General features: G+C 39.6%; 1 protein-coding gene and 1 long non-coding RNA gene across 2 annotated transcripts; one reads left to right on the plus strand and one right to left on the minus strand.

Moving 5' to 3' along the window:
* Window positions 1–13,114: 13,114 nt before the first annotated feature.
* On the minus strand, window positions 13,115–102,427 carry RB1CC1 (RB1 inducible coiled-coil 1). The gene is given in 37 exon segments (XM_032222379.1): window positions 13,115–14,069; window positions 21,587–21,657; window positions 22,127–22,254; window positions 23,828–23,886; window positions 25,693–25,740; window positions 27,768–27,822; window positions 29,540–29,688; window positions 29,690–29,781; window positions 29,872–29,980; window positions 30,638–30,791; window positions 31,741–31,748; window positions 35,696–35,932; window positions 35,935–36,167; window positions 36,170–36,377; window positions 36,379–36,812; window positions 36,815–36,967; window positions 36,970–37,065; window positions 37,068–37,179; window positions 37,181–37,329; window positions 37,332–37,370; window positions 37,373–37,529; window positions 37,531–37,609; window positions 41,125–41,250; window positions 42,048–42,111; window positions 42,114–42,150; window positions 58,919–58,980; window positions 68,601–68,682; window positions 68,802–68,988; window positions 75,782–75,966; window positions 78,330–78,500; window positions 84,368–84,797; window positions 86,055–86,257; window positions 90,663–90,833; window positions 90,920–91,046; window positions 91,534–91,663; window positions 93,880–93,995; window positions 102,060–102,427. Coding segments are annotated over 35 exon segments (4,764 nt in total). The 5' UTR covers window positions 91,605–91,663; window positions 93,880–93,995; window positions 102,060–102,427; the 3' UTR covers window positions 13,115–13,991.
* A 57-nt stretch (window positions 102,428–102,484) lies between these two features.
* On the plus strand, window positions 102,485–111,181 carry LOC116512106. Its single transcript, XR_004255813.1, has 2 exons — window positions 102,485–102,571; window positions 110,982–111,181. It is a non-coding gene; the product is annotated as an uncharacterized LOC116512106 (long non-coding RNA).
* The last annotated feature ends 32,998 nt before the right edge of the window (window positions 111,182–144,179 follow it).

A 144,179-nucleotide genomic window follows, 5' to 3' on the forward strand; every position in this document is an offset into this window, starting at 1 on the left:
AGAAACATGATGTAAAGAATGAAAAAAGGGAAATGGGAACAAAAAAGAAAATAGATAAGAGGAACTGGATAATAAACTTGTGCATTCATGCTAATAGGCAAAAACGTGCAAATGACACTTTTAAAGCCACTTATACAGATATGATCCACTTTATAAATTTCTATATATAATGAAATAAATCCACTATCTTAAAGGCTACAACAACCATACTATTTTGGCAGTCTTCTCAGCAAGCTCCTGTTAGTTCAGCATTTAAAGCGAAATAATAGTAAGATATTCCTTCTGAGAGATTTATCTTAATGTTATTATTTTCTGATGTCTATCCGCAAAATATTATTATTAGTAAAAATGTACAATAATTGTATAGACCAGTGTTTTTCAAACTTGGCAACTTTAATATATGTGGAATTTCATTCCCAGAATTACACAACTAGTGCAGTGCAGTGTAAACCATATATTAAACCCATCATAACTCCATATTATGGCAAGACTTCAAGTTTCTGACTTATCATTTGTAAATAGCAAGATGGAGAGTTGTGCTGACCTTGTTACTGTTTGACTCCAGCAAGCAGTAGTGAAGCATGGAGGCTTCTTTCTTGGGAGGGCTTCTGTGACATATAACCTAGGAACTCTAGTTTCTCCCCTTCTAAGGATTAGAAACCTTCAACTAGTCTTGGGTTCTACATGCATGACTTGTTTGGAAGAGGAAAATTTCAATGATGTTAAGTGCCAAAGCTTTTGCATTTTTCACTCAGTGTAGATATAGGAATTGGAAGTCTTTAGGTGTTCCTAATCTCATTTTATTAATAAGTCAACAAAAGGCATATACATATTAATGGAAGCGAATCTATAGAATGACATATCTAGTGGCTACCCATGAGGCAAGTGGGAATATAACTTTTTCTATTTTCATTTAAAATTTCTGGAATGTGGGTGGTAGCTTGCTTCTTTGACCTCCCTTGTGTCCTCTGCTAAAATGATTCTTGGATGCTGCCAAAAAAGATCAGCTAAACAGATACTTAAATGCTTAAATGGCTGTGTTCTGAAAATACCTACCTGGTGCTAATTTACAATAGCTAAGGAGTTAGTTTCCATTCATACTCATTACAGCTACATTTTATTCCCCTTGTAAATATGCATCACCTAGGAATGTTCTATGAAGGGAAACATCCGCTTTTAGGTATGTATTTGAACATTTATCGGGAACATGGTCAAGCACAGTTGAATTTGATATTTGGTATGAAAGGAATTTATTTAGCTTCTTTGAAGGCTCATTCATACACAAAGATTTTCCAGAAATTGAATTACAGGCACAAGAAAATTTCCAATCTATTTTTCTTATTCCTGAAATAGCTTGCTTAACCATTCTGTTTAGGTCTGTAATAGCAACTTCCATGATCCACCAAACTAGATCCATGCCTGGCCAGTTGTGAATGTGGTAGTGTAAATGCAGTAGTGTCTAGCCTATCTTGCAATACATGCTGTCCTGAGTTGTTGTTTTCCTGTTGTTGCAAAATGAATGATTTGGCATTGGTTGAATAAAAAGAAGAGGAGCGCATTTTGATTTATCATTGCCTACTAATAGATGTGTTTAAAATATAAAAGATCGAAATAACCATGTACCGACTCTGTTTAATCCATAGTAACTAGACATTAGTTATTAATGTAAATATTAGATATACATTATTCATAACTTTCACACTATTAACAAATGCATAAACAAATGTGAATTTTCAAGAGTTTCCTAACTTGGATGTGAGGTGAATGTAAAAGAATCCATTAGGACTCTATCAGACGTCAGAAATAGAATATTCCTATTTCCATGTTCCATTAAAGTAAACAAAGAGATTCCTTTTTGATGGCCTAAATATTCCATGTTGGATCTCTGCAGTGTTTCTAGATTTTAGCAGCTTATAAACAGTTATGTTATATATGCCATTCCTTTGCAAATTTTGCAGTAATTATTGTTAGGAATCTCTTTTTGATTTGAAATTGAATTCAGTATTTTCTTTGTTGAAGAATAACTCACATTTATATAATTAATATAAATTAATATATATTGTGATGGGTCGGACTTGACTTCGCAACTAACAATATAATTAAAGTGATATTTTTAAATTATTATATAAAGAGAAATGTAACACATAATGTTTTATCTTCAAGGTAGACCAGATCAGACTCAATAATACCTAGAATTCTACTGAGATAGGCTGTAGTAACAGAATCATGAAAGCCTGATTGTGTTGTTCTTCCTTTGCTCTTAAATTCCGGGAAGGTAAGGCAGAACCATTTTGTGTTTCTTTCTAATGCCCCCCCCCCCCCGTTTTTCAGGCTTAAATCTTGCTTTTGTAACCTCTGCTACATAGTTCCTTCAAATTCATCTCTATGGCTGACTCCGAAAGCATTTTTTTTCTCAAAAAATGAAAAGGTCAGTGAAATAATTTCATAAATAAACAGCACCTACTGACAGCCAGGCATATTAGCACATTTTGTGATCAGTCTGCTGCAGATTTATTCTTATAATGGTATACTTAGTGTTTCTTCATTGTAGAATGTCTACATTGTTTGATGTCTAGAGGTCTAGCCCAATAGAACATATGTATCCTTAACTCGGCTAATTGTGTTAAAGCAGATGTGCGCAAATAGGTTTCCAAGGGGCACATGAGATTGTTATGGATGGCTGCCGCTGCTGGTGCCCCACCTGCTACAATCCCCTCCTCACCAATGCCAGTGCCCCAATGCCCCATCACCACTGATACCTTGCTGCCAATACCACCAGTACCATGGACCAGACTGGCACTGCCCATAGGCAAGATGTGTCCCACCGTCTGTAAAATGCCCAGGTCTGGTCTAAAATCATGTCAACAATCCTGTGGAATGGGACTGGTAAGCTAATTGTTCATCAAACTATTATATATTCTTACATATTATGTATATGGTTATGATATAGCTAATATCAATTTCATGAACCTCTTAAAAATAAAATGTTGAGAATAAATAATTTACTATAAAGATTGTTCCTTAACAATTGTGAAACTTCAGAACTGGGAATGTTATCAGGTTTAAATAAGTGAAATAAAAAGGACTTGATTTGAAAAAAAACTTTTTAAAAGCTCTCTAAAATAAGTCAAGCTCAACTATAAAATCTGTTGTGACGCAGCAGAAGTTTGCTGTGAGTTGAGTCGGGAGGCAGGAATAATGAGCAGCTGTTGCTCATTAGTGTCGTCTTCTGCAGATAAAAGACGGATGGTGCCACGCCTTAGTTGCAGAAGTCAACGTTCGTTCGTGGTTCGTTGTTCATCGGTCGTTGTTCGTGAGAGGCACTTGGATAAGTGATTTGCGTTCTGTAAACCTGATTCAAAGGGACACTTGGATAAGTGATTTTGCTTCCTGAAAACCTGGTTTGCTGTAAGAGTTTTGTTTTTGCATTTTGCTGCGTAACCTTTTTGCCAGAGACTTTATCTATGTTTATTTTGGGCTCGCAGCCAGCTTGAGCCAGGACTGATAAAGATATTTCCTTTGAAGTTCTGTCTGACTGTCATTTGTGAGCGAGCGGTGGGGGGGAGCAGAACAAAAATCTATTTTTCTTTTAAACAGATTTGTTAATTAGTCCAAAATAAGGATAGTAGAATAGGTAGATGTGTACAGTGGATATATTTATTAAAATCTTGGAATATATAAGGATATTGATCTATATATTAGAAAGTCCATTCCAATTTGGGAACTGTTGTGTTTGTAGTGTTTTTCCAGAATTAGGAAACTCTTCTATATAGAGAGAATGATGCTGAAAGATTTGTGAACCCATTTGAATTTTCAACAGTTCTACCTAAAATGTGACCTTTTCTCCATATGAGTCCTGAAACTAGATAAAGAGAAACCAAAGAAGCAAGTGAGCCATCTGCTCATGAAGATTTGGGACTATACATTTATTCTACTTTACTGTATTGTTTCAGGATACTTACTCATCAGCTGAAGTGATATATGTTCTATATATAATGTTATTAATAAGAGAAGAATAGCAACAACTGTTAGATGATATCGGGATAAAATCTGGAGTGCTCTTTATGTCTACTTTTCACAAGATGAGAAACATCTTAACAAATTAGAAATGCTATGAAATTAGAAAGTGAACAGTAGCCCTATTTTTAAGCTACTTAAACTTTTCTTTTATAAGAAACCAGGAAGGAATCGGAGAGTTCTCATTTTTGTATCTCCTATTCAAAACTCCAGGGCAGAGAGCCACTCATGGGCCCAATTGTGAAATGTTAGTGAGACACTAACTTCATATGGAAATAGGTGACATCTTGGACTAAATTTATTACAAAAGAACAGTTCTTTACTAAATGGAGTGGTGAAAATTCAGGAATGAAAACTGAGTAATTTGCCTTGTGATTCGCACATCATGTGATTTGCACATCATGTGAATCAGAGAAGAAGATGCACAGGAAAAAGCATTACTCATCATGATGGAAGATCAGTTGATCTAATAGTTTAATTCTTAAGTAAAGCCCAACTTTTCCCCAAGAAAATAATATACACCCACAATTGTTCCAAATTAGCAAAGCTTAACAAAACTGTTAAAATGTTTTTTTTAATGAAAGACTATAATACTAAAACAATAATTATAGGCATTAATAAATTATGTATTTAAAATACATCTTTAAAACATGAGGACCATATTTAAAATTAAATCAAAGCTCTAATGACAAAGACTGAAATTTGTTAGTTCATTAGAACATGCTGATATTTTCATAAGGAAATGTGTCATAATCTGAATGTAGAAAGAAGAGAAAAGAAAAAGAGAGAGAGAGATTTTCCCCTCTGTCACTCATTCCCCAGATACGTATATTGGACAGATTCCCAGAATTTCCAGTCAATATGAGACCTGAAATCCAAAATATTTCAAGACTACCAGGCTGAAGTAAAACAATAGAGACATCACTATGATTGTGATTGCCAACAATTCTATCCTATGAATAAGAGGGTGGATTTAAACACTTGAGTAACTTTAATGAAATGAGTGGGATTCATTAGTCACAATCAGGTCTTCACTATGTTTAGATTCAACCCACTGAGATGTCTGCTGAAAAATGGAAGCATTTTAGTAGAAAATATTTGGAAAGACAGCACTTCATATTGTATCCTCTCTCTATATAAGCTGCTTAGATTTATCCATCTGAGAGAAATATTTGATATAGAGCTCTGCCAAGGCAACATTTTTTTCTATATTAGCTCTGCCAGTTTTATAAGATATCCATAAACTGTCTTACAATAACATCAGATGATTGTAGTATGATGTCATTAACTACATTTACCGGAATATGCATAAAACACACAATTAAACTATAAAGTTTAATTGACCAGGGAAAGGTTTGATAAAGTATCTTAGATTAATCTGAAGATTACTTTCCTGAAGTAATCAGTTAAAATTTCCATACAACATTTCTTGTAAATGCAAAACTGCAGAGCTTAGTCAAATATAAATACAATAAAAACAATTAATACAATAGAAATACAAGAACTAATGTCCTAGACAATAATGTTAGCTCTTAATAATCCTGTAAAGCTTTTTCTCTCTCATACATTTTCCATTTATATGAATGAAGCTACACAAAAGGAAACAAAACCAACTAAACAATAAAGACTTTTTGATTAGAAAATCCACTCATCCTTACGCCCGAAGTTTTAACTGTTCTATGGCATGATTTGATTCTTATAATACACTCCCTTTTACAGGCTAAATATCTTTCTAGGATTTTGCTTCACATGAAAATTAAGACCTATGAATGTATATGCAAATAAAAAATTAGGATACACATAAATGTAGTAAACAAAATTAAAAAGAATAGATTTCTGTGATCATTTGCCAACACAAATTTCTAAAGAAAGTATCCAATTCATTACCTACATTTGGCTATTTTCTGAGGAAATAAATGAGCGATAACTGAATAGTAGAAGACAAGATTTGTGTTCCAAAACCTGCTAACAGTAACATTAGATGAGCTGTCACTAACCTGCTACCATCCAACTAATGTGATCAACAGTCTGTAATTCTGGAAACTATAAATATCTGTAGGGCACCTGATCTGGGAAAATATGGATTATAATTTTGTATTCCCTGTCTCATTCCTCAAAATGGTATATTTGTACAGACCTGTACACAATGTTAGGGAACTATAGGCTTGAGGGCAGTTGTGCCATCATCCTTTTGGCAACAGCAGTCATGTTACTATATACTGTTGAGCAATATCTATTTTACCTATATGACTCTAGAAAAACTATGAATTGTATTTATAATTATGTTTTCTTACATGGCACTGACCCAAAGTCAAAACCAGGTTATCTGCAGGGGCAATCAATAACTTCAACATAAGCAGCCATGTTAACATCAATCTTTTTATATGTGTGCTATGCAATGAGACACATACCATTTATGATTTCAATTGCCCATTTACATGTGCCATTTTGACATGTGCCAAATGGATACTCTTGGTGGTGGTGTTGCTACAGTTATTATAGATTTTGCACTTTTTATGTTTCTATCCACAGCTCTTCCTTTCTTTCACAGCTTGCTGTGTGGTAAAGTTCACAAGAGAAACTTTTTTTGGCACAGTAAATTATTAGTGAAGATCAATAAACAGTACAGTGGGAAAAGTTATATCTCAAATAAAGACCCATCCTTTAAAGTCAACCAATTAGGTATTGCCTATAGTCTTAGAAAATCAACCAACCAAGTATTGCCAAGAGCAGAGATGTAGAAAGATGCCAGAGAAATCTGTGAGTCCATCCAGGCAGTGTTATATAGATTTAGAAGTTGTGTTCATTATTCTATTCATATTAAAATCTTTTCTTTCTTTCTTGTGAAATTCAAAATAGTTCTGCTATATAAAGCTTTAATCTCCCTGATTCCAGAATGACATAATTGCTTTCCTTTCTTGGTTCCATTGCTTTACTTCTCCTATTTTCTATTTTGATTAGCATGAAGTAAAGATAACCAAGCATCTGGCGCCTCCCTCCAATTTCTGAAGGAGAAAGCTGAGAGTTTATCTTTGGTACTCATGCACTTGGGTGGCATAGAAAAAAACCTTGATCTCTGAATTTGAGACAGAAACACCTTTGCAGAGTGGCTATTTTGTGCCTCAATTCTCCAAATTACAAGTACTTCAGGCAAAGTAAAAGGTGTTTATTTGGGGGGAGGTGACTTTATATAGGGCACAGAAACAAATGATATTTAATATTTGTGACAAATGTGCCATGAAGCAAAGAACCAAACAATAGAACACATTGATTCTAGATAATATTTCACTAGTGGCAATTTTATAGGTTGCATCAATCCCTATCCCAGTTGAGTTTTTTTTCATAACCCTTGCAAGTATATTCATAACTCGAGAATATGCTTCCTATTGTTCACTTGCTGAAAAGACTAATTTTCGCATATCAAAGGAAATGGCCTTGGCTGTGTGCTAAGACCCCCATGTCACTCCAATGATGTGCAGTCAGGGGAGGCAGAGCCTCACCACTGTCATCATGAAAAGAAAAAAAAATGTAAAGGGAAAAAGGCAAGAGCTGAGGTCAGGGTGAGCTAGTTGCTGCCAGAGTCACCATGGATGACTCTGCTTAGTGCTTAACTGTTTAAAAAAGTCTCTAAAAAGTGCCCTCTACAGGAGAAGGCAGGAGAATGACGTGCCTCATCTAGTCTGACTTTAGGCGTTTTATGATAACTCGAGCAGAGTTAAGCAAGGGTTAAAAGCCAAAAAATTCCTGATGTAGATGAGGCACATCGTTCTCCTGCCTCATCCTGTAGAGAGTGCTTTTTTAGAGGCTTTTTTAAACAGTCAAGCAGAGTCATCCACGGTGACTCTGGCAGCAAGTAGCTCAGCCTGACCTCAGCTCTTGCCTTTTTCCTTTTCCTTTTTTTTTCTTTTAATGATGGTAGGCAAGAGCAGAGTTGAAATCCGCTCTGAAACAGCTGGAAAAAGTATGTGTGAGTCGGAGGGAGGGGGAGGAATTCAAACTTCATCCTCCTGGTGCAGGGCTTTGGGCAAAGGCTGGAGGGAAGTGCTCTCCCTCCCCAAGTGTAGTTTGATTGCAGGCAGAGCCACATTGTCTTTTCAAACCTGTAATTAGTGAAGCTGGGCTGGATCCTTCCAGGCCTGGGGGAAAGTGTGTGTGTGCTCTAGTATGGTTCTTTGACTGGCTTCCTGCCTCCTCCTGTGGTCTTGACTCCTTCCAATCCAACTTTGTGTGTGTGTGTGTGTGTGTGTGTGTGTGTGTGTTTTGAGAGGGGGGAGTGAGGGAGAGAGGGAGGAAGGAGGAGAAGGGAGAAGAAAAAGAAAGAAGAAAACTTATTTCACAAAGGAGAAAAACAAATGCTGTCACTTTAAATCAGAACTGAGCATGCCTGGTTGTGGAATTCTGAGAGTTGAAGTCCACAAGTCTAAAAAAATTTGTGTGAGTGCCTCACCAGCCATAAATCTCACCGTACGTCACTGTGTTACTCAAACCACTTGCCAAACCTGGCCATCCAACAGTATAAATAAATAAAACATAAATAAATAAAGCAAAAAAAAAAAAGACTTCCTAAACCTTTCCATTCATACAGTTTTGACACTTGGGCTGAAACTGACTAAGCCTGTCCCTGGCCAGGAGACAGGCAAATGTCAGCAACTCAGTCAAAACCATAAGAAATCCCCTCAAGATACGAAAATCCTTCATATACACACTAAAGATTCTCCAGACTCCAGAATCAAGGTGAATTACTAGACTCAGTTCAACACCCCCTCCCCACCTCTGAAACAAATAATTTTCCCATGCTTTCTAAACAAAGACCAAACTTTCCTTTCTATGCTTGCCTTTCAATATGTAGCCACCTTCAATTGCAAAGCTGCCTCTTCTGTTTAATAAATTCTGCCTCCACTTCAAGCAGTTGTTCTGTGCTCTTTCACCTGGCCTGGATCAAGCTAAGAATTTTCTTCTAACAGCTGAAAAAGTTGTTTCCTGGAATTGAAAAATAGGACTAGATTGCTATGTTAAAAATCTTACTATCACTTTTAAATGCTAACAATGAAGTCTCAAGTTCCCAGGAACAATAGCAGCACAAGTCAGCAATGTTTGGGAATAACACAGCTTTGCAGTTTTCTTATTAATATTGCTGTAATGAAATATCATACAAATCAATTTTAATTGCTTCTTTTTGGACAAATATTATTTTAAACATGCAACTCCCTATGTGTGATCTCCCTTACTCTTACTCATATCTATCTTTCTATAATTTAACTTAATGCCATTGTTTCTTTCAACTATCACTAAATGAACTGTTATAAGTCAGGGACTACCTGTAGTTGTAGCTTTAAAATGCCCATCTTAACCAAGCCAAAATTCAGTTACTATTTATTTCATAATGTCCCTATTTCCTTCTTATTTCCAGAAAGCAGAAATCGAGCAGTGCTTTTTTAAGGCTACTGTTATGTATTTTGAATTTGTTTTAGCTATATACATGTTCACTTGATTACCTTTGAATATATATTTCATCTTTTATAAATCTTATTAGTAGTATAGCACACCTACACTGTACTTCAACCATTGTTCACCCATGGAGCAAAAAGTGCCCTTATCAGTAAATGCTTTAGCAGACCATTGAAAAGGAATTATACAGATAGATATCAATATGGCCTGTAATTTTTATTACAAATTTGATACAAAAACAAAAGCACCCTGGCTTATTTATGATTTTATTTTTATTAGCGTAATTTTACAAAATTATATAAAAACATAGATTACTTGAAAAAATATAATTAAGTTATATCATTGAACATGCTAGAAATACCGGTATATTTGAATGTTATTTGGCTGTGTAAACTGAATGAGTGTAGGAATGCTTTCAGGAATAATTTTTTTGTCTAAACCTTCTTGGTCCAAGAGGCAGAGACATATTATTCAGTCTAGAGCTCAAATAAACTAAGATACATGAATCTAACCAGAGATAATTGTTTTTTTATAATGTCACAATGAGTAAGTTTTAAGGAGAAAATTAAACTTTTTAAGTTTCTTTTGTTATAGTTATAGTATTTAACGTATATTTGTATGGTACTGTATTTCCAATCAGCAAATTCCATAATATGATGGCACTTTCAGTTCTGCTGCATTTCTAACTACCAGCATATTTAAAATATAGTTTTGGTTTGTTAATCAATCAAATGTCCTTCAATACTGCTATAAACGTTTTAGAGAAAAATAATTCAGCTACTTAGAAAGTTTCAATAAAGTGTGAATGTTTCCCTTTCATGCATAAACATGTATTTTATTCTCCATCTTGGTTATGTGCATTGCTAATGAAGTTTCTGCAGATATATCAAGTGAAATATCTCCTTTTAAAAATGATTTCTCTTTTGGCAGCGAGTCATAGCTTGCCAAAAGTTTACAAAATGAAGGCAAATTGTGTACGAAATCCCATACTGAATTGTGTAACAGGACAAAATCACAGTGGTGTGCAATCCTTTAGATCAGGGGTATCAAAGTCGATTTCATTGAGGGCCACATTACGGTTGTGTTTGACCTTGGGAGGCCAGGATAGGCGTGGCCAGGGTGGGTGTGATCAGCTTGATGCCATGCATGTTGGGGGAGCTTATGGTGGCCCGAGCGCTCTGCCAGTGAAAATGGGCTCCCGAGCTCTGTTTTGGCTGTGCTGGCCTCCTGCAACCTTCAGCAAGTGAAAACAGAGCTCTGGAGAGCCGTGGGCAGTCCTCCCAGCTGTTTTCACTGGCAGATGCACCATAGGCCAACCCTTCGCTGTTTCCAGATCTAAGCACCCCACAGGCCAGATCTAAGCACCCAATGGGCCAGATTTGGTCCCCGGGCCTTGAATTTGACATCCCTGCTTTAGATGGTTGCAATATTCTAAAGTGTATACAAAAGCATATTTTGCTTGAAGCATTGACACAACCCTGAAGTTTTCTTTTCCTATTCCTAGCTTGAAATGGAAGCCTTCATACATAGAAGTTGATATACTTTTTGAATTAAAAAAGTTGATTACATTTTTGTTCAAACTGTTTTTGCTCACCACTCAGTTCGTATCAGAAAGTATTTGAGATATGTAAGAGAATGAGAATTATCCCCCATCCCTCTATAAGGAACTACTGAGTCACTTAATATATCTGCCTCATTCTGTAATGTGTTCTTTATAGAATTATAAAAATATGGATGTGGTTTTATTATTGTAGAGTTTGATGGAATAACAGTACATACCATTCATAGCTTCATAAGCCAGCCAGGCTATAATATCTAACAAGAATGTAAACTAAATATTTTTTGATGACTGTTTAGAATCACTACTAAATATGTTAACAGTTTTGTTTGACAGAAGTTCCATTTTAGATACACACAAAGATTATAAAATGAAACAGATGACTAATATTCCTTAAAAACTAAGATTATCACAAGTTATTTACATTCTAAATGCATGACTTAATGTTCCTAACGTTTTTCTGAGACACTGCTGCAAATGTGCACTTTTTTCCCATGGTTAAAATTTATAGAAATGTATGTTGCCTTTTGCTCTTAATTTAAAATATTGAGAGCAAAATGATTTGGATTCAAATGTAATGAGTTTTTAGTTTTTAGTTTTAGTTTTATTAAACATTTATAGGCCGCCCTTTTCCCTGAGGGGACTCAGGGCGGCTTACAATAATAAATAATGAGAAGCAATAATACGTGAATATACTAATGTCTTGTGCTTCGGGTTTCTTATTACAGCACAATAAACAGGATTGCACATGCAGAACCTAGTATACAACATCTTCTTTCTTCCACCTGTGTCCCATTACAGAATGCAATACCCTATTCTGCTTTGGCTAGCTGAGCAGTGATGGTGTCTGCAGTGTATTTGGGAAACAATTCATACCTTTCACTAATGTAATGTCAGCACCATTACCTTGGAGGATGGGGACTCAGGCTACGTTTTACTTCAATCCTGATTCTTCCTGTTTTTTACAAATGGTAATAAATCATTAATTAAAGTGTGCTTACTGTTAAAACATTTATAAAAATAATTCTTAAATGCTTACATTTGTCCTCCAAATGATATAGAACAAAGCACTCAATGTCAACAAAAGATGCCTCACTTAAAGCCCTGAAAAATGCAAGATTCTGCTGTAATGGCTTATTGCAGGCATTACAAATCCATTTTTGAAGGGCTGGTTGGAGCTGCGTGAACAGAAGGCTTGAAGATCTTCACTTGCTTCATCTTCACTAAAACTAGGCATAAAAGTTAGATGTTTTATTTCCATTTCACTATTAATCACAGTGTGATAATTATATCTGAACTGAGATGTAATGATTAGAAAAAAGTATGATTTTGTCATATTATATAAATTCTTGGTCATTAAATATATTTAGTGTTGTTCTATCCTGTTTCCCTGAAAATAAGACCTTCCCAGATAATAAGCCCAATTGGGCTTTTGAGTGCATGCACTAAAATAAGCCCTCCCCTGAAAATGAGCCTTCCCCAAAATTATTGCAACACAGCAGCAGCCATGAGGTGTCCGTGCTCGCTGTCTTCTGCACCTCAAAAATAATAAGACTTCCCGACAATAATGCCAAGCACTTATTTCAGGGGCCAAAACAAAATAAGATTCTGTATAAGTATGGGGAAACTGTATTTTTTTTAACAGAACAATTCGTGATTGTCATTTTTGGTGAAGACTAAGACTGGAAATTTTAACAAACAGAGATCCAAGCTCAAAATAAACAGGAATGCCCGTAGGGCATGAATAAGTAGGGTTTTCAGGCAAACGTTGCACAGCCATTTGTCTGGGATAGTTTGAGAAGTCCCAAGGTCTCTCTGAACCCTAGAATTCTAGAAGAGAAATGATTTAAACATTATGTTGCCTGTAATTTACTTAAGATAATTTTACTTAGGTCTTTACTGTGCAAACATAAATGATTATTAAAATAATTAGCTTGATCATACATGGAACATTTCAGAAAACTACTTTACAGGCATTTTTAAAAAATATTTATACAAAGTATCTTATACATTCAACTTCAAAATTTACAAGAACAATCATGGATAGGACTGCCCTACCATGTAGAATTTAAAAAGCATGTAGACCATTGAAACATTTACAGGTTCAAATCTTTATTGTTTTAAAATTCTACATGTCTTTTACAGTACAATAATTTGTTATTTAAATGATCTTTGTATAGTTAATGTACAATGGTTTTTTTCCTCCCTGAACCTTAGCCATGAAATACAATTTCATTAATATGATTTTTCTTTTAAATAGATCAATACAAGACTTCTCTGAGGACTGGGAAGGGTGTCTCATTTAAATACAAGAGCATAGCTACTTCCTTTCAAGATCTGTGATCAACCCTTCAAAAACTTCAAAGACTGATCCATATTAGCTTAGCAAGATACTGTGGTTTTTTTTTCCTTTCTCTTATATTAAACAGCTTTTTAATGCAATAAAGCAAGTTGCAAGAGTTACCTTTTCATCTATTGAGGCAAACTCATGCTGAAGAAAACTATCTGCATGCAATGAACACTCCCGTATTATAAATAACTGATGGTTTTATACATATTATAAAGAATCTGTTAAAGAGTGAAAGTAGTTTGATAATGGTTTCACAAAAGGACAGATGCTGGTAATGGTAGTTAACATTTAACATCTAATATGAGCTAATGTATATTTAAACAGGCAATTAACATGGCTAGTAAACAAGCCATGATTTGTAAGATTTGCCCTTTCAGAAAATGAACTCTTTTGGTCCACATTTCTAAAGTTATCTGAATAAAAAATCGGAACAATTAGGCCAGACATTATGATGAATTTCTTGTTTCTAAAATATAACACATTAAAAAAAGGGATCATACTAGGGAGCATTGTCATATGACCTCTGTATAAAAAAAAATGGCCTGCTACTTGAATTGATGAATGGGCACTGAGGGACTAGCCAGAAAATATGGTATTGAGTTGAGTTTTCCTCATGTGTTATACTTTCTTATTCCATGGTACTGCTTTTACTCTGTAGAATTTTGTACCCAGAGGAACTTTGAATCGGTTTTGTGCCTGAGGAAGAAAAAGAAAGAAAGAAAATTATTCTAAGGGTAGCAACATATCTATAACTAACTGTAAACAATATTTTTTGTAATCTGCATTGCATATATGAATGGGCACATGCTCTATGCTGACATTTTAGGTACTTTGTAAGTCGGTAGAACATGGCATTTCATATTTTTCCAAGTCTTTTTCATTTATTGAACAATTATGCAAGTAGGAAAAGAGCTGTATTATTTCTCTCAGAAAAATACCGTATTTTCACCCATATAACCCGCGGGTTATATGCGTTTTTTACATGCACAGCGCCCCCCCTGCGGGGTATAAAAGTGGGCGGGGTATACGTAAAATATTTTACACAGATTAACTACCGGTAAAGGGAGAGCTTGGGACCACCACTTTCCTCGGGGCAGTGGGCTGGCTCGGCGGCTCGGGCTCCTTTTCTCCCTTTTCTCCCTGCTTGGGTTTCGGGACGCCTTCGTGAAAACCCCACCCCTGGCTATGGGCGAAGCGACCAGGAAGAAGCAGGAGGTGAGAGGAAGCCCGGATTCTGCAGCTCCTCGCCTTCTCTGGGCTTGGAAGTCCGGCAGAAAGGGAAGGGGAGGAGGCGGCGGCGCGGCTGTGGCTCCGTTTTCACACACACACACACCCCTCCCTTCTTCTGCTTTGCTCTGTGAAAGGGCTTCACTGCTGAAGCATTTTGGTTTAAAAAAAAAAACACAGCTGAGATCGGGGGGGGGGCAAAAGAAACGGAGTAAGAAGCCTGCTCAAGCTGGGGAAGAGTTGGAGGAACGGAGAAGGGAAACAGCTGAGATCGGGGGGGGGCAAAAGAAACGGAGGAGGAAGCCTGCGCAAGCTGGGGAAGAGTTGGAGGAACGGAGAAGGGAAACAGCTGAGATCGGGGGGGCAAAAGAAACGGAGGAGGAAGCCTGCGCAAGCTGGGGAAGAGTTGGAGGAACGGAGAAGGGAAACAGCTGAGATCGGGGGGGGGCAAAAGAAACGGAGGAGGAAGCCTGCTCAAGCTGGGGAAGAGTTGGAGGAACGGAGAAGGGAAACAGCTAAGATCGGGGGGGCAAAAGAAACGGAGTAAGAATCCTGCGCAAGCTGGGGAAGAGTTGGAGGAATGGAGAAGGGAAACAGCTGAGATCGGGGGGGCAAAAGAAACAGAGGAGGAAGCCTGCGCAAGCTGGGGAAGAGTTGGAGGAACGGAGAAGGGAAACAGCTGAGATCGGGGGGGCAAAAGAAACGGAGTAAGAAGCCTGCTCAAGCTGGGGAAGAGTTGGAGGAACGGAGAAGGGAAACAGCTGAGATCGGGGGGGGGCAAAAGAAACGGAGTAAGAAGCCTGCTCAAGCTGGGGAAGAGTTGGAGGAACGGAAAAGGGAAACAGCTGAGATCGGGGGGGCAAAAGAAACGGAGGAGGAAGCCTGCTCAAGCTGGGGAAGAGTTGGAGGAACGGAGAAGGGAAACAGCTGAGATCGGGGGGGGCAAAAGAAACGGAGAAAGAAGCCTGCTCAAGCTGGGGAAGAGTTTACATGCACAGCGCCCCCCCTGCGGGGTATAAAAGTGGGCGGGGTATACGTAAAATATTTTACACAGATTAACTACCGGTAAAGGGAGAGCTTGGGACCACCACTTTCCTCGGGGCAGTGGGCTGGCTCGGCGGCTCGGGCTCCTTTTCTCCCTTTTCTCCCTGCTTGGGTTTCGGGACGCCTTCGTGAAAACCCCACCCCTGGCTATGGGCGAAGCGACCAGGAAGAAGCAGGAGGTGAGAGGAAGCCCGGATTCTGCAGCTCCTCGCCTTCTCTGGGCTTGGAAGTCCGGCAGAAAGGGAAGGGGAAGAGGCGGCGGCGCGGCTGTGGCTCCGTTTTCACACACACACACCCCTCTCCCTTCTTCTGCTTTGCTCTGTGAAAGGGCTTCACTGCTGAAGCATTTTGGTTTAAAAAAAAAACACAGCTGAGATCGGGGGGGGGGGCAAAAGAAATGGAGTAAGAAGCCTGCTCAAGCTGGGGAAGAGTTGGAGGAACGGAGAAGGGAAACAGCTGAGATCGGGGGGGGGCAAAAGAAACGGAGGAGGAAGCCTGCGCAAGCTGGGGAAGAGTTGGAGGAACGGAGAAGGGAAACAGCTGAGATCGGGGGGGCAAAAGAAACGGAGGAGGAAGCCTGCGCAAGCTGGGGAAGAGTTGGAGGAACGGAGAAGGGAAACAGCTGAGATCGGGGGGGGGGCAAAAGAAACGGAGGAGGAAGCCTGCTCAAGCTGGGGAAGAGTTGGAGGAACGGAGAAGGGAAACAGCTGAGATCGGGGGGGCAAAAGAAACGGAGTAAGAATCCTGCGCAAGCTGGGGAAGAGTTGGAGGAACGGAGAAGGGAAACAGCTGAGATCGGGGGGGCAAAAGAAACGGAGTAAGAAGCCTGCTCAAGCTGGGGAAGAGTTGGAGGAACGGAGAAGGGAAACAGCTGAGATCGGGGGGGGGGGCAAAAGAAACGGAGTAAGAAGCCTGCTCAAGCTGGGGAAGAGTTGGAGGAACGGAGAAGGGAAACAGCTGAGATCGGGGGGGGCAAAAGAAACGGAGGAGGAAGCCTGCTCAAGCTGGGGAAGAGTTGGAGGAACGGAGAAGGGAAACAGCTGAGATCGGGGGGGGCAAAAGAAACGGAGAAAGAAGCCTGCTCAAGCTGGGGAAGAGTTGGAGGAACGGAGAAGGGAAACAGCTGAGATCGGGGGGGGCAAAAGAAACGGAGGAGGAAGCCTGCTCAAGCTGGGGAAGAGTTGGAGGAACGGAGAAGGGAAACAGCTGAGATCGGGGGGGGCAAAAGAAACGGAGAAAGAAGCCTGCTCAAGCTCGGGAAGAGTTGGAGGAACGGAGAAGGGAAACAGCTGAGATCGGGGGGGCAAAAGAAACGGAGGAGGAAGCCTGCGCAAGCTGGGGAAGAGTTGGAGGAACGGAGAAGGGAAACAGCTGAGATCGGGGGGGCAAAAGAAACGGAGGAGGAAGCCTGCGCAAGCTGGGGAAGAGTTGGAGGAACGGAGAAGGGAAACAGCTGAGATCGGGGGGGGGGCAAAAGAAACGGAGTAAGAAGCCTGCGCAAGCTGGGGAAGAGTTGGAGGAAGGGAATATCTTCCCGATTCCCCCATCTCCTCGCCCATAGAACTGAAACGAGAGCTGCCCAAATATCTCCCGGCCCTTCAGGGCTGCCGTAGCGTGGAAGAATGTACTCCTTCACTTCAGAGCGGGGCTAGGAGAGCTTTTCCTCCCACGGAGTTCAATAAAATAAAATAAGGTAGATGGAAGGGAGGGAGGAAGGGTCCCTCCCTCTTACTTTCTGCCCATTGAGATGAACCAGAGCCCTTCTCCCCGTAAAATCCCCCATTTCTCCCACGATCCTTGCAGGCAAAGCGTTGAATTCCCTGGCAAAGAACAAATGGCAGGAAGGGAGAATCCGGCTCCTTTATCGTAGGGAGAAGAAAAACCAACCAACCCCCCAACTTCTCCCTTCGTTTTCATTCCTGGCCCTTTCCAATTGTCAAGCTTTTTGCCTCATTCTTCCTACTTCCCACGGAGAAGTAAAACTCCTTAACTGCTCAGGTTGGGAGCTCAAAAGGGAAAAATTATATGCTGGACCTTTCCCCCTCCTTTATCGTAGGAAACGTTTCTGAGGTTTATGGAGCTTAAAGGTTCAAGTGCTTTTTGCCTCATTCTTCCTACTTCCCACGGAGAAGTAAAACTCCTTAACTGCTCAGGTTGGGAGCTCAAAAGGGAAAAATTATATGCTGGACCTTTCCCCCTCCTCCCCATCAGGGCCCTTTACACATTTCTCCCTCTGTTTATGGAGCTATTGGCAAAAGGGGATCCCTCTCGGTAGCTCCACGGCAGCCCTGAAGGGCCGGGAGATATTTGGGCAGCTCTCGTTTCAGTTCTACGGGTGAGGAGATGGGGGAATCGGGAAGATATTCCCTTCCTCCAACTCTTCCCCAGCTTGTGCAGGCTTCTTACCGTATATACTCGAGTATAGGTCGATCCGAATATAAGCCGAGGCACCTAATTTTACCACAAAAAAACTGGAAAAGTTATTGACTCGAGTATAAGCCTAGGGTGGGAAATGCAGCAGCTACCGGTAAATTTCAAAAATAAAAATAGATACCAATAATGTTTTTGAATATTTATTTCAAAGAAAAACAGTAAACTAGCTCTGTAAGTGGAAAAGAGGGTCAATAAAACAATATGGTATCAACAATAACTTTAAAAGTACAAAAACCTTAGCTCATTCAGCAACCAAGCTAAAACACAAGAGTTAAAATCCTTCAAAACTCATAGGCTCATAATATACATTCTACCAGTGTCCTGCCTGTGCCCATTGAATATACAACCTGCCCTGTGTCCATTAATTACAGCCTGCCATTGCCCATTGAATAACATATACAGCCTGCCTGTGCCCATTAAATATACAGTAGCCATTGTAAAAATTTGCTCTGGATAACAAATTATTATCACACAATACCGGTGTATTCAATGAAATACTTCACTCACCTCATGATTAAGGTGACCAGATTTTCAGATTGGTAAAGAGGGACACCTTTGACCGGGGGGGGGGAGGGAGCTGGCCGCGGCGGTTACTGCCAGCCCACGGCCTTGCTAGGGACGTCTGGTCACCTTAATTATACACATCCTCTCTCTCTCTATTCACTATGTCACGGCACACTAGTGTGCCACGGCACAGTGGTTGAAAAACACTGGTCTAAGAGACAACATGCACTGCAACAGAAGGAGTGTTCCCATAAAGCTAAGGTTTTCAGGACCTACAATTTTACCATCCAAAACAAGAGTGTCAGCATCGGTGTGCACAGAGTATAAGGACATCCCAGCAGCTCTCCCATTCATTCCCCAAAGGATTCCCAATGACCCCATAAACCATTTTTACCATGTTCACACTCTTCCCTACCTATAAATACACACAGTGCTACAGTAATGCTAAGGGTCAGCAACTGTCACAAGGGCTTATAGACAAAACAGCTGAAAGAAAGGGGATCCGAGGTCAAGTCTGACTACCCCCAAAATGATGAATCAGCAGATTATCTGTTTGGGTCCCCCTTTTTCCTTTCCTCCCCTTAACCCTAGTTAGCCCCCATTCCTTTTTTTGTGTGTGTGTCTGTGTGTGTGCAGAGCATACTTATGGGTGACCTCATGTTGATGAGTCAGCAGTGTCTGGACTCTGCACACAGAAGGCTGCAGCCAGCAGATACAAGGGGGTAATTCAGTCCACCTCATCCCTTTGTAAAACACCCCCCACCCCAGCCGCTCTGTGAAACACCCCCCACCCCCAGCCGCTCCTCAGCCCCACCCGTTCCCAGACACCTGATGAGTCAGCACTACTTGCCCAGATGGGGACAGCGCACCCAACGCTTAGGTAGTCTGAGAAGAAGCGGGGAAGGGCCCCACTTCTTCTTCTTTCCACCCCACCTCCGCAGAAGGAAAACTCAAAGCATCACGGTGATCCCGGGAAAAAGAGGCGAGCCGGGGAGCGGCGGCATTTCTCTCTCTCTCCCTCTCCCTCTCTTTGCCGCGACCTGCCGCCGGCGGGCAACAAGGACGGCCACCCACGCCGCAGATCCACGTCCAGCAGGGAGGAGGAGGAGGGAAACCCACCCACCTGTCAGCCACGGGAGAAAGGAAGTCGGCGAGCGGAGGAAAAGACGGGGGAAAAGGAAGCTCGGCGGGTGAAATGCGGTCCCCGCCAGGATCTCACCTCGCCCTATTAGCCTCCCCACCCTTGACACACATGCACGCACACGCACCCTCCGCCTAGCCCGCCAGAACATTCCCGGGTGGGAACAGCTGGGGGTGGGGGGAAGAGAGAGAGAGAGAGACGCGATCGCGTTCCCGGCAGTCCAGAGCAGGAGGCGCTTTTTTCCAAAAATAAACACAGTGGATCATCTATCTCAGTGTTTCTCCACCTTGGAGACTTGAAAGTGTGTGGACTTCAACTCCCAGAATTCTGGGAGTTGAAGTCCACATATTTTCAAGTCTTCAAGGTGGAGAAACACTGATCTATCTAATTAATATAATTAGTTATAATTAGTTGGGAGGGAAAAGCGCTTGGTGCAAAGAAGGACTTTCTTTCAACCAGCGGAACCCCCTGGCGCAATCGGGCTGCGATTGGCGGCCGTCCTTGCTACAATCCGCGCCGAGCTCTGATGAGGGGGAAATTAGATTCCGGCTGATGCGGCAGGGGCTGCGCTGGTGGGGACGGGTGGAGGGGATGGGACTTGGAGTCCTACCATCTTGGCGAGTGGGGAGTCTCATCCCACCCCGCCCCGCCCGTCCCCGCCAGCGCAGCCAGGCTGCGATCGGCGGCCGTCCTTGCTACAATCCGCGCCGCCCGCCTCATCAATGGGGTAAAGTCCTTACGTCCAGCTCTCATGCGGGCGTAAGGAAAGTCCTCTCTTTCCCCCTCATCAGAACACAAGCCCGGGAAGCGAGTGGAAGTTCTCTGCGCGACTGAAATGGAAGCCACGGCAGGAGAGTGAGGCTGCTGCCGGCCATTTCACCTCGCGCAGAGAACTTCCACTGGGTCCCGAAATGGAGGAGAAAAAGGGGCGCCCCTTTTTCTCCTCCATTTGGGCAAATTTTTCACTGACTCGAGTATAAGCCGAGGCAGCTTTTTTCAGCCCAAAAAGTGGGCTGAAAAACTCGGCCTATACTCGAGTATATACGGTACTCCGTTTCTTTTGCCCCCCCGATCTCAGCAGTTTCCCTTCTCCGTTCCTCCAACCCTTCCCCAGCTTGTGCAGGCTTCCTCCTCCGTTTCTTTTGCCCCCCCGATCTCAGCTGTTTCCCTTCTCCGTTCCTCCAACTCTTCCCCAGCTTGAGCAGGCTTCCTCCTCCGTTTCTTTTGCCCCCCCGATCTCAGCAGTTTCCCTTCTCCGTTCCTCCAACTCTTCCCCAGCTTGAGCAGGCTTCCTCCTCCGTTTCTTTTGCCCCCCCCGATCTCAGCTGTTTCCCTTCTCCGTTCCTCCAACTCTTCCCCAGCTTGAGCAGGCTTCCTCCTCCGTTTCTTTTGCCCCCCCGATCTCAGCAGTTTCCCTTCTCCGTTCCTCCAACTCTTCCCCAGCTTGCGCAGGCTTCCTCCTCCGTTTCTTTTGCCCCCCCGATCTCAGCTGTTTCCCTTCTCCGTTCCTCCAACTCTTCCCCAGCTTGCGCAGGCTTCCTCCTCCGTTTCTTTTGCCCCCCCCCGATCTCAGCAGTTTCCCTTCTCCGTTCCTCCAACTCTTCCCCAGCTTGCGCAGGCTTCTTACTCCGTTTCTTTTGGGCCCCCCCCGATCTCAGCAGTTTCCCTTCTCCCTTACTCGTCGCGGGTTATATGCGTGGGCGGGGTATACGGAAAATATTTTACACGATCCCGAAAACCTGCGGGTTATTTGCGTGGGCGGGTTATTTGCGTGGGCGGGTTATATGGGTGAAAATACGGTAATGGTCAAATTCTATTATATAATTTAACTGAATCACGACTAATCAAATAATTGAACCCTTACCTTTTTTGCCTGACAATATTCTTTTTCCATTACTTTCCCTAACACCCAAGGTCTTCGAGATGTTCCAGAAGCTACAAGAAAAACGTTCATTACTTGAAAACATTACATACATACATACATACATACATACATACATACATACATACATATGCAACTGCCAACTACACTAATCTTTATAATACTGTTCAAGGTTATATATCTATGTATTTAACCATTTAACAGGAAAAAACTTCCATATGTAAGTAATACCATTTTGATAAGAGGACACATAATTTTTCCTCTTTCCTATCTGTAAATGGTATGAAGACAATAAGGACTTCCAAAAATATTATATTACAATATAAATATTATGACATATTTATTTCTACATTAAATGTTTCTACTTAAACATAGTTGTAAGTTTTTAGCATTACTTAGCTGTGCTTATACATAATTATAATTATATATTATACATGCCAATAAGTACACAATAGTTCAAACATTTTTTTAAAAATATATAATAAAAACACTTTCCAAAGTGCTGACACTTACCACACTCACCTGGTTTGAGATCTAGTGCTGCAAGGGATTCTGAGTGTAAAAAATACAAAGTTGGGCTAACAGTAAATAATACATAGTTGTCATGACGTTCATCCAAGATTATGAGAACCAAATCGCCAACCTGAAAACTAGTTTTTAAAAAAGAAAAAGTTAAGCAGGCAATACATAATACAATATTGAGCAAATATGTATATACTTTAAAGAAAATCCCAAAGTAACCAAACACAAGATTATATCCTAAGTATTTATTTTTGTGGTTCATAGAAATATACTGTAAATCATGAAATTCCAGTTTCAAATGAAAAAAATTCCTTTGCAAACTCGTAATTTTAAGAAAGGGATTTTTTTTTAATGCAGAAGGTACATTCTGGAGTGGTAGGTGGGTAACTGAAGACGACACTGTGGCACAATTCTAGTCACAATTATCTAAAATATAAAAAAAAGTTTTCATATGTATAACTCTGATGTATACTAATATGAGTTAATGAAAGCTAATCATTTTGAAATCCCAGTGCTTTAAGCATGAAGTTTTTATTGATAAGTGGGTTAAATATATATATATACACATGTGTGTGTGTGTGTATGTGTGTGTGTGTGTGTGTGTGTATGTATGTATGTATGTATGTGTATATACACACACACACACACACACACACACACACACACACACACACACACAAGTATACTGATAAGCAAGAAGTTCCCTGTTTCTTACATAAAGAAAACATTATTCTATACACTTAACTGTTGTCCCCCTCACCTCCCCGGAATGATATATCTTAATTTTCTTAAACTTTTCAGAAAATAAATTAATTACTAAATGCAAGATCCAGGGAAATACGCAAAATGGCAAAACACTCATAATAGGTTTTTATTCTAATTTCACTGTTCCAGATAGAGAGATAAATCTCTATGCATAATGAATGAGGATTCAAAAATAGTCCTTAGTGATTTTATTGGCAACAATATATTGCAGAAGTAATAAGAATGCTGGGTTCACTAAGAGAAAGACATTTGGAAAGGATGAAATATTTTGTATTTTCTAGTACCGTAATCAGTAACAATTATTACTGCAACTGGCCATAATCTAATAGGGAAAGAATAAAACAACTGGAGAGGTTTTTTTTAACGGCTAGGTTTTGGAATCAATAAAGACAAAACAGCAAAAATTGGATTGTTTTATTCCTTTCAGTATCATTTTACAGAAGGGAAATTTCTACAACAAATCATTAACTGGGATGTCTGAGCTAGATGCATATCTCAACTGAATTTACTCACAGTGCACAGCAAAACTGCTGGATTCCTGTGGAGTTCTGGATGGCTTCAAGATTTTATAAAAATGACTAAGGTTTTTTAACCAATAATAAATATAAATGTCAACAGTTTGAGCAGTTTAATTAACAGTGTGTGTATGTACACATGCATACTTTTTGGTATTTGTTTACAAATTCCTGTACAGGTTAACTTGTATCTACATTGTATCTCAACAAAAACTGCATGGTAACTTTTATTAAGTTTTTAAAAAGTTGTGCAGGTAAGGAATTCAATTTTTTTTTCAAGATTTTGCAAATAAACAAATGTAAATAATTAACCCACTCAATAGTTTTCAGACATACTGATTTCTGTATTAAAGACCACAATATTATTTTTAAGAAGAATTAATTTAAAGAACATTTCACAATTAACAACATGTGTACTTACTCTCTGATAGCAATTTTTTCAGAATGTCTTAGAGAAACTGAAGACATGCTTTGAGACATCTGAAAAATATATTACTATTATTTTCCTATTATAGCAAATATGATAAAGCATGTTCTAGGCATAAGTTAATATTGATTAATCTTGTCACAGACTGACATTAAAAAAAAGAAAAATGTCTTTGTTTGCTTTTTATCTATTGTTTGGACAAAATATATTATAAATTTAAAGCAATTTCATCATATGAAGATAAAAGAAATTAGTCCTTACTATTATAACTGACTTTTATGTATCCTTATGCTTTTATGAATGTCAATACATTTTTCTTCAATCATACGTCCTACATTATAACTTATACTTTGCACTTATCCAGATTCCTTGCCAACTCCATTTTTATATTCAACATTCTACAAAACACGAAATGCCGGAGCAAAAATATTTTTCTGATTTATTAACTGGGGTGGTATAAAAAGTAACCAATCTGGGTTGACTTACTGTTTGCAGCAGTAACAATATATGCCATTCATTTAAAACATATAAATGTGATTAATACCTTTTTATCAACCCTTTTAGAAATTCTCATTTAGAGAACCTAGACTACAGTATATGTCTGCAATGAAATGAGACAGAAAATTAAGAGAGCCTTTTCAAATAACCCTGGAGGAAGTTGGATTCAAACTGACATCAATAGGATCCTGAAACGAAATCAAATCCTTATACTAGTGGTATATCTAAAACCTGAGCTGAGAAAAAAAAATATTTTAGAAATCTTCCTAATTAAAAACATTTGCCATTTGCTGCTCAGTTACAGCAATAATGAGCTGGAAGATTTGAAAGAATAGGTTGGATAGACAGATCATTATAGAAAAAAATCATAGTGATCACTAGGAGTTGAAAATGATTTGATGGCACATAATCATCATCAATTCATTTGGTTTCTTAATATTCTACCAGAAAAATGTGCAGTCGGTATTTTGGTTGCTTTAGTAATTGAAATTAAGTACAGGTAGTTTTTGCTCAGGAACTATCCATGAAAGGGAGTAACTGGTGCACAACATGAAGTTGAACAAAGACCTTCCTAGATATGGCTGCCATCTTTGAGCAGGAGCCTTGACTCCCAACACGACCCCCAAGTTATCCACTGTGTCTGTTTTTTTTTATTACAGTTGCACCAATGAGCAGTTGCTAAATGAGGCAGCCACTAAACAAGGGATATTTGCAGTAGTGATAACTGCTAAAGAAGTGGCAAAACCATAAAACTATCTTTAAGTTACTCATTGCATATTTGTGTATTTTTTAAATAAAGCTAATATAAATCCTTTTTTTAAAATAAAAAGAGAACATTTTCTTTGTTGTGTTTTTCTTACTAATCAAATACTTTATTGAATTGGATATTAGATGCTTCCAAATGTTCTGTTGGGATTTACAACTTCTAAAATAAATATAGATATTTTTCATGAGAGAAGTGCCCAGTCTTAAAAATTTGGAAAGCAAGTTATTTAAATCCACGAGATCAACTTTAATTGTGTTGTGAAGCCACAAAATGAAAATGTGTTGTCTGATGAATCTTTCGAGTCACTATCATTAGTTGTGAACTATGATTCAAGAGGTGAAATGTCTATTCCTAATTCCCAGTATTTGTTTAACCCTTTAATTTTAAGAGGGATGAAGTGAAAAGCAGAAGGAAGAAGGAACAGATCTTTTTCTATTCTCTCTAACCTATTGCTCCACATTTGCCTTCAAAACTAAAATATGGTGGATATCCTACCTCCGAACAATATATTCTTTAGAATACGTTTTTTTAAAATTTAATTGACTGACTTTATATATTCTTTTGAATAAGTTTTAAATAAATTTACAAATCTTACCAATCTTTGATTGAGCCTTTTATTTTCCTCCTCTTTCAATTGCAGTGTCTATAAAAAGATGCATTTTATTACTTTACCCAAATATGTAATTGTATATTAATATTATATAGCTTTATAAATGTATTCTCGATATTTTAAATTGCAATCATATTCATACCCTCTTAACACAAAATACAGAAAAATGAAAATATGAAAATATGTTGAAAATTTCATATATGTACAAATTTTGTACCTCCCAAATAAGACAATGCAATGTAGAGATGTACCATGAATTTCAACACTTTTGTAGAAATTTCTAATGTACTTCACATGTCAAAAAATAGCATAAACAGGAATACATTAGAGAAAGACCCAGATATGCATACACAGAAAGACTGCACATAGAAAACTCCATTAGTAAAAGACAGAATAAAACTTACAATTGATAATTTTTGGCAAGGAAGAAAAAAGATAGATGCTCTTCTCTAACAAATACAATCTAGCAAAATTGAAATTTGTTCCTGAGTAAACATGGGATTAAAATTAATGCTGAAATGCTTAGCTCTTTCATCCAATTTTATGTTTGTGTATATACTGTGTTTGTGTGTGTGTGTGCTAGGATTATATTTTCATAATTACAGCAAACTAAGATGTTCAATAAAACTTCAGAGAATCTGCAGAGAAATACATCTGCATTTCAATTTTGTTAAACCACAATGTTTGTCTCAAAATACCAACCACTTCACTTGAATTGATATTACCAAATATAGGAGGGAGAGCAATAGAAAACATTCATTTTTGTAAGCAAGCACTCCAGAATTTCTGATGTTTGGAAAGCAAAGCAGGAAATCTAGCACGTACTCTTTACTTCTTTACTGCAACACTGCTAGGCAATGTGTGATAGAATATAAAGTCAAACCTTTCTTAAAAGAAAACGTACTGGAGATTCTTATACCTAAATAATTAAGCTAAATAGAAATTATTAAATCTTAAGGGATTCTGTATATAAAATGAGTGCTCTGTTGCTGAATTATGGAAATATCCCTTAGTCACATAACAGGTATCTATCACTATCAGAAAATAAACTTTTATAGCTTTCTTTATATATCTAGTGTTTACCAGGAGTGCTGGATAAATTTCGTACCCTCTCCACCGTCCAGGCCTTCCGCACAGCCCTTAAGAACTGGCTAGCCCGTCAGGCCTGGGGATAAGGATAGCCGCCCCTCCCGAATGATGAATGTATGTTGCTTATTACTTTTATTATATGTGTCTATGTCATTGTTTGTGTTCCCCCTCCCTGATTTTATGTGAGCCGCCCTGAGTCCCCTCAGGGAAAAGGGCGGCCTACAAATGTTAATAAAATCTTAAAAAATCTTAAAATCTTAATCACCCTTAAAAAACAATCAAAACCGAATACTTCTTAAAATTAATCTGGGCACCTACTGATTATGCAGACATCCTCCTGTGGGTTGTTTTTTTTTTTTTTTTAAACTATACAAAAGTAGGTTTTTTTGGTCTTCTCCTAGGATGTTTTTTTAATCTTTACTCAGAACATTTGATTTAAAATACAATAATTAAAGTAAAATATTTCTCTATATCGGAGAAATCACAAGTCACAATCAGTACCAGCTTTGATTTCTAGCCAGCCTTCATACCCATAAAACTCAGAAATCATTAATGTAACAGCAAACACAGCTGTAATAACAGATTAGTGCAAAATCAGGCTGCTGTGAATGCATGCAGGTCTTGTAAGCATGGGTACAGGTGGGGATTGGTTCATGAAAAACAAAGGGGCTAGGTCTGGTTAGCACAGAGCTGAAGGACTAATCAGGGAAGCAAGAAAACACTCAGAAGACAATAGTAAACAGCTTCCATGGGGTTATCAAGACACTGGCATGGATATATTCATGAAGTCAGCATGTTAGCTCAATTCGAAGGACATTTTATTTTGTAAATATAACATAAATAGTATTGGATACACAATGGATATATGGGAAGGAAAAAAGCTGGATGTAGGCTTCTTCCCAAACCTTAATTCTGCCTAGAATTACCAGTAATGCTGCTAAAATCTGATACTGGCTTTTATAACTACTTACTTTTTCTAACATCATTATCCTCTGTTTTTCTTCAGACAACATCTGGACATTTTCACTAAAAAAAGAAAGCAAGATAGAATAAATTAACAAGAAATGAAGTTTTTTTTAAAAAAAAACTGGCTCTTCAACATATTTATAATGATTGTTAAAGAAGAACTTTTGATAGTATAACAAACAACCAAAAAAGATTAACACAACCAAGAAAGATTAACAACCAGGTGTTTAGCATTGGCCAAATGACCCTAAATACTTTGAATTATAGAGTGTCAAACAAAAATGATTAAAGTGGAGTGTATATAATACGTTCATCTTTTCCCGTTTCATGCAAGCCTCATGTATACAGATAGATACACGGCAGCAATTGAAGCTGCCTTTCTTACACCAAATATTCTGGAGAAGATAAAAGTCTTATTGGGGGTAATCAGAAGTTGGGCAGATAAAGAGACCAAAGCCAAAATGGGACAGATGTCATCAAACTGGCTATTAGTAATGGGATGGAATATTGCTTGGATGTCAGTCATAGTAGAAATGACTATGAAAACCACCCAGATTGGCCTTGCAGACAATTCCTTCAAATCCCAAGGAATCATTATATGTACAACATGTACTATAAGAAAATATGAGTGAACAAAGTACTGATAGTAATAGAAATTTGTGGGCTAAAAAAAGTCTATTGGCACCAATATGCCTGCATTCAATTTGATTAACTTTAATGATGCAGGATAAATTCTTTATTGATTAATGCCAAGCATATGTACTTCTAAACAGATCAGTCAGTTTAAAAAGATGCAGGTGAAACAATTGTCCGTCTATTTGTACCTGAACTTTGTCATGGTGAGCTCAGATTTGGAAGAGACTGACAATGAGCAGCCAGCTCCATAGTTACAGGAAAGATTATTGCTATCTGAGCAGGCAGAGATGAGGTTGATCAGCAACCATCTCTGAAGATGGAGGCTAAACTTCCACCTCCTCCCAATGCAAGGCCCCACTGTGCAGAGAAGAAGGCAGAGGTGTTCTCAAGTGAGGCAGCTTGCAAGGAAGGAGTCTTGTCCTTCTAAATGAACAACACTAGGTATCCTTTTGAAGAAGGACAGCAAGCTCAAGACTCTCCATTGATGACAACTGCTCTTAACTCTTCATGCCTATTGACTCCTGACTGATGAGCCCTGACTCTGGGAACTGAGCTGGCTGAGGAACCTTCCATTAAGTTTTCACCTTTCTACTTTGCCTGCCCATTTTCTTGCCCGCTGTTTGGATTAGAGCTCTTTTAAGGCAAGCTTGCTAAAACTATGAAATACTGTTTTACTACCACCACATGCATTTGACGTGTATTTTGATATTCAGGGATTAGAAACTTTTTTCAGTAATGAATAAAACTGATTTCTGCTGTTCAAAATGCTTAATATAAAACAACATTCCTCATAAATTTGAAGACTGAAACTTCATAAAATATATGTAAAAATTAAACTGATGTGATGAAAAAGGGTGTTTTTTTCCACTTAAACAGAGGGTCAAATGAAATATGACTGACTTAGTTAAGGATTTGGCAGTGATCCACATTCTAATTTTAAATGTATTATCTTTTAAAATAAACAATTAATAATCAAGACATATGTTCCAACAATCAAACCTTATATATACATTTAGCATGATAATGATACAAATGTATAAAAAATTACTCAGGAAAAAAACTTAGGACCAGCACTTTAAATGGGGCATATTTCATTCATTCTGTAATATTTAGGTATTTATTTCAATGCAAAATGACTTACTTTACAGTCATCATGCTAGTTTCTAGTGTGGAATCAATTTTTCCTTCTTCTGCTGTATCAGAACTCAAACGTTCAGTTTCTGATGTAAAATCAGCTGCACAAGCTCCAGAAGGTTCCAGAATAGGAGGCAAGCATGTTGAGGAAACCAAGATTGCTATTTTTCAGCTTATTAACTTCTTCTTCAAGTTTCTTCTTCTCTTCAAGTAAACGAGCGCGGTCTTCAGAAAGACTTTCAATCAGATCTGAGCAAGGCATTTCAATGATTTATATTTAATATTGCACTGAACAATTGCTATGGTATGCAACCCTAATGTATTACATTGCATGCTTACCCTTGTCTCTTTCTTGCTGCTGTTTTATCAATTTCAATTTGTCACTTAGATCATTGATTATATTTTCTTTTTTCAGCTTTTCTCTTATTAGAACAGTGTTAAATGTAGTCTGAAAAGATAGCATTAAAATTAATTTTGGTAACACAGTGAACAAAATGTAGATGTACACACTCTTAAGGATTAAGTGTAATTCTTAATAGTATTAAAACACGTTAGAAGCTTTTAGATGCATAGGCTTGGAACACATCTAACATTACATTGTCCTGTTACTAGATTGCATTTAAGTCTAAATAACATTGATATTTAGAAATTGTGAGGTAAAACATTTCTTCATGAGCACAAAATTAAGTGGAAGTTTGCTAGATATGAATACTTGAGAGATACAAAGATGATTTTGTAGGCATGATTGATTTCTTTACTCTGGTCAGCATCTATTGTTTCAGTCACACTGAATTTTTTATGAATGTATGTATGTGTATTATGATTGTTTTATATATGTAATCTGTCTCCATTCCTGGGATATCAAATCTTCAGTAATGTAAAAGAACTCAGTGAAGACCCAGTTAAAATGAATATGGATTCTAAAAGAAAAGGAATGCAGTGACCTTGCCCCCAAAGTCAAGCAATCATACTTTACATACAAAGACATAAGGATATAATCAACTTTGAAATTTGAGGAATTCGTTATTCAGTCTGGCAAAACCAAAAAGATTCCAATTATTTTATATTACCCCCCAACAAGAAAATATAATCTGAAGTCATAGACCTGCTGCTCTGCAGTGAGTGATGTTCGAATGTTTTGCATTTCTTCATTTTTTCGTTTTTCATATTCTTCAAGCTGTTCCAAAAACTTCGCTTTCTCTTCCTGGAGTTTTTCTTGAAGTTCTGTAACCAAGCTTGAAGCAGATGATTCAAATGAACTTGAAAAAGGAAAAAGAAATATTCAGAATATAATCAAACAATCTGAAGTAGTAAAAAATAGGCAAAACCTCAGTATCATTTAATCTGGCATATGTAAATATAGCTAATTAATGGTAGCTGCTTCAGTGATTACCAGATTTTAGGATAATTTGGGACAAAATAGGTGCTACCTTGCAATAACTATTTACAAAATCAAAGCCAATTTTAAAAAATGAATTCAGCAATCTGGTTTTCCAATGGTTATCTATACTTACATCTGTTGTTTCCCCTGTCCCCACTTCAACTGTACAAACAGTATATAGCAAAGCAAATCAAGAGAATAAAAGATGCTTTAATAGAAACAAATAGCTAAAAACTGAACAGTTTTAGTTCAATTGGAATTATTTTGGTGACTTCATTACATTTATGGAACAAGACTTGATGTTATTGGCTCAGAAAATAGAAGAGACCTGAAACCCAAACCTCCTACATTCATTCAAAGGTGTTTTTTTTCCTCCAAGACAACTGGACTGTTTTTTTCCTTGAGGAAGAAGAATATACTTCTTCATCAGTTCTGACAGATCTTTTTGGATAAGAAGCTAAACATTTTTTTCTTCTTTCTCCCCGAAGGAAAAAAAACCCAGTCCAGTTGCCTTTTGAAGAAAAAAAACACTTTTGAGACAACTATGACCTAGATGACTGAGAATCTCCACATGCACTCTTTCATCCACCTTATCCAATAAGGAGTGATTCATAAAGGTGTTTGAAACAGAAGTAAAAACATGTCTATTTTTTTTCTTCAAAGGAATTCAGGGTGAAATCTTTGCTCCCTGATGCCACTTGAGCAGACGACGTTATACTATGAAGCTAGTAATTAAAGTCAACTGCAGAATTTTTTTTAATCTTGAGGAGTTAAATGTGGATACTCATAACTTTGGTCAAGCTGTTTAATTGTCATAGGTCATCTACTCAATGTACTTTCTAGTGATTCAAAATTAAGAGCATATTGTTGCAAGAAGAAAAGAGAATTATCATCCCATATTCTTGGACTGGATAGTTGACCAGCTATTAAAAATATTTCTGATTAAGAAGTTTGGTTTAACATCACTGGATTTTTCTTCTTTTGGTTGATGTATTTTTATTCAGTGTCTTACTATAGTTTTCTTAGTTGAAATATAGTTGTTACACACTGCAGCTAATAATAATTTAACCATTATTTTTTGCAGCCTTGTCCCAGGGGGAAAAACATACAAATTATACCATATTTGTTCTCCCTCTCTTTTAATAATAATCTGAAGAATTATTCATTTTCTACGATGTCAGAGAGAACTAGCAGAGTTTTCCTCGAAGCCCTAGCTTGTAACTTTGCCCTCTCATCAAATTTCAGGTGTTATACCAGTAATTCCATGTAACTTCTTTGCTGAAATCCTGTATTGAAATGTGCATGACAGAAATGCTCAAGGGTGAAAGTTGGTTTTCATAGCTTCACCATGCTATAATGATGTTAAAAACGAAAGTGTACCAGAACTAAATGGAAACAACTGTAAACTGCTTTAAAAGTTAGCAAATAAATAATATACAAATGTCCTAAATACAAAAACACAAATTACATATTTAATGTAGTAGTTTCCTGAAAAATCAGTATTTTTTCCTAATTTACCTGTAAATTGGAGGATAATTCTATTTAATTTTATCTAGATGCAAAAAAAAACATAGTTATATGTATGTCTACATGTGTCTTTTGTGTGAATAATCATTCTTTTGTGAGAGAATATCTTAAATTCAGTCTTGCATTTTTTTAGGTAAATTTGGTATGCTGGATATTGCCCTAAATATGTTGAACTATCTGGGAAAAAAGTGGAAGTAATCCTCTTTGAGTATTAACTTTTGTAAGAAGCTCTCTTCAAACCAAAATTGAACTTGTCAAAAAACCTTAGACGTTTGTTCAAAATTATATCTGTTTTGCTACGAAAATGTATCATTGTCTGAAACTAGGTAAAAAAACCCTCTAGATGATAAAATAGTTAACACTGTATCTTCGTTTTATCTTTCAGGGACGGATACAATTTCAACTATTTTTGTAATATATATTTAAAAATACTGCTTAGAAAAATAGACATGAATGCAAAACTGGATGAAATTATTTTAAACTTATAGAAGTGATACAGAAGGTGGATGAGGTATTACAAAAACTGCAACAAGAAAAGGTACATTTTAAAATAAGAAAATCCTTGAACAATGTGAATACATTCATTTAACATACTTCCTGACTGAAGCCTCAGAACTATTTTTCGTTGGAAATAAATATGGATAAAATAACATTACTGTTTTTCATTTGGTAAAATAATTTGAAAGGAATAATTATTAATACTTTGTCCAATTTTATGATGTAGCAATTTATTGCTTCTGCTGATCAAATTAATTTTGATTTTAAATATGCATTGTTTTCCATGCGTTGAAACAGTTGAAATAATGGGAGAAGCTAAATACATGAGTAATTATTCATATAGAATTAATCTGCTGTTGATTAGACAACAAAATGTCATTAGTTTATGAAATCTATAAGCTCAGTTTATGAAATCTATAAAAATATGAATAAAATAGTTTTATTCATTAAATATTACTAATTAATATATTGTAGGAATATTCATGCATTTATTAAAACAAAATATTCAGAGATATGGATATTAAATCAAATATGAATATAGACAGAAATAAATTATAATACTTTCACTACATTTGTGTCATCTAATCAACAGATGATTAATTCTATATGAGTAATTACTCATGTATTTAGCTTCTCTCGTTATTTCAACTATTTCAACAATTTCAATTAAATTGAATTGGAGAGCATTTCATCTTGATGCCATATACAATCTACATCAATAAACCTTCCGCACTTCTCAGGGTTATATTTTATTATCATAATTTTAAAAATGAAAACGTTTTGCTGCTGCAACAAAGGCACATATATTTTCTTCAAACATTTAATTTCTTACTAAATTTCTGTAAAACAAAGGCAAGTTGTCAAGAATGGCTCGTGCTTTGTCTTCTGTTTAACATAAATAAAATAATCTACTGGATAATAGGAGACCTGGTGTGAATTACAATTCCATAAATCATAATCCTTTTCATTTACGGGGGGACCAGAATCTCGATTCTTGAGCAAAAGCAACTGGCAAGACAACCATGTGATAATTTCACTCAATAACAGCAATCCTGCCACTCCTGGTTGCGACTGAGTTGTTAAGTGAATGGAAGCCCAGGTAAGCGGTATAGGTGCTTTGGGAGTTTGTATATGGGGGCTCTGAGTCAGGAGTGGCGGGGGGGGGGAGACAAATTCATCATCAGGCTGCAGAATTGAATTAAAATGAAGCTCCATGCCTGCAGCCTGGCAAATTAGTTCCTCTTCCCTCTTTCCATTGGGGAGAAATTCTTCATTGGGATGCAGAAACAGAGTTTCAGGATTTTCAAGGGGTGGTGGTGTAATAAACTCCATACAGAACTCAGATTCCTTCCAGCAGGAATTCTTTCAGCCAGCCCCAGAAACAAGGAGTCCTCAGCACCAGAAACAAGCAGTCCTCCCAGCAGCTTGGAAACTTTCCTGTTGGCTTTCCATTAACTTTCTGGGGAAGCGGCAGAGAAGATTGCAAATGGCAATCATATGATCACTGTGCATTGGACAATCAGCCATAAACATGAACAGGTTGCCAAGCAAAGAGATCATGATCAGGGCAGCACAATGCATTAAGATGGCTTAAAGGCCTTTTAAAAACATATAAAGCACTCTTCCCGAATGTACTGAAAACTTCTTAAAAATACAAGGAGATATTTAATTGTATCTGCCTTAAAAGTAGCCCTTGTTGAATTGTACAGCATAAACATCAGAAGTTGACCACAGGAAATGTTTTATGGCATTGTTTATTATATCATAAAATGTTTTATAATAATTTTATGCAACAAAATGTTCTATAAAATTTTCTGAATGTCAATTTCATGGGAGTCCATGGGAGTTTGGATGCATTCTGTAAGATAGCTCATTTAAGGTACCTTGGCTGAAAAAGTTTGATCTATGACCATCTGCCCACGTAAAGGTTACAGACATGACAGTTTTAGCAGTAAGTAGATTAAATAACTGTTTAGCAAGTACTGAATTATGTTCAACTATACTATTTTGTTCATTCTCAAACAGATGGCACAATTTTACCAAAGCTTATGCTAATTCATATAAGTTTGACCCACAAAATAAATCTGACCATTACATCAAAAAAAAAAAAAAAAGAATAAGCATGAGTTGAAACATAGCTGGTATGATTCCTTATACAACAGCTTTGGATAGGTGGGGGATAAAAGCAAATAACAATATGATTAACATTTTGCAGTAGTGACTAGAAATTCAAAGTTTTACCCAACCATGAGTACAAGATGTTTTGTGGGTAATCTGTAGTATAGATATTTTAATACATATAAGTAGTTAAATCTACATATAATAATTTGTTCGAAAAATACCTCTTGTATGAAAAAACTTTCCACATCAAAGGGAAAGCTTTTATATATCCTTCTTGTGATGGTAACTTTTTAATATGGGATAAAATTTTAATGTGCAACCATTCTTTAAAAATATGTAGCCCAATATGGGATGGTTTGAAATAACATGTCATTCAGTATTAAAACTTAGAGAAAATAACTAATAACTCATTTCCTCAGTATAACCCATGAAATAATTGGAATAAAATTGATTTGTATGTTAGGATAAGAGATAGGCTGATGGTATCTGTGGGGAAAATATATGGCTGGTTGAGCGGACAAGCAAACCAACTGAAGAGATACTCCTCCAATTTTATATTCTATTTTGTCAATTCATACAAAATATATTCAGACTGTTGTTGTCATTTAAAATATTAGAAGGTACCTTAATTCATACAATACCTCTGATTAACTTGCATCTCAAGTGCTGGATTTTTTCCAAAAGTTCTTTTTCAACAGCATCTCTCTGCAATTCAAAATCTTTAAGAGCATTTTGTACTGCATCTTCTTTTTCACAACTGAGTTTCTGTACCATCTCTTTCTTGTCTTGTTCATGTGTAGCTATTAATAGTTCCTTTTCTTCTAGGAGTTTCTCAATGGTGTCTTCATATTTCTTATGCTGTTCACACAACACTAAAAGCTCTTCTTTTGTCTTTGTACAGCATTCATTTCTAATTCCAGCTTACCTTGCAATTCTTTAATATGTTCTTCCAGGTTTTTTTCTGTTTCCAGTGCTTTCTGATGCAAGGAGGTTGTTTTATCCAATTCTGTTCTAAGCAAATTTGCTTCTCCTTCATGCCTGTCAATTAATTCTGAAATGCAGTGATCTTTCTCAACTGTTATTATAGTCCTCCGATCTGCTAAACCTACTGATATTCGTCGTTACTAACTTGAATTATATGCCTTAATTTATCTGTCTCTTCTCTTAGCATTTCAGTTTCTTTGTCAACAAGGGTTCTGAGATTACTTTGCTGCTGAGCTTTGTTTGCTTCGATAAGTACTTTCATTTCATCTGCTTCTGCTTCTTTCAATGCTAGTTCAACTTCGAGCTTACATCTCCAGTCAGATAATTCAGAAACCCTTAATCTTTAATTCCTCAATCTGTTGTTCTTTTTCAAAGACATCAGCAGCATGAGATTCCTGCAGTTTTTCAAGTTGGTGTTGATGTTCTTTTTTTAACTTCTCTAAACAATCATCGTGTTTGGCTATTAATTCTTCAAATTCTTGTGTATGTCTGACATGTAGATTAGATTCTAATTCCTTTAGATGATCTTGCTCAATAGTTTGACATTCTGCTTTCAGAAGTTGCAATTGTTTCTCATTTTCAACATTAAGTTTTTTCAAATTTTCTAATACTCTTTCACGTGACTCTGTCAGTTCTTTAATTTCATGATATAGCTTCTTCATTTGGCATTCCACTTCAATCAATTTCTGATCTTTTTCATTTTGTAAGAATACAACTGCTTCCTTTTCATTCTTTACTATTTCAAATTCATTATCTTTGTCATGTAAACTTCTTCAAGTTCTTTTAAGTCACAATGTAATTTAGAAATCCTTTTTTTGTTTTCTTCACTATCTTCAACTAAAATATTTATTTTACTTTCATATTCAGTTTTTACAGACTGAAGTTCTTTTTGATGCTTATCCTTTAAAGATTTTTCAAGAGAAAGTTGACTTTCTCTATAATATTCCTTATTTCTACTGAAGTACATTTTAAAGAGGAGGAAAAGTTACACTGTTCTTTTTTTACAAATGTTCTAAAGTGGTAAGGTCTTCTTTGATATTCATTAAATTTAACTGAGATTCTTGGGCAACATCTCTGCATTTGTCCATGTAACATTTAGAGCAGGATTTTCTAAAACTACATCTTTTACACATATATTGTGTCTTGCATCCTCCTACTATCTATTGCATTGATAACTGAGGAATAGAGGGATTCTACCATCATTTCTGGACTTTGAGGGTCACTTATCACATTTGGAGATGATGGATTTTCTTCTATTATAAACTCATTCACTGCAGACATAAATCAGATTCTGGACTTTCGGCCAATGAGTCTAAATCTAAAGATCTTGTTTAAGAGATTGATCTATGCTTGGGTGGGCAATTGTTTCAAAATCAAACGTGTGAGCATCAATACTGTCTGGAGACAATTCTTCTAAAGGAGCTGGAGGACACACAGAAGGGCAAAGAGGACCCTGAAGACTGAGAAGTGATGGAGTTTTAGGAGAGGGTAGCAATTGTTGTTCCTGTTGTATTTTCTATTCTTGGTGTAGTGATAGATTGTGGCGAGGCTTGACTATTGGAAGCCTATAAGAATAAAAAGTAAGTAAGAGTTAAAATAATATTCTTTCCTAACAATTCCCAATACAGGATCCAACTCAAATCCACTCCCACACATGCCATAGGGGTTTATGAAGCTTTTTGTATCTTTTAGAGAAATGTTCATGCCTAAAAGCTCATAACAGTTTAAAAGCAGCTACTGAATGCAGGGGGAGGAATTGTGAGAAAGAGGAAATCTAAGTGTATGCCAGACAATTTCTTATTTGGCAACACATCATAAGTCTGAATAGTCAGACCAGTCAAATTAAAACTAATAGGAAAATTATAAAAGAAAGTGCACTTATTATACTTAGTTTTTTAAAGCAAGGTATAATAGCTATATTGCATCAGATTACAATTTTATTAAGTGAAAGCATATAAATTATCAGTGAAATCTAGCCATGAATATAAACTTGCCGTCAGTATAAACTGTAATTTTAATAGAACATCCCAAATAACCAAATAAGAGATAATGAGGACCCAGATTTTGTGTGTGTTTGTGTGTGTGTGTGTGTGTGTGTGTATCCTGACTCTGTAAACCGCTTAGAGAGAGCTGTTAAAAGCACTGTTTATTTGTTTATAGTTATTACTGTTTATAATTATTTGGACTGATTATATAATAAGTTGGTGGCATAGAAAGAAAAATCAGTTCAGACACAGTATTTCCTTTTACTATGGCACAAGAATGCATACACACACACACACACACACACACCAATGTGGCGGTGAAGCATAACACATGGAAAACGAAAGATAACACACCTTTGCATGTATTTCAAATTCAAGTATTACACCAATAAAGTGTTAGACTTTTGTAGGGCTATAAAACCTGGCTATATTCCCAAGGGGTGCTAAATACATCAAGGGCCCCATTTCCTGGCTTTATTGTTAAACTGTCCAAGTATTCGCGGTTTGCTATATATATTTATTTATTGAATTTATATATTTTAAATTATTTAAATGCTTTTGTTTTTAATTGTAGTATAATTTTGAAGTGTAAGTTGATGATAGCTACAGAAATTGAACAAATAAATAAATAAAGCTTACATCTATCCATATGCCAGTTCGAATAAAGCCTAGGCTACTGTGCATTTCTAAATCTGTAGTTGAAAATCAGATATTGAGTAAGAACTAGAGGATGGTCTGATGCTTTCCAATTCACAATTACAGAAATGACCAGGAAAGAGTTTTCTTCTTAAAAATATAAACAGGACTACAAGACTCCCTGAAAGAGTTTAAGACTGCTGAGAAAAACTTTTTCAAGACATCTCATTATCCTGAAAACTTTACATTTTATGTTAATGTAGGGACACTTGAATCACTAGTATACAAACACATCACTTTAAGTAATTTAATAAAATTGTTCTGGAAACCGTTCTTCAACATTTTAAACTGGAATGTCAATATGAAACCCAGATTCTCTTAAATTCCAATGACATAAGTCTAGCATGCAAACAATAATGGGAAGTGCAGTCTACAACATCTGGAAGGCTGTAATGAGTAATTTAAAGTACCACAACATTACAAATGGAATTGTGCTTTTTTCTAAAAATAACCACTTGGCTACAATTAAACTAATGGCCTGTGGATGTGCCTGAATCCCCATTATTTAAAACATATGTATCCCACATTATGGTTATCCTAACAAACTATCACAGTACTTATTCTGAAATGGCTGTATTCCCAGAAGGGGTTGTACAATATTGAAGGTGTTGGGAGACGTATAGTTCTTTTCTAAAACACCATGTAGAAACTGTGGTGAGGATTTCCCCTTATCTCTATTTGGTGTATCAATTTGGCCCTACTAACCAGGATTTCCCACCCAACAGTAACTCATATCTTTAATCAACATCAGTTGGACTGAGGCTAGCTTTATAAGCGGGATAAAAAGTTTATTTTATCCCATTATGCTTTTGGCCTAAGATGAAGGATAGTGGTTTTACTAGGATGTTTTAATAATTAGTTTGTTCTAACTCTTTAATTTTTCTTCTATTGGAACAAATAGACTCAGAATCCCATGAATGGTTGTGGGAGACCATTAGAGTAGCCAGAAAAACATTTAAGGATTTACCATGATGTATTATTACTTGAGTAATCTAGAGCATTTTGAACACCTTTTTTCCCTCTGAATTCTGAATAGAGAAAATATTAATTATCAGTACCATTTTTAAAAGGGTCTTTCAAAATTTGTATTTTTATTATGCGGAGCGGTAGTGTGCCAAGTGAGTGCCAGTCATATTATTATATCCATCAATTGGTTAATTCTCCACCACATTACATTTTCTAGTATACAACATTCCCAAAGGACTTTTTATCTATGGGAAACAGATGTTAAAAAAAGTCTAGATGCTACGGTTTTCTTATACATATAGCTAGTCTTGATTTACAACCATAACTGGGACTGGAATTTCTATCCTAAATTAGAGTGATTGTAAAGCAATAACCACGTGACCAAGACCAACATTATGCTCATTTTTTAATGTGGTCATTAAACAAATTACTATTAATGACTTTTGCTTCCCCACTTGCTGTTGCTTGTCAGAAACTGGCTAGAAAGGCTGCAAATTGCAATTGCATGACTGCAGGAAGCTGCACCAGAGGTAAATGTGAGTCTGATGTCAAGTGCCTGAATGTAACCATGTGACTGCAACGGTGGTGCGATGGTCACAACTTCAAGGACAGGTCATAAATCACTTTTATCTGAGGAAGCTGTAAGTTTTCACCATTGTTAAATCAATGGTTTTTAAGTCAAGGACTATCTGTATCCTCAGGGGCTCTATGAAATGAACATAAGACAGTGATTGTTAACCGTTTCGGCACCGAGTGCCGAACCTGGAGTGCATGCACCTGCCGGAGTAACGGAACCAGGAAGAGAGCAGCTGGGCAGTGCGCATGCGCACAGCCGCCAACTGCTTTCTGGGTTCTATCTTGCTCATGCACTATGGCCAGCTGGTCTTCGCATGATGAAACCCAGAAGAGCAGTTGGCAATGGTGTGCATGCCACAGAGAGGGCTCTGCGTGCCATAGGTTTGCCATCACGGCAAACCTATGGCACGCCTATAGGACACCTATAGAATGAAATTCTCCAGCTATCAAGAATGGTGCTGGGCTTACATGGACTCCTGAACCTGATTTTCCACATCTTCTCTTTTCAGGTCTTGCTGGACAGCAACAATTCAGAAGTCGATGGCTGTGACTTCTAATCCCATCATAGGCATGGAAGTGGACTGAGTGATTCTTGAGCCAGTTGCTTTTTTTCAGCCCAACTCACCACACATAGTTTGTTTTGGAGAAAATACTAGGAAGGACGTATTAGGTATATTTGCTACTTGAGTTATTTATAAAAAAATAAAGGGAGCAGGGAATTAAAAATAGGGGATAGGAGTATCCTTTGAACATGTATTGGATTTAATCCATCTTAATTATTTTATTGTAGAATTAAATACTGCAAAGGCCTGACTGTTTGCTCTTTCACAAATTACATGTTATAACTCAGTTCTACCTTTTTGTTCATTCAGTAAATCCGTAATGGTCTGGGACATTTCATCCAAACTCTGTGCTGCTTTGACAAGGTTATGTAAAGCAAGTACATGCTGGTGGAGAGGTTCAAAATCACAAAGTATGGGAACCCTTAAAAATACAACAGAAATTAAATTTATTACACTTCTCAAATAATAAATTATATTACAATCACATTGGAGAACAATTAATTGCAAGCCTTCTGCCTTGTTTATTACAATTTAAGGATAACATTTCTTATTTGATTCCTACTATTCATTCTGATTCCTACTATTCATTCTAAATTCTCAGTTCCAAGCTTAGCTAAACCAAGCCATGTAAGAGATTGTATGATAAAATGATGGAGAACTTCAGCAAACAATTTCACTATTTATACTTTGAATATACCTTTTGATAAGTTTAATTAGGAAAGAATCTGAACTTAGTCCAAAAGGAGTAGTATTCTTTAAACATTTAAATTTAAATGTTAATTTAAAAATACTTCTAATATATTATGTATTTAATTACATTTACTGTGTTTGTCTACTTGAAAAGACTCTGTGTAAAATATTTAACCCACATGTAAATAGTTTTCAGATATAAATCTATGTAAATAACAGAAAAAGAACACAAGAATGTTTCTCTCTGTTTATTGCCCAGAATTTCTGACGGATTTTTCTTTTGAAATTAGTCCCAACTCACAAATCTGATATACAGATATTTTAACCTAATTATAAATATGCTATATAAATAGCCTTTTAACATTTATAGAGACTGCTAAAATCTGTATCTTTTTTGTTAACTGCATATTCATGAACCAGAAAGGGAGGGGGAAAATAATTTTTCCTATAATTATTTGAAATTGTATTTCTTAATGGCTGGCTAGTGGCAAAAGCTCTTTTTATCAGGTAATTAAAATCATACTTTACCTGAGTAATGGTTGTACTTCTGAAGGACAAAAGGATTGAAGAAACTGCAAATCAGATAATGAAAATCAGGAAGTTCACCATCAAATCTGCGAGGTTTTCGAGTCTATAAATAAATAAAAAATGTATGCATGTTTAAAATAGACAAACTTTCAGATATATTGGGGGGGGGAAGAGAGAGAGAGAGAGGGAGGGAGGGAGGGAGGGAGGGAGGGAGGGAGGGGGAGGAGAGGAGAGGAGAGAGAGAGAGAGAGAGAGAGAGAGAGAGAGAGAGAGATCCTGTTGAACATAAGGTGGCAGGCTGAACCGAAGTAGGCCTCAAGCCTGAACCAAACTAGGGTTTCATGATATGAAGCTTTAACTGTTCATATAGAAATTGCAAGGTTTGCTTTTAGGACATAGTGTGGTTAGACACGAGTTAGAAGGAAGTCTGCACATGAAATATGCTGAAGTAAAGCATCTATTTTAGCCCATCTGCTTGCTTGGCTGTTAATTTGTTTGGTAGACATATATTGTTAGTTCCTCAAAATACGAGCTATGTATGTTGGCTGACCCATGTATTATGACATCCTGTAGACATAATATTGCTGTAACTCAAGGGCAAATCTTGACAGGTGTTTCCAAAACTAACAGATGGCTTTGGCTGGAAGTGATAAACTATATAAGGAAGTTCCTGAATTTCACTCAGAGTTCAGGCCATTTATTCTTTGCTTTGAACCTGCGCAAATAAAAACTTTTCCTTCTCTAAAGAGCTGGCTTGCTGCAGTTGTGGAAGGAGGAAAGGAGGAAGGCATAGCTGGTGAACATGTTAAGCCAGAATAAGGAGAAATAAGGGAAAAAGCCCATAAAGAAAAACCATGTGTTCTGGGTAAGGAGGCCGAGAGTGATGAGAATGAGGGGGCTGTTGGGGGTGATATACCGGTTGGAGTAGTGACTAGGTCGGCTGCGGACAGAGCGGAGGTGGCAGATGCGCAGCAGGACTTTCTTGGTTGATTTGTTTCAACCATAATGCAGACACATAATCCTAATTGGCAGGACATACAGCAGTTGTTGAATACCTTGTTGACGCCAGAGGAAAGGGAAAAGTGGTAGGCAGCTGTAAGGATGTGTATGAGGGCCAGATTTCCGAATGTGCAAGATTTAGAACCAGAGTTGGTAGCTAGGGCTCCAGAATGGGATCCAGGGTGGTGTCCTAGGAACCAGGACCAGATGATAGCATTGAAGGAATATCAGAATTTGACAGTGGAAGCTCTTAGGAGGGCAGGGAAACCCCGAGTGAATTTGTCGAAGCCGTCTTTGGTAACACAGGAAGCAGATGGGAGCCCAGAAAGTTTCCTCCAATGATTGATTGAAGCTTATGAATTGTACACACAAGTTGACCCGAGGGCTCCAGAGAATGTGAGGATGTTGAATGAAAGATTTATTGCGCAATCAACAGAAGACATACGAAAAAAATTGCAGAAACTAGAGGGCACTTTAGGGAAAAATACTGCTGAATTGTTGGAAGTAGCTAGGAAAGTGTTCATTAATAGGGACAAGGTAGAGAAAAAGGAAAAGGATGCTCGTATGCATAAGAAGACTGAGCTATTGGCTGTGGCATTGCAAGGGGGAACAGCACTTGGGTCAAACCAGTGTGCTCACTGTGGATTAGAAGGGCACTGGCGAAGGGAGTGTCCGAATAGACTGGCAAGAGGTCGGGTTGTACAAAGGAGACTAGCAGGCTGTAGACCATTCGGTAGTGGATCAATGGGGCGTGGAGGGCTCCCTTGGTACCCGGTTCGGGGATGGGGTCCCCAACGGACCCCAACTGGCAGAGGATTTAACAATCCGAATGGGAAACCAAGAATTGACGGCATTGGATTGGCTGGCTCTGGGTGGACAGATTGACGGGGACCTGGCTTGGAACAGACCCCACCTGAGCCTATGGTTACTTTGAATATAGGGGCTAATCAAACAACTTTCCTAGTGGACATGGGAGCAGGGAGGTCTGTAGTGAACAATTTGATCGCTGCACCTGGGTCCCATCAGATACAAGTTCAAGGAGTGTCTGGCCAGGTGATGGGACGCAAAGTCCTGAAGCCTGTGACTTGTACATTTAAAGGCTCTGAAATTCAACATGAGTTTTTATAATTCCTGAGTGCCCAATATCTTTGCTGGGCGTGACCTATTGAATAAGCTTGGAGCTACGATATCTTTCAATGAAGGAAAACAATATCTGACACTTAGTCACCAACCGGAAGCGATGTGGCGCTTAATGGTAGTTAGGCCCGTAGCTGATGCAGACCTTGACAAATGGAAGGAATTTGATGTGCTTGGTTTGTGGGCTGAGGACAACCCCCCTGGTTTGCAGCACACCACCCTCCTGTCATTGAGGAAGTGAAACCCTCAGCTAGCCCAATACATATTAGACAGTGCCAGTGCTCTAGGGAAGCTATAATTGCCATATATGAATGCATTCAGAAATATTTAGAGGCGGGTATCCTGATTCCTATACAATCCCCTTGGAATACCCCGATCTTGCCAGTCTGTAACCCGGACGGGTCTTTTTGACCAGTGCAGGATTTGAGGATCGTTAACAATGCAACAATCACTATACACCCCTCTGTGTCCAATCCGTATACTCTTCTTAGTTTAATTCCACCTCGGGCAAAATGGTTCTCTGTGATTGACCTAAAAGATGCCTTCTTCACAATTCCTATACATCCAGTTAGTCAACCCTTGTTTGCTTTTGAATGGGAACATCCAACCACAGGAACAAAAAGACAGTACACTTGGACTCGGTTACCGCAGGGTTTTAAAAATTCACCTATCCTGTTTGGAACTGCTTTAGGGAAAGATTTACAATATTTTGTGCCAATACAACGGGGAGATACAGTGCTGAAATATGTGGATGATATTTTGGTGTCAGGGCAGTATGAGGATACTTGTTGGGACAATACACAGGCTATGTTTCTTCTGTTGATGGAGTGCGGTTATAGGGTTTCAAGGAAAAAGGTTCAGTTGGTGAAACAACAAGTGAGATACCTAGGCTATGACATTGCACAGGGACAAAGAGCTTTGGGGCCGGAAAGGAAGCAAGCAGTGTTGGAAATAGCCACCCCTGTGAATAGGAGACAGTTGAGGGGTTTTCTTGGATTAGCTGGATTCTGCTGAATATGGATTCCTAATTTTGCCCTTATGGCAGCCCCTTTGTATTCGTCTACTAAAGGCAGTAACGATGAACCGTTCATTTGGACAGGGGAACAAAAGCGGGCATTTGTAGACATCAAGATGGCTTTGACAAGGGCTCCGGCTTTAGCTTTACCAAATTTAAGTAAGCCTTTTAATTTGTATGTGGATACAAAAAGAATATAGCTTTGGGAGTGTTGACCAAACAACTTGGAAAGTGGCAACAACTGGTAGCCTATTTGTCTAAACAGTTGGATTCTATGGCACAGGGATGGCCACATTGTTTGAAAGCCTTGGCAGCTGTTGCTGAGTTGCTACAAGATTGCCACAAGCTCCCATTTTCATGTCCCATTAATGTACATACACCACATGCTATTCACTCCATTTTAGACCAGAAGGGCCATTTGTCAAGCAGTCAACGAATAGTGAAATATCAGGCAATGATGATAAAAACCCACATGTGAATTTGGTTGTGTCCAACAAGTTGAACCCTACTACTCTTTTGCCTATAGAGACAGAATTGGAACACGATTGTGTGCAGGTATTGGAAAGTGTGTATTCCACCCGGGCTGATTTGTCAGGTGGATTATAATTGGTACACAGACGGCTCTAGTTACATCTGAGAAGGGAAGAGGGTAGCAGAATATGCTATGTAGATGATGAAGGAGTGGTGGAAAGCAGACCGTTGGGAGGAGGCAAAAGTGCACAGGTTGCTGAATTGTGGACTCTTATTCGGGCATTAGAAAGAGCAGAAGGAAAGAAGTTGAATGTGTGGACTGATAGTAAGTATGATTTTCTGACGTTGCATGCACATGGAGCGGTCTATAAAGAGAGGGGGTTTCGTGATTCTGCAGGAAATATATACAACATGGGTATTTGGTTTAGAGATTGATAGAGGCAGTTCAGAAGCCTGCTAGAATTGCTGTGATGCATTGTCGTGGGCATCAGCGAGGTAGTGATAGGATTGCACTTGGAAACAGGGCTGCAGATGTGGAAGCCCATGTAGCAGCTTTGAGAATAGAATCATTGCCAGAACTTTACGTCAATGTAGCAATGGATTTGGGAGTAATACCAGAAAGCATTAAACCATCATACTCACAGTCCGAATGTAACAAAGCAGTAAATGACTTGAGAGCAGTAGTGAAGGAGGGGTGGTATATTCTTCTGGATGGAAGAGTATATGTGTACCATCCTCTATGGCCTGGCAATTGGTACAGTTATCCCATAATGCCACTCATATGGGAAAGACAGTGTTGGAATTTGCAATTGAGGGAATATTATGTGGATGGGTTGGCAGGTATTGCAAGGAAGGTTACAACACAGTGTGAAACATGTGCAAAGGTTAACCCTAGGCAAGGCCCCATTTTACCCCCTGGGGCTATACCAGTTTCCTATTATACAATGGATACAGTCATGGTTGACTTTAGTTATGCCAAAATCTGGGTTTTACAGAGCAATGCTGGTGATAGTGGACATGTATACAGGATGGCTGGAGGCATTCCCACAACAAGACAAAAAAAAGCACATGAGGTTGCTAGAATTCTGCTCAAGGAACTAATTCCACGTTTTGGTAACCCATCATACTTTCCTCAGACAATGGTACAGAGTTTGTGCACCATGTTAATAAGCTGCATTAGCGAAGGTAGTGGGTTTAAAATGGAGGTTTCATAGTGTGTTTCACCCCAATCTGGGGCTCAGATTGAGAGGATGAATCGCACCTTAAAAGAAAAAATTACTAAAATATGACTGAATCCCACCTGAAATGGCCAGATGCTTTGCCGCTTGGCTTTGTATGCAATTAGGAGTGCACCAAGAAGGGCAGCATAAACTCTCACCATATGAGCTAATGTTTGGTCGCCCTTCTACTCTACTTAGAAGGAACATAGCAGGCTGGCCAGATTTAGGCCATAAAGGTGGGGGTTTGGGCCATGGAAATGGTGCAAGAGCTGAATAAGCAATTGACAAGCTCAACAACATATGTTCCTCGAACAGTCCCCACCTAGGTTAGTGACCAAGTGTCATAATTTTAAAACCAGGAGACAGAGTGTGGGTAAAGCATTGGAAAAAAGAATAGTTAGAGGGGAGATGGAAGGGTCCTTATGTTGTAATCATGTCATCTCCACTTGCCATCAAGATCGCTGATCCAAGACTTGGATTCATTGAACCCACGTTAAGAAAGCTGCTGAGGAGCAATGGCTATGCGACCAAGTGAACATCCAATAAAATTAAGATTCACTCGAAAATGACTTCGGACTATATCCTTTTCTGCCTTGCTGGAGGTGTATTGATAGTTGCTTGCATAGTGTGTATTGTTTATATCTGGAAAAAGTGTAATCCCTCTCCTGCTGGGCATCAGTCTGGGACCTCAAGCCACTCTTTAGAGACCTTACCAGCAATAGGTCTCCCTCACACAGTGGTGCAGAAGAAGACCCCTGCTAAGCCACACACGGCAAGCTGGCTTTCTACGCAAGGGAGAAGACAGGATGAAGAGGATCCCTTTGCTTATTGCATATATTATAGTAGTGAGTAGCAATGATGTGTGTATTTGCAACTTAGGACAATGGAGCCCCCTGGTGAAAAGCCCTGCATCATCCAATCATATGCAGTGGGCTCTGGGGAGTGTGAAGGATAACCCCCAATCACCTTTAGCCTGAAGGCTGGATAGGTGTTTTGCCCCATCTTGTCAATTTCTCAAGTCTTTGACAGGATTGTCAAGGGACATTTGTCATACAACACGTATACAAATCATCAAACATGTCAACATGTAGGATACGTATTTAGAAAAGGCATGTGCCACTACAAACGCACAAAAGGGGGGGTAATATTAAGGTAATATCAGGAATAACACTAGCTTGTGGGGCTCCTCTGTTTTGGGGATGGGTATCGGTCACTGATATACAACAATTAAGGCCAGGCTGGAAAGGGACATGCATCATCCGCTCCAACCCGGTGAGTGACACTGTAAAGAGAATGACTACCAAAGATGGTAGGTATCGAAACTACGAGAAGAATACCAAAACAAGCTTCACATGCTATTCCACACTTTAGAATCACTTGAAGCATAGCCATTGAGCCTAGGAACTTACGTCTGCTCAAAGGAAGACTGTACCCCCTGTATTACTAAGCTAGAATAGGTTTACAAACCATAACACTCTGTATATCACACCCAACTGCCCAAAGACTGCAAACCCTTACATACCACGTGTATACACAAGACCATGTATAGTTTGTGTGTGATTGGAGGGAAATCAACCTGCTGCAACCCAATACACCTGTACATCTTAACGTGACCTTATGGACTGGCCTACCGAAGGCTGGAATATGCCATAACCCAGAAGGAGAAGGTAAATTGTATTTTCTAATCACACTTTGCAATTACAGCAGGCAAAAACAGCCACTCACTCTGACATTTGATGCATGCACAGCCACAAGCAAAGGAAAGAGTAGGCCATGTGGGGATAGGAAATGGGTTGAAGCATATAAGGCTAATCATAAATATTTGTGTGAAACCACTGTCTCTTGGGCCCATGGTAAACCAAATGAGTGGAAGCCTTGTGCAGGATCCACTAGCTGTTCAGGATGGGATTGTGTCTGTGATTATACAGGAGGAGGATATAAGGGGTGTCCATATATACATCATTCCGGAGAGGGAATGGTAACATCATACACCTTGAAATTGCCCGATCTCTCCCTTCAATGATAAAGACCGTTGGCTTACCTGAACGGTCGTTCTCGGGGCACTGCGAAGAGAGCCCAAATGCTGGGTTAACACAGCCTATCTGCCCTTGGACTGAGTGATGTTTTTCTTGACCACGCCTCCCTTTGCCTGCACATGCTCAATTCGAAAACGAAGGAACCGTCCTGTAATCAATTACAGTCAATACAGCCACATCGTTCAATACTAACACCCGGGTGGGTTTGGGCTCTCTTCGCAGTGCCCCGAGAACGACCATTCAGGTAAGCCAACGGTCTTTCTCCAGTGCACTGCTCAGAGAGCCCAAATGCTGGGACATGCCCAAGCTATTGAGTCCCAGGGTGGGGAAGCGCCGAAGCCTCTGGCATTTCAGCCACTCTTTGTAATACTCTTCTGCCAAAGGAGGCTTCGGCTGAGGCAAAGGTGTCAATCTTATAGTTTCTAATAAAGGCCGTGGGGGAAGCCCAGGTGGCCGCTCTACAAATGTCTAGGATAGAGGCCTGGGTTGCCCAGGCTGCAGACGTTGCAGCGCTCCTGGTGGAGTGAGCGGTGATTCGTCTCGGAGCCGTCTTGCCCTGGTGCTCATATGCCAGTTTGATGCAAGCACGTAGCCAACGTCCCACAGTGTGAGAGGAGACCTTGCGGCCCAGGGACGCAGGGAGGAAGGAGACAAAGAAAGCCTCTGACCGGCGGTAGTCCTTTGTTCTCTTTACATACGTGCGCACGGCCCGTCTCACGTCCAGCTTGTGCCACTCACGCTCCTTAGGGTGAGAAAGATGGGGACAGAAGTTGGGCAAAATAAGTTCTTGAGTCCTGTGAAACAGGGAGTTAATTTTCGGAGCAAATGATGGATCAAGTCTCAATATTACTCTGTCCGGGTGAACTACGCACAAATCCTCCCTGACAGAGAGCGCAGCAAGCTCGGCTACCCTGCGAGTGGATGTAATGGCCACCAGGAAAGCGGTTTTGATGGTGAGGTAGCGCAGACTGGTCTTTTTTAAAGGCTCAAATGGGGCTTTGGTCAGGGCCTTAAGCACAAATGGAAGATCCCATGACGGATACCGGTGAACAGTTGGAGGGCTGATGTTCGCTGCTCCCTTGAGAAAGCTCTTGATCTGGGGGAGCTGACTCAGCGAGCGAGAGGAGCCCTTTGCCAGGATGGTAGACAACGCTGCAACCTGGCGTCTGAGGGTGCTGACTGCAAGGCCCTTATCCAGACCCTCTTGCAAAAAGTCTAGGGTCTGGGGGATCGAGGCTGAGGAGGCCTCTATGTTCCTAGTCTTGCACCACCGTGAGAAGGCGGCCCAGGTGGCATCGTAGATTCTAGTCGTAGAGGGCTTCCTGGACGCTTGGATTGTTCGAACGACCTGGTCAGAGAATTTTTGCTTTCTCAGGAGCTCCCCTTCAAGTGCCAAACGGCTAGCTGTAGCCACTGGGGCTCCGGATGGATGATGGCCCCCTGGCTGAGGGCAATCTTGTCCCGGGGGATTCTCCAAGGTCTTTGAACTGAGAGGCTGACCAGGTCTGCGTACCAGGGCCTTCTGGGCCAGAAGGGAGCCACCAGAATGAGGTCTGCCTTTTCGGTCAGGAGCTTGTTCACTTGAGGGATGAGCGGAAGTGGAGGGAAGGCATACAGAAGTCCCTGAGGCCACGCTGACCTCAGAGCATTTGTTCCCTCCGCCTGGGGCGAGTGGTAGCGACTGAAGAAGCGTGGGAGCTGTGTGTTGTTGTGTGTGGCAAACAGGTCTACCTGTGGCTTGCCGAACCTCCTCACGATCTGCTGGAACAGGTCCGGGTGCAGGCACCACTCCGAGTGGTCGATGCGTTGGCGGCTCAGCCAGTCTGCTTCCCGGTTGCTTACGCCTTGCTTACGCCGGAGATGTGATCTGCACTGAGAGAAGCCAGATGACGTTCCGCCCACCTGCCCAGCGCTTCTGCCTCGAGCATGAGGGCCTTTGATCGAGTGCCCCCTTGCCGGTTTATGTGCGCTTTTGTCGCCACATTGTCTGTCATCAACAGTACATGAGCCCCTCTTACTAGAGATGCGAACTTTCTCAGCGCTAGGCGAGCTGCCCTCAGTTCCAGCCAATTGATGCTGTGGGCGGCCTCCCTCTGAGTCCATCGGCCTTGGGCTAGGTGGCCCTGACAGTGGGCGCCCCACCCCAGGAGGCTGGCATCCGTGGTGACAACTAGTCTCTCCGGCTCCTTGAACAGGCAGCCCTTCCTGACTGCCTTGGACCTCCACCATGCCAGAGACCGGATCACCTTTCGTGGGAGCCGAACCCGCCTGAGTGAGTTGCTGTTCCTGGCCCTCTGCATTGGCAGCAGAAACCACTGCAGCTCCCTGGCGTGAAGGCGAGCCCAGGGAACCACCCCCAGGCACGAGATCATTATCCCTAGGAGCTGGGACAGCTGAATGATGGGTACCGACCTGGCAAGGCTGCAGTGCTTCACTCTGCGTCTCAGGTTCGACAGCCGGTCTGGCGAAAGAAATACCTGGCAGGAGGTGGAGTTGATGACCGCACCCAGGTGCTGTATACAGGTGGATGGTCGGAACTGGCTCTTCTCCATGTTGACAGAGAAGCCATGGTACTGCAGGGTCTGCACAGTTAGAGAAACATCGCGGTGTGCCTGCTTGGTGGTGAGAGAGTGAATGATTATGTCGTCTAAATAACATTCCAGACGAACCGGATGGTTGCGGAGATGAGCCGCTAGCACTGCCAGAATTTTGGTGAATGTTCTGGGCGCAGAGATAGCCCGAAGGGAAGAACCCTGTACTGGAATGCTTCCCTTCCGCGTAGAACCTCAGGAACGCCTGTGGGCCACATGGATGGGGACCTGCAGGTAGGCCTCTTTGAGATCTATTGATGTCAATAGGTCCCCCTCCCTCACACAGCCCAGGATGGAGTCGAGTGACTGCATCTTGAACCTCTTGTAAGCCAGATGCTGATTTAGGCTCTTGAGGTCCAAGATGGCCCTCCACCCCCTGAACTTTTGGGCACTAGGAAGAGGATCGAATAGAAGCCCCTCCCCTGCTGATCCCTGGGGACTGCTCTATCGCCTCTATCTCTAGGAGATGGCAGATTTCTGCCCTCATGCGTTCCCTCTTTTCTGGTTCCTGGGGGTAGGGCAGTGGATAAACTTTCTTTGGGGAAAGGATAGGAAGTCCAGGAGAAGGCCCTTGCGAATGGTGTTGAGGACCCACTTGTCCGATGTTATCCTCCTCCACCTGTCGGCATACAGCTGTAGCCGACCCCCGATGGGGGGATCCCTGTGACCGTCACTTTCCCTTACGAAAGGGCCGGGATCCACCACTGTTGTTTCCTCCTCCTCGGAATGGTTCTCCGAAAGGAAGACTGGGATTGGTTGGCACGAGCCCCGAAGGATCTGTCTTGGTGCCTAATCCCCCCTGCCTGAAAGGGCCTCTGATAGGAGGAAGGGTGAGAAGATTGCCCTGTTTCCTGGCTTCCTGTAGGGTCTCTTACGAAAGGACCCCGCCCCTTTCCGGTCACCCCTTTTAAGGTTGCGGAAGGATCTTGCGTTTGTCCTTGGTTCGGTTGACAAACTGTCCAGGGCCTCTCCAACAGAAAGCCCCTCTTTAAATGGGGCCGATGCCAGCTTCCATTTAGCCTTCATTTCGGCCTGCCAGTGCCTGAGCCATAGGAGCGGCGGGAGGGTGATATTGGAAGCTAGAGCTCTGGAAGAGAATTTTGCTGCTGTCAAAGGGTGGCATCCGCCGAATACTCGACAGTGGTAACAATCTTGGTTAGCTCATGGCGCACCTAGATTTCCTGGGCGGGGGTCTGGACCCTGAGTTGGCGCAGCCAGAATAGGGTGGCCCTAATTAAAAAAGGAGGCAGAGGTGGATGCCTTGATGGCCCAGGCAGACGCCATGTGTGTTTTCTGACATGCCTTTTCCGACCTCTTATCTTCTGCCTTAAGTCCCTCTAGGAGCTCAGCTGGCAGGTTGGAATTGGAAGTCCGAGACACGACTGGGGCATCTACTTCTGGGAATTTGAGGATTTCCTCCATTTTATCTTCTACTGCATATAGAGTTCTATTCCCCCCACTGGGGTTGGTCAGGGTGGCCCGGCTGTAGCCACTGGCGCTGTACCGCGTCCAGAAATAGGTCTGGCACAGGAATAACCTCGGGAGTTTCTACTGTCTCTTGAACAACCCATGCTTAAGATCCTTGGAAGTGGAAGCCTGAGAGGCCTCGGGTCTGGAAGTGGGGCCTAACTCTGTGGCCGTCATGGCATTTGTGCAAGATAGACTTGAATAATGACGGTTGAAACAGGCCAGAGAATTTGGCTTGTCAGGGGGTGGGGTTTTCGGTCTTCGGAAAGGGCGAAAATCTCCCCTTCTTCCTGCTCAGAACTTGATAACCCAGAGTGAGAGGGCTTGAAGATGGGGAGGAGGATACAGGCTCCTTAGAGGTGGAGGCCCTAGGTTTGCGTTTCTCCTTTGGGCCTTGCCCTTGCGAGAGCCCTTGCGCTTAATGCCTTCAGCTATCCCTTGGAGATGGCTAAGGAAATTACCTCCCTCATTTCATCCGAGAGAGCAGGACTTTTCCCCTTTTTTTCTTTTGCTTACTGGGCCTGCGCTGGCTAGGCCTGCCTGAGCTGGATCCACACTTCCCAAAGGGGGAATTCTGGACAGAATCTCGTTCCTCTCCGATGGAGGAGCTAGGGGAGTCGGGGTACCCCCAAGATGCTTCAGGAGATGGATCCCTGGATGCATAGTTATCCCCAGACAAGAATTCACTGTCCCCGGGGATTGGGCCTCACGATCAGGGGAAGCTGACTCCCTGCTGCGACGGTCTGGCTAGGTTCTGGCTGAAGGGGCCTTGAAACCTCCCCTGGGATCCACTGTGGCTCTTGGAGAAGACCTTTCAAGTGAGCCTTTGTGCCCTTTGCCTTTATTTACAGAGGGATCCAGCTTGCAGCGCTTGCTGGAGGGCCCCACTGATCCCTAAGGCCTCCCTGCATTCCTCAGCCATTTCAGGTCCCCACGAGGCCTGGAAGATAGCTGGAGTTGGGCATGGGCACGCGCTGGCCTTTGCGGTCCAAAAGCGCTGGCAGAATCTCCAGGAGGGAAGGGCCGCCTTGGGGTCGGGTTTCCTTCCTCCCACCGCCCTCGGTTCCCGAGACTTAGCTTATTTTCCGGAGGGAGAGACTAGCTGGCTTCCCAGACTAGCCCCCAGCCTCCCCGCGGCGTTCTGCCGTCGTTGAGGCTCGCTGAGGCTCCGTTGGCTGGCTGGGCTCTTCTTGCTGCCTTGTTCCTCGCACGCTCTGAGCTCTGCCGCTCTGCCCAGTGAGTCGGAGCGATCCAAAATGGCGGGGGGTGCGCACGCAGCCGCTTCCCGCTCTTTCCAGCCCTGAAAGGCGCGCGAAGGCTCCAGCTGTCGCTGCTGTTGCCGGGCAAAATGGAGCAGGCGAGGGAATCCTAGCAATCCGGCTCACCTGCTTTAGAGCCTTCTCAGAGCCTTGCTGGACTTTTCCTCCCCCTGGGATGCCCCTGTTCCAACAGGGAACTTGGTTTATCCCACTAAATGCTCCCTTGCTAGCCAGCCCCGCTGTGCAAGCCTTTTCAACCCCCTGCAGTGCTTGCAATTAGCAACAGCAGGGAAAACCCGGCAGCCCTTCTCTTAAAGCGACGGAAGCCTCACTGGAGGCAAATAGACAGACCTGATGTAGAAGCGTGATTTCCTCTATCTGAGAGATTTAAACGTGGTCCAAATTGGGAAACTTTTTCCAGCCTTTCTGCTCTTAGACTGGAGCTCTCCCAAAACAGCCCTAACTCGGGCGGACTGAGTTTTCGAATTGAGCATGTGCAGGCAAAGGGAGGCGTGGTCAAGAAAAACATCACTCAGTCCAAGGGCAGATAGGCTGTGTTAACCCAGCATTTGGGCTCTCTGAGCAGTGCACTGGAGAACCTATGGTTTTGGCATAGATGGACAGGGGTCAGACCCAACCACTTATATCACTATCAAAGTGGAGAGAGTAATTGATGGGGAGGTGAAATCACTGGGATGGTCAGTATATGACTCTCTAAATTTTTTAATAAGCCCTTACCCATTAGTACAAAGGCGAATAACCTATTCATTGAATGGCTGAAGAGATAGCTAAAACGCTAACGGTGAAGAACTGTTTTTGTTTGTGGGGGAACTAATATGGGAGAACAATGGCCTTGGGAAGCCTTGGAAGCAGAACCCACAGTCTATAATACCTCTCCCAAGTAGGCAATATAACAACTAGAAATCAGTTCACTGGAATAGCGTGGACTCTCTCCACTAATTTGGTAGGAAGAAATTGTTTTGTGAGAACAGGAGCTGTTAATGTAGGAGACTTAATTTGTTTGGGATTTTGGGACACAAAATACCAAAGCTGGTCTTCTATGAGCAAATAGGTCAAAAGAGGAAAAAACGTTAAACAGAAACCACATTCTCGAACTTCCATGTAAAGAATTAGCTGAATATGAGAGAAGTGATGTGTGGAGCTCTGAAAGAATTGTGTGCACATATGGAAGGGCTACCTGGGCTGAAGATTGGTCCTGGGGATATCGAACCCCTTTATACATGTTAAATCGTATTATAAGGCTCCAGGCAGTTCTGGATTTGGCTGGACAAAGAATAGATAAGGCTCTTAATGTTTTATTGGAAGCTACAGACAAAATCAGAACTGCTGTATATCAAAATAGGCTAGCCCTGGACTATCTGTTGGCAAAAGAAGGTCGTGTTTGTGGAAAATTCAATCTTTCAAACTGTTGTCTACAAATAGATGAAACTGGGAAGTAATCAAACAATTGACAACAGAGATGCGACAACTCACACACAATCCTGACCAGGTGTGGAATGGATTTGATTTCAAGGAAAGTTTAGCACTTAGTTTCCCAAACTCCCAGGATTACAGGGCAGAGTAGCATTAATCGGTTTAATAGCCGCTGGGTGTGTCCTTATCCCATGTGTTTTACCAATCTTTATAAGACTATCTCAAACAGCTTATCACTACTAGCAGAACGAAAGGCAACTGCTCAGGTAATGGCTATGTGGGAGTACGTCCATCAGGGATCTGAATATACCACCCTTCAGCCTGAACCAATTATGTGACTCTTCTTGCAGGTGAAGATGAGTCACAAAGGGGGGACTAAGGTGGCAGGCTGAACCAAAGTAGGCCTCAAGCCTGAACCAAACTAGGGTTTCATGATATTAATTATCTGGATTATCTGGATCCCTTTCAGTCTGGTTTCAGGCATGGTTACTGCACCGAAACCACTTGGTCGCGCTGACCGATGATCTCTGGCGAGCCAGGATAGAGGAATGTCCTCTATCCTGGTGCTCCTTGACCTCTCAGCGGCCTTCGATACCATCGATCATGGTATCCTTCTGCGGCGGCTGGAAGAGGTGGGAGTGAGAGGCACCGTTTTACGGTGGTTCTCCTCTTACCTCTCTGGCAGGTCGCAGTCGGTGTTGGTCGGAGGACAGAGGTCGACCCCTAGGCCCTTAAATATGGGGTGCCGCAGGGCTCGGTCCTGTCCCCACTCCTATTTAATATCTACATGAAGCCGCTGGTGAGATCATTCCCGGTACAGGATTAAATACCAACCAGTACGCGGACGATACCCAGTTGTATCTGTCCGCCCCGTGCCAACTCAGTGAAGCGGTGGAAGTGATGTGCCAGTGCCTGGAAGCTGTCAGGGTCTGAATGGGAATGAACAAGCTTGCATTCAACCCTGACAAGACCGAGTGGCTATGGATGCTTGCCCCACAAAGATAGTCCAGATATTCCATCTCTAAACCTGGGGGGTGAAATCTTACACCCTCAGAGAGGGCCCGCAACTTGGGTATTCTCCTGGATCCGCAGCTGACACTAGAACACCATCTGTCAGCTGTGACCAGGGGAGCTTTTGCCCAGGTCCGCCTAGTGCACCAGTTGCAGCCCTACCGGGACCGGGAAGACTCCAAATGGTCACTCACGCCCTCGTCACCTCAAGACTCGACTACTATAACGCGCTCTACATGGGGCTGCCCTTGAAAAGTGTTCGGAGACTACAATTGGTCCAGAATGCAGCCACGCGAGCGATACTGGGTGTACTGAGATACACCCATGTTACACGTATCCTCTGTGAGCTGCACTGGCTCCCTATTGGTCTCCGAATGCGCTTCAAGGTGCTGGTTATCACCTTTAAGCCCTACATGGCCTAGAACCTGGATATCTCCGTGACAGCCTCCTGTCACATAACTCCCAGCGTCCGATAAGATCTCACAGGATGGGCCTTCTCCGGGTGCCGTCGACTACACAATGTCGTCTGGCGGCTCCTCCGGGGAGAGCCTTCTCTGTAGCTGCCCCGGCCCTGTGGAACGAATTACCCACTGAGATCCGGACCTTTCCCACTCTCCTCGGCCTTCCGGAAGTCTACTAAGACCTGGCTGTTCCGGCAGGCCTGGTCTGTTGATCCGTGATTGAGCTCAGCCCCACTAAGATTGAATGCATGTTGTGTTCTTTTAACTGCTTTGTCTTTGTATTTTAAATCCTTTTAATATTTTTAACTTGTTTTTATGTAAGCCACCCGGAGTCTTTCGGATTGGGCGGCACACAAAACCATTAAATCTAAATCTAATCTAAATCTAAATTAAGCTTTAACTGTTCATATAGAAATTGCAGGTTTGCTTTTAGGACATAGTGTGGTTAGACACGAGTAGGAGGAAGTCTGCACATGAATATGCTGAAGTAAAGCATCTATTTTAGCCCATCTGCTTGCTTGGCTGTTAATTTGTTTGGTAGACATATATTGTTAGTTCCATCAAAATACGAGCTATGTATGTCTGTTGGCTGACCCATGTATTATGACATACTGTAGACATAATATTGCTGTAACTCAAGGGCAAATCTTGACAGGTGGTTCCAAAACTAACAGATGGCTTTGGCTGGAAATGATAAACTATATAAGGAAGTTCCTGAATTTCACTCGGAGTTCAGGCCATTTATTTGCTTTGAACCTGCGCAAATAAAAACATTTCCTTCTCTAAAGAGCTGGCTTGTGTGTCCCGTCATTCCTACAACAAACAAACAAGTCTTTTGGTATTATTTCTGATAAAACAGATTATAGATGCCATTCACAGATCATATTAATGGAAAAATATTATACAAAATATTTTGGAAAATGAATATTAATGCAGAGATGATATAATTAGTTACATTTTATAGTACATTAAATGTTATTCAAAATGAGGAAAGGTCGGTCACATGTCACTATTAAACCTGTTGCTATTAAAAATAATGAGAGTGATTATATGACTGATGCACTGTAACAGTTCTTTACTGCTGAATACAGACCACATCAAAGGAAAATAATCTGACTTTATACTATATACTCTTAAGATCTTAATTACAATAATTATATAGGAAATATATTTAAATTACTGTACATAGCTCAGTGAAATAAGTAATACAGCTCTAAATTCTGTAAGATTACCCAAGCAGCTATAATCCCAAACATATGAATAGCAGCAGGTTCAGCTCTTGTAACAAATATTTTATCTAAATATGTAGTACCATCTCACAGAAATGTAAAGCTACAAAAAGCCCCACATAGTTCTAACTTAAGTGAAATTAATTCATAAATCTGATCAGTCCCAACAGGAAGATCTAAAAGTGTTCCATCCGCCAGCAAGGGGAAAGGGTGAGAGGAACAATTCTTATTCCTATCCCATTTCTGTGGTATTTGTTTAAGCTCAGTTATTTAAGTTATTAATTCTGCCTCTCATCATGTAAAAAGTCGTCAACATGTAAATGCTAATCACATATTTAAAAAATAAGAATCAAGTTTTATATATTCTCTTTCAGTTTTTACAATACAATATTTCCTTACTGCAGAAAAATTTGTCAAATCTACAATAAATATGAATTATCTGTTTATAGCTATTTAAAGCTATATATAATAAACATAACACCAATAAATATTTTAAAATATTAATAGCCCCCCCCCCCCAAAAAAAAGATAAAATACTCACACAAAAGGATGGTGGCCAGGCATCAAGGCCCCTGAACAAACGATTCTTCTAGAAAGATTTCCCTGTTGAAAGAAATAATGGATTAGGGCCAGAATTGCATAACAAAAATTTCCCAGCACATCTCAGGTACAATTCATCATCCATCACCACGAAAATATATCCTACGATTGAGAATATAATTCATTCTCACTAGCACAATTTCTATAGCTATCTCTTGTTCACTTCAGTATTCTCTTTCTTGTAAGATCACACATCTTTAACTGGAGAAAAGTGAAAAGAATACTATCATGATCCCAGCTTCTTCATTTTCTAGCACAGTCCTGACATAAGAGGTAAACTAGAGAAAAGTGCCCAGGACAATACAGCACAGGATCGTAAGATAATTATGAGAACACCGTTGGCTTACCTGAATGGTCGTTCTCTGGGCGCTGCGGGAGAGTCCAAGCATGGGTAACACAGTCTATCTGCCCTAGGACTGAGTATGTTTTTTCCCCTTTGACCACGCCTCCTTTGCCTCTACAATCTCAGATTGTTTAGGACCGCCTCCACTGTTCCTCGAAGTCATCACCGGAATCAATAAAACCCTGGGCGAGTTTGAACTCTCCCGCAGCGCCCAGAGAACGACCGTTCAGTAAGCCAACGGTCTTTCTCCTGAGCGCTGCTTGGAGAGTCCAAGCATGGGACATACCCAAGCTATGATGTCCCAGAGCGGGAAGAATTTGTAGGGGTCCAGAGCCTCTGTAACCTTTTGCAAAATTCTTCGCCCCAAAGAGGCTTTGGCCGAGGCAAAGGTGTCTATTTTGTAATTGGCGAATGAAGGCTGTGGGGGACGGCCCACGTGTGCTGCTCGACAAATGTCAATGATTGATGCTGGGTCGCCCACGCAGCAGACGTGGCCGCACTTCTTGTGGAGTGAGCCATCACACGGTACGGCACGGCCTTTGCCGTGAAGTTCATATACCAGTTTAATGCCGGCCCACAGCCAATGTCCGATGGTAGCGACGAAGCTTTTTGCCCTTGCAACTCAGGATGAAAAGAGACAAAAACGACTCAGATCGTCGGAATTCTTTGTCTTCCTGACATAGATGTGTACAGCACGTCTCACGTCCAACTTGTGCCAATCCCTTTCCCTGGGATGCGATGGTTTGGGACAGAAGTTGGGAAGAAATCACCTCCTGCGATCTGTGAAACAGGGTGTTCACTTTAGGAATGAAGGTGGGGTCGAAACGTAGGATGACCCTATCCGGATGGACAATACATAGGTCTTCCCTGACCGATAGAGTCGCTAACTTGATATTTTCCTGGCCGAGGTGATAGCGACCAGGAAGGCTGTCTTAATAGTTAGATGTCGTAGAGACGCAGTTCGGAGTGGCTCAAACGGGACCCCCGTAAGGTTCCAAGACGGATATCTTGGTACGCGAGGAACCCCTGGAGAGAATGGTAGACAAAGCCGCTACCTGGTAGCACAGAGTGTTGGGGGCCAAGCCCTTTTCCACCCCTCTTGTAGAAAGTTGATTAACTGAGGAATTGAGGCCTCTGTGTCCTGCAAACGTTTCTCCTGGCACCAGGTGGAGTACGCCCTCCAAGTGGCCTCATATATTCTGGTCGTCAAAGGTCTCCTGGACACCTGAATGGTTTGAATGACCTTGTCAGAAAACTTTTGTCCCCTCAGGAGGTCCCCCTCAAGTGCCAGATGGCTAGTGGTAGCCACTGGAGTTCTGGATGGAGGATCGCCCACTGGCTGAGGGAAATGGTCTCCGAGGTATCCTCCAAGGTTTTTGAACGGAGAGAACTGACAAGGTCTACGTACCAGGACCTCCTGGGCCAATGGGGTGCCACGACCACGATCTCCGACTCTTCTTCCAGCAACTTGGTCACAACTTGCGGAATGAGCGGGAGAGGAGGGAACGCATACAGTAGCCCTGGAGGCCACTTGCACCTCAGGGCGTTCGCTCCCCTTCGCTCCTGGTAATGGGAATAGAAACGAGGCAGGTGGATGTTGTGGCGAGTGGCAAAGAGGTCGACCTGTGGTTCGCGGAATGTCTGCACAATCTGGTGAAGATGTCTGGGTGTAGCTGCCATTCTGAATGGTCGATCGTCTGCCGGCTCAACCAATCCGTTTTCTGGTTGCTGGTCCCGGAGATGTGGTCTGACCTAATGGAAAGCAGGTGGTGTTCTGTCCACCTACCCAGAGCTTTTGCCTCTGTCATGAGTGATATGGAGTGCGTGCTGCCTTCCCTGTTGATGTGGGCCTTTGTTGCAACGTTGTCGGTGAGCAACATCACAGCACGTGATGGCCCGCAATCTGAGGGGAGAAGTGACGGAGAGCAAGCCTAGCCGCTTGTTGTGCCAACCAGTTTATACTGTGGGAGGACTCCCTCTGGCTCCACAGTCCCTGAGCTAGCTGGCCCTGGCAATGAGCTCCCCACCCTTGAAGGCTGGCATCTATGGTCACGACAATTCTCTCTGGCTCTTTGAACAGAGACCCTTTCTCCACTTCTTTGGTCTTCCACCAAGATAGAGGCGGAGCACCTTTGGGGGACTCGCACACGGCTGTGCGAGTTGCTGTTCCTTGTCCTTTGCATGGGTAGGAGGAACCATTGTAGTTCCCTGGCGTGGAGACGAGCCCAGGGAACTACCTTCAGGCAGGAAATCATAATGCCCAGAAGTTGAGACAACTGGACAATCTGTACCGACCTGGATGCGCTGCAAAAGCGCATTCTGTCCCGGAGAGACTTCAAACCGCTCTGGCGATAGGAAAACCTGACAAGAGTTCCAGTCCAGAATAATCCCCAGATGTGTATGCGCATAGTCGGCTCCAGGTGGCTCTTTTTCAGGTTCACCGAGAAGCCGTGCTGTTGGAGTGTTCTGATGGTGATACGGACATCCCGCCGAGCTTGGGCCTGGCTTGAGGAGTGAATTATGATGTCATCGAGATAACACTCCAGGCGAACGGGGCGGTTCCGGAGGTGGGCTGCCACAACCGCCAACAGTTTCGTGAATGTCCTGGGTGCCGAGGACAGACCAAAGGGAAGAGCTTGGTATTGGTAGTGCCCCCCCCCCTCGAAGAAGAACCTCATGAACTTCCTGTGGGCTGGGTGGATAGGAACGTGAAGATAGGCCTCCTTTAAGTCTATCGAGGTGAGGAGATCCCCTCGTCCTACGCAATCCAAGATGGAGTTAAGGGATTGCATTTTGAACCTCCGATATGCCAGATGGAGGTTTAGACGCTTTAGATCAAGAATGGCCCTCCATCCCCCTGATGCTTTGGGCACTAGAAACAGTATGGAGTAAAACCCCTGTTTCTCCTGCTCCTTGGGGACCGGTTCTATGGCTCTTATCTGGACTAGGTGGCGGATCTCCGCTTGCTGAGTTCCCTTTTCAGGGGACTCCTGGGAGATGGACAGCGGATGAATGTTCTTTGGGGAAAGGACAGAAATTCCAGAAGGAGACCCCTCCTGATGGTATTCACTACCCACTTGTCTGTGGTTATCTCCCCACACCTGTCGGTGTAAAACTGCAGCCGACCCCCTATGGGGGGATCCTTGTGGTGGTCACTTCCCCTGCGGAAGTTTCGGGAATTGGAGCCACCACGAAAGGGCTTGCGAAAGGAGATTTGCTGGTGTTGCTGCCTACCCCGTGCTCCAAAGGAGCCCCTGTCCTGACCCCTATCGCCCTGCTGGGAGTAGGATCTATGGTAGGAAGAAGAGGTGTAAGACTGGGCATTGTCCTGTGCCCAAAAGGACTGCCTCCGAAAGGAGCCAGATCCCTTGCGGTCTGCTTTCTTCAGGGTCGCTGGAAGGATTTTCCTCTTGTCCTTGGTCTCAATGGTGAATTTGTCTAAGGTGTCCCTGAAGAGGAGACCCCCTTTAAATGGAGCGGACGCCAGCTTCCACTTTGCGTTCATCTCCGCCTGCCAGTGGCGAAGCCAGAGAAAACGCGAGAGGTAACATTAGAAGCTAGCGCCCAGGATGCAAATTTTGCTGCGTTTAAGGACGCATCAGTGGAATATCCCACTGCTGTGATGATTTTTGTTAAGTCGTGCCTCCATTGAGATCCCCCAGAGTGGGATCTGGATCTCAATTGCCTCAGCCAGAGGAGAGAAGATCTTATGAAGAGCCAAGGTGGCGCAGTGGTTAAATGCAGCACTGCAGGCTGACTGCTAGATCAGCAGTTCAGCGGTTCAAATCTCACCGGCTCAGGGTTGACTCAGCCTTCCATCCTTCCGAGGTGGGTAAAATGAGGACCCGGATTGTTGTTGGGGCAATATGCTGACTCTGTAAACCGCTTAGAGAGGGCTGAAAGCCCTATGAAGCGGTATATAAAAATCTGCTATTGCTATTATGAAAAATGAGGCATAGGTGGAGGCTCTAATAGCCCAGGAGGCCGCCTGGTGGGTTTTTTTTTAATTTTTTTTTAAATTTTTAATTTAAAACAAGTACAATGTCTTTCTTTACATGCTATAGAAAGTGTGTCAGTCGGTCACAAATAAACTTTCGTGCATCTCCTCCACAGTCAACAAACATAACTCATGTTAACTCGAGCATTTTAACTCAAATATTCATATATATCACCATCATCATATATCCATTTTCATTTGACTGTAATTATTATTTGAAAATATTAATAAAAATAATAATCTTAAACAATACATGCCCACACCAGTGGGAAAAGAAAAAATCAAAAAAGAAAAAGACAAAAAGAACAAAAGACAAGGCAGGGAAGAAAAACAAAAACAAAAACAAAAAGAACACAGGTATATATTATATTAAAAAAGTATATCAGCTGGTTACACATGTTTTGGTGCATCTCTTCCATTAATTCATATTAATTCAAATATCTTAACTCAAATGTTTACCATATTAACATCATTATACCTCCACTTTAATTGACTACAGTTATTTAAACATCCTTCATCCTTAACTATGCCAAAGAATTAATCCATAACACCTGCTGACATTTCATTTACTTGTTGTAAAATCCTCTATTAACATCAAATCCTCATATCCTATTTAGCTGAACATCCATAATATTTAATACCAAAAATTCCATCTTCCATGCGGTATAGTTTATTATCATTCTCCCTTCTTTATGTAGTTATATCATATATCATAACATTTTCCCCATATTAATTAACATTTAACTGTATGTATATATATATATATATATATATATATATAATATATATATATATATATATATATATATATATATATATATATATATAGATATATATATATAGTATTTAAGTGATAATTATTGTGATTAATAACCTTTGTATATAATCCAAAATATTTCCAACCTTCCTTTCTCATATCCAATTATTATTTATCATATCAACTCCACATTGTATACATTACTATCAGTATCAATTATTATTCAGCTATATCTATTACAAATAAGAGTAATTAGATTTAGCTAATTTTCAATTGTATTCTTCAATCTATCAGCCTATGTCTCTCCAATAGCAAAACTTCCTTAGTCCTATTGCCATTCTTAAAACAAGTTTCCCAAACGTTTTATAAGCAAGTCCAAACAGAAATATCTTCGCACCTTTTTGCTTAGGGTGCCTCTGGCGTAATAACGTTGTCCTTGGCTTGTTCCACTCAATTTGTCTTTGATTTTCAAGGGTGTATGAAAATTCTGCAAATATGTTTCATAAAGTATAGATTCTTTAATGCTTCTCATTCCTCCTGCAATCTGTCTTTTGAGATAAATTTTCTGTATGGCTGCCCCTCTTTCAAGCGTTGGATCTCTTTCTCTTTCTGCCTCCGAAGTAGACCAGACGCCCAACGTGTCAGCAAGTTGAGAGACTTCCTTTCTGACATTCTTCATTTGAATTTCAGAAGCACTCAAACATTCAACGTTCTGACTCTTTCCTTCATATTTTAAGGTTAAAAACAACAGATAGTCCAGGTTTTTTTTCAGATTTTCATATGTATCAAACAACTTTGAAAAGCGGAAAAAATCATTGAAACGAATCACTTGAAGCAAGTATGGACGCCATGATGTGACGCAGAAGATATTTGCAAGTAAGGACACGCTGGGAGCTATGCAATCTTATCTGATCTTAGACCAACACAGCCAAGCAATAAAAGTGTCAAGTTGTAAGAAGCCAAATTATAGTAATTGGTTTACGGCCCACTTAAGGAGAGCCTGAGGGAGTGTTGAAGTAAAGTAAACTTTCCTTTATCCACGTAAACAGCATTCAAAACATTTAAGAAATAGGGTAACCACCAGCCATAAATCCATTAAAAAAAGACCAATTCGCCGCTAGATTCTTCTGTTCTTTGGTTTCAATTAGCTTAGATTTAATGCGGACCATCTCTCTTTGAGTAATAAAATCAGCTTACCAGTTGAAATCACTTCTACCATTCTTAGGGGCTACCTGCAGTTTCGGTTAGCATACAGCTAATCCAGAAAGGGTTGGCAAAAGGGGTTGAATTCCGAGCCCCCCCGAGACCTGCGAACGTCTCTGAGGTAACTGGAACTCCCCAAACCTTCACTGTCTCTCCAGGACAGCTAGGATCGAAAAAGACCCGTCCAATTCCTCCGGAATAGGGGAATTTCAGGAATGGCCTGAAACTCCGTCTTCTCACTGCTAAGCCCCGCCTTCTTCCCGCCTGGTGGGTTTTAAGGCACGCCTTCTCTGACTTCTTATCCTCCGCCTTGAGATCTTCTAGAAGGTCCGCCGGCAGGTTGGAGGTAGAGGTCAGAGTGTCTACCTCAGGTAGCTTCAGAACTTCCTCTATTTTTTGCTCAACGTTGTATAAAGACTTGTCACACACACACACACACACACACAGGATTGGTCAAGGTCCCAGGCTGAATCCACTGCCTCTGGACCACGTCCATGAAGAGCTCCAGCACTGGAATGAATTCCTGTGTTGAGGCCGATTCCTTAATAAGCCCTCTTTGTGGTCTCTGGTGCCCGAGGCCCCAGAGGCAGACCCTTTGGGAGTGGTACCTAACTCTGTGGCCGCCTTCACCTTATGTAGGATGGACTTAAAGAGAGAAGGCTTAAAAAGGCCGGTGAAGGCCAGTTTTTCTGGAGGGAGGTCCTCATCTTCCGACAACTGAAAGTCCTCCCCCTCCCCCTCTTCCAGGGCGGACTCCTCCGTAGCCACCAAAGTGCTGGGGAGGCCGGAGCCATGCTTAGGTTTGGGCAGAGCCTCTTTACCAGTATGATATTTCATGCCCTCAGCAATGCCCTGAGAGATGGCCAGAGATATGACCTCCTTCATCTCTGCGGACAGGGCCAACCTCTTGCTCTCCCTGCGGTGAGCCTCACTACAATCCTTGCGGCTCCTATAGGCCCCGGAGGTGGAACCCTCCTCAGAGGGGAGAGAACCTATGAGGGCTCCAGTTCCTTCCTCAGGGAGGAACTGGGAGAATCTGGGTAGCCCCATGAAGCTGCAGGGAAAGAATCCCTGGTATATCCCCTGCTGATAACGGGGACCAGCTCACCCTGAGGGAGTCAGGTCCCTGCTCAACCCTCTGCCCTGGTGTGGGATCAGGTGCCTCCCTGCATTCCGGGGATGGGTGATGCTCCCGTGGAATAAGGGAACCCCCATCTTACGGTGCTTGGCACTATCTTTATGGTCATTGCCCTCAGAAGGCCCCGTGGGGTGCCTACTGGAAGAGCCCTTGTTCCCTTTACCCCCTTTGGGTGGGTGATCCAGCCTGGCCCGTTTGGCTGAGGGCCCTGACTGAGCCTCTTGAAGCTCCAAATCTCTGTCTGGCATGGTGGTTCAGCCAAGAAGAAGGCGACGAGGATTCACTAGGCTGAATTGGGCGCAAGCCAGCCGGCTACTGGCGCCCGCAGATCATGGAGGAAAGGGATGCCCGTAGGACTAGGCCCCTCCTCAGGCCGTCCACAGCCCTCCGGCTGGTTTGGCGTGGGAGGATGCGACTTGCTGGCGCCCCAGACAAGCCTCCGGCCTCCCGGACGTCGATCCGCAATGCTGCTGGGGTATGTTAAGGTGGCCCGCCGATCATAGCAGCTCCAAGCAGGAGACAATGGAGACCGCTTCCCCCTTTCACTGCAGCCCACTTAAACGTCTCTCGCTCACACCGGCTACACGCGGCTGTGAAACGACTTGTCCAAAATGGCCACAGCTGCGTGCGTAGTCCCTGCCCATTGCTGGGGAAAGGTGTGCAAATCTACAAAATGGCCGACACAACAGCCATCAGTACAGGGAAAGCCGCCCGCGCCTTTCCGAGCCCGCAAGAAGGCTCCGTGCTACCTGGAGCATCTGCGACATGGGGGGAACGACAAGGGAAGCCTTCCTCCCCCCACCGTTCGCTGGCAGACGCTGGGCAATGACTCACACTTCCGCTCAGCTTCTACCAGCAGTGATCAGCTGCACAGACAGCCCCTCAGCAGCGACAAGTAGCTGTAAGACACTTCACAACTCTCAGTAGAATCAGCTGTCTAACAGATGAGGTGGTCTTAGGGATGTAATGGCAATAGAATAGTACTTATAATGGGAAGTCCACTCTATTTGCTCTAGGACCGAGGAACTCCCCAAATTCAAGTCCTCACTGGGCGGACTGAGTTTTTAATCTGAGATTGTAGAGGCAAAGGGAGGCGTGGTCAAAGGGGAAAAAACATACTCAGTCCTAGGGCAGATAGACTGTGTTAACCCATGCTTGGACTCTCCAAGCAGCGCTCAGGAGAAATGGCTGCTCTTTATTTTATTTTTGCTACATGTAAACACTCCTACTACACCTTTTGACAATAATACGATTGCATGACTGAGGCCAGGCATATGAATAATTTTGATTTATAAATCCATATTTAGTTTGGGTGAGTCATGACACAACACTGATTCAATACAACTGCTAGACTTCACATCAAACATAGAATATTCTTTACTCTTCAGGAACACTGCTGTTAAAAAGCAGAGCTTCATTGATTCAGCATAATATTTAGACCAGAAAAACACACATTCAAAAGATTTGTTACTTTCAAACCAGTGGTGGGTTACGACCGGTACACCCCGGTACGGGCATACTGGTGCCTGCCAGGAGCACCGGATACCGTACCAGTATGGTGCTCCAGAGGACCCACCGCCTCTCCCTCCGTCCTTACCTGTCTTTGAGCTCTTCGTGGCTTCCAGGCATGGAGCGTACAGCGCATGCGCGATACTCCGCCGAGCAGCTGGAGCATCGTGGAGGCGCCGTGGAGCATCGCAGATGGAAGTATGCATGCACATAGTGCGTGTGTGTGCACGCTGCGCACATTCATGTGGTGGACGCCGGGCCCCCGTTGCACCATACTGGTTGCAACGGGATCTAGAACCCACCATTTTTTCAAACATAAAATGAATATGTCTGTAGGTTTGTGTCCAAAGTCTGTTGTCAATAGACCATCACCCAAGGTTTAAATTCTAGATTTTTTTTCTCTGACCTGTTTCCATGTCAATGGAGTCTTGTTCAATCTTTTCCAGTCTTGCATCTGTTCAAAGTTTACATAATGGTTCTGTCTGGCAGGATCCTGCTAATTTCCACCTTGCCAACTTCAAATCTTACAAAAATCATCATATGTTATAATTATGCTGCACATAGTTGGGCATAATATAAAAATTAACACTAATTTATTCAAGATACACATTTCTTTTAATGTTATGATGTTTGTGCCATTGTAGCTTGAGAGCAGAGAAATAATTGCAATACTTACTAAATAATTTTCCAAAAGATTCCCTTTTGGCTTTTTCTGCATCATAAAGATGTTTACCATCTTTTACTAATGCACCAGCCCACTATAAAACAAAAAAAGGTAATTAAACACAAATGTACAATTTTTTTCTCTAAAGCAAAAGATATTAGTCACAAATTTATAAAATTTTCTATGTTTAAATTATCTACTCAAGTTACTTACCTCTCTGTAGTGTTTCACAAACATTTTTCTTCTTACGACTTCAACAACTGCCAAACAGTACATCTGTGGGACATTACTGAGCTTTTCTACAATTTTCACTCTTTCTAACAGCTCCGTAACAAGGCGAAGCAATGCTTGTAGTTTCTCTCCATCTTGGTCAGCATGAAGCATGACGAAGCAGCACCACCTGCAGAACAGGTGACGATAGGTGAATTTGGACTGGTGATTAAAAGAAAAATCCTCTACTGAATAGCTATTTGTTAAATATATATCTTACCTTTTATCAAGGAGCTCATCAAGACAGTTTCATATTCCAAATCTATTTTTTTTCCACAACAACAAATCTGTGAGGCAAATTGGACTCAGAAGTACTGACCAGCATCTACCAACTCAAAGAACCGGCTCTTCTAATAATTGCCAACCAGGTATTTGCTTATTATGACTTGAAAACTTTACAAACCACTCAATTACAGAATATTTTAGATAGGTTACATCAGTGGCCCCCAACTTTTTGGGCATTAGGGACTGGTTCCCTGGAGAGGTTTTTCCTCAGACCAGAGAGCTTTGGTTTCTCATGACGGGGATTCGCTTGTTGGACCTAGGGATTCAAGTGGGCTTGTTCTTGATGTACCTACCTCCCAGTTGCGTCACGACAGCCCTGCCTGTGCTGCTAGAAGCAGTAGCCGGGTTGGCAGTGGAGTTCCCCAGGCTAATGGTGCTGAGGGACTTTAATCTACCGTCTCTTGGCGAACACTCTGATGGGGCACAGGAGTTCATGGCCTCCATGACAACCATGGACCTGACCCAAGTAGTTCAGGGCTCAACTCATAGAGCAGGACACACACTCGACCTTGTATTTCTCTCGGGGCAATGGAGATGTGATCTGGAATTAAGGGGAATAGAGACCTTGCCCTTGTCATGGTCAGATCACTCCTTGCTGAGGCTTGACTTCAGGACACTACTCCCCCATTGCAGGGAGGTGGAACCGATTATGTGATTCCACCCCAGGCACCTGATGGACCCGATGGGATTTCAGAGGGAGCTTGGAGAGATACCTGACTCCCTTGCCCGCAATCCGACCAAGTCCTTAGTCGCTGCCTGGAATCTTGCGGCGACTGAGGCACTGGATCGGATTGCGCCTTTGAGGCCTCTTCGCGGCAGTGGATCCAGGAGGGCACCTTGGTTTACCGAGGAACTCCGGGAGATGAAGCACCAAAAGAGACGCCTAGAGAGACGTTGGAGGACTAGTAACTCTGAATCTGATCGAACACTATTAAGAGCCTTTATTAGGACTTACCTAGTGGCGATACGGGCGGCAAAATGCACACATTTTTCCGCTTTTATTGCGTCCGCGGATTCCCGCCCAGCCGCCCTGTTTAGGGTGACCTGCTCCCTCCTGAAAGGTGAGGAGGTGGGGGAACCCCTGCAGGGAAGAGCTGAGGAATTTGTTCAGTTTCTGTCGGATAAAATCACTCAGTTTCGGACAGACCTTGACTCCGCTTGGGCAATACCAGCTGAGATGCCGAGGGTAAGTCTTAATCGGATTTCCTGGGATGAGTTCGAATTTGTCATCCCTGAGGAAGTGGACAAGGCCATGGGAGTGATGAGTGCCTCCACCTGTTTACTGGACCCGTGCCCCTCCTGACTGGTTTTGACCAGCAGAGAGGTGACACGAGGCTGGCTCCAGGCGATTATCAACGCATCTTTGCAGGAGGGGTCTTTCCCACAACCATTGAAGGAAGCGGTGGTGAGACCCCTCCTCAAGAAGCCTTCCCTGGATCCAGCCATCCTGAAAAACTACCGTCCTGTCTCCAACTTTCCTTTTCTGGGGAAGGTTGTTGAGAAGGTGGTGGCGCTTCAACACTGATGGACCTTGAATGAAGCGGATTATCTAGATTCCTTTCAGTCTGGTTTCAGGCCTGGGTACAGCACGGAAACCGCTTTGGTCACACTGATCGATGATCTCTGGCGGGCTAGGGATAGAGGGCATTCCTCTATCCTGGTGCTTCTTGACCTCTCAGCGCCTTTCGATACCATCGACCATGGTATCCTTCTGCGACGTCTAGAGGAGGTGGGAGTGAGAGGCACCGTTTTATGGTGGTTCTCCTCTTACCTCTCTGACAGGTCGCAGTCGGTGTTGGTCGGGGGGGCAAAGGTCGACCCCTAAGCCCCTCAAATGTGGGGTGCCACAAGGTTCAGTCTTGTCCCCCCTCCTATTTAACATCTACATGAAGCCGCTGGGTGAGATCATACGACAGCATGGGATAAAGTACCATCAATATGCAGATGATACACAACTGTATCTATCTGCCCCGTGCCAGCTCAGTGTAGCGGCGGACGTGATGTGCCGATGCCTGGAAGCTGTCAGGATCTGGATGGGGATGAACAAACTTGTGCTCAATCCTGATAAGACTGAGTGGCTTTGGATGCTGCCCCCAAAGGACAGCCTAGACAGTCCGTCCTTGATCCTGCGGTGCGAAAATTTACACCCCTCAGAGAGGGCCCGCAATTTGGGGGTCCTCCTGGATTCACAGCTGACACTGGAACACCATCTGTCGGCTGTGACCAGGGGGGGGCTTTGTCCAGGTTTGCCTGGTGCACCAATTGCGGCCCTATTTGGACCGGGGGACACTTCAAATGGTTACTCACGCCCTTGTCACCTCAAGTCTGGATTATTGCAATGTGCTCTACATAGAGCTACCCTTGAAAAGTGTTTGGAGACTACAGCTAGTCCAGAATGCAGCCGCACGAGCTACATTGGGTGTACCGAGGTACACCCACATTACACCTGTCCTTCGCGAGCTGCACTGGCTACCAATTGGTCTCCGGACGCAATTTAAGGTATTGGTTATTACCTTTAAAGCACTATGGCCTATGGCTTAGGACCAGCGTACCTGCGAGACCGCCTACTGCCACCTACCTCCCAACGGCCGGTAAGATCCCACAGATTGGGCCTCCTTCGGATGCCATCAGCCAGACAGTGTCGGGCCCCCGGAGGAGAGCCTTCTCTGTGGCTACTCCGACCCTTTGGAATCAGCTACCCCTAGAGGTCCGGACCTTACCCACTCTCACGGCCTTCAGGAAAGCTGTTAAAACCTGGCTGTTCTGGCAGGCCTGGGGCTGTTGACCTTACTGTTAAGGTCCAGACCCGATTAGAACGAATGCGTGTTGTGAATTTTAAACTATCCTTTTTATTCTCCTTTCTTTTTTCTTTCCTCCTTTGTAAGCCGCCCGGAGTCCTTCGGGATTGGGCGGCATATAAATTTAATAAGTAGTAGTAGTAGTAGTAGTAGTAGTAGTAGTAGTAGTAGTAGTAGTAGTAGTAATAATAATAATAATAATAATAATAATAATAATCTGATGATGCCAAATGCAGACTTTGCAAAGAAGCTGATGAAACTGTTGATCACATACTCAGCTGCTGTAAAAAAATCGTGCAGACTGATTATAAATTGCGACACAATTCAGTAGCACAAATGATCCATTGGAATTTGTGCAAAAAATTATAATATTAAAACAGCAACAAACTGGTGGGAACATCAGCCTGAAAAAGTCACCGAAAATCAGATGGTCAAGATCTTGTGGGATTTCCGTATACAAACCGACAAAATACTGGCGCATAATACACCAGACATCACACTGGTTGAGAAAAATAAGGTCACAATCATAGACATCGCAATACCAGGTGATAGCAGGGTCGCTGAGAAGGAACATGAAAAAAATCGCAAAATACCAGGACTTAAAAATCGAAATTCAATGACTATGGCACAAACCAGCAGTGGTAATTCCAGTGGTAATTGGCACACTGGGTGCTATTCCAAAAGCACTGGAATTACATTTAAAACAGTTAAAAATTGACAAAATCACCATCAGTCAAATGGAAAAAGCCGCACTGCTTGGATCTGCACACATATTACGAAAATACATTACGACGTCCTAGGCTCCTGGGTGGGGCCCGACTAGTAACCAATGCCAAATCCAGCGAAACAACTGGCCGCTGTGATACAATTGTATAATAATAATAATAATCATCATCATCATCATCATCATCATCTTGGAAACAAACCAGTTAATGTACAGCGCAGCTGTAATAGTCACTAATGAACTAGGCATTAAAATTAAAGTACCTAGTCATACAACAGAAAAAGCATCAAAGCCAAAGTGGAAAATCCGTTTAGAACAAAAAATAAAAAATTAAGGGCAGATGCTAGTAACTTAAAGAACATGCATGAGCAACGGCTTAAAAACAACAAAATCATAGATCGGCTAATCAGGAGATATAGATTGGATACAAGAAACATCAATGAAGCTGTAGAGATTGTAAAACAGCAGATAACAGCAACAGCTAGAAAAATTGAAAGATATGAGGCACGAATCATCCAATATAAACAAAATCAGCAATTTCGATCAGATCAACGGCGTTTTTATCAAAGTCTTAATGTAAATGGTGACACCAAAAGTGAAAAACCAGAAAAACAGGCCACAGTTGAATTCTGGAAAGAATTGTGGGAAAATGCAAAGGACTACAACAAGGAAGCAAAGTGGATACATGACTTTGAGAAAAGCATTGGCAACAAACAAATGCAAGTATTAGAAATAACAACTGAGATGGTCAAAAATCGAGTTAAAAAGGTAAAGAATTGGACATCACCTGGAAGTGACCAATTACATGGTTTCTGGCTCAAATATCTGACCAGTTTACATGCAATATTGGCCAGGCAACTGAATGAAATTTTACAAAAGGGCCAAATTGATGAATGGTTGACAACTGGAAAAACATACTTGATTCAGAAAGATCCAACTAAAGGAACAACACCAGAAAACTATAGACCAATAACATGCTTGCCAACAACCTTCAAATTACTCACAGGCATTATTGCAGATACATGATGGATTATTTGGAAACAAACAACATCTTGCCAGTAGAGCAAAAAGGCAACAAAAGAAGGAGCAGAGGCACAAAAGATCAGCTTCTAATTGATAAAATGATATTAGAAAATTGTAAGAACAGAAAAACGAACTTGAATATGGTCTGGATTGATTACAAAAAGGCATTTGACTCACTGCCACATAGTTGGATCATAAAATGCTTAGAAACAACTGGCATTAGCAAAAATATTACATCCTTTACTGAAAAGGCAATGAAACAATGGAGAACTGAGTTGGCAGTAGGGAATGAGAGCTACGGAATGGTTAATATCAAGCGAGGAATTTTCCAGGGTGATTCACTTTCACCTCTTCTCTTCATCATCGCAATGATCCCACTATCAGTAATCTTAAAAAAAATGAAATTAGGCTACCAAACAGCCAAAAAAGCTGAAAAAAATTCGCATTTACTATATATGGATGATTTGAAACTCTATGGAAAGTCAGAAATAGAAATCCAATCATTGACAAATACAGTCCGAGTATTCAGCACCGATATTTCAATGCAGTTTGGCATGGAAAAATGCGCCACTGTATCCATAAAAAGGGGCAAAATCACTGCATCTGAGGGAATTGAAATGCCCAATGGCCAACTAATTAAATGCAAAGAAAATGAAGCCTACAAATACTTAGGCATTCTGCAGTTGGATAACATCAAGCATGGAGAAGTAAAAACTATTGTCAGACGAGAGTACACCAACAGAGTTAGGAAAATTTTGAAATCTAAATTGAATGGTGGAAATACAATCAAGGCCATAAATACCTGGGCAATACCAGTTATAAGATACACAGCTGGCATAGTTAACTGGACACAAACTGATTTGGACCTTTTGGACCGAAAAACCAGGAAACTAATGACAATGCACTACAGTTTACATCCACGTGGTGATACTGATAGACTATATATCTGCCCCGAAAATCAGGTGGCAGAGGATTATTACAAGTGAAGCAAACAGTTGAAGAAGAAAAACATGCACTGGCTCATTATTTAAAAGAAAGTCAAGAACATCTATTAATCGAAGTAAAGAACAAAAATCTACTGAAGGCCCAACAGACAAAACAAGAATACAGAAAAGATGTGATAAAATCAAGAATGGAGAGTTGGCAGAACAAAGCACTGCATGGTCAATTTCTGGAAAAAATAAAAGATAAAGTGGACAGGGAACAAACTTGGTTATGGTTAAAAACAGGTACATTAAAGAAAGAAACAGAGTCACTAATCCTGGCTGCGCAAGAACAAGCTATCCGCACAAATGCCATTAAGGCCAAAATCGAAAAATCCTCTGATGATGCCAAATGCAGACTTTGCAAAGAAGCTGACGAAACTGTTGATCACATTCTCAGCTGCTGTAAAAAAATTGCGCAGACTGATTATAAATTGCGGCACAATTCAGTAGCACAAATGATCCATTGGAATTTGTGCAAAAATTATAATATTAAAACAGCAACAAACTGGTGGGAACATCAGCCTGAAAAAGTCACAGAAAATCAGATGGTCAAGATCTTGTGGGATTTCCGTATACAAACCAACAAAATACTGGCGCATAATACACCAGACATCACACTGGTTGAGAAAAATAAGGTCACAATCATAGACATCGCAATACCAGGTGATAGCAGGGTCGCCGAGAAGGAACATGAAAAAATCGCAAGATACCAGGACTTAAAAATCGAAATTCAACGACTATGGCACAAACCAGCAGTGGTAATTCCAGTGGTAATTGGCACACTGGGTGCTATTCCAAAAGCACTGGAATTACATTTAAAACAGTTAAAAATTGACAAAATCACCATCAGTCAAATGCAAAAAGCCGCACTGCTTGGATCTGCACGCATATTACGAAAATATGTTACGACGTCCTAGGCCCCTGGGTGGGGCCCGACTAGTAACCAATGCCAAATCCGGCGAAACAACTGGCCGCTGTGATACAATTGTACAATAATAATAATAATAATTTGGGATATACGTTCTAAACAGTAATTATAATAATAGGACACATAAAATTAAAAAAAATACATAGGGTGAAATAAATTACTGCAATAGCTTCACTTACTTCAGTCGGACTTGTAAATTATTTGCAAGTTCTTGTTTGGCAGTAGTACATTTTTGTTTAATATCTAAAAGTTTCCTGTGGTTAGTTAACATGATCATCAGTTGATTTGCATGGCTCAAGCACAAGTCAGGTAGTACAGAAGGATCTTTCAAGTTCTCTGCTCTCTTCTGATTAGCCAAAAATCCCTTAATAAAATAAATTGACATAAGAATGGAAACATTTTATGTTCTCTGTGCCAAATAAAAATTATGTTAATTCATTCCCAATAACTTCAGAAGACTTTTTTTTTTTCAAACCAGAATCAGCTATGGAAATGGATTGGTATCCATACTAATAGCTAAAATGTTTTCAGAAGACTATAGTAGCCCTCCTCTAAGATTTGTAAAATGATAGATAATAGTCTAGATCAGCGGCCCCAATCTTTTGGGTGCCAGGGACCCGTTCCATGGAGGCAGGTTTTTTTCAGGACTGGGATCATGGTTTCACACACCACTCGGATCCCGCACATGCTGGATGCGGGTTCGCTGGATGGGACTTTGCTCGCTTGCACAGATTGGTCCCTGGTAGGCTACAGACCGATGCCAGTCCATGGCCTGGAGGTTGGAGACCCCTGTTCTAGATAATTGCTTCATATCTTCGTATAAATATATATTCTAAAGGACACCAAATGACTTTATTATCAATAAAAACAGCAGGTAATTTAGGTTTAACAAGGTTGCATTATGTTAGAAACTAAGTGAAAGAATCCTTATAATATATTGCCACCTACTGACCATACTGAATAAGATGTTATATACACATGTAATTATGCAATAAGAAACTACCTACGTTTATTTTCTTATTTTTGTTTTAATTATATCCAACCTCACTTAAATACAGAAATAATTGCACAGTCATTAACTGTATTTTGGTTAGTTTTCTCATCTTTATGAATAAATTACTGAATACTAATTTTGCTACCAGTTTTAAATATTTGGAGCTTTTATTACTAGTTTTTTCATTAGTATTCTATTATTTGTATTTATGGTGCTATCATAAACTACTTTATTAACTCATATTGATTTTAGAAATATTTATACATTTTTATTGGAACTTTTTAACTTTTAAGCAGTTTTGTACAATTGTATTCAGTGATAACACAAAATATCAAACTATCTGATTACACCTGAGACCAACATTTCAGTCTTCATTTTGCTGTTGTTTCAATTGGCATATTAGTAAATTAAATTAATACTGTTTATGCTCTGGTTTAAAATGCATTTTATTAAGAACCAAATAAGTGCTCCAGTGGTTCTAGAGCAAGAGAAGGCACATATGTACTGCTTGGGGAAGAACTTTTGAAAAGGACAACTACAAAAAGCATTGTGTGGCAAGATGGTCCCAGAAAAGCTACTCTTAAAAGCAAATAAATAAGGAAAACCTTTAAAATTTGGGGTGTTTAGCTTTGAGATCCAAGCCCCTATAACAGATTGTAAGAAACTCTAAATCAATCTAACCTAGGAAAAAGGAAGATTATATAAACTAATATATGTTAGGACTTTGCAACTGTTTGAAATGGATGTTTCTCTGAAAGGTTTGGCATAATTAGTTTGAAGGCTTTTTCTGGTTATCCAAATTGTGTATACAGATAACTCCTCCAATAAGACAACTAAGTTAAATCTTCAAAGTAAACATGCTGAGCCTAAGTTCACTCCCTTGAGTTATTTATAAAAATAATAAAGGCATTTATTTTATTATTAATATTCCTATGGTGCTCTACTGCCCATGGATCCAAGCATCCATCACAGAAAAAGCAGAGAATTAAAAATAAAAGAATAATAATAAACAATATACATCACAATAGTACTGAATAATAGGGGTAAGTAAAGAAAAATCTTAACACATCCCAAAAGACACCCTAGATGCTTCCATCTAGAATTAAGATTTTAATTCTTTACACTTAAGAAAGAGATAGCTCTTACATATGGGGCAAACTATTTGATAATATTATAGAATTAAACTATTTCTAATTGTTGAATTGCAATTTCCTTATGCTTGACTATAATGGCTTATCCTTTGGATAATTCAGTTCAGCAGCTCCTGTATAACAAACCTCTAATTCAGAAAAATAATAGGAAATTTATTTGTATACATCAGATGAGCATTATCTCAGTATAAGTGGCATTGATTTCAATCATGAGAGAAATGCTAAATAACACAAAAAAGTAGGATTGCATCAGAGGTACAGAACTGAAATCTAACTTGAAAACCTCTGGTGATGCCTTCAAAGGCTTCCAGAATCACTGGGAGTTGGGCAGCAAAAATATTTATACTAGAACATCCACACCAAAATCAATGCCTGAACTAAAGAATGAGGTAGTGAATTTCATACTGTGGTAGGAAGATATCCGTATCTGTGATTTAAAAAAAGTTTAATTTCAAATTTATGTTCTGTTAAGGTAGAAGAAGCAGCTTAATCTAAACAAATCCAATTTATTGAACTATTTTCAGAACATACTATTATTATAAAAAAGGCTATCTTGCCTTATTCAAAACAACTACCACTTACCTGAGCAAGTTCTTTTTGTTCATTAACAAGCCTGCTGCAGCTAGCTATCATCTGGTCCAGCGCATAAAGCCTATCCTCCAGTCCCTTTATAGCCTTCATGTTCTGATTATCTAATTTGGCAATCGTCTGTCTACAGTCTGCCAAAAAAGTCTGAATAATTCTTGGATCAAGCTGAAAAACAAAAAGACAAATTTAATGACTAACCGCTTCTTATGGAAAGGAAATTATGGGGAAATTATTATCATGTGTGGGTAATCTACAATTAGACTCACAGTCTAAGACCGGTTGAAATTAAGTAATTCAAATCCTGACCAAGGATCCAAGAATTTTTAAGGTAATGTCTAAGAATATAGGCAGTTCCAAGAAGGATGGTATTTTGTAAAATGAGGATATTCAGGTCCAAAAAAATCAGTATTTCCTGATATTGATGAAGCCCTGTAGATAGTACTCTGAGGATTCTAAGTAAGATTGGTAGAATAGATTTCTTTTTCCATAAGGATTCAACTTTGATCTGCAAGTCTCACTATTTCATAATTTTCCAATTGTTTTTACTCAATCCTAGCATCACCCAGAATAGCAATGTCAATGAACCAGGCTTTATTTTCAATAACTATTATAACAGGCATGTTAGGTACAAGGTGCCTGTTTTTTTGAAAGTTAAATTTTCCTTAAGATCTCAACCTGCTCATTTTCCAAAATCTTCTCAATTTGATGGTCCAGTAGTTTTAACTACATTCAAATCCAAGCCTCTGGAAAAGCTTCCAATAAATTCTGACAACTTGATCATGATGCTGCTTGTAGTGTTTGTGAAATTTTGTGGTAGCCACTGATCAAAATAGTAAATTGTTTCATCCTTTTCACTACAAAAGTGACATTGGCTGTTGCAACATTTGAATTTTTGCCTTCATGAAATTAGTTGGCAAAGTTTATTGTGAGTCAAGAATGTTTTTGAACACTCCTGATCTTAACTAATTCTATGTGAATTTTATTAGTTTTCCTTTATATCCTTCAAATATTGATCATGCATTGGCTTTTTCTTCCAATTAATAAATTGGTTTTCAATTTCAGGCCACATTTTCTTCCTCCATTTTGTTTAATCTGTACAAATTCTCTATCCACTTTAGCTCTTTGCATGCAGCCAATCAGTACTACTTTTTGGGTGTAAGCATAGTGCATTGCCCTTAGTTTTCTTGTTTTCCGATCCAAATTATCAAATTCTATCTGGGTCCAATCAACTATTCCTGCTGCATATCAGATAGTAGCTCATGTATTAATTGCTTTAATGATATGTCCATCATGTAGCTGTTTTCAAAATTTTCAGGACTTGTTGATTCTCTGTAGCACCTGAGCTCATTATACCGAGATTAAACTTGAAACTTTGGAGGAATTTCCTGATAAGTGAGAATGATTAATCAATAGAACAGCTTATCTCCTGAAGTTGTGGGTGTTTCATCATTGGGAATTTACAATTTGTTCAGGATGATATAAGCCCTTGGCAGAGGGCTGGACTAGAAGACCTCCAAGATCTCTTTCAGCTTTATGATTCTACAATATATTTAGTAGAAGTATTTTGATTGATTTTGTAATAAATTGGAAGCTTCCAAATCCCCCAAATATTTGTAGGCTTCTTCGGGTACCACTGCTGCTATCAAATCTTCATTGTTAAGCTGAATTCCATCATCTTCAATAATTTTCCTGCCATTATAGCTATAGTTGCGTACTTGTTGATGTTAAATTGATTTCTAATATCTTTATTACACTCCCCAACGATACTTTTAATATCATCAAGCAACATTGGTCTATTCTTGGGAAGGACTTGATAGGTAAATAAAAATATCAAACCCAGGCTAAACATCTGGCTGATTGTGGAACCAACCATAATACACATCGGCATCCAAACACATGCATTGTACGTAATGTGATGTAATCTGAAACTTGTACATTTTAAACTAGATTTTCTTAATAAGAAACACATAACGGGTAAAATCAACCTTCATTTCTTAAGCAGAAGAGATTTTCCTTCCCTCCTCTTCCACTGGAGCACCATAAAACATTGAAAAATGGCTTAAACAAGATAGCCCAAAGGGAGTGCCATATATAAAAACCTATTGTAAAAGTTGCAGGAAAGTAGAACTGGATTTAATGAGATTTATACTATGAAATTGTCTTAAAAGTGCAACTTTAGTAAACTATTTAAGTCTTGCTGTATTCACAGAGATTAGTTTTTTTAAACCATACAATCCTGGTTACTCTCAAAACAAAATCTTTAACCGTGTCTTATTCTGAATATTTCTTCAAAGCAAATGTCTACGTCATGCCCACATATTAACATGTTAGTATTTAATATTATTAACCTACCTCATCTAATGAAACAGACTGAAATTTGAAGTTACCACTTATAGTACCATCCCTTAATCCATAAATTAATTCAATCCAGCAACTCTTTAAAATATTTAAAAGACAGCACAGATCAACTCAAAATCATTTGTATTTTTATACTAATTCTGGATATCTTTATGCAATTCAATTTACTACATTATTCTCTCTTTAAACACTTAATAATAATAATAATAATTTTAGCATGTTGAATTCATCTATCCAGAGATATTCTTAGGGCGCTTACACAGCAAAACATGTCTTAAGTATTGTATAAAATTTACAGTAACTTAAGGTAGTCAGCTATTACTTCCAATGGTTGAATAAACAGTATTCCCTGAAAACCATGTGCATTTGAAGGACAGAATGCACATTTTTTTTAAAAACCATGAATGCATCTTTAAAAAATAAAGGGCAAACTCCTCAATAGTGAGAGCTGTAAGCCAACTAGATGACTATGGGCCAGTCACACACTAGGGATGTTCAACATCTTGCCTCTCTATATACATATACATATTTATATTTTTAGTGCCCTTTATTTAACAAATAGTTTGAGAGGAGTGAGGGAATCTTTAGAACATCCATAAATACTGGTTTCATTAAAGACAGTAATTGATAAAAATCAAAAACTGTTTTGACCAGTTTCAATCAAGTTTAATTTTATACTGCCATACAGTTAGGAAAAACATCTCAAACATACCCCTGAAGGGAAGGAAAAATTAAATTTCGCTTAACATTAATTTATACCCTATCATATTACATGTTAAGCAAACAACTGGACATTCACAAAAATTATGTTCAAATTGCTAGAATCAATGCTACAATAATTATCAAGCCAATAAAAATTAACAAAAAACGCATTTGGGGAAATGACATTTTAAGGTTCTGGAGAACTTATAGGTCATGGAATCTAAAAAAATAGTTACTACTTTTCATAATAGATATATAATTAATTACAATTATACACTGGTTGATATTCTTAAATGACATGCAAAGTGGTCTAGGAATAAACATAAATCTGGAATAAACATTTGAAATACAGAAGTACATGGGAAGACGTAATTGTCAAATAATGAACCAGATGTTTATTACTAATATGTTCTGGACCCCACTTAGCTCGTTCCAAAACTATAGCCACACGAAGCTTGCAAAAGATTGTCTTATCAGTCCCGGCTCAAGCTGGCTGCGAGCCCAAAATAAACATAGATAAAGTCTCTGGCAAAATGTTACACAGCAAATGCAAAAACAAAACTCTTACAGCAAAACAGGTTTACAGAAAGCAAATCACTTATCCAAGTGCCTCTTTGAATTATGAACAGTAACTCGAACAGGAACGGAACTGAACTCACGAACAAACAAACTTGACTTCTGCAACCAGGGCGTGGCACCATCAGTCCTTTTATCTGTAGGAGAAGACTCTAACGAGCAACAGCTGTGTGTTATCACCTCCTATGAGTCCTCAATTGTTCCTTACGTCGGTCAGCTCTTCTCCTACGTGCATCCCGAAATAACTCACAGGAGGGTTCTTTCTCAGCCTCTCGTCTCCTCCCCACTGATCCAAGGCTCAGTCATTACCTGGGAACCAACTAGTCTCTCTCAGCCCTGCTCAGAGTCAGACCCCTGTCCAGAGCGCTCCTCCTCTTCCAAGCATGACTCATAGGGCCCCTCGCTGTCAGAGTCTGATAACAGCTCCAAAGGCTCCAGCCGAGCCACAACACTAATATATGTGTAGACATCAATGTCAGATGCCACACAATTGTAGAACATATATTACTAAGATCAACTTGAAGCTATATGATAGAATATAAATTTCAGAAACAGATTAAATGCAGCTATCACAAATTTGTTACTGTACTTTACTACGAGGTGGGTAAAATGAGGACCCAGATTGTTGGGGGCAATATGCTGACTCTCTGTAAACCGCTTAGAGAGGCCTGAAAGGCCTATGAAGCGGTATATAAGTCCACTGCTATTGCTATTGCTATGCTGAATAGGGCTATGAGTTTTAAAACTAATATGTTTGAACTTTACCAGTCTGACAAAGATATGCCCCACTTGCTGTTACCAAGGATTCAAAGATCAAACAAACAAATTTTGCTTGAAAGCCCATACTTTTGGTCCTGTGTACTTATATCAGTTGATAGTGGATTGAAGCTTGAATGGGATAGTGGATTGAAGCTTGATTGGTCATTTGCATGAATAAATTTAGGAGAGCCAACTTCATTTTTCATATTATTGATAAGAAATTACAGACTAATATGCAATTAATCAGAGAGCCCGACTGTTTTCTAGTTCAGATAAGTTATTCACTTGAATTTTTTTAATCAATCTATCATGCTACATATGTTTGAATAGAAAGCAACATTCACCCTTTTTAACCAACAGGGAAATTCAAAATATCAGCCTTTTAGCAGGCTACTAAGAAAAAAAAATCTTTTATTATCAACATTTGACATGAAGAAAATCAACTGAGAGGCAAACGGAATAAAATAACTTGGTGGATGAGTGGAGAGGTCTGACAGCATTATTGATAAGCCTTCAGAGAACTTTTTCTCATCTATGGCTATAAAGTGAGCAATATAATATAAGTACTCTTCGACCTATGATCACAATTGAGTCCAAAATTTTCATTGCTAGCAAGTTTGTTTTTTAAATTTTGCCCCATTTTACCATCTTTCTTGCCATAGTTAAGTGAATCATAAATACATGCCATTTGCCAAACATCTGAATTTTGATGATTTGACCAGAGGCTACAATGATCACAAGTGTGAAAAACAGTCAGGAGTCACTTTTCTCAGTTCCATTGTAACTATGAACAGTCACTAAATGAATGGTTGTAAGTTGATGACCACCTATATAAAGATACTCTCATCCTTACCTTGAACATTTGACACTGCTTTATTTGTTAAGGTATGTGTTGTGGCTCGGAAGGAGCCTTTGGAGCTGCTATCAGACTCTGACACAGAAACCTCCTGTGGGTGGTTTCAGGATGCTCACAGGAGAGGCTAACAAGCCGCTGTGGCTCGTTAAGGATCTTCTCCTGCGGATAAAAGACTGATGGTGCCACGCCCTAGTTGCAGAAGTCAACATTCGTTCGTTCCATTCCGTTCCTGTTCTAATCAAGGTTCCCTGTTCGTATTCATGATTCAAAGAAACCAACTTGGAGAAGTGGTTTGCTGTAAGAGTTTGTTTTTGCATTTGCTGTTTAACTTTTTGCCAGAGAATTTATCTATGTTTATTTTCGGCTCACAGCCAGCTCGAGCCGGGATTGATAAAAAGATTTCCTTTAAAGTTCTGTCTGGCTGTCGTTTCTGAACGAACAAGGTGGGGGTCAGAACAGGTATGTATATTAAACTTTTCTGGAAAAAATATGCAAGTAGCATATTATATAAATATAAAAAAACCTTATGTACACCCAAAATAATTATATTGGGAGACAATGCCTGGGAAAAGAGACCACGGACAAAAACCATCTTCCTCTTCCACTGGTAATAATCTATGCTGAATTGCAATTATCATTTTCAAACCAACATCAAAAGGCCACTTTAGATCTAACATCCTTTACGTTACTTGCAAGAAAAGTTATACAGGATAAAAAAGAATAATTCAGAAGGTTATAAAGCAGAACACAATGACATTTTTTTAAAAAATCATTAACTTACTCTGCTCATGGAATCAAAACATTTCCTGACCAAGGACTCAACATCATTAGGTCTATCTTGAACATTTATCCAGTCTAAAAGTGAAACATTAAAAGAAGGCAGATCATCCTCGTTAAGCTCCATTGAAATATCTCTGTCTTGGACTGTATATTGACTAGCTTCCCTATTTTCATTCACTTTTTCAAAATCTGGATCATCTGAGGTTGGATGTTCCACCGACTTGCAAAATGATGCTATCAATAATTGTTTGTTCATTTTAAGTGTATCAGGAGAAAGCATAACATCAGCTGACTTCTCATTTTCAGTGTCTTCGCTTTCTGTTCCTCCATGATCAGTGGAGTCCATTCGTTCCAAACACTCCCTGTAACTATGTCTAGTTAGGCACTCCAGCAATGGGATCTTGGCCATAATAGAAACAGCAGCCCCTAAGCTTGGGAAAATAAATAAACAAATAATGTTAAGTATAAATAAACAAAGATGATGCTTTTTTAGTAATTTCACTATGTTACCTTATCAGACAATGAAATATTAAATATGTTTTGACTTAATTATATCTTCACTACAATTAAAAATGTTTAATGTACCGATGTACTTTAAAAGAGTTTATCAAATAATCTGAAATGTTTATCCAAATTTAAAGTAGGAAATCAGGTAAGTACAAATTAATATTTTGCACTATTATAGCTACGTTATGTATTTTATGTGAATCTGCCATTGAGTCAGTGTTGACTCAAAGGTCAAACTAGAATGCATACAGGTAGTTGACAACCTATTATACCGTTTAGTGATCATTCGAAATTGCAATGGCACTGAAAAAGTGACTTAGGGCCGTTTTTCACACTTATGACCACTTCAGCATCCCCATGGTCATGTGATCAAAATTCTGATGCTTAGCAACTGTTTCATATTTATGTCAGTTGCAGTGTCCCAGGGTCATCTAATCCCTTTCTGCAATATTCTGACAAACCAAGTCAATGGGGAAGCCAGATTCACTTAACAACTGTGCTACTAATTTAACAACTGCAGTGATTCACTTAAATAGGGCAAGACTGACACTGCAATCACTACACCAAAATGCCTTTCAATGTTACATCTATAAATACATTAATTATACAGTAATACAGTTTCCTTCCAAATTTTGAATGGAAAGTCTGAATATAAATTGTGTCTGAAGATTAGCTTTTCAAACATTCAAACATGTAGTCTACAATTATCCATCATCAACATCATCATATTAAATAATAAAGCCTTAAAACCTATTGAACTATATGGGACATTTCCTTATTCAAAAAAGGCTATCATAATTTGTATTATACTTTAATGTTATGCAACTGATCACATAAATGCTTTCCAAGTTAAGTATTAGTACACAAATAATAAACCAGCAAATGAAATCCACTGCAAACATATTTGCAGTCATCTGTTTTTTGGGTAATACACCAATGACTATGTTCCATTGAATTCAGAGGAATCTGGTCTTTTACAAGTCCAAACGAATATATAATCACATTTTCAGAAGTCCTGAGTAATATAATTACAATCACTCACTGCTTTCCTCTCAATTGGTATTAAATCTCAAGCACCAGAATTGATGTAATGAATAAAGTCAAAATAAGTGTACAAACTCATAAAAACTTAGTTTTCAATAGCAATGGCTTCTTACTAAAGAGTCTCAATGCAAACTTACTGCGTAAGTTTCAGTTTAATGTCATCTATGGATTGCAGGTAACTTGAATAAGCGTTTTCAAATTTGAAAAGCAATTTTTGATAAGAATATGTGCAATCTTCCAAATTTGCCATTATAGCAGCCCAGCCTTGGTGCTGAAGATGTTCATCATGAACGAGGCCTTCACAGAAGGAGCAAAGTTTTTTGGCTATTTCATACATTTCCTGTATAAACAAATATGTTAAATATCAATAGCCTATATTTTCTAGTTAAAATATATAAACCTAACACACATTTTCCAAGGAAAGAAATATGGAACATAAAAAGAATGTAACAAGCAAAATGTGAGTCTTATATGACAAGAAATGCCCTTGAAAGCATGTGTGAATAATGTGTGAATAATAGTTTTAAAGAGATAAACCACCTAATATTTTTAGTAAACCTTCTCAGAAGAAATGTCTATGTGACATTAGCAATCATTTTTCTGCAATACCTTTTGTCTTTTTTGCAGATAAAAAGAAAAGCATGTTCATATAGTGATGTCTTTCATTAAACTCCCCCCAACCCCCAACCCCCCCCAAAATACAAACAGTTTCAATCCCAGCTAATTTTCAGGATAGGTAACTATTTTAATTTCTTTGCTTTTCTCATCCATTTTGTATTTCCATTACAGGCAATCCTAAGTTACAATCATTCATTCAGCGACTGTTCAAAGTTACAAGGGCACTGAATGCATGGTTGTTGCAGTGTCCCTATGGCAATAGGATCACCAAATCTGATGTTCCTAGCCAGCTTCCCCTAAGCAAAGTCACTTGGAAAGCTGGCAGGAAGTTAGAACTCACAATCACATGAGGTCACTTAATAAGCTGTGTGGTCCTTGCTGAACAATGGCAACCAGGATTGCCAAAATTGCAATTGTTGAGCAGCACACAGGCATAATATTGCCCTTTATAACATAGCAATTCCGATCCCAATTGCTATCACAACTGAAAACTACTCATATCTACCTTTTAGCCTGGGTTTGTTTGGGAGTATTTCTGATGTTGAAGAGGATCAAATTAATTCAATAGATGTATTTATATTACATGCAGTCACTGACTTATAATGGCAATTTGAGTCAGAATTCCTTCGCAAAGTGCTGTGGTAGTAAAACACACACTGGTTAGCAATAGCAACCCTGTGAAATCCAATTGCCATAGTTAACTGAATCCCATGGTCAGTAAGCAAGCAACTTCTGGCAGCTTCCCATATCAAAGTCAGTGCCAGCAGGTAAGTGTGGGTCCCAGGCCAGCAGTTGGTAAGTGGCTACTGCTGGCTGGGGGAGAGCACAAGGAGGTGCACAAGGGTGAATAAGACTGTTTTTTTTGGGAGGGGGGGAGGTAAGTGGCTGACACAGTGCTAATACAGAGGTTGGGCTACAGTGTTTTTGGGGGGGAAGGGGGGGCGAAACTTACTCTAGCCACTTGCAATCTTCCCTTATCAATATCAGCCTTACCAGGAAGACCAGAGGGAAAACACAATTGGATAAGTTCATTCTGTTTTATTGTAATTCTACAATAACAGAAGCTTACAAATCTGAAAGCATACACCTCCCATTGTCTTCTTTACAGTCTGAGAAGCTATAGAAGGCCCCTTCGGAGTCTATATGCATTCTCTTAGCTGATTGTTCCCTGGACAGCATTTCTTTGCCTCATCTCTCAAAGTCTCTCTCATACCTCATTGCAACTGGTTTCTCCACTGATTTCCTTGGGAAACCAGCAGGGAAGGTTGCAAATGGTGATCATATGATTGTGGAACACTGCAACCAGTCATAGGTGTGAACTAGAAGCCAAGGGCCCCTGTCATAATCATGTGATCATGGGGGCATTGGGATGGCTGGAACGCCTAGAACTGATTGCAATCATCCTTTTGAATAATCACTGAACATGATTGTAGGTCAAGAACTACCTGTAATAGAACACAAATAAGTGATAACGAAAAACAGTTTCAGTTTCAGTTTCAGTTTATTGGGATTTATATGCCGCCCTTTTCCCTGAGGGGACTCAGGGCGGCTTACAACCACAGGGGAGGGGAAGTGCAAGGTCAAAACAAACAATTAGTGAACAAAAGAAAAATGATAAAACACAACTTTCATTCAGCAATCAAACACTCGGGCGGGTGATTGGAAACCTATTCCCAGGCCTGCTGGGAGAGCCAGATCTTGAGGGCTGCGCGGAAGGTCTGGATCGTGGTGAGGGTGCGGATCTCCATGGGGAGCTCGTTCCATAGGGTCGGGGCAGCAACAGAGAAGGCTCTCCTCCGTGTGGTCGCCAGTCGGCATTGACCGGCTGATGGAATTCGGAGGAGGCCTAGTCTGTGCGATCTAATTGGTCGGTTTAGGGAGGTAATCGGCAGAAGGCGGTCTCTCAAGTACCCAGATCCACTACCATGGAGTGCTTTAAAGGTGGTCATTAGTATCCTGAAGCGCACCCGGAGACCAACAGGCAGCCAGTGCAGCTCGCGGAGGACAGGTGTAACGTGGGCGAACCGAGGTGCGCCCACTATCACTCGCGCGGCTGCATTTTGGACTAGCTGTAGTCGCCGGATGCACTTCAGGGGCAGCCCCATGTAGAGCCCATTGCAGTATTCCAGTCTGGAGATCACAAGGGCTCGAGTGACTGTTGTGAGGGCCCCCCGATCTAGGTAGGGCCGCAACTGGCGGACCAGGCGAACCTGGGCAAATGCCCCCCTGGTCACAGCTGACAGCTGGTGGTCAAAAGTCAGCTGTGGATCCAGGAGGACTCCTAAGTTGCGGACCCTATCTGAGGGGTATAAAATTTGACCCCCCAGCCTAAGCGTTGGTGTATTAGCCAAATTATTGGGGGGGAAACACAACAGCCACTCGGTTTTATCCGGGTTGAGCACCAGTTTGTTAGCACTCATCCAGTCCTTAACGGCCTCCAGACCCTGGTTCATCACAGCCTGTTCCTAATATATAATTTGGGAAAAGGGATGATTTTAACAACATTCCCAAGTGTCTTTCACAGCTTTAGTTCCAAAGAGAAAGCTATTCAAGAATATACCCCCATTCCCAAATTATATATTAGGAACAGACAGTTTTTCTTTATTACTGATTTTTGTTTCTAATAAAATTAGCTCTGGAATAAACAGAAACATGCCATTAAGAAACAAACAAACAAAAACTCTGTATCTGTAACGGGAATTTTATCCCTTAGCATAACTTTAGATTTCTGGTAAAACATACTTGTCCTTTCATAAGCACCAGCACTATAATAATTTATATATGTGAAACCAACATTGTTTCAAAATAATAATGTGGCAGCTCATGTTTATTTTGCTGCTACCCCTGACAATTTTTTTCTACTAAATACAAAAATTCATTTAATAATTTCAGTTATTCACAGGAGAAATAATGAATCTATAAAGACAGCAAAAAAAATAAAAGCCATATAAAAAATTATCTCAGCAGCTTTCTTTCATTAACATTGAATGTTATGACAACAAACATAACAAGTTCCTTTTTGAAATATTGCCATCTTCTTATCTTAATTATTAAAAGAGAGAAACAAAATAATGTGGATATTTAGGAAACTGTATTGAATCACTGCTTTACTGGTTATTGTTTCCTAGCTATCACAGGCAAGGTACTCCCCTATTATCTACTGTTTGACATATCTCACTTGAAATGCCCAAAATTGAAAAATACTTATTCTATCATTTCCATTATCAACTGCTACTTAAATTTCTATTTTTAAGGGATAGTGGTGGGGAGCTCTTCCTGAAAGAATTGAATTCCCTAGTGCCAAAAGTTTTTTTATTTACTTGATGAAGAGAAGATGTATGAAATCTAGGTATTTTAATACACAGCCAAGTTTCTTTATTATGCAAACACAATTAAGGTGTTCACACAACTCAAGAACCTGCCTTTCCCATAGCAAAGAGTACATTGGCTTCTATGCTATACTTTACCCTAGTCTCCCTCTTTAAAATGAGTAATTTGTTCAAATTTACAAGTGGGTTTCCATTCAAAGAAAAGAAAAATATTTTTTTAGAAACCTAAAGAAAAAAATGGATTTAGTAAGAGCATTAAGAAATAGATATTACAGGAGCTGTACTTAAATACTCCAAGTACATTCACTGAGCTTTTGCACTTCTGAACCATCAATGCCTTTTCTACATCAAATCAAGCATGCTTCATGTGTGCACTTCAACTCCCAGAATACTGAACAATGTCCATGCTTGCTCTAGAATTCTGATAGATGAATTGCACATATTTGGAACATATCCAATTTGGGTAGATTATCATAGTCTTTGCCTTTTCTCACAACATTCATCCTAGGATTTAATACTTTAGTCTGTAATTATTTCTGGAAAAAAATTAATCTGATAATTATTAACACAGGAGATTCAAAATTTGTAACCCATGTTTTTGTTCTTTGTTCTGTATTTTAATGTATACTTTAATTCAATTAAAGTATACCTAAAGATACAAAACTTATTAACATAAAGATGAAAGAATCAAAATATCTGGATATAAATTATTTTACAACATTTTAGATTAGCTGTGTTTTACTGCACATTTCTGTCATAAAACTGCATAAAAGTTGTTCAAGGTTTTAAGTTACTTACCACAGCAAGCTGTGTTCGTGAAGCTACTGTGTGAAAAACTGCAGGCATCATAAGGGATTCTTCAACTTTTATTTCCATCTCATTTTCTGCTAAAAATATTGTTTTAGGTATAGCTGGAGGACGTTCACACAAGATCATTTCTTTATTGAAGAGGAAAATTGGGTTTGTATCCTATATTAAAATAAAATCAGTTATTTCAACTTTCTTTTCATTATTGAGTAATTTAAAATATTTTAAAAAATTATCTGAATATTTACCGTTCCAGCACTGTAACTACAGACTTTTCTATCAGCTGCCATACATTCACCTCCATTGACAACCAGTACCTGATATTGAATGGCTATCCTGTATTTGTTTTGGATTGCTTGTTTAAGATCAGCCACACTAATAAAACAATAGAAAAGGCAGTGTGTGCATCAAATGGTTTTGTAAAACTCAAGAATTTTTATTTAAAGTTTGAGGAAAAATGTTAATTTTCATTTTGCCAACCTTTATTTTGTTAGCAGCAATAAATACACTTTCGGGATCATGCAAAAGTTTATCCAAAATCTATAACAATAGACATATGATATTCTATATTATCACTATTATAATTAAAATACAGTTCACATGCTATGTTTTACAAGAAAAATTAACCAAAGGGGAAGATATTTTCAAGCAAAATCAAGAGAGGTTTTCTAGGAAAGATTCAAATATGTCTCCATGTAACTATATTAGTGAAAGGCTTATTCCATACACCACAGAGAAGTTACAGATGTATTTTAATAATGGTTGTTTCAATTATCAATTTCAAAGTTTGCAATACTTAAAGACAGAAGGTTAATCTAACAAAATATTACATATAGAAGGTTTATTTTTTTAAATGCCTTACTTCTGTACTGCAAGTTCGGTATCAAAGGTAAGGGTAGTTCCAGTGTTGACCAGAAATACATATAACTTCATGATGACTTCTTTAGTTTTCTGAAGCTTATACCTTTGATTTTGCTATTATTATTTTGAAACTGCAAAAAACAAAAACAAAAACCCAACTCCATAACAGTATTAGTCATAAATACTGAAATTATCTGAATCATTTAGCTCTGTTCAGATGTTATTCATACATAGATTACATGACAAATATAAAAGACACAGAACCAACACATATCTGTCTTGATATCCCTATATGGAGCAGGTCTCCATTCATGAAGAATTTTATTTCTGTTCAAATAGATAAAAACAGAAACCTCCTGCAGGTGATATAGACTGTATTCCATTTTGTCTTTTCTCTTTCAACCCTCCAAGTGATAGGCTGCATTGCGCTGAGGGATAGTGCCTAGTCCAAGTCACCCAGTGAGCTTTTATACCTGAAAGTGGATTTGAACCAGGGTCTTCCTAAACCTATTTCAACCACAATTCAGCCTGGAATTTAGGTCATTAAGTGGTTATCATGTAACCTGAATTTAGGTCCTTAAGTGGGTTACCATGTTTAACACCACATCCTAGCTTTTTCATGTCTGGACATTAAGCAACCACTTGGGTCATTAAACAGATGGAAAGAACTGCCTACTGAAGCGAAGGGGAGGGGGGCAGGCATCTCCTTCCCTTGCACAGAAGGGAACTGTAGCACTTGGCTAGAAAAAGGAAGCTTGAAACTTTGTGATCTAAGCCTTCTTTTCTCCGGCCCTATACTGCAATTTCCCTCTTGCCTGCTGGAGACACGCCGTCCCAAGCAGGGGGAAATCAATCCATTAGACAGTGCTTTTGCTCTCAAACAGGCTGGGTGAAGAAAACTCTTTGTGAGGGACATTCTTCACCTAGTCTCTTTGAGAGCAAAAGCACTGGCTACCATGGAGACTCTACTCCTGCGTGGGTAGAAATAAATCCAACAAGTAGCTTTCAAGGAGGTTGGCTTAAATCAATCCACCCCAAAATCCAAGCAGAAATCCAAGCTCGGATTTCAGGATGGATCTTTTTCAGCTAGCCCTCATGTGGTGGTGACTTGCGGCCTTCCCCATTGACTTATTGGGGAAGCTGGCAGAAAGTATTACAAATGGCAATCATATGATTGCAGGTAGATAATTGGCAACTTGTCGTTAGTACAGAGGGGTACTACTCACCCAGATTGCAATTGCGTGACTAGAGGGGTGCTGCAACAGCCACAAATTTGGCTATGGCTCATAAATCCCATCGTAATTTCAAATCTTAAATTAAGATAAAGAGAATTATACCTAATGCCATTTATTTCTGAGAATAGAGGAGGGGGGGAATGGAACTACTACTGAATATAATGTTAGAATCTCATTATCTTCGTTTGGAGATTTTTGCTGCCCATAATTTACACTTTGGTATAAGACATTAGAATGTTTTCTGCCTTGAAGTTTATTGTATAGTCAATAATACTCCAAATGGGCTCACTGGCCAGAGGCAATGTAACTCAATGGAAAGCAAACCTTTTATCCCAGATGAATTACTGAAACAAAAATAGGGCTTAGCCTAGAACTTTGTTATTCATGGTTTGATCACCCAAGTGCCCTAATTTAAATATACTTTATTAGAGAATGTGATTAAGGATCAATCCACAGTGCTGGGCAGGAATTTTAATTGCATTTAGATCATGGTAGTTTTCCCTACAATAATACTAGTAGTTTGCCATTCAAATGAATCACTGATAATTACATTTTTGCACTGGAGGTACTGGGTTTTACTTCAGTAAAGCTATATGAAAGTAACCCTTTCAGGGAGCAAACTGTTCATTTCACAGACTCCTTCTAAGTGGTTGTATACAATACATACTTCAAATCACATTGTAGCAGCTTAAGCACTTATCATCAATATTCACTATTTCCTTCTCCTTCACCAAGAGATATTGTTATCTCTCACTGACCAAGCTTCCCTGTAATTAGATCTTCATCTGATGCTATGCCAGTGTACCAATAAAAGTTGTCTCTATTTCTAAACATTTTTGTCAGTGTCATTCTTGTTCCTCAATCATTCCAAATGATAGCTTGCACTCCATCATTCAGGCAAAATGTAATGTTTTCTACTTACAATAATTTGCAAACTGTAACTGGTATAAATTGACCAGAAATACTGCTAAAGTTTAACTGTCAGAGTAAGTCATTATCATAAAATTATATTAAAAGGATAAAAAATTCCACCAAATTAAACCTTAACATGGTAGTGAGAGTTATTATGAGACTATATGAATCTTAGATTGAAAGCAATACAGAATATTTACCTTCAGGAACTGCATGGAGGTATCCCTGCCTTTATAAATAGTTGGATTGCTAAACAAAGTATTTTCCACATTAGACTTTGGCAAATGTTTCTTATCAAATATGGAGCATGAAATACCTAACAATGGAAAACAGAAATTATGAATATATATATGTGCAAGAGAAACTAGTTAATAATTACATTTCAGTCAGTGACAACCCTATATATCTTTATTTATAAAGATATAAAATATATTTATTTAGAGAACATTAAACTGTGACATATAAAATGGAACTATACAGCTATTCAGTTAGTGAAAATTGGGTTGGGCAACACTCAGTCAAGTGGTCACTAAATAGGAAATCATGTGACCACAACTGTGATTTCCCCTTCCTCAGCACTGGGATAGCAGCTAGTTTGAAACTGATAAGGCTAATCAGTCACAACTTGGGCTTTTTGCTCCCAAACCATTTTCTTGTCCTTTGGAATGCTCATCTGACACTGGGATAAACAACAAAAAGGAAATTAATATTTGGATTTACATTCATTGGAGAGGAAGGTATTGCAAGAGAGTAAGTAGGCCCACAATGGGGAATATACATTGAAAGCAATGTGTTCCTGCCAGCAGCCACAAGTGTTGTACTCAAATACCCATTATGTTCCTGCTTCTTCCTTTGTAATCCCTTCCTCTGCAATCTTTCCACTGAGTCAGGTGCGGAATGGATCAGAAATAGAAGAGATTGCGGACAGAAAGACAATAGCAAGGGGTGAAGAAAAAAAGGCCAGGCACAGGACAATGCTTATTATCATGGTGATCACATAATTGAGAGACACCATGAAGATCATAAATGTGGGCACTGGTCTAAAGGTTTATTTTTTTAGTACCATTGTAACCTTGAATGATCTCTGAATGAGACGGGTGAGAACTGAGGAATATGTCTACTCTATAATTCTTGTATAGAATACTTAGATTATACCTTAAATAAAAACTAGATTACATTAGAGAAAAGAAGAGTAAAAGACTGATAAATGCCAACATTGAAAATGCCATTTAAACAGCACAGCTGTAACCACAAATAGATTTTGTAAATAAGTACACCCCCATACATCTATCTATGCTAGTAATCTGTTGCTCAGATATATTCAGAAAAAATATTTTAGTCCATGGATTCAGAAATAACATAACTAACCTAAAGCAGTTCCATAACAGAAGGGCAGATATGTTTCTACACTGCTGTTTATGTGGAAATTATGTATGAAAATAACTTACTTAGGCCAGATTGACCATTAATTCAGATATGGATATTGATAGAACTAGCAGTTACAGAATATCAGTTTATTGAAACATGATGCCATAATGTGTGTGTATCAGTGGTGGGTTCCGGAACACATTGCAACCGGTACGGTGCAACAGGCTGGGCGTCCACATGCACACAAGCATGCGTACTTACCGCCCGTGACACACCGCAACGCTCCAGCTGCTTGGCGGAGCAACACGCAGGCGCCATACGCTCTGTGTGCGGAAGCCCCAATCGGCTCAAATACAGGTAAGGGGGATGGGCGGGCAGATGGCCCTCCCGAGCATCGTACCGGAATGGTACCTGGTGCTCCCAGCAGGCACCCATACGTCCATACCAGGGTGTACTATTCATATCCCACCACTGTTGTGTATGTATGCTCACACACAGAAACACATATACATAAACATATATGTGTGTGTGTATGTGTATATGTATATGTGTATATGTATATGTGTATGTATGTATGTATGTATGTGTGTGTATATATATATATATATATATATATATATATATATATATATATATATATATATATAAATAAACAAAGAAGCACAAGTGTGTATCACTTTCATTAAGGTAGCTCAAGTGTCTTCTAAATCATTCCTGAAATTGTATTATTTTAATGATACTTTAATGATACACCATTTTTCAGTGAATCACAAAAAATATACAGTACAAAATACCAGAGCATTTTAACACCAAAAGCTTTAACTATTAGAAAATGTATCAGGAAGTTCCAAGCATTCTGATGAAGATGAATATCTTAAGCAAGCAACATCTTAAGCCAGTAGGAAGTTTCATAGTAAGAAGCACAGATGCAAGTTTTCTGGAAAAGTCTGAAATGAGAATTTCCAAAGAAAAAGTAATGAATACAATTAGGATATTATTACTCTCAATGCTTGCCTAATTTTCTGTAGCTTCTAATAGCTTTTTCTCTGTTCTTCTATCTCTCAGCCATTGGAATCAGTTAGGGGTATCTATAAAATCCCTGTTTTTCAATTTTTAAAAATGAGCATCTGAAAAGAAAATTGTACAACTCTGAAACCACCAAACCTGACTGAGGTGGATTTTTTTCAAGCCACATCTCTAGAAGAAAGGTCTTGTTTCACACAAGTAATCCCCACTTATCGAAGATTGGGTCAGTGTTCCACTACAGCCCTCCTCCAGAGATCTACTCCAGTACTCATTTAGAAAGACATTCAAACAAACTCAAAATTAAGAATGGTCTTCTCAGGCCACTAATTGATTGCATTTTTCTTAACTGCAAGAGCCAAAGCACTGTAGGAATGCTTCATGAAAAATACGATTTCAGTTTAATTTCTAATTTGGGAATATATATTTTTAACCAAAATGTACAATACACCACACATGTACATCTTTTTCTTCTTTGCAATTAGATACATTCCCCCTGTACAGAATCACTAAATATATACTGAAAGCTAAAGCAAATTATTATAATGAGAAAGAAAACTGGGAGCTTCAAATAAGTGGCTCTAGAATGAACTCTCCAAACATGCTGAGAATCAGAAGCAACTTCTAAGTAATAAAGGGATATTAGAAAACAAACAATACAGTAATCTGAATAGCTAAGACTATGTTATGATAAACTAACACTTGATTTTATTGAAAGCATGAAGATGACTAAAGAAGTTTCCTACACAAAAATTATTCCTTCTCTTTATTGCTTATTAATATCACAATCCTGTTGTGCTTCTTTCTTCTTCCACAAAAAATATTTGTGTGAAAGTAGAATGACATAGAAAGGAGCTTACAATTTAGAAAAGAAAGCATTAAAATCCTTTATAAGGATGCTTAGGTCAGGCCCAGATCAGATCAATTCAAATTGTTAAAAAAGTTTGGGTATTTTATGTAAAGGTTCCCTTTGTACATATGTGCTAGTTGTTCCCGACTTTAGGGGACAGTGCTCATCTCTGTTTTAAAGCCGAAGAGCCAGCGCTATCTGAAGACGTTCTCCGTGGTCATGTGACCGACATGACTAAACACCAAAGGCGCATGGAACACTGTTACCTTCCCACCAAAGGTGGTCCCTATATTTCTACTTGCATTTTTTACGTGCTTTTGAACTGCTAGGTTGGCAGAAGCTGGGACAAGTCTCACTCTGTTATATGGTGCTAGAGAGTCAAACCGTCAAAACTGCAAACCTTTCTGATTGACAAGCTCAGTTTCTTAGCCACTGAGCCACTGCGTTCCTATTTTATTTAGAGCCACTTAATTAATTTGAAAAACAGACAAGATAATTAAAAAAAATAAAGATGGGAAAAATGTTTGCATCTTTTCCAAACAGGCAAAAAAGCAAATCCAGAAAACTAGAGTAGTCAGCATAATACAAGTAGTCCTTGACTTACAACCATTCATTTAGTGACCATTTGAAATTACAATAGCACTGAAAAAAGTGACTCATGACCATTTTTCACATTTATGAAAATTGCAGCATCTCCATGATCAAAATTTGGGCACTTGGCAATTGGCATGAAGTTATGACAATTGCAGTATCCCAGGTCATGTGATCACCTTTTGCAACCTTCTGACAAGCAAAGTTTATGAGGAAGCCAGATTCACTGAACAACTGTGTTATTAACATTACAACTGCAGTGACTCACTTAACAACTATGGCAAGAAAGGTAAAATGGGGTAAACTCACTTAACTCTCTTGCTTAACAACAGAAATGTTGTAGTCATAAGTTGAGGACTACCTGTATAAAGAGCAGGTCATGCAGGCCAGATTCATATTTCTTTTCACATGCTTATAAGCACATACAGCATACATGCTTACTTTTATGCAATATGGTAGCTTGCAAGAACGCCAAGGACATGGCATACATTTTTCAGCCTCTATCTAACATTCTATTCATGTTGAAAAGATAGTAAATATGCAATTGTGTATATACTACTATTAGATAATTTACTCTCTGATTAAGTACAAATGCATGTCCTGCATAACTGCAGTTCTTTTTAATCTGATCTACAAAAATGTGAAAACAGGTATTTGTCAAATCTACAGTTTAAATTTTAAAGAGGATATTGAAACTCTGCATTATGCTTCGACCATGCCTGTGATTAGGATAATTAAAGAGCTGGAGAAAAAGTCTAGAAATCTATTCAACTACAACAGTGGTGAAAGTATGTACAAGATTAAGACGCAAGTTGAGAAGAGTGTTAAAACAAGTATATGAAAGGTTGATCTAGATGAGACCATATTAATGTTTGAAAGAAGACAGGATAAGAATCAATGACTAAACGCTGCAAGAAAGCAAATTTTAGTTAAAACACTACAGGAGGTCCCTGTGGTGCAGTCTTAAATGGTGTGAACCAGTTTGGCCTAGTGGTTCAGGCACCAGGCTAGAAACCAGGAGACAATGAGTTCTAGTCCTACCTTAGGCATAAAAGCTACCTGGGTTACTTTGGTCAGCCATTTTCTCTTGGCCCAACTCACCTTATTGTTGGGGTGGGGGGGGAGAGGAAAAGGGAGTATTAAGTATGTTTGATGTCTTGAGTTATTGGCAATATAATAAGGAAATAAATAGTCTGGGAAGAATTTGGATTCGTTTATCCTGATAACAGGGACCTTGGAATTGTGAATTCAGCCACCTGTTGTTAAATCCTGTCTCCTCCTGGCTGATTAAGGCCTTCTAGTAGGTGAGGCCCCTTGTGTACTGGATAGATAGCAGAAGTTATGTTTCTTTGTGGGAGAGAACAGTGCCAGCTGTTCTGAAAAGACAATTATTTGAAAGAAAAAATAGTCAATAGCCGGATTATTTGCCTAGTAGTTCAAAGATCAAAAACCTGATGCTATATATAGATGTGGTCTTAGATGCTTATGTTGCATTATTGCAACAATAATGTATAAGTCTTATGAATATTACCAAAGATGTAAAAAATAGAACTCTCAGTCTTTACTTCATAAGTAAGGCATGCTATCAGGAGCAATAAATATTGTTTCATTTTTCCCATCATCAACATTGTTTAGGTTTTTAACAGTAATAGCACGTTAAGAAAACGGTGTTTATGCCAATCTCAAATGCACTTTAACTTTTTAAAGTAGTCTAAATCATGAGATCATAGCATAATGCTAAATATATCCCTTCAAAGTAAATGTTACCAAGTTCAGTAGAGATGACAGTTAGGTGAATAAACATAGGATAAATATATCAAAGTACTTATGGTTAAAAGTGAAAGTATGAACAGAATGAAGACAAGTCTCAATCAAGGCTGAAACTTAAATCAGTCGCCAGAAAATCCTGGAACACACATTGGGTAACTACACCAAAATAGCATATATAAAAAGAATATAAGATTCTGAATATGCTTCTTCATTCTACTATGTCAGATCCTTGCAAAAAAAAACCTTGCAAATTAAGGAAAGTATGAGACTAGGAGTCATTTATTTGATATAAACATGAGACCCATGCAGTATCACACAGCAAAATTGGGCAGGAATAATTTAATGCCAGCTATAAATCTCAAATATTTGTATAAAATTGCAACAATTTACAGTTGCACACAAAGTTTTAGGCACCCATGGATAAATTTTGTTTCAATGAATTTTGAAATGCGCACAAGCAGGCATAACCTCTCCATGGCAAAGAAAAGAATATGCCATATTTTTAAAAAATCTGAATGCATGTTCATAAACTATGAACAGATGTTCATACAGATAATTTAAAGTAAGAAAATTGTCTCTATGGCAGGTGCAGAAGTTTGCACACCCTTTCAAGTCCGTCCTTTGGTTCACCTTCTTTGGCAGAAATAACAACTTCCCTTCTCCGTAGTCCAGGGGTCCCCAACCCCCGGTTCGTGGACTGACACCGGCCCCCAGCATGTCATAAACTGGTCTGTGCAAACAAGCAAAGCCCCACCTGAGTGATACAGGCAGCACGTGAAACCACGCCTGGTGCCTAAAAGGTTGGGGGCCATTGCTATAATCAGTTAAGAATGTTTCCATTTTTGCTATCTGAGATCTCTATATGCTGTTTTTTTCTTCTTCAATAATATTCAGATCTATGAATTGTTAAAGCCAAGCCAAAACCTTTAGTTTCCTTTTAAGTACGTAATGATTGTCCTGGGAAATACTAGATCATTCTGTTGCTGAAATATCTAGCCTCTTTTTAATTGTCCAAACTTCTGCCCTTACCATGTACACTATTTTCTTATTTGGAGTCTGAACTGTACATATTCCATTAAATATGCATTTAAATTTACAGAAAAAATATGTTAAACTTTGTACCAAATAAGAATTGTGGCAACTCCAATTGTGCTTAAGCAAATATTATTGGTATATGACAACTCATATAGATTCTTACTGATATATTTAATTATTTTAATTAGAATTTTTTATAAAATTAAAATATGCAGTTAATTCTCTGAAAAACAGAATGCATATAGTTATACAATACCAAAGTAAAACAAAACATTTTATGGAAATATTATGCAGTAGCTATTAATTTCATAATAACTGTTACTTTGTAATATAGATTAAGCACATTTATAAGGATTTAATATGTAAAGAGAATGTAAAAGCTTATCAGCTGTAACAATGAATTCACAAACTAATCCAAACAATACTGTAGGTGTCTAGTTCCGAATAGTGAGAATCAGCAATTCTGGCAAACCCAGCTAAATTTTACAAACTAATGTTATACACAAAGCAGCCATTTGGCTTTATAAACAAAGTGATAGGGAATGTATCTCACATTGGAGTTTCTTCTAAAATATGTATTGAGCATGGGCTGTGTTTATAGATTCCATATATACCACAGCTAAAAATAAATAAATACATCCATATAATTTTACCAGATGCCTCCAAACTCAAAACAATTCACTATCCACCTGAACTAATAATCCTGATGAAGCCACAAGATAACATGGTATCTCAGTATGGGGGCTGGTACCAATTTTCTATGTTGTCTGATCTTTTAACTATGGGAGAAACAGTCAACCAGAGGACTTCAGCCACTACCACCACTACAACAACAACAACCTAAAAAAAAGAGTAAACTCTAGGTAATACTAGCCATGCAAAAAAAAATCAACAACACACCCTACAAACTGATAATTATTTCTTTTCCTTTAACGGAAAAGAAAATCAGAACTAGACATAAGAACAGTTTTTTCCAGAATCACTCTGCTAAACAAATAATTCCCTCACCACTGTCAAACTATTCACTAAGGCTGTATTACCATTACTATTAGTCTTCTCATCGTTCCTATTACCCATCTCCTCCCACTTATGACTGCTTAAGTGTAACTTTGTTGCTTGTATCCTTACCATTTATATTGATATTGTTTCCTGATTGTTTATTTGTACCCTATGACTATCATTAAGTGTTGTACCTCATGATTATTGACCAATGTATCTTTTATGTACACTGACAGCATAGGTACCAAAGATTCCTTGCATGTCCAACCACACTTGGCCACTAAAGATTTCATTTCTGTTCTGTTCTATTCTAAAAGCTATCCAGTCGGCCAGATCAAAAATGAGAAATAATGAAAGGGTGAAACGAGCCATTTCTCCTACCTACCTACCTAGACTACTTTAAATGGTGGCGATTGGTGGAAAACAGAGAAGGGAATAAAAAACAAAAATAAACAAACACCACCCCTAAAATGAACCACTGCTTACACAACAAGGTGGGGGGAAAGGCGGAACTACAAAAGTGCGGGACGGCTGAGTCATCCCCCACGGAGTTAACTTCGGGGAAGAGGGAGTCCCGGGTAGGTGAATCGGGGACGTGTTCGGGACTAGCGTGCCAAGACACCGAGCCGGTCCAGGGGTGGGGTGGGTGTTGCTGAAGAGGGCGGTCGCCTCGGGTACAACGACGGGCAATGCCGGAGGGCTCAGCCTTGGGACATCCCCCCTCCCGCCTTCCCCGCGACTCACCCCCGGGGCGCCATCTCAAGAGCAACAGCTGGACGATCCCAGGCACCGTCCCGCGCCGGGGACCGGTGGCTGCGGGAGCTCCTTCCCTCTTCTGCGACTTTACCACCACCACCACCCCACACACACACACGGAGCTTCGGGGGGTTGTCCGTCTCCCGGAGAAGACAAGTGGGGGGAAAAGTACCGAGGAACGGCAGCGACGCCAAGAGACCGAGCTGCCGGCCCAAGAAGTCGGTGGGATGGGGTGGGGGGGATGCCCGCGGGAAGCGGCGAAGGGACTTCGAAGGTTCCGTGCTGTGTATCGGGCCCCGCGGGCTTCAAGCGCATCCCTCACTGCCGCTGTTTGTTATTGTCGTCGCCTATTTCCGCCGCGGTGCACCTTGGGTAAATCTCACCAGCCGGATAGACGAGTTTGTTGGAGGAGCAGAACAACCATAGAGAGGACGAAGCGGCCTCGGGTAGAGCGGCGCCCCGAAGTCCTCGGGGGTTCACAGAAGGGAGAAAATAGGAAGGTAACCCGCTTTGTAGCCCAGGGTTGAAATGAGGGGGGGACGACTTGGTGCTCCCTGAGCCTTGCAGATGTTTCGTTACCCAACTAGCACTGGTGATGTTTATTTTATTTTATTTATTTGTTTTGTCAAGTGTGTATAGAACAAGGGTCCCCAAACTTGTCAACTTTAAGACTTGTGGACTTTAATTCCCAGAGTCCTCCCAAATTCTGCCAGAATGGTGAACTTGGGAGTTGAAGTCCACAAGTTTTAAAGTTGACAAGTTTGAAGACCTGTGGTATAGGTAAGGTGACCAGATTTTAACATTGGTAAAGAGGGACACCATTGACCGGGGGGGGGGGGTGATTAAAAAATTTTTTCACTTAACAAATGTGGCAAGAAAAATTGTAAAATGGGGCAAAACTCAATACATTTCTCACTTAACAACATAAATTTTGGGCTCAATTGTGGTCATGCATTGAGGACTACCTGAACTTATCTTCAGTGTTACTTCATTCTGCTGTAGCATTAAATTTCATATAGAACAAGCTTGTTCTTTCAGAATTGTGGAATTGTTATATAACTGTCTATCTTTAGAAAAGTTTCTCTTGAGTTAAACTCAGCTCCTATAATTTTATTGATGTGTCATAATTTTCTTAGCAGTAGTATGGAAATTGTCATTGTTGCTTTTGGACAATTTTTAATATTTTCCTATTAAATATTCAGTAACTGAGATTCCCAGGTGGGTTCCCCTCCAATTATTAGGCAGGTTCAACCCTGCTCATCTTTTTGAGAGCAGGCAAAAACAGCCAGGTTACTTCCCTACAAATTGAAAGCTCTCTCTCTATCTCTCTCCCCTCCCTTCCTTTCTCTCTGTCACTCTGTGTGTGTGTGTGTGTGTGTGTGTGTGTGTGTGTGTGTGTGTCTGTCTGTCTGTCTCTCACTCACTCACTCACTCACTCACTCTGTGTGTGTCTCTCTGTCTCTCCCCTCCCTCTTCATGGGGTTTTTTGCCTTTAGGAATAAGAATGTTTAAAAGGCTTTTTTTTTAATTTGAAAAAAAGATGATGCAGGTTCTGAAAGATCGAATCTCCGTCTCACGGCTACGCTTTTTCTTCCTCCAAATAATGGTCACTGCTTATTGTAGTGAGTCAGCCTCCTAACTTCAGTCCAGGCTCTGCAATTACCTTCTCTCACCCCCCCCCCAAACCCGCAGAAACAAGAAGGAATCAGTCATTATCACTAGCACTCTCTCCCACGCCTGGCCTCCCCTTCGGAGGTAAGGGACGGGGAAGAGCAGATCTCCCGGAGACACAAATATTCCCCGAGTGGCCACCACCCGCTTCTCATAGCTCCCTCCCCCAGAAAACGGGAGAGGAGTGAAATAATGCTACGCTTTGGAAACGCGGATCTCCAACGCCAGGTCCACGCCAGGAGGTTCGGGGCTTTCCTCCAGGCCACCTGCACAGCCAGCAGCCGCGTCCACAGGCTCCATGGGGAAAGGCGGGCCAATGGGAAAGGGGAGCAAGTGCGCTCCCCGCCTGCCCGCTCCAATCTCGCCCGTCCAGTTTCCAAACCATCTCTTCGGAAAGAGCTCTCCAGCAGCCTCTGGCAATGTGTTTTCCCTGCCCCGCTCGGGCCGAAAGCAAATAAAGCAAATAAAATATAAAATGCTGGTTTACCTTTCTCTGCTGCTTTTCTCCCAGGCTGGAGCCGAGAGGAGATCCCTGTCCTAGTCTTCCTGCTGCCCTTGTGGTACAGGGAAAACGGACGGTACTTTGTCCCTTCTGTCTCCCCATTGCTCAGAAAAGCAACTCCGGGAAGGTCCTTTGGTGGCGGCAGGCGCAAAATCATGACTGTCCCGCCAAAATCGGGACGTCTGGTCACCTTAGGTATAAGGTATATACAAGATTATGAGTACATGAAATGGATACGAATAAATGGGGTTGTTAAGACAGGGACGGTAGGCACGTTACAGACCTCTTAGGAATGGGGTGAGGTCGACAGTATGCAGTCTGAGGTTAAATTTGTGGGGGTTTAGGGAAAAAACCACTGAGTCAGGTAACGCATCCCGGGCATTGAGGACTCTTGCTGAAGTCGTATTTTCTGCAATCGAGTTTGGTATATGGTTAACCTAGTTAGGGTAAGGAAATGTCTGCAAGGAAACAAGCAACCTCAGAGAACACCAAGGACCCGTCATAGGAAGGTAAGGTCGTCACAAATAGGGACAAGTGGATTAATTCAGTTTTTTTCAGGGAGGGAGGGAGAGAGATGCATATTTGCCTTCTTAATCTAGTCCACTGTTTCTGAACCTTGGCGACTTTGGCAGGTATAGATTTCCAACTCTCAGAATTTCCGAGCCACTTTCCTGGAAGCTGAAGTCCCGTCCCCCCCGCCAAATCATAAAGATGCCAAGATTGACTTTCTGCACCATGGTGGCAAGAAGAAATCGTGCATGTGATTCTTCAGAAACATCTGATCACATGAGGCTTAGCGTTCTAGAAAAGCATTTGATCTGGTTTGAAACGTAGGCTTAGTATTCCTTTAAAAGGGGGGGGGGAAGTAAACCTATGTTTAAGAAATGGAGTGCAGGGAAGATTTAATGAATAAATAAATGTGGGTTTTTTCAACGGTGTGTTGCTGGTTTTGGCCCCAGAAAGGGCATTACAGATTTTCTGTTGACAAGGAATTTGTTTTGTCTGTACTTTCTATTGTATTCATTATTGAAGCTAGAGGCCCATTTTTTCCTACTTTAATATATTTTTGTACATACTATAGGATACTACTAGGTTTTTCCATTTGGGATCACTTGTTACCATTGATTTTTCATGCAGTTTCTACTGTTTTAGGAGCTGGTGTGAAATTGACAAGCATCCTCTTGTAACAAGTCACACACCAACCAAAAGGCATAAAATGAGGTGGAATGGAATGCACCTGATGTTTCTCAGAATTGCTCCATTGTGCTTATAACTTGTGATTTGTCCTAATTCTGATCATAGATCTACTGATCTTCTGGAAGTCTGACAAAGCTTCATCCCAAAATATCCCAGTTAATAGGATGAAGTCAGATGCTATTTCATTGTACCATACACAAGATCATGGCACTCCCACTTTATTGTTCATCCTCCTACATCCTGTCAATCTGTCAGTCAGGAATTAAACAAATCCATATGAATAGACTGATTGGTATTCAAAAATATCATAACCAACAGATATCTGGGGCCTAAAAGGGGCAAGGGATGAAGCAGGAGGGGACTATCTTGATAAGTCCTGGAAGTTGATTGCTGCTACTGGGATATTTTTGGATATAAGAACCCTGATCCTTCCAAAGACCAATAGGCCCATGCTTAGAAATAGGATACAATCATAGAATACTGAAATTACTGAAAATAGTCCCAATGCGCAATGTGCAGAGGGTCTTTGCTTAAAGCTACCTCACCTGAACAAATTCAGACCCATTTTTTAAGAAGCATTTCAGGAACTGAAAGAACTGATAAGAAAACATGAGTCCTTATGGTCAGAGCAGAAACAGATGTCCATTCCATACATGGCCAATCAATAATTAAAAGTTTCCACATACTAGCAGAGGATCTACCTAATGTATGTTTAGTAGAACAGGTAAATATGGCTCAGCCCAATTCCTCGCTAAACTGACTTGCCAGAATGGGTTTTCAACCTGTATTTACTCTCAACTGCCTCCCAGGCAAGGGGACATTTTTAAACAGATTCCCAAATATATCAGTGCCCAAATTGTCATGGAGTTTTTGGCAAAAATAGATCTTCAAATTGGCTGGCTAAGAACAAAACTATTTTCCAATTTGAAAAATATATGTCAATGAGTTTGATGAAGTTCTTAAGCAGATCATGTTCTAAAGCAGGCATGTCAAACTCGCGGCCCATGTCACACACTGGCCACGCCCACATCTGGTTTAGTGAAAGGTAGAAAAATTGTGATATGTCACATGATGCCACTGTGTGACAACACCCCTGTTTTAAAGCAAGTTTTGAGTTGTTGGATTCCATGACCAAATATGGGTACTTCCTGCCATATCATGAGTGGACATGTAGTAGAGTCTGTGCAGCTATCAAATCTATTGCTTGTGTTTTGTTCAACTGTCATAAATATTTAACATACATACTTGAAAGAATAGCCCACTGAGATCTGAATTGCAGATTGTCCTATTTTCCCATTTCTGGCCTCTAATGTGTACATTGTGACCATAACTATTTAGTTAAGGCAGTTTTGCTAAGAACCTGTTATATAAAATAGAGATGGGCCCTTGTATAAAGATGATGTATCTATCTTAATGCTAATTCTTTGTATTTACCACATATGCATTTTATTACTGTATTTTTGTATACACTTTTTACTCTGGAATTAGATCCAATACTTATTATTTTTGTTGATATGGCTATCAGATTAATCAATTAATAAACTATAACATATTAAAGATGGTGGTGGATGGCTGTTTCTCCTGCTAGTTGGTGATACTATGAGATTAAAAGAGCACAATAGCTAGGTGGATTCAAAAGTCCCTGTATTTAACCTGCCCCACATTAAAAGAGTAAGGACAACATTTATGTGCCTTATCTAGGCACAGAGATTACTCATCAAGGCATATTCATTTGGTTGATTCAGAGAACGTGGCTATGAGAAACAAGCTCTGTATCAGGCACATGTGTTGTCATGGACATGGTCTTCACAGGGCCCAGACCTAAATAATATTAAAAATATGTAAGCAAATCTCAATGTAGTTCATTCGAGGAGGACTAGGAATATTTCTGAACTATACTGCAAGAATTCTGCAAAGAAAAGTAGAGGAAAAAATGAAATGCAAGCAAAAAAAGGCTCTTAGCTGGATATAGAAAATAATTAAAGGTAGAGTTGTCACAAATTACCAACTAAAGGCTCTGCAAACGTATGCACCTACCATGTTAATTATTAATATATTAATTTTGTATTAATAACTGCAATAAATAGTAAGTATGCATTCAAATTTGTGGAAATATACTGTGTTTAGTTTTTTACCATGTAGAGATTGTCAGCTTCTATTGACTTAGGAATTCATTAAAGCACAATTTGACATAAACTGTACAATACTGAGTGGGCCATTGTTGATTTGTTGCTTATCATATATAAGGAAAATAGGAAGTAATGTTATAAGTAGAAGAATATTTTTAATAGAAATTTAAATGATAATATCTCTGCTCAAAATGTTTTCAATTCACATGACCTATCTACAGAAGTTTAGGACTTGGTTGAAACATCTGATTATGTAATTAAAAATGAGCCATTGTTATGGCTGTGAGATATATTATTGTAATCCTATGAAGTAATGCACCCTGTAAAAAAATATGTTTGTTTATATGTGTACTGATGAGATAATCTCAAAGTAAACCAAATACCTGATTTTTTAAAACTATGTATTGGATATCATCATAGATGCCTTAATTATAATTATCATAGGAGGGAATCTTTTGCCTTGTTTATACATTGCACAAAGCAAAGCTTTGTTTAACCACAGCTATTTGAATAAGTCATAATTGCATGGTTTCACAGCCCACAAAAAGCTATAAGCAAAACTTTTTAGTGGGAGTATAGTCAGAAAGATTTTCGGAAACTGCATTGAAACGTCTCAATTATCCCACAAACTTCAAACAACTGGAAGCCGGTTTTGCCAATGTTAGTGTTAAAAAATCTAATGTCAAAAGATTTTGCCTGCCACAGGCATAATTGATTAGTGTAATATCCTTGTGATTATGGTGTGATACATACATTTGCAAAGGTAGCTGTCAGCCATCGATCAATAACTAATCCTAGCTCATTTGGCCCCCCAAAAAAGACAACCAAAATAAGCAGATAATTTATTAGTGTGCAAAACTCACTGGCAAAAACATTTTGATCCACAAAAAGGGAACAAGGGTTGATTACTATGTATTATAGCTTTCCATGCTTCAAAAGAGATGTAGAAAAGATGCTTCAGAATGGGTAAGAAGGTAGTATCCCTTTAAAGCAGCTGGGTCTTTTTTCTGATCTCCTTGCAAGATACAGCCTTGTCTTTAACCGGACTCCATAAAGCAGCCAGGCTTTTTTTATGGCTTATGCAAAAGATAGATGATAGATACATTGATAGATCTCTCTCTCTCTCTCTCCCTCCCTCCCTCCCTCTCTCTCTCTCTCTCTCTCTCACACACACACACACACACACACACACACACACACACACACAATCAGCCTTCCAACCTTCTGAGGTGGGTAAAACGAGAACCCAGATTGTTGGGGGCAATGTGCTGACTTTGTAAACTGCTTAGAGCTGTGAAGCAGTAGATAAGTCTAAGTGCTATTGCTATTGTTATTATAATATTTATGAACAACACAAAGTGAAAGAAAAACTGATTTAAGGAAAAAGCTACTGTACTGACCTGGTTGACCTGATATAATGTGATGTTGAAGTTAAACTATAAACAATAAGAGCAAAATAGGGCTACTCCAGCTGCAACATCTCTGCTGCCCTTAGCTCTGATTTCATTCTCTGCAGGTGCAGAGAATGGTGCAAACAGAAACACCAAAGAGCTGGAGGAGATTCCCCATGGGGGCAGAGAATCCTGGATCTTCAATGTGTTTGCTTTTAACTTCTATGACAAATACAAACTCATAGGAAGTGCCAACTAAATGATTATACCAGTAGTGCCTAGAATACTAGCCAAGATGGGAAGTGACTAAGTCTTTGTCATTTTATCTGACAGGGAACCCAGTACACACCCATTAAGAATGTATTGTATTGAATTCTGGAAAACAGAGAATAGATCATGTTTATGGAACAGAAAACAAGTGGAGTCCCACCAGATTCTGTTATAGATGTGCCAAAAAAGAATATATTTGTTAGCTTATACAATCTATATCATTGCATTTCTGTTGTTGTTGTTGTCTGGTTGAATCATGCTCTGGGGTCAATGCACTTGCCTGCATGTAGCTTATTTTTATTTTTGGTGTGTGTGTGTGTGTGTCCGTCTGTCCAAATGCTTGTCTTTCCAAGGATATAACACATTGGGAAAACGGGCAGCATGTTCGTCCACTGTCTGCCCCATATCTTTTTAGTTTCATTACCTGTATTGAATGAAAATTACTTCTGAAAGAAATGTTACACTTGTGATCCCAGGTTTCCTTTTAAGTTTGGTTATCATTCACAGTATAATCTAGAAATGAATAATATATTTTATTAGAATAGGAAACATTTTATTATTCCGGTCATTATCATAATAATATCAAGTGGACGGGGTTGAGAAAGAGATAAATCAGTGGAAAAAAGAATCTATTGTGATATTGGATGTTTCCAGAGATGGACCGATGTGAGCATTTTATATTTCACAATAGCCAAGTTTGTATTAGGGAATTCCCATATATTTTGTTACAGAAAGTCTCCACTTAAAAGGAGATGGTCCACCCCATATTGGCAAAGATACAATACAGTCCCTTCCATTATTGACATTCTTATGTAAGTAACTTTTGGTCTTATTATATTTGTGATCCTTCCCTCTCTCAAAACTGCAGATATTCCCTATAGGTAACAGAAGGAATATCTGTGCTGATATTAACATAATGACTTCATTGTTTAGTGACAGATATTCCGGTCCCAATTGTCCTAAGTCAAGGACTACTAGCACAAACTTTTTTGCCAAAGCCATTAAATGAATCCTGCATTAGTTAAGTGAATCCAGCTTTCCCTGTACACTTTGTTTGTGAGGATCTGGTGGAGAAATTCACAAATGGTGATCATGTGATGTCGCAACTGTTATAAGTACATCCCACTTGCCAAGTGCATGAATCATAGTCACGTAACCACAGCCGTTTCTTTGTAAATCTGATGGATTGGTCCTAAGTCACTGTTTTCAGTGCCATCATAATTTTGAACAGCACTAAATGATAGTCGTATGTCGAGGAGTATCTGTAGGAGTCCATCAGTTGGAAAATACAAAGGGACCAATAAAGGAGAATATTTATAGTTTAGGGTTGAAATGAGGGGTCCTTGTTGCTATCTCAGCTTAGTTGTTTTCATACAGACATTTCATTATTCAAACTAGGTACGATTCTAGACAGTGTTTTGCTAAATGCTGATGTAACAAGACAATCTTACATCATTAAATGGGCAAAACAGTATTTTGATATGGAATGGGCAATGTAGTGTATTGAGTATATTAAGTTTCCATGCAAAATTATAGTTATTGTTTATTAATAACTTTCTCCCTAGGAAAAAACATGCTTAGAATACACAAAGACTGAATAGTCACATTATGGTCTATCTCATGTTAGAACAAAACTTACTGTGCAAAATAGCAAAGGGAGCATAAACAGACATGAAATTAAAATCAAATAGTCACAGCCAGATATGGTTACAAAGCTTTTTACTTTGCTTTTCTTGACATTTCTCAACAGGGAGAATACTGAATATTAAAATAAATATCAAGAAGAAAAAACCGCATGCCCTGAAGAAGTTGAGAGCAGACTCGGAAGCCAGAAAGAGCAGTTTATCCTATCAATCCAAATTCTCTCCATCCTCTTTTCTCCATACTTTCAAATTATTTAATGTTCTCATATGTCTTTAAATAAACCTGGGAGAGATGTTAAAAGGCAAATGGTTTTTTCATGTCTTTGTTTTATTTTACTTATTTGTAATTTATATCTGGCGTTTTCTCCTTGTCCTACAATATACAGTACCTAGCATTCCTTTCCCCATTTTTTGCTACATCCATCACCTTGTGAGAAAGGTTAAGCTGAAAGAGAGTGATGGGTCTTAAGGTTATCCAATGAGCTTCAGTGACTGAAAATGGAGCAGGAATTCCCCTGGGCCTAGTTCAACAGATGGGAATCAGAGGTGGTATTTAGCAGGTTCTGACCAGTTCTGGAGAATCGGTAGCAGAAATTTTGAGTAGTTCAGAGAACGGGTAAATACCACTTCTGACTGGCCCTGCCCTCATCTATTCTCTGCCTCCCGAGTCCCAGCTGATTGGGAGAAAAAAAATTTTTTTACAGTATCCTTCCCCTGCCACGCCCACCAAGTCATGCCATGTCCACCAAGCCACACCCACAAAACCGGTAATAAAAATTTTGAATCTTACTACTGGTGGGAATGAATAATGCACAACATTCTCTTCAGACACTGAAGTCCTGAAGTTATCCACTTAATCATCCTGCCTGTCGCCCCATCCCCGATACAGCTGATTTTACTCAAAGTTCTTATGGGAGTTACACAGCTGCTCTTATGATTTTCCTAGATTGTTACTGACACTGTAGGGAGCAACAGAAAAATACGTAATAAGGAAATGCGATTAAGACTTCATCTTGCTGCCAACAAGACAGTTGTGGAATACCAGTAATTTAATGGCATTTTGAGTTGTATGGGGGTTTGCTTTCTTTGTTCCTCAGTAACAAAAAATATAAGCAGCATTTTGCTGCATGGAATTTATTTGTGCTTATTAAACAAGAGCACTTCTCCCTCTGCTCACTGTTCTGAAAAGTAAATGCAAAAGTTTAGTGCTGGAAAAAAAACCTTGCTCAATGGTTCAGTGAAGCCTGTTATTTGACAACAGCCATGGTCTTCCCTAGCGGTAGATAGGCCAAGAGGTACTGTACAGTGGTCTCGGCACCTTGAAGCAATAGGGCTGTTTCTATTTGCCAGCACTGTATTGTTTGGGCTCAGTGGTGTATAGGTGCTTGTTTTTATACTACAGTTCCCTGAATTGTATTATCTACATAACCCTAAATCCAGGTGCACCATGTTCCATACTTGAGGAAACACTTTTTTGGATTCTAGTGTTCACCCTAGTTTCTGCTTTTAACCTTCTTTGATGATCTGGCTCTTGCCCTCTTTGTTGCAATGTGCTCATTTGATTTCCCAGAAAACTCTTTTCCTTGTTTGAAGCAGTGGTAGTCTTGTGGCAATTCTTGACACTCTGGAAGAATCCTCCCTTTTCTGATAGAACTTTTAAAATCAGTGTCTAAAAGACCTACTGTAAGTGGTGAAAGATTAAAGGAGGGGCACTTCAAACACTCAATTCCTATTCCTCTTCATCTGTTTAACTGTGGACAGCTAGCATTTCCAAAAGCTTTACAAACTTGGTTTATAGTAACATTGATAGCCAGAAGGTAACACATAACTGGGTTCATGCTGCTTGAGACTCATAAAATGGGTAACCAGATGTTCTATGAGATTCAAATTTTCTTCTAGGAATTGAACTCATGGGCCTTTGCACTTCAGACATACAATGTACTCATTTAGATGCTCTCTGTCAAGAATAGCTAATTCTACTTTGTTATAAAGCTATATTAACAGAATCTTGCAAATCTGATAATATAAACCTATGTGCTTTTTTGTAGTCAGAAGTTAGAGAGGTTCCCTTGTCAGTTTCTTTTCCTGTTAAGCAGATGCAGGCTGTGGCCTCTCTTATCTGATCGTTCCCTAGGCAGAATCTGTTCAACTTGTCTCCAAGGGTCCATTCCACATACCATTCCATTATCTTTCCTAAACTACAAATGTCCATGAGTTCAATTCAACAAAAATGTCATCAAAAAAGCACAACAAAGAATGTCCTTTCTGCACCAACTGAGAAAGCTCAAACTTCCCAAGTAGCTGCTGATACAGTTCTAAAGAGGAAATATTGAGTCTATCACCTGCACCTCTATAACTGTCTGGCTCTGCAAACAAACAAGACACACACAGACCTCAACGGATTAGAACTGCAGAAAAAAAATGCTACCAACCTGCCTTCCATTGAGGACCTGTATACTGCAGAAGTCAAAAAGAGGAATGTGAAAATATCTACAGACCCCTCACATCCTGGACATAGATTGTTTCAACGTCTACCCTCAAAACGATGCTATAGGGCATTGTACACCAGAACAACTAGAAACAAAGACAGTTTTTCCCCCGAATGCCATCACTCTGCTGAACAACTAATTCCCACAATACTGTCAAATTATTAAGACTGTATTACTATTATTCTTTTCTTCCTTCCTAGTATCTATCTCTTTCCTAATACCTATCTCTTATGACTATAACCATGTTGCTTTTATCTTTACAATTTATATTGTTTTATTTGTTTCCTAGTATGATTTGATTGCTTATTAGTAACTTATGACTATCACTAAGTGTTGTATCTTATGATTCTTGATGAATGTACTCTATTTTATTTTTCTTTATGTACACTGAGAGCATATGCACCAAAGACAAATTCCTTGTGTGTTCAATCACACTTGGCTAATAAAGAATTCTATTCTATTATTTAAAAAAATGCTAGGATTTGAACCCCATTGAAAAGTATTTATCTATGTTTGGTAAGTCCAAATCAGATGAAACTGATGATCTGCTACCTTCTTGAGATCAGTGTATCTGAAAACACCACACAGGATGCTAACAAGAACAGTCTATTGGATCAGGCCAAGGTGTATTTAGACCAATGTTTTATTTCACCCAGTAGCTACCCAAATATGCATGGGATGTTTATAGCAGAAGCATAGCTCCCCCTAGTTCAGAAAAATATACATTTTCTTATTCTCTGACAAATATAGTGACCCCACATATCAGTGCAGATGAAAACTATTTAAATGCATCTACAGCATCAACCCAAAAGATAGAGTTACCTTTTCAAGAAAATTATTTAATAATCAGCAATGGATTTATAAACAACTATTTAAGCCATTTTTAATATTTGCTATTTTATTTTTAATATATTTATTTAAATCAATTTAATCCTGATCTTACATATGTGACCTTGTGTGTCTGAGAAAGATGGGGAAAAACACAATAGAGAAATATATTTTATGTTAAAAGGACACCACATTTGAATCACCACTAGGGGGCACTTCAGTACAAATTATTTTTTAGAGTGGATACAATAACTTTTTTTCCTGAAACGATTTTTATTTGATCAATAACTTAATGAAGGTTACTCTAACTCATTCATAAATGCAACAACTGGGAAATAATATTCTGTTGAACAGAGTGATGCATCACTATAACATGGCAGTCAAATTCCATAAGCAGGAATTTGTTTCATCCTTATCTAAAGACATGGAAAGAAATTTAGAAAGCAGGGCAGTTTGGTCCTTCTGAACTTTATTTAGGACTTGTTAGAGATATAATTTAACAAGATGATTAAAAATATATATATCCAGATTTGAAATTCTGATCATCCATAGCTTGTGAGGATCCATATTTTTCTATGTTTATCAGAATTAAATGAAGACTTTACTAATACCTAATTGATAATTATATATAAGGGACGTGGTGGCTCAATGGCTAAGACGCTGAGCTTGTCGATCAGAAAGGTCAGCAGTTTGGCAGTTCGAATCCCTAATGCTGTGTAATAGAGTGAGCTCCTGTTACTTGTCCCAGCTTCTGCCAACCTAGCAGTTCGAAAGCATGTAAAAAATGCAAGTAGAAAAATAGGGACCACCTTGGTGGGAAGATAACAGTGTTCCGTGCGCAGTGTTCCATGCCGGCCACATGACTACGGAGAACTTCTTTGGACAGCGCTGGCTCTTAGGCTTTGAAACGGAGATGAGCACCACCCCCTAGAGTCGGGAACGACTAGCAAATATGTGTGAGGGGGACCCATTGACTTATCTTCTGGAAAGCTGGCAGGGATGTTGGAAAGATGATAACATGGCCTTGGTTTACTATGGCAGTGTGGCACAGTGGCAGTGCTGAGGAAGTGGCCCCTACCTACTGTATTTTTGGAGTATAAGATGCACCTTTTTCTCTCAAAAAAAGAGACTGGAAATCCGGATGCATCTTATACACTGAATGCAGCATTTTTTGCCTCCCGAAATGCTGTCCCCTACACCAAAATGGCCATGCATAGCTTTTAGGAGGCTTTCAGAGAGCTCCTGGAGGCTGGGGAGGGCCGAAAAGAGGGAAATATGGCCTGTTTTTTGCCCCGCCCCCAGCCACACTCTATAAGCTTCCTAAAGGCTATCCATGCCCTTTTTTTGACAAAAATGGGGCCATTTTTGTGAAAAATGGGCCATTTTTTTGTTCATTCCCCCCCCCCCCGGAGCACTCTACAAACCTCCTAAGGGCTATTCGTGCCCTTAAAAAAAACAGCATTGTTTTTGCCAAAAATGGACTGTTTTTAGTAGGTTTGCAGAGTGCAAAACCTTTTTTTAAAATTTTCCTCTTCAAAACCTTATGTCTTATACTCCAAAAATACGGTAATAAAATTTCAATCCCATGGGTTTAATGGGTCCTGGATTTTGGATGCATGCTTTAAGGTAGCCCATTTGAATTATATAGTTAGAAAAAGTGTTGCCCCATGATGCACCATTTCCCCAATTGAAGGTTACAAGCAGACAAGAGAGTTTTAGTAGAATATAGATTGAGGTGGCCCTAAGACATGTCAGAATGATAATTGAGGTGGATTTTGCAGAAGATTGATTCCGCTTGCATAGCATGTTGCTTATTTATTTATTTGCAAACTGTATAAAAATGGCACATACAAGGAACTGACAAAATTTCAGGAAGATAAATGCAGAATAAAATTAATAAGCTTTTTTTTATTCTTTTGATTGATATTAACATTCTGTTAGATTGAATTGAGGCTAACTTTAAGACATACAATAAGATAAACATGGATGCTAGATGGAAAACAAACAAAATATAAGCAAAACTTGAATATCAATTCTGTAATCAGTAGAATATGTCTTGCCAAAACTATCTTCCCTATCTTTCCTGCTTGTCAAAATACAAAATGAACTTCAAAAGTAACTGGAAAACTTCATAAAACCATTCACTTTGATGGAAGGTAAAACAATCAGTTGTAGAACTGTGCCCTATTTTTTCTTCTCTCCATACCCCAGTTGTTTGCTTATTATGGAGAGCTTAGGAGAAATCTGTCCGATTTTACAGATACACTATCTCTGAGTTCATCTGAATTCTCCTACCAAAAACAAATGCCTATATGTCTGGTTTAGTTCAAAAAAACTGTATTTATTCAATTTATTCAGATCTTCCAAAACTATCTGAAAAAGATTGATTCAATTATCAGAGATCCTATGTATATGAATTATTTATAAATACATAAGGTGAACAGATTTTCAGATTGGTAAAGAGGGACACCATTGACGGGGGTGGGGGTTGATTAAAATTTTTATTTTTTGTCAAAAGGTCACAAAAGGCATGACCCCAGGACACTGAAACCATCATAAACACGAATCTGTTGCCAAACAACAAAATTTGGATCACGTGACCATGAGGATGCTGCAACGGTCGCTAAGTGTGAAAAATGGTCATCAGTTACTTTTTTCAATGCCATTGTAACTTTTGTCACTAAATGAACTGTTTGAAAGCTAAGGCTAGCTTGCATTATAATGCCTTATGCTAGCTTACATTTTCAAGAGAGAGAAGCTAAACTCCTAAACACACAAGGAATTTGTCTTTGGTGAATATGCTCTCAGTGTACATAAAGAAAAATAAAATAGAATACATTCATCAAGAATCATAAGCTACAACACTTAGTGATAGTCACTAAAGCCTGGAGGATTGTTCCCTCTGTGCTTCTTTAAAACAATATACGTTAGAATAGAATAACAGAGTTGGAAGGCACCTTAGAGATCTTCTAGTCCAACCACCTGCTTAGGAAGGAAACCCTACACCATTTCAGACAAATGGTTATCCAACATCTTTTTAAAAACTTCCAGTGTTGGAACATTCACAACTTCTCTCCTTGATTAGTTTCCACCCATTGCTTCCTGTTCTACCCTCACGTACCTTGGAGAATAGTTTGACTCCCTCTTCTTTGTGGCAACCCCTGAGATATTGGAACACTGCTATCATGTCTCTCCTAGTCCTTCTTTTCATTAAACTAGACATACCTAGTTCCAGAAACAGTTTCTCATATGTTTTGGCCTCCAATCCCCTAATCATCTTTGTTGCTCTTCTGACTTGTGACTGTTTTTCTCCTTTATGACCACTGCACCATCCTCATGACTACATGGTCAAAATTTGCTTGGCACCTGGCATGTGTACATGATAGTTGCAGTATCCAGGATTATGCGATCACCATTTGTCACTTTCCCAGCTGGTTTCCAACAAGCAAAATGACTGGGAAAAGCCAAACTTGCTTAATGACTGCATGGTTCACTTAACAATTGCAGTAGCTCACTTAACAACTGTGAAAAGAAAGGTCATGAAATGAGGAACCATCTTGCTTTGCAATGGAAATTTTAGGGTCAATTATAAATCGAGGTATAGCTGTACAGTATATGGAAATAATCCCAGTCCCTTAAAATTGAAGTGTGCTTGCCTTGCATTCTAAACAACAAAATATCTAACCATTTTTTCTTAAATATTTTAAGCAAACGTTGTACAAAATCTCCCAATGCAATAAGCTTAACATTGTATCCTGAAGTGTTGGAATATAAAAATTGTCTTGTTTACATAGTATGTGAAAATAGCAATGAATTTAAATGTATGAATTTAAAACTAAGTTTGGAGCTATTGTTTATTAGCCAATGTTGCACTCTATTTTATACAAAATGCTTCCGTATCAGAAAACACCCATGTTCTTCTATTTCAGACACCTGTAATGACCCCAAAGGACAGCTATTTGTCTATGACCTTCTATAACAAATTCATGGCTTTATACAGAGATACAATAATATCAACACCCAACTCTGCTCACTGGATAGTTTCAGATAACTGCTATTTGAGGAGAAGTTTTAGAAGTTACTTGCAATCCTATGGCGAGTTTGCGGTTTAATCTGCTAGTTTTGCAAAAGGAGAAACTACACAGCCGTAAAAATAATTCCTGTTGCTCAATGCAGCTGTGCTGAGCTGCTTTCCTGGCACGATTTGGAAGATATTTAGTCACAGTAGATCAAATATGGATAAGAGAGCCTATTTGCCTAGTAGTGGTTTAGGCACCAGACAAGAAATCAGGAGTTTCTAGTCCCATTTTAGGCATGAAAACCTGCTTGGATGAAATGAGGCCAGTCACTCTTTTTTCCCCTTCCTTCCTTCCTTCCTCCTTTCCTTCCTTCCTTCCTTTCTTGTTTCCTTCCTTCTTTTCCTTCCTTCCTTCTTTCCTTCCCTCTTTCTTTCCTTTCCTTTCCTTCCTTCTTTCCTTCCTTCCCTAACTTTCTTCCCGCCCTCCCTTTCTCTGTTGTGGGGAGTCAGAAGGAGCATTAGATCTGCTCACTGCCTTAAAAGTGGGATTTTTTTTAAAATGTTTTTTTTTAAAGTGATTTCAGCCAGGATGCCTTTAGTACTCACCTCATCCGTCCTTCCATCCTCCTTCCAAAAAGTTGATTTAAAAAGCCAGCGATCCTTGCCCGCTTTTCTGGCGTTCCTGATTCAGGGGCAGAGTCCGAGACAGGTGCCTGGGCACGCCCTGTTCCCCCCTCAAGGCTTTGTGTTAAAGCCAAAAAGGACCTCCACAGAAATGGCTCTGGGAAGGCAGGGCATGGACGGGACACTGGAGAGCAGCTTTTGCCTACAGCCTTGGAGGGAGGGGTGGTGTTTGCAACCCTGCCCTGCTTGGCGCCTCTCATTGCTTGAAATGGGGTGCTCTGTTTGGGGGGATGCAGGAGGGCCAAATAAGAGGCGGGCTCAGCCTCCGCTGGGATGGAGCAAGCAGAAGGAAAGGCAAGAGCCGGGGGAGGATGGGACTTCACTGGCGGTTGCAAAGCAGCCTTCTCCCGATTGCCTTCCCCAATGCCCCCCAACCCTTTCAAAAGTCACCCCCATCGCCAGCCTCTCCCAACCGGATCCCCGCCTGCCTCCCCTCGGCTCACCCAGACCAGGTTGCTAACAGCGGCTTGCATGGCATGGCTGCAGGGAGAGCGGCGCCCGAGAGAAGCAGGCAAAAAAAAAAAAACTTCCGACGGCCGAGCCGCTTGGCCCTGGACCGAGCCTCCTCCCCGCCGCGCTGCCGTCACCGGAAAGCCGTCACTCTCCCTGCAGAAAAACACCGTGCGTCGGCGTGCGCACGTGCAGGAGGGGAGGGAGGCAAACCACTGCCCTCTAAAGACTACATCGGGAACAACACTTCAGAGAAATAAAAACTTTTTTTTTAATGGCGTCCTTTTTAAAATTGATTTTCTTTCTTTTGGAAAATCGGCACTTTTTGAACACGCTGCGGGACACGGGACAAATTATTAAAAATCATGACTGTCCCGCCAAAAGCAGGACGTCGGGTCACCTTATAAATACACCTTGTAGCATAGGATAATACAGAATAAAGGGGCAAAGTTTGTGTTTGTGTGTTTGTGTTGTGTGTGTGTGTGTCTTTGTTGTCAAATGATAGCAAAAATATTTCCTGCCACATTATAGATGTTGCAGGATGATTTAATACCTCTGCACAAGATTATAAAGTCAAAGTTGTATAACGTGGTCAGATATATTCATTTAATTCCCAAATAAAACCTATTTCCACATGGTTTGAGATATGTTACTTTGTCCAGAAAAAAAAAGAACATGATGATGTTATCTATGTGGCAATAAAACATCTGCAAGAAAAAAACCAAGTTCAGAGAGCAACAAGGACCCCACAAAAAAGAACATGTTGATAGAAAGTAGCAATATTCAGGTAAACTCTTGTTTTAATAATAGCTTGTGTACTCATCTCTCCTTTTCCTTTCTTGCAGAAATATTCATATATTTTAATAGCTCTTGTGCTCATTTTCTCTCTTCCTATTTTCCTATTTTTAAATGATCCACTATAATACCAAAAATGATTAGCAAGAAAGATGGATAATACAGTAAAAATAGAATTTCAGCAGTTTTCAGACATGTCTACCTGCAAGATGAATAGTACCAGACAAATTAAAATCTAGCTTTTTGAAATAGTGCCTTAGTGAGGGTATTTTTAACATCCTGTATTGAGGCAATACATTTTAAACAACCATTACAGATAAAAGATGGTACCTGACTGACTTATCTGAAGTGAATTCTGTTTAATTTCCTAGTTAATTCTTGGGTATTATGCAGTTTTTTCTTCCAAAAACTCTGAAAATTAATATGGTTTTCTGTGCCATAATTCAGTTTGAAAAGGAAAGTTCTGTCACCCTATTACCACTTAAAACTTCTAACAGACTATTATCATTTGTACTTTCCCCCCCTTTCTTAGGCAAGAATCCAGTGGTGGATTAAGGCTCACTGAAGCCCTAAGCACTAATAAATCTTGGTGTCCCTCCTTTGTACATAATCTTCATTGGTTTTTTTCCCCCTCAACTTTGTGGTGCCCCCTTGGGCCTGGTGCCCTAAGCACATGCTTAGTCTGCTTAGTGGTTAATACACCACTGTAAATGGTCCAGGACAAACAACTTGGTTAAACCTCCATTACATCATGTTTTGTTTGAGATCAGATTTAAATTTCAATAGAAAAACAGCTTCATTTAATTTCTGTTGGGAAGTAAATATACATGTCAAATGTTATGTAGCCAAGAGAAGAAAAGCCCTGTAAGTTACAGTTCAGGAAATCTCCATTACAAAATAAAGCACTACAAATTAACAGTTAGCCTTGCTTCTGATTCCATTGTGTGGTAATATAGTGTCACATGACTAGGTTTGTCATCCTTAAAAGTAGTAGTAATTGGTTGGGAAGTATTGCTTAATTTGGCAAATGGTTCTTTGCATTTCTCTTGTCTAGCTCAGTAATGGCAAACCTTTTCCGGACCGAGTGGCCAAAGCACCCGAATCCCCAAATCCCCACCCTGTGCATGAACCCGCATGCCCCACCCCTTCATACATGCACCCACAACCCCCCTCTTGCCCCCTCATGCATGAATGCATGACCCCCCCACTCTGCGCAGGCATACATGACTGCCTTGTATGCATCCCATTCCCCCATGCAGGTGTGGAAGAGATCCAAAGGCCAGCTAGCCAGCAGGAAGTACACACACATGTGTGGTGGAGCTGAACTGGGGTGACAGCTCACATGCCATCAGAGGGGATGCTACATGGAACTTCTGGCACATCTGCCATAGGTTCGCCATCATGGGTCTAGCTTATTGGGCAGCAAAAGCTGGACACATTACTACAAGAAAACAATAATTCTTTCTTTAGGGGGAAAAAAAGCTTTTTTTGAATTGAGCTCAAACCCTAGTGATTATATGGACCAGGATATGCTACTTCGACACAGCAATATTGCAGTCAGCTCTTCAATCCTGATTTCCTGAGGTGGAAAGAGTATCTCCCACTGAAGACCATCCTCAGCTTTTGTCTTTTTTTCTTTTCTTTTCTTGCTGCTATTACTATGATTTTAAAAGTCAGTATTAGGAAGCATACAATACCCATATAAATACTGTTGTAAAAAAAAAGATTTACAAATGTCCAATTGTGAAGATCAGTTTAATGACACATGTTGCAACTCCTGCTTTCCTAAACAATGTAAGAGCTTACTTAGAGGGCTAAAAGAGAGTAGAAATGAAGAAAATCCTGATGGTACATGTTCATCTGCTGTGTGCAATTTCTAGTTTGCTATTTTGATGTTGCAGCATCATCCTGTGGTCAATGGTCATCTGAGTGTCATTTGTGACCCTCACCACTGGATTCCTACTAGCAAAACCAACGGGAACCCATCAGGAAGTTTGCACCTGGTGATTATGAGATGCTGCAACCCCATAGGATTCATCTAACAATAGCAACTTGGCGCACCAGAACTGACCTTGTAAGTCAATGTGGTCATGTGACATTGTGCCTCATGACTGTTGCTTAGCAACAGAATTCCCAGATCCAATTACCATTGTTAAGTGAAATCGTAGCTGCTCATACGGGTCAACAGGACAATTTTAATGTATTCAGCAGAGTTGTAGGAGGGAGAAAAGAAGACAAACCACCAGTAATGAAAGGAGGAGGAAATGGAAAGGGAACCAAGGAAATAGGTAGGATACAGGTAGGATGAACAGAAGGAGTTGGAGTGGAAAAAGATATCTTGAACAGAAAATAAATTGATACAAGAGACCTATTAAAAATAGACCAATAAAGGGTAAAATAGAGTAACAGAGAAGTAAAGAAGGAATTAATCAGGGAAATAAACGTAACCTTTCTTTAGCGTCAGTAGAGTTTACAATTCCCAGAGGATAGAAGGGATACCAAACAAAACGTTTTGTTGACATCTTAGTAGATTTTGACTCTTCAGAGGCAATAGTTAATCACATACCTACAACAGCTAGGAAAAAGTAAAAATTGAAAAGATGAGATTGCAGTAATTGTGGTTAGCAGAGCAAACAATCACCCACCTTCCTTGGGAAAAAATGCTCCTGAGAAGCATCATTCATTGATTTATTTCATTTAAACCTGGAGTGTCCATCCAAGCTCAAGATAATGTAGTCCCCAATTTTATCCCAGCAAAATCTAGCAATGGCTCTAAAATCATCCACTCATGTGATCAAGTGACAACTTGAACTCAAGTATATAAAGCAATTTAATTACCTATTAACTATCCATAGAATTTAATTAACTATGATGCCATGTTAGCCATGAAAGCTTCCACAACAGTATTCCAAAACATAGCACAATAATATTAAGACTTTTTAAAATAAAAGTCTGACATAGTTGGCAGTTTAGTCAACATGGGTCTTTGATCCTGTAAGCTACCATAGCTCTTACTGTGAAAATAACTTCAAAGAGAATATAACAATGCATCCAGCAATTTATCTAAATCTAGAGTGATGTTTAAACTAAAGACGATTTAAAAAGAAGAACAAACAACTTAATTCAAACCCTGGGAAGTCTTTCCACATTTGAATTTTTTTTTATGTCATTGACTGCCACAGAATATTTCTTAAATTGGGAATATTTGTTTTTTGTTTGTATTCCACTTCTATTATTTTTATAAATAACACCAGATGGCAAACATATACAATATACCTTTCTCTCCCTATTTTCCCCACAACAATACCAACTCTGTACAGCGGGCTTGGCTGACAGAGAGCAATTGGCTCAAAGTAGTAGAAGCAGTATATACATCTAAATGCTATTGCTATTGTTAAAATTAAGAGAAGTAGCCAGTCAAAGATGTAACAATCTCTTGTGTTGGAAATCCATGTAGCCCTTAATTAATTACCATAATTGGGACTGGAATTTCCATCACTAAGCCAAGCAATTGTAAAGTGTGACATCACATAACCATGACAGTTAGTGTCGTCCATTTAGGCACTTCCAATTGCCATTGTTAAGTGAATCCCATGCCATTTTTAAGTGCAACTTTATGTGATTGCCATTGGTAACCTCCTGATGACTTCCCCATTGACTTTGCTTGTCAGAAGCCAGCAAATGGCAATCACAGGATTATATTATGCTATGATGTCACTGATTATGTGACCACAGGGACATTTGTGATGCCCAGAGCTCCTAGGATCAGTTTTAAGTTCCACTCAGTCAGCACCATCCTAAGCTTGAACAAGGGATTGTTAAGCAAGGGCTAACTGTATAGCTTATATGCAGGGGTGGGTTTCAAAATTTTTTAGAACCTCTTCTGTAGGTGTGGCCTGCTTTGTTGGAGTGACTTGCCGGCCATGTGACCAAGTGGGAGTGGCTTGCCAGCCATGAGACCGAGTGGGAGTGGCTTGGCAGTCATGTGATTGGGTAGGCGTGGCCAACTTATAAAATGTGGTGAAACTCACTTAACAATGCCCTTGCTTAGCAACCAAAATGTTGGCTCAGAAACTCTGGAATTTGACCACGCAAGTCTTAAAGCTGTCGAGTTACAAGACTCTTGCACCCCTAATCCTTTAGAAAAAAACCCCCAGGGGTGTTCAAACTTGACAGCTTTAAGACTTGTGGACTTCAACTACCAGAATTCCTCCTCTCGCGCTTCATCTTGATTTGGGGATGGGCAGGGTGGGAGCTGGAACCAGTTCTAAATGGCACTGTAGATTTGTGGAACCTCTTCTATAGAAGAGGTTAGAACTGGCAGGAACCCACCCCTGCTTATATGGGAAGCAAGGAATGTCCAGTTAAACAAGCACATGTATTATTTAGTAGCTCATCTTCTTTCCGATCTGCTACCTCTTTTATATTTCAACATCATCAGACATTTAAAAAGTACTATAATGGATTTTTGCAAGTGATTTGGTAATTTATTCTTCTATGGCTTCTAATCAAAATTTCATCATATTATATTGTGCTGGTAAGAATTGTGAGTGATACTTACAATGAACAAAGCATATTACAAATCACCTTTTCTCTAACAATGAATTATTCAGACGTTTATGTTAATACTATGGTCATATCTCTGTTTTTTAAAAAATGCTTGCAATTTACTTTCCTTCTAGAAGAGACATTTCCATGCATGCAGCATTAAAAAAAAAGTGACAGTCCCAGAGAAAGGCTCTTTAATTTTTAATTGCTAAGAGATATGCTCAGAAACAGAAATCTGTCATCTAAATTGGATCAGATCCTGTAAGCAAGTAGGGCTTTTTCAGGTAAAAGAGTCATTATTGTTATAAGTAATTCTAATTTTGTGGCCTTATTTCACTTTAATTTTCAAAATGTTTAATTTGATTCCATTTATAAGGGCCTATGCCTAACTTTCAAGATTAACTATACTGCATCCTACTAATTATTTTTCAGCAAAGATTATGTCACTTTCTATAATGATAAAGAGCAACAGGAGTTCATCAGAAAATTTTAACCTGAGAAGACTGATAATTACAACAATAGAATCCAAGTTACTGGAGATAAGGGGAAATCTGAAAAAAGAAAGCAAACATAATTAAACTTAAAAGCATTTAAGTTATATGTATATAAAATAATATAATGTGCTTTTAATGTGTATTTTTCACCATATTAGGTAATTTGAGTCACTAGGACATTGCTAAATAATCTCAACTTTGTATATTTCATCCCTATTCATCACTGTTCATCTACAAGGTTTTCTCTTATTATATCGTTATCCCTTAAAATTCAGTCCAATCAGGGAAAATTGGATATAATGTGTATTTTAGGGAAATGTTATAAGCAAGTTAGCCTTTCTAGAGAAAAATAATTCAAATATTAAGAAGGCTATTTTTGTTGGAATAGACTTTCTCTTTCTTAAATGAAAAGTGCTCAAGGGGATTTATAAAAAAATGTGCAAAGATAACTTTCTGTAAATTCTGTAAACAGCAGCCTAAATTCATTCCCTGTAAATAACTAGTTTTAGTAAGTCTGCATTAAGCAACTATACCAGATTCTATTTATTTGTAATATCTTTTTTAAATTGGAAACATGTTTTCTAAATAGAATATAAAAGTATCTCCTCCAAATGGTGTATTTATCAATATTTTCAGGCAATGCAATCTTATTGTGTAGTTAATGAGAGAAAACAATATTTTTGAGAATATTCCATAATGTATTTCATAAATACATTGAAAAAATATGTTCTAAAAAGTATTAGAATATTTTACAAAATTAATAACCTTAAATGTTTCTCTCATTCTGTTCTTGTTTTAAATGCCCTACCACTATACATTAAAAGAGCAGAATTAAAATTATTTTGAAGATCCAATCTATTTGTGTATTGTGTATTGTTGTGTATTGTTTTGAGTTGTCAAACCTTTTTCACTAACAACAAACATTACTGCTTCTCTTAATCAAAATGTGCTGTTATGATACTAGATACTGTTAAGACCAAGAAGGAAGGCCAAAAATTAATCATTTCGGTTTGAAAAGGCAATTAAGAAATATTGAACTTGTGCTCTTTATTTTGAAATGAAATAAAGATTAATGTTATTAAAATCCCATCAGGGCTTTTGAGAAGCTAGAAATAACTTTTGGCACCTATGTAATTTCTTCTTCTGTTCTTAGATCTCTATAGTTTAAGCATCAGTACAGATTAATTCAGTATAAAAAATGGGTAAAAAGAATTAAAGTTTTATTTGTGAACATGAATCCGAAGATGTCTCCATGGTTATGTGGCCGAAGGTGCAAGGAACACTGTTACCTTCCCAGCATTTTTACATGCTTTGGAACTGCTAGGTTGGCAGAAGCTGGGACAAGTAACGGGAGCTCACTCTGTTATACAACACTAGGGATTCGAACTGCCAAACTGCTGACCTTTCTGATTGACAAGCTCAGCCATTGAGCCACCACGTCCCACTCCAAATAAAATTATCCACCTAAATAAAATTTCAGCAACCAATCTGTTAACAGTATTTAAAATGATGCATAAGTGCATGGGTATTTCACCAGTTTTATATAAAAACTGTTGCATTAAGCAAGACAGAATATCTTGAAAGAAAACCTGAGAAGGCGACTTAATTTAATGAATTTCATCAAACTACTTTGTGATATAAAATAATTTTTTTAAAATATTTCAGCATATCATTAAAACTTTAGTATAAAATAGTCCATATATATCATCATTATCTTCTAAGATTACACTGAATAACTTGCAATAGTTGTGGATAATGTTGGCAGGAATGTTAACCAATAACACCTTTGGTAAAAATGCTATTTAATCAGTGTTTTTAGTTTTCTGTTGAAATTGAGGGGGGGATCACTATATTTTCTTCATTATAACTACCGGATTATTTCCTATGTATGTTTCTCAATGCATATTAAACATAAACATTACAATATAAATATAAATATTCAGCATATTCAGGTGACATGCAGGTGGGTTCTGGCAGTGCTTAGTGCTTCCCTTGGGAGCGGATGGTGCCCCAGCCTTTTAAGGAAGCTGTGGTCCACCCTCTTCTTAAGAGTCCATTGCTACACTCCACCCTATTGGGTCATTTTTGTCATATCTCCCATCTTTATTTTCTGGGGAAGATTGTTGAGAAGGAGATTTCATGGTAGCTGAAGAGGTTCCTGGATGAAATGTATTATCTGGACTCTTTCAGTTAGGATTCAGACTTGAATGGAAACAAAATTTGTTGCTCATTTGATTATCTCTGGTGGGAGTGGGATAGGGTTAGTTTATACATTCTCACTCTATCTCTCAGTGGCCTTTGCTATCATTGACCATGGTATTCCTTTGGAGAGGCTTTAGGGAGTGGGAATGGAGAATACTCTGTTGTTCTCATTCACTTTCTTCCTCTGGGGTTGCTCTCAGTTTGCATTAAAATAAGAAGTGACAGATCCTGTCTTCATCCCCTGCTTTCCGAGGCCTGCAGGGCTTGATAATTTCTCTGCTTCTGTTTAACATCTACATGAAGATGGTAGGCAAGATCATCCACCACCATGGGCTGAGATATCATCAATATGCCAATGACACCCAGCTGTATGTCTCAGCCTATGATGGGTTAAGTGATGCTGTGATCTCCCTCTCACAGTGCCTGGGGGCTATTAAGGGCTGGATGGGGAGCAACAGCTGAAAATGAACTCTGGGAAGATGAAATAGCTCTGAGTTTGGGATTCTTTGGTATATAGAAAAGAATGCATTCTACATAGGGCTGACCATAAAATGTATCTGGAAGCTTCAATTGGTCAAAAGTACAGTGTCCTCTATGATTTTGTACAAGTCTAGATTTGCACCTGTGTCACCTTTCCTGTGTGAGCTCCATTGGCTGCTAATTTGCTTCCAAGAGCCAATTCCAGCTGCCTTTATCACCTTCAAAGCCCTGCCTGGCTTGAGGCACAGTATTTTCCCAATCATAATCACCCGATCCATCAGAACAGGTATACAAGGAATGCTACAGGTATGCTCTTCTAAGGAGACCCATCTAGCGGGATCAAGAGAAGGATTTTCTCTGTACAGAACATCATCCATACAGAAATACGATTGGCTCCCCCCCCTCCCCGCCCAAGGCTCTGAAGACATGGTTGTGCCAATGGGCCTGGGACTCCAGAATGGTATGGAGCACATCAAATGGCACATCTGATTGTTGACTGTCCTAGCCCCAGCCCAATTCCCCTAAAGCCACAACAAAAAATGAAATGTTCATTTCTAAAATGAAACATGTTTATTCTTTAAAAATCATTTTGCATTAATATTATTTTGGACTATGGTTGTTTAAACATGTATCTCTCCTCAAGATTAGACATATGGGTATCTGGGTTTTTTTCAGTATACTTTTTCAATTTGCAATCTCTTATTTTTATTTTTTATTATTGCTCTATTTCTTACTGTATCTTTTTTTCATTTTTTTTGTTTAAGACAAGGTTTAAATCAATATGGAGCCTTAGTTTGTCGGAGCTTTCTATATTTTTCAGCCAGAATACCTCCATGTACATCTCATCAGAGCAAGTCACGTTTTAGATGATTCGGTGCTTTAAAACTATAACATAATCTTTTGACGTCTTCTTCAACAATCCAAGTTCTTGTGTTAAACAAGAATGTATTTTCAGTTTATATAAATGAACTCTGTCCTCAACTACCTTAGCAAAGTGAAGACACAACAGGCAGCAGGAAGCTGAGCTGGAAAGCTTCCTGCTGCTGATATACAATCTTAGGTTCTGGATGACATTTTATTCAATTTTCAAGTGGTTCATTTTGGAAAAGAATTTAGGAATGATTCACATGAAGACAAGGATGAAGCTGCTGACTTTTCCTTGGCTAGTTTAACACAGGTCTAAGATGAATAAAGATCTGCACTCAATATATGATGTGAGCTGTATCTTTGCAAATAGTCATAAAAATAAATATATACATACATAAGCTGAAATATTTATCAATAATGATCAGTAAATGATCAGCTTGAAATTGAAGATCTCAGATTTTGCAAGTTAAAAATTATTTTAGAATTCTATACAATACAGGTAGTCTTCAACTTACAACCATCATTGAACCCAACATTTCTGTTGCTAAGTGAGATAGATGTTAAGTGAATTTTGACCCATTTTACGACTTTTCTTGAAGGTTTGAAGGTTTTATTCGACTTGTATGCCGCCCTATTCCCGAGGGACTCAGGGCAGCTAACAAAACCAAGGGAAGGGGGGGGAGGACAATACAAAAAGGAAAACCACAAAAAACAAACAACAGTACAAAACAGTCTAAAAGGTCTCAACACACATACCCATTCGAGTAGGGGATGGGACTCAGCAGCCCCAGGCCTGCTGGAACAGCCAGGTCTTGACGGCTTTACGAAAAGCCTGAAGGGTGATGAGGGTCCGAATCTCCACGGGGAGATCATTCCAAAGGGCCGGAGCAGCCACAGAGAAGGCCCTCCTCCGGGTGGTTGCCAGCCGACATTGGCCGGCCGATGGAATTCGGAGGAGGCCTAATCTGTGGGATCTAATGGGTCTTTGGGAGGTAATCGGCAGGAGGCGGTCTCTCAAGTGCCACAATTGTTCAGTGAACCCCTTGCAGTTATTAAGTTAGTCACACCATTGTTAAGTGAATCTGACTTCCCCATTGACTTTGCTTGTCAGAAGGTCGCAAAAGGTGATCACATGATCCCAGACACTGCAACCATCATAAATATGAGTCAGTTGCCAAACATCCAAATTTTGTTTGCATGACCTTGAGGATGCTGCAGTGATCATAAGTGTGAAAAATGGCCATAAGTCACTTTTTTCAGTGCCATTGTAACTTTGAACAGTCACTAAATGAAGTGTTGTAAATCAAGGACTACCTGTATCTCCTTTGTCACATTTTCCTTAATTTGCACTGAAGGTGTATCTCAGTTCTGCAATAAACTCAGCAAGATTATCAATCCTTATGCGGCAGGCATTTTGGAATGTGTTAAGTCATTGTATTAATATACAAAAATGTTGCTTAAAAAGATAAACATCAGGATGTTGTTTATGCATACTGAAGTACAATCTGTGCACTAATCAGAGTGTAGCTTGATAAATGTTATTACACTCACAAAAATAGCAGCAGTCAGAACAATAATGTGATTTGAACAAGCTTGGAAAATCACATCAACAGACATCTGAAGGATAATTATTAGCAAGGGATCAGATCTCATGTAGATTTGCTTTTCAGCAAGTTGAATATACTGTTCAATTCTGAAACAAGCAAGTTAAAAAATATGCTGAGTAAAGGCTTCAAGGGAGAAAGCAACAAGACCATTTTTGCCTCCTATTTTCTCTGAATGTCACAAAATCGATTTAAGCAATTGGCAAGCCTAGAAACGCCTGGCCTTTCTGGCAACCTCCGTTGATATTCCAGCAGGCACAGTGGTGGGAAAGCAGAAAACAACGATTTGTAATGCTCTCCAATTGTTCAAGTTTTTAAGCAGAAAAAGTTAAGCGTGTTTTGCCAAATATTCTGCTATTGCACTTGTCAATAAAATGTTTTATTCTTTTGGCTCTCTCTCTGCAGGCCAACTTTAATGTCAACATCATCATCTAAGAGAAGCATTTAAAATTGTAGTAAAGAAATAACACAGTTGTCCTAGCGAGTTGTTTCAGTTGCTTGGCAACACTTAAGGCAAAATTATTGGGGATTAGAGGCAATTAAAGAAATTTGGGAGCCCAAAGCAACATCAAGGCTAAAGCTTCATGCCCTCCCTTTCCTGCCAGCCCTAAGTTTAAAGATATTTTAAAGACGTTGGTTATCACCTTTAAAGCCCTTTACAACATAGGTCCAAGATACCTAAAGAACTGTCTCACCCCAATGGAAGAGGCCCACCCACTTGTTCCAGAGGAAGGGGCATGCTGTGGATCCCATTGGTCAAGAAATTCTGGCTGGCAGGGTTCAGGTGTAGGGGCCTTTCTCTCATGGCTCCTGCATTCTGAAATCTTGAACTTATCAAGGAGAAATTCATCCCAACCTGCTTAGCTTTCTAAATGAGTCTCAAAACCTGCCTGCCAAATGGTCTGTGACTAGCTGTGGGATTCACTTACCTTCCATACCAGTTTGCAAATGTGAGCACGAGCGCATGCTTCCTTTGCTCACATGCACCACGTCTGTGCATGCGCAGTGTTCGCACATTATGTCGTGGGTGGAGCCTCCTGCAGCAGCAGCTACCAGTTTGCTTGAACCGGAGAGAACTGTCTGAATACCACCTCTGTCTGGGACCCTGATGGGACATTCCAGGCTGGAGGTGGTTAGTGGATGAGGAAAAAGATCCTATTCTCATCCCATTTATTATGGTTCCTAATTTATTTAATTTAATTTTAATATTATTTTTCTAATGTTTCTAACTCTGCTTTTTAAGCTGCCTAGAATTGCCTCAACATTGAGATTGGTGGCATACAGTATACATTTAATACATATATATTGGAAATCTAAATATTTCCTACATCTATTTGAAAACTATTCTTTTTAAACATAAATTGCTTTTGATTTTGAGATACTATTTTCTCTGTTTTCTATTCTCTCCCCTGCTACCAAACTCTTATAACAATTGCATGCATTTCAGCAAGCAGACAATAGAGTGAAGAACAAAAAAACTCTCATCATGAAAATTGTCGTACTTCTCTAAGTCAATATTGGTATCTTTCTTTCCTGTCCTTTAGCCAATTACTTATCCGTGATAAGCCTCTCTTTCTATTGCACAGTTTTTGACTTTATTTTGTGAAGGACAAACAGCAAACACACAGTGTGAGATGGATCACCCATTTCCTTGCCTAGTCACACACTCAGCTAATGACCACTTTGTCTCTCTTTAAGGTTACCTTTCAGTTATCACATAGTGTGACATGCCTATAAAAAGGCAACTTCAATTTTAGTCCACCTCAACTAAGTTTCTGTTTCCAAATAACTACTGTACGTATTTCACCTTCCTAAGTGCCCATCTCAGGTATATGGCTTCCAATTCTGAACACAAGCTTTAAGAGAATTTCAGAGAAACTGGACCGATTCAGAAAAGGGAAATAGAGCCCTAGAAAGGAAATATTATGCAGAAAGATTTGTAGAGCTGGGGATACAATAAACTTGGGAAGAGAAGATTAGGAGACTTTGATTATCTTTTTAAAATACCTGACAGGATGTCTCACAAAATAAAATAAATACATGATCTTCATTGTTCTAGAATTCAAGATAAAAAGTGATACATTCAAATTAAAGGAAGACACATTCCACCTGAATGTTAGGAAAAAAAAAACTTACTAACCGTAAGCCTGCTTCAACATTTAACCAATCACCTAGAGCAGTGCTGGCGAACCTTTTTGGCACCAAGTACCGAAAAGTGTGTGTGTGTGGGTGCTCAGGGCCACAAACCCGAAAGAGGAACTGCCTAGGGGGCATGTGTGCACTGGAAAATGAACTTTTGGTTTCCGGTGCGCGCATGCATGCTGCCCAACTAGTCTTCTGGTTAGTGGAGCACATGTGCATGCAATGATCAGCTGGCCTGCACTCATGCTTACACAGGAAAATGGAAGACCAGTTCTTCCTGTTTCCAGTGCTCCCAGATGCATGAAGGCCAGCTGATCATCATGCACGCATGCATGCCAGAAACCCAGAAGAGGAATGGGCAATGCCACACATGCCAGGGTAACATGGTTCCACGTGCCACTTTGGGCTCACATGCCATAGGTTCGCCATCATCACAGACCTAGACATTGCCCCTGGATACAAGTCAAACCACCACCTGAGGGGATTGCTTAATTTTGAATTTCTGCACTAAGCACTTTGGATTCTATGATTCTTTTCAGTAGATGGTTGCTGTTTTACAGTGATAGTAAGAACATTTTAATGTCTATTTTTCATTTACTGGTTTTTAAATTACAATATGTATACAAGCATTTTAGTTTTACAAAACAAGTCACTAAAAATAATTTTTCAAATATAAAAGATATAAAAATAACAACCAATCATTGCAATGTATTTAAATTATATATTTAATACAGAAAGCTTGAGTGTCAATTACATGCCCCTATTAGGCTTAAATACTTATCCTTATGGGAAAGATAAAGAGACGCGGTGGCTGAGTGGCTAAGTCGGCAGTTTGGCAGTTCGAATCCCTAGCACTGTATAATGCAGTGAGCTCCCCTTACTTGTCCCAGCTTCTGCCAACCTAGCAGTTCAAAAGCAGGTAAAACATGCAAGTAGAAAAATAGGGACCACCTTAGGTGGAAGGTAACAGTATTCTGTTGCGACTTCAGCATTTAGTCATGCTTGCAACATCACCAGGAAACGTCCTCAGAGAGTGCTGCCTCTTCGGCTTTGAAACGGAAATGAGCACCACCCCCTAGAGTTGGGAACAACCAGCACATATGTGCAAGGGGACCCTTTCCCTTCCCTTTTTTCAGAAAGATCAGCCTACTGGGATCCAAACCATAGATTCTCATAATTTCTCCTGGGCTCCAATGTACAGATTGTATGTAGAACTACTAGATTGATAATTAAGATAGTGGTCCTAAGGATCCAATATATTGAACAAATTGGAGTACCCTGTAAGAGAGATTCATTTATCTGATTACTGACAAAGTATTACCACATATATAGTTTGTCACTCCATTTTCTCCTACCTATTTTATTCTGTAATTAGAATAAATGTAATGTATTTTATTGGCAACATTGCAAGATTAATCATTCAACCAACAACAATGCAGCAAGCAGAGAAGGGCTGGGAGAGGGTGGGCAATGGGGGTGTAGATTGATGAGGATGTGCATGGGTACAAGGGATGGTCAGGGAATTGTATGAGCATGTGACATGTGAGAATGGTGCAGGTTGAGGGGGTACATAAGGGTGCATGAAAAGTATGGTGCAGGTTGAGAAGAGTATGCACAGGTGCAAGGGGGTACATAGAGAGTTAGGGGAGATTGGGGAGGGTGTGTGAGGGTTCAGGGAGGTGCACGAGAGATGTTATAAGTGCCACTGACTTCTAGAAATTCCCTGGAATTTGTCTCTATAAACCACTTACAGAGGGCTTTAAAGCACTATGAAGCAGTATATAAGTCTAAATGCTATTGCTATTTTGGGGCTTGGCTTTATCTAACATGTCAACGCTTTCCTAGTTGAAATTGTAATTGATTTTGTCTTTATGTTTAGAGATTAATTTTCACCATGTGTTTGGACTGCCAGTTAATGCATAGTGCTATTCTTCTATCTGTTTGTCCTACATAGTTGCCATTACAATGTTTATATTGTATTTTTTTAGATGATTCCTTATTTTTCTTCTTCTTTGTTTACTGGGCCTTTAGGTTTGCTGTGTGTTGTGATGCTCAGTGTGTGGTAACCCCTAATATAAAGCTGACACTAAGTTTTGAATTCTAACAGAAAAATGTAACTTAGCTTTTTAACTGTACCATTAAATTGCAACTTTACTTTTGCCTTAGTGGAGTTATATCTGGAGTTTTTATTCTTTGAAGCAAGTGAAGTGCCATTCAGAACACATGCAGTACAAGGAAGGCTCAATTACACTGATTTAATTTATTTTCTCAGCACCCAGTTCAACCCTACATTCAGAGACAGAACATGCTATTTGACTGGAAAAAGCAACAATCATTCCCCCTAATCAGGTACACTGAGCTGTATGAGGCGATTCAAACTTCCTAATAATAGCACTTTAGTTTGAAGGGGGGGGGGTCCTATTAATAACTTTTAAACTATCTTATCTCCCAAGTTACAAAAAGTAATAATTATTCTCTTCAACCAAGAAACCTACAAAAGCTCTTTCTAGTCCATTAACCATTATAGTTATTCAGCACTTGGACTTTAAGGCAATATTTTCTGCGTTTTTATGAATGTCCTATAGTGATACATTCCTTTAGCAAACATTTCAGACAGTTATTTGATGTTTCCTGAATACCCCACCAGGTGGCAACACATAGTTGTCAGTTGCTAATCTAAAAATGCAAAACATTCATATCAAGTTAGTACTTAAATTGGATTATCACAAAGAAATCCAGGAGGGGGTTCCTGAAGGCTTGACTAGGAAGTTGAAAAAAAATCTCAAAACAAGGCACTTTATTGTTCCCAAGAAAGCAACATGGATATCTCCATGAAGTGACATCAAAAGAAATTTTATTTTTACTAGGTATATGTACTGACTTTACAGCGCTAGAGACTAATTTGGTTCTGCACCTAATAACGGCAGCAAGACTGTTGGTGGCGCAATACTGGAAGAAGGAAGACTTGCCTACAACTCAAGAATGGACATTGAAAGTCACAAACCTAGCCGAGATGGCGAAAATATTGGCATATCTTAAAGACCATTCAAATGAGAGATATAAACGAGACTGGAAAAAATGGATTGACTATATACAAAACAAATATGGGACTAAGAAATTACAGATAGCCTATGCTTAAGATTAGGAATAATCTAAACTGCTCAAAGTTAGTGTAACAGGAAGAAGCTGAGTTCAATGCAGAGATGTTATTAACTTCTTTTTTAAAAATTTCCTTTGTCTCAATATATTTTAGACTGTGTTTGTTAAAAATCTATACCGTTTACGGGCTCTGGGAAGTCGGGGGGGAAGGAAGGTGGGGTGTTAGGGGGGAGGGGGGAGGGGGATATATAGTATGTGCTAGATTTTAAAGTAATGTGATGGCACTTGTATACTGTTGCTCTTTAATTCCACTGTAAAAATAGGACAAGCTGAATATATTAATAGATTGTAGAAATACACCGAAGGGAGGAGTAGAGGGATAGAAGAAAGAGGGGTAGCGAGGGTGGGAGAGAGGACTGGAGGGAGGGTGAGAAGGAAGGGAGGGAGTGTATCGGGAGAGAGGAGTGGTAGAGGGGGAGGGGAAGTAGGGTAGAGGGGAATGATAGAGGGAAGAAGGAAAGTTTGAGGGGGGCGAAAGAAAGGGTGTATGGAGGGTCGAAGAGGTACATTGGGTTTCTATTTTGGGGGGTATTGTCGACAAGAGGAATGGCTGTGTTTATTGTTTAATGTTATATGGCCCCGGTTATGCACAGTATATATGTGACTGTACGAAAATGAAATGGAAAATAAAAACACATTTACAACAAAAAAAAAAAAAGAAATTTTATTTTCCCTCCCTTTTTGGAAAAAAATGAGCAATTCAAAATAACATTTCTGAATTATAATCCATGCAAACTGGGTTTTCTTTAGTTACAATGAATATGTATGAATGTTCCTTACATTCTGTCACTGTGTTGTAGCCTAGTAAAATAAACTTCTGTTTATTTTCTTGGCAACAATACAGAAGTGGCTTGCCATTCGCCTTTTTGGCATGACATATTTTGTTCACAATATAATTTATGCTGTGATATTACTGAAAGAGTTCCATCCATATACAGGCATGATCCTGCTTAGCTTTAATGTCCAAAGTTGATCAGGTAATGCCACTTCGATACTTACAGTTTTTATAGTTTGAAAATTTGAAAGATTCTTAAAAGAAAATCTGTACAAAATTTCAGTAGATAACATTTGCCACAGCAAATATCCCAGCATCCTTTCTTTTTCAATTTGACAAAAGTGTCATTAGGAATATTGAAAAATGGATGAAAATATGTTTTCAAAATCTATCAAAATGTCTTTGATGTACAGTTAAACTCTACAGGAGTGGGTTCTGGAAGGCACTACTGTGGGTTCGCTCATATGCACGCTTTGCTAGTTCGCGCTTGAAGCGTACTGCGCATGTATGCCCAGTGCAATTAAAATTGTTCTGCACATGTGCAGAACTGAAAAACAAGATGATGGTGCCAAGAGCACCGCCCGGGGAACCAGTTTGGGGGCATGGCAGGCCTGGGTCGCTGGAACCCACCACTGAAACTCTATCAGGAAATAACATCCTTAAGACAAAAAGATTAAAATCTGCAGGATTTTCCTTGTTGAAACAATTGCAAAATTGATCAATTTTGTAAAGTTAAAATGAAGCATTGTCATTTGAAATGTCCTAACTCAATCAAATGTCAACATACAGTAAATCAGGAACTGACTGGAAATTTCATAACTGCTTAGAACACTGTAATTTTCTTTTATGGAGACAATGAACAGTGGAAACATGGCTATCTGAACATTTTTGTTGTAAGATGTTTTGCCACTATAGCTTATTATATACACAATTGCTCTTGGGTCATAAACAAGTGCCAAAAGACATTTGTTTGCATCAGAGTGAAAAACCTATTTTGACTAGACATCAGAATTGACTCTAGTGGGTGTATGTTTGCATGTGTTTATGTGGGGAAAATAAATTAGGATTGCATCTCTGACTGAAATGTTGCTCCCTTCAGAGACACGATTGTCATAATGAAAAACACATTGTGACATCACAACGTAAGTTCTGACCTTTTTGTGTTTACATCATGATAATGTATGCATTATATACGAAGTAGAACTATGTTATAATGTTTTGTCATCTGCCTTCCCATTTTGCTGCTATCCTGCCACCGCCACCCTTACCCCCATGAATGACTCAACTCACACAGTCTAAAAGCTCAATGGTCATGGGTTAGAATTAGGAATGATTGGAATCAAAGTCCAAACTTTTGTAAGTCCCAGGTTAAGGGAAAGGGTTTATTTAAGCTTCCTGCATTCATCCTTTTCCTTAGACTTTCTGCATCGTTAACCTTTTCTACAGTGGGGTGAGATAATTAAACTGAACGAAGAGATGTATTAAATATTACTATGTATACTTGTCTCCTGGTTAGTCTAATTCATCCATGAACACTATTAACTTCAAGATAATGACAATTGTCTGTTACCCAGACTGAAGAAAAGCTTTGTGGGAGATATATGAATTGCATATGGAAGGTCCAGTTGCTGTGTATCTTAACAAAATTGGCTAAAAATGAATACTGTGATGTATAATAGATAGTGGCAATCTAATTTTTTCTCCTTTTCCTCAAGGCAGACTTACAAAGGTGAGGGAGAAGGAAGTAACTGTACCATAGCTAATTAGTTCTGCTTATTCGGCAGTAGAATTCTACAGCCAGTCCTTAAGAGTTATTCCTAAGAAATTGTAACACAAAATCTAACCTAACCTAACACAAAATCAATATTCCAGATTAGGAAATCAATTCAATTGCTACAAGAATTAAGACAAGTAAGTTGATCTTTTGATGAAAAAAGGGACTAAAATGAAAAAAAAAGGAATTATTTGTATCTTTTCTATTTTTGTCCATCCAGAATCTTCTCTAAACTTTGAATAAATATTTTTGTTCCATGGTATGGCTCTCATATCATACAGTTTTATAGTTAATATAGTTTTATTTTATTTCATTTTAACAATTAAAAATAGATAAATTCTAGGAATAGACCAATGAGATCTCTGTATCAATGCAAGGCTAAAATAATTACTGGTTCTGGAAAAGATAATCAAGTACATGAATGTAATTGTGTTGAGAATTGGTCTGAACCCACAACACAGGTTGAATCCCTCAATTGATATAAACTGTCATTAAATATATGAAGCACATTATTTAAACATTGTTGTTAGCTTCCTCGAGCTAATAAAGAACAATAGCAAAATCAATACGTTGCAATAAAAATGGCAGTAAGACCATCTTAGAATATCATTTGTAGCTTTTGGTGAACTAAAAATTGAAGCTGATTTTCTATTCTCCCTCAGGAGTTGTGAAGGATTCAGATCAGAATATTTGTTTAATATTTCCACAATAAATCTGCTTTATTCTGGAAACCCATAAGATGGATATAATTCAGTTTATAGTTCAGTGTTCTATGTAATACAATACAATACAATACAATACAATACAATACAATACAATACAATACAATACAATACAATAACAGAGTTGGAAGGGACCTTGGGCATCTTCTAGTCCAACCCCCTGCCTAGGCAGGAAACCCTATACCGTTTCAGACAAATGGCTAGCCAACATCTTCTTAAAGACTTCCAGTGTTGGGGCATTCACAACTTCTGGAGGCAAGCTGTTCCACTGATTAATTGTTCTAACTGTCAGGAAATTTCTCCTCAGTTCTAAGTTGCTTCTCTCCTTGATTAGTTTCCACCCATTGCTTCTTGTTCTACCCTCAGGTGCCTTGGAGAATAGTTTGCCTCCCTCTTCTTTGTGGCAGCCCCTGAAATATTGGAAGATTGCTATCATGTCTCCCCTGGTTCTTCTTTTCATTAAACTAGACATACCCAGTTCCTGCAACCGTTCTTCGTATGTTTTAGTCTCCAGTCCCCTAATCATCTTTGTTGCTCTTTTATGCATTCTTTCTAGAGTCTCCATATCTTTTCTACATTTTGGTGACCAAAACTGAATGCAGTATTCTAAGTGTGGTCTTACCAAAGCATTATAAAGTGGTATTCACGTGATCTTGATTCTATCCCTCTGTTTATGCAGCCTAGAACTGTGTTGGCTTTTTGGCAGCTGCTGCACACTGCTGGCTCACATTTAAATGGTTGTCCACTAGGACTCCAAGATCCCTCTCACAGTTACTACTATTGAGCAATGTACCACCTATATTGTACCTGTGCATTTTGTTTTTCTTCCCTAAATGTAGAACCTTACTCTTTTCACCATTGAATTTCATTTTATTAGATAGTGCCCAATGTTCAAGTTTGTCAAGATCCTTCTGTAAGCCTGTCTATTGGAGTGTTGGCTATTTCTGCCAGCTTGGTGTCATCTGCAAATTTGATGAGTTCCCCATTTATTCACTCATCCAAATCATTGAAGATGTTGAAGAGTACTGGGCCTAAAACAGAGCCTTGGGGTACTCCACTGCATACTTCCCTCCATGTAGATGCAGCTCCATTGAGGACTACATGTTGAGTTCAGTTGGTCAGCCAGTTACGAATCCATCTGGTGGTGATGCTGTCCAACTCACATTCTTCTACTTTGTCTAATACTAGGTTATGGTCTACCTTATCAAATGCCTTACTGAAGTCCAAGTAAACTATATCGACAGCATTCCTCTGGTCCACTAATTTTGTCACTTTGTCAAAAAATGCAATAAGATTAATCTGGCATGATCTGTTTTTGACAAACCCATGTTGGGTTTCCCACATGGGAAAGAACAACTGGACATCTTCCTTACACACCTCAACAGCCTACACCCCAAAATACAGTTCACCATGGAAACAGAAGCAAACAACCAACTCCCCTTCCTGGACGTCTTAGTCTACAGGAAATCTAACGGCTCCCTAGGACACACCATCTACCAGAAGAAAACACACACCAACCGCTATCTGCACGCACTCTCACACCACCACCCAGCCCAGATCAATTCCGTAGCCAAGACACTCATCTCCAGAACAAAACGCCTAGCTGATGAACAACACCTAAAAACCGAACTACACACTCTCACCAACGTACTGACATCCAATGGATTCCAAAGAAATAAGATCACCAACCTAATCCAAAAAGAAACCCCCACTAAAGTCCAGGACAGAGAACAAGAAAATGGAAAAGCCCTCCTCCCATACATAAAAGGCACCACAGACAAAATCAGCAAAATCCTCCGCAAACACAACATCAAGACAGCATTCTGCACAGACCGGAAAATATCCACCATCCTAAGAAACCCCAAAGACAAAATTGAATTAGAAAATCAAGGAGTATATGAAATCCCATGCACTACTTGCCCCGCCACATACATCGGACAGACCAACAGAAGAATAAGTGCACGCATTGAAGAACACAAAAATGCAATCAAAAAAGAAGAACCAACTTCTTCCCTGGTCCAACACCTCAAAGCCACAGGACATAAAATTGACTTCAATAAGACCAGAACCATCGCCAAGGCCGAACACTTCAACAACCGTATAATCAGGGAAGCAATCGAAATAGAAAAACACCCACATAGCATGAACAGGCGAGACGACACCTCCCGCCTGCCAGCCCTTTGGAAACCCGCCCTCATTAACAAACGAATCCCAAACATGAAGAATGAGACCAGGCCCACACTCACAATAGCCACACAGAATACTACCAAAAAACATCCACAAAGAAAACAACCAAAAACACAAACTGATGAGGAGGCACGACCCAGAACCAGAAGCCAGACTGCTAAAGCACAATCAGCCTCTTCAAAACCCACCCTCACAGGAAACACAACCCCCTAAACAATCAGAACAGAACACCCCTCCACCAAATAAGGACACACTTCCACCTAATCAAGACACACCCAAGCCCCCATTCAATCAGTTTTCATCCCCTACTGGCAGTTAAAACTTAATCCCCTACTGGCAGTTAAAATTTAATCCCCTACCAGCAGTTATAAGGAACAAACAGCCAGCCAAGATCCCACACTACTCCTGGAAACACCAAACCTGAAGTAGTCAGCAGCAGCCTGAAGATGACGAATGTGACTTCGTCGAAACGTCGCCAAGACATCTCCAATTCTACGCGGGAGAAAACCCGAACAACTAGAGACCTACATACTAACACCCGCGAAAACCTCAGAAAACATACATACATACATACATACATACATACATACATACATACATACATACATACATATATATATATATATATATATATAATTGTGGTTTCATGGCTGTAGTACTGTAATTACAGCAACTATCTAAATTAGCTATCACTATGTTTTATTAAAAATGTACAAGATAAATCCAGATTACAGGGAAAAAAGGATCAGAGGTAATGCAATGTCGATAATTAAAGTACAAAATCTCAACAGAATTCTGGGACTGGCAAGACAAAGTCTGCACAGTTGCCTTCCTTTGCTCTAGTCTAAGTGCTTATCTTGTCCATTTTGTCAAAGATATTGATTGCACTTCATCATTCAGTCTGCTAATATAAATAGCCATTTTAGCAAGTAAATACATGAATGGAGTGCATCTATTTTTAGGAGAATAGAAGGCACTGTAGAATATAATAAACCTAATTTCTTCTCTCTCTCTCTCTCTCTCTCTCTCTCTCTCTCTCTCTCTCTCTCTCTCTCTCTCCCTCCCTCCCTCCCTCCCTCCCTCCCTACCACCTACCTATCTACCTCCATCCTCCTTTTCTCCCTCTCTCCCTCTGTCCTTCTCTATATATTTGGAAAAAATGGCCTTTAAAATAGCTGAACATCAGCCAGGGTGTTTTTAAAATGTCATCCCTCAGTTCTTTAAGTATAAATAATCCCAGAAAAATGTCTTTCACAACAAATAAAAAAACCTGGCTGTTCCGACAGGCCTGGGGCTAAAGACTCGCTGCCCCACTTCGAATGGTATGATTGTTGTGTTTTTTAACTATGTATGGTTTTATGTTCTGTAACTTTGTTTGTTTTCCCCTCCCTTTGAGTTGTGAGCCGCCCTGAGTCCCTTGGGGAAAAGGGCGGCATACAAATAAATTAAAATGAAATGAAAATGAAATGAAATGAATGAAATGAAATATTTTCATGTATATGGCTGTGGATCAAAAATGGATCTGATTTCTATAGAACCTGTGGACGAGAGAAAATAATTTGACTTTTCTAAACTGCTAAATTAATAAGACAAATATATCTTGCAAAAGTCTGAATCCACACAGGTCTCAACTTGTAAAGTTTTTCCTTGACTATTATCAAGAAAAGGGAGGAGAATTCTATTCATACCTTTGGCCAGAGTCGGATCTCATATTTCTACAGCTGGTGTGTGCGATGAAAAGTTCACAGCCTGCTGCAGCACCTCATTGGTAGATATGATTTATGACACATACTGAGGGGAGGGGAGAGACAGGGGTAAAGTGCAAAGACCATTATCTGGTAATCAGTTTCAGCTCTGCAGAAGAACATGCCAAAATGTTGATCCTAATAAATGACTGGATTTCTTTTGAACTTTGTTTTGAGGCTCGTAAATTAATTAGGTCATCTTTTGAAAACTTCACAACAGGTTTGAAATGTTGCAATGTCCTAAAGTTCCATTTGTTGTGTATCTGGTCATTGGTTTGTTTATTGCACATTTTGTAAGTTCCAGTTTTTAACTTGCATTGATGCCTGTTCTTTGCTGTCTTTTATGTAATTAGCCAATGCATGTTTTTCTTGTTCGACAGTTTGACTTGAAGTAAATCTCAATTTCTGTGGGGCAGGAATAATCTACCAATTGTCAGGTTCCAATTAATGTACCCATCACAAATCGAACTCTGAGGCATTTCACTTCCTCAAAGAACAAATTTATTGAGATACATCATCTTGGTGCGAACTGGTGGAAATCCAGTACTAAAAGTTCCCATGCTTTCCACCCCACTTTAAAAAAGAGTTTCTCATTTTTCCAAAACAATATGTCATGATTATCACTATGAGGATATAATACATAGTAAATAGTGAATATTTTCGGTGTGTGTGTAAAAAATGTCCAGTTCAGCTTGTAGCCAATCAATAATTCCAGCAATATATCATATTACAGGTATGGCCCAGGTATTGATGACTTTGATGGTGTTTCCATTATTCAATTTTTCTGTAGTAATTTTCCCACTCTTTGGAGGAATTCTTTATTAATTACATTTTAACTTGTCCATGCTTGATATTATCAATTTGTTCAGATTCTTGTAGGCTTCATCCTGGGGACTACAAGTTTTCAGAATTGCCCATATGAACAAATATTTTAAAGTGTATAGACTGGATATAACACATGTAACTGTAGATCTGCATGCTGTGAGCATCTGGCTTCATCATGGAAAAAGCAGATTTCTTACAATTTTCCTGTTTACATATTATGGATATATCATATTTCTAGTGGCATGTGTTAAAGTTATTTACTTTGGCCTCTTGGATAATGTGTGCATTAGCATGGTTGCATAAAGTAACAGAAAATAAACTGCCCAGATGGAACTGATAAAAATAGTCTAAGGAAATGTGGTAGATGAATAATGCATTTTTCCAATTCTTTCAGTTAGAGTAATGACTCATCTTCTTTTTGGACGATATATTATGCTGCTTGAAAAGTCAATTCAGGAATATAGGTAATCAACTCTAAAGATAAAAGGGGCAAGTCAGAAGTTATACACATTTTGTT

The sequence above is a fragment of the Thamnophis elegans genome, chromosome 8, assembly GCF_009769535.1.
Source record: "Thamnophis elegans isolate rThaEle1 chromosome 8, rThaEle1.pri, whole genome shotgun sequence".
Lineage (NCBI taxonomy): Eukaryota > Metazoa > Chordata > Lepidosauria > Squamata > Colubridae > Thamnophis > Thamnophis elegans.